The 144,179-nt window shown below is 38.9% G+C and overlaps 3 protein-coding genes across 11 annotated transcripts; 2 read left to right on the top strand and 1 right to left on the bottom strand.

Annotated features, from left to right (window-relative positions):
- The first annotated feature begins 53,374 nt into the window (after positions 1 to 53,374).
- On the top strand, positions 53,375 to 77,951 carry LOC127448747 (tetraspanin-1-like). Of its 2 annotated transcripts, XM_051711561.1 has the most exons (9): positions 53,375 to 53,496; positions 53,663 to 53,725; positions 63,413 to 63,619; positions 63,745 to 63,819; positions 70,714 to 70,773; positions 74,240 to 74,338; positions 74,741 to 74,887; positions 75,087 to 75,170; positions 77,342 to 77,951. In XM_051711561.1, exons 2-9 carry the CDS (start codon positions 53,669 to 53,671, stop codon positions 77,399 to 77,401), a joined length of 789 nt encoding a protein of 262 aa, XP_051567521.1. In that variant the 5' UTR covers positions 53,375 to 53,496; positions 53,663 to 53,668; the 3' UTR covers positions 77,402 to 77,951. The 2 variants fall into 2 exon arrangements, with proteins under 2 accessions (XP_051567521.1, XP_051567522.1); XM_051711562.1 differs by lacking the exon at positions 70,714 to 70,773.
- A 912-nt stretch (positions 77,952 to 78,863) lies between these two features.
- LOC127449371 (protein O-linked-mannose beta-1,2-N-acetylglucosaminyltransferase 1-like) lies at positions 78,864 to 97,742 on the bottom strand. Of its 4 annotated transcripts, none has more exons than XM_051712734.1 (23): positions 97,651 to 97,742; positions 97,223 to 97,263; positions 96,987 to 97,142; positions 96,693 to 96,795; positions 95,149 to 95,264; positions 92,502 to 92,567; positions 92,270 to 92,383; positions 92,060 to 92,177; positions 91,815 to 91,913; positions 91,459 to 91,586; positions 91,145 to 91,215; positions 89,734 to 89,809; positions 89,534 to 89,617; positions 89,131 to 89,172; positions 88,996 to 89,054; positions 88,726 to 88,798; positions 88,363 to 88,491; positions 87,085 to 87,210; positions 85,626 to 85,690; positions 85,454 to 85,498; positions 85,219 to 85,354; positions 84,670 to 84,779; positions 78,864 to 81,239 (listed from the first exon to the last, which is right to left on the bottom strand). In XM_051712734.1, exons 3-23 carry the CDS (start codon positions 97,104 to 97,106, stop codon positions 81,158 to 81,160), a joined length of 1,962 nt encoding a protein of 653 aa, XP_051568694.1. In that variant the 5' UTR covers positions 97,107 to 97,142; positions 97,223 to 97,263; positions 97,651 to 97,742; the 3' UTR covers positions 78,864 to 81,157. The 4 variants fall into 4 exon arrangements, with proteins under 4 accessions (XP_051568694.1, XP_051568693.1, XP_051568695.1 ...); XM_051712733.1 differs by having other exon boundaries at positions 96,987 to 97,182; positions 97,651 to 97,725; XM_051712735.1 differs by having other exon boundaries at positions 96,987 to 97,162; positions 97,651 to 97,720.
- A 9,437-nt stretch (positions 97,743 to 107,179) lies between these two features.
- LOC127449177 (uncharacterized) lies at positions 107,180 to 116,265 on the top strand. 5 transcript variants are annotated; one of them, XM_051712419.1, is made up of 8 exons: positions 107,180 to 107,472; positions 107,876 to 107,925; positions 108,232 to 108,270; positions 108,581 to 108,871; positions 109,150 to 109,395; positions 109,473 to 109,514; positions 109,603 to 109,690; positions 115,513 to 116,265. In XM_051712419.1, exons 2-8 carry the CDS (start codon positions 107,895 to 107,897, stop codon positions 115,667 to 115,669), a joined length of 894 nt encoding a protein of 297 aa, XP_051568379.1. In that variant the 5' UTR covers positions 107,180 to 107,472; positions 107,876 to 107,894; the 3' UTR covers positions 115,670 to 116,265. The 5 variants fall into 5 exon arrangements, with proteins under 5 accessions (XP_051568379.1, XP_051568383.1, XP_051568380.1 ...); XM_051712420.1 differs by lacking the exon at positions 107,180 to 107,472 and having other exon boundaries at positions 107,504 to 107,925; XM_051712422.1 differs by lacking the exon at positions 107,180 to 107,472 and having other exon boundaries at positions 107,816 to 107,925; positions 108,232 to 108,393.
- Positions 116,266 to 144,179: the final 27,914 nt, after the last annotated feature.

The following is a 144,179-nucleotide window of genomic DNA, read 5'->3' as shown; positions in this document are numbered from 1 at the left end:
GACAGTCTAAAAGAGTATATATTCTTGTGATAAAAGGGTATATTTTCCCTACTAAAAGAGTGGCACTGACGGAGAGCGTCTTTTTAAAGATGTCTTTCCATCTGTGTTTAATTCCTGGTTACCTCTCCGCTTCCAATGGCCACGATCGCTGTCTTACGTGCTTGGGTGCTGCCCACGCAGAGACAGCATTCGTGGACGGGTCATGTTCTCACTTCGAGAACATGACCATGGCAATGTTGTGGTTGCGGCTTTCCTTCGTTAGAGGGAAAGCCACCCCAGCGGCTCCCCGCCTCGGTCCTTCTACCTACGGGTTTGAGGCCGCGTCAGTTAGCACTGGGGGCGATTTGGGAGCCCAATGGGAGCCGCTCCGCCGGGTAACTCCATACAGACCTCCCATTCCCCAGTACTCTCGTTTGCCCCGGTCGAGTTCTGGCATGATACCGCCGGCTCATCTCAGCGCGAGTTCGTGGTCTTATTCGGGGCTCGCGAAGTGGATGAGCTCTTGATAGCAGCATCGGAGAGCGGGCTGGTTCAGTCTGATTCCGAGGACTTGACTGGGCTCCCACCTTTGGGTGCAGTCGCCCAGTCTCAGGCCAACTCGGAGCTGACGGCCATGCTTGCCTGGGCGGCTGCGAGTGTCAGACTAGAGTGGAACCCTCAGCGCCGCCCTGAACCCTCGCGGCTTGATGATTGGTTCCTGGGCTTGGAGCGCCACTCACGGCCGCGCCCCGCCCCGGTCCCTTTCTTCCCGGAGATGCATGAGGAGCTCACGAAGTCGTGGCGGGCACCTTTCACTGCCCGGACCCGATCTCTGAGCTCCTCTGCTCTCACTACCCTCGATGGTGGGGCTGTCAGGGGGTACTCAGCAATTCCCCAGGTGGATAAGTCCTGAACAGACTCCCGTTCAAGATGCTGATGTGGAGACGCATTTTAGTGAGGATAAAATGCATTCATCAGGATTGGTTCGCGGTGGTAGACCTGAAGGATGAATATTTCAATATCTCGTTTTCTTCTCGGCACAGGTCCTTTCTTCGGTTTGCCTTCGAGGGCCGGGCGCACCAATACAAGGTCCTCCCCTTCGGTCTGTCTCTGTTACCTCGTTTTATGTTTGGAGACATTCAGTACGTTTACATGTGGTTATAATCGAGTTACAGTAGGTTTTTGCATAGTCAAGCAACAGGGTTCTGTCCAAGTATACATGACACAGTTCATAACCATATAATATACCTCTGTTTTTTTTTTTGTTTTTTTTTGTGTGTGTGTGTGTGTGTGTGTGTTATTTTTAACTTCCAGGTTAAATATACTCATCTGGGCATCACATCAGATTATGTGCACAATGCCAGTTGTGGTCTGACATACATGAATGCTGGATGAATCTGAGCTATACCCACATTATCTAGGTCTGTTAGACTGGTATGAAATCAGTGGGCAATAGAACATGTAAAGTGCATTTGAATGTACTGACTGCTGAGTTGTTTGAGAACAATACCACAATACCACATTTCTACTTTTTCCATTTCCCCTTTCTCTTTAACCTTTTCTTTCTCTCTCTCACCTTTTCTTTCTTTCTTTCTTTCTTTCTTTCTTTCTCACTCTCTCAATCACACACACACTCAGTTTCTAACTGCCTGGGCTAGAGCACTGTTGATTTCCCTCGGGCACACCCTGTGTTCCCGCTTTTATTGTTATGGCCTTTTAAATTCCATGATGGAGAGGCCAAGTTGGGGATGGCATCTGTTCTGCCGGCCATCCAAGATGAATACTTGTGCCAAGTTAACCAAAGCAGACGATTTCTGTTGAGCTGAATATATTTGCTAAAAAGGTCAGATCGATTTAGGAATCATTTATTGTCTCCTTTAATGAGCTCTTCAAGGCAGTTGGCCTTTTTTCCACCCAATATTTTACCAGCACTTGCAAGGCCCTAGTGAACTGTGTAGGGCTAGGGTGTCTTTGCTCTCTTGTTTCAGACCCAAGATACAGTATGTGAGGGTATGACAGTGAGTGTTGTATAGTAGGAGAGTACTTGTTTTGTTTGACAGTACAGATAAAAGCTGGAAAGAGAAAATCTAGAGAAATTGGATGTGCTGAAAAGACTTCAGACTGGCAGTAATGTGCCCTTTCTCTTTATTTTCTTCCTTTCTTTCTCTCTCCCCATTACATAAGAATTCAGCCATAAGTTGATGTGAGGTGAGCCTTGATGATGTATCATGTGGTTTGATGAGTGCATCAACAAAACTAATGAAGTCAACAAAAAGCGGTGGAATGATTCCAACTAGTTGGCCAAACACATTCAACAACTGCCACACATCACAATACCACTGTTCCAACAGAGGAAACAATGCTTCCATTTATTCCTATTAGGATTTCCTTCTCCTTATTGTCATTTCCATCCCAATGAGATTCCATAATGACAGTCCAAACAGTAGAATGAGAACTGCATAGGCAGACATATTGAGGGATTAAGCATTCCAATGACATGAGTAAATGTCAGCACAATTTAATATTCGATGTAGTCAAATTAATCAAATGTCTGTATAACAAAGGAGAAATAAGCCTGCAGCATCTGGCTCTGTAGATAAAGGAGGCAGCGTATTGCATGCACTCAGGTTTTTATACAACATCCTGTTAACCTACTTGCTGCCACTCTCATGAATTTCATATGATTAAAGCTGGAGTTTGGATGGAGGGAGTGGTATGGGTGTGTGTAGGTCAGGGAGACAGATCAGATTGGACAGCATGCAGGTACAGTGGCACGTGCTGCGAGCAAGTGGAGATTTGTATCGCCATCGTGTTGAAGCGTGACAAGCAGCTCATTTTGTCGTTTTATTCCCTGTTTAATTTCCAGAGGATACCTGTTCTCCCCTGCTGTATCAAGCGCTGCCTTATCTATAAGCAGCTGGAAAGCACAAAAGAGAACATTGCTGTCTGTTCCTGAAATATACTTGGCACAATTAAGCTTTGACATATGTATTATTCCAAACACTGACTGCACTCGGGAGACAAAGGAATCTACACCGCTCCAGCTCCACAAGCTTCTCAGATGCACAGCTGCCTCAGTGTAATGATGTCACCAGCACCATGGAGATCTCTCTATGAGAAATGTCATGGATAACACTGATCTGTTTATCATTTTAGCAAAGTGCTCCCATATCAATGTGCAGGAATTAGCGGACAAATAATTGGCTGTGGTCTGCATGCTCAATCCGATACGGGTCCTGGTGTCTGGACAACCGACATGCAAAACAAACAGGAGAGTACCTGTCTTCAAGGCCAGCTGACTGTAATGCAATATTCACAGAGAACGTCAGCAAACGGGTCAAATCAATCAATCTAGCAGCCTTGGGAATCGCTGCTAGCCTAATGGGCCCACCCAATGTCAAAAGGAACACATTAGCATGGTTGGAGTTACATAAACTCCCTTAATGAATTATAAAATATCAGGCTGGGGAGGAATGAGATGCTCATGAAACCCTGGACCATAAGATGCACTAGGCCCCATGAGACTGATCTTGGCATACATGAATATTATTGTCCCGCCTACGTAGCTTGAGAAAGTCCACTGGCCCAGTGCATGTGCCAAACCTAAGCTTGAGAGCAAGGCAAAAAGTGGCAGATGGTCTTAAACAATTAAAAAAATAAAATAAAAAACACTTTGTGGGGCTTTGTACTTAGTTGTAGGTACTAAATGTCCGACACAAGGGATCTTACATTTTCCCAAGTCTTAGAACTTGGTGATGTTTTTGATCAATTAAATATGTAAACTGTACCCAAGGGAAACGTGAGCCTAAAGCAAAGCAGATCAGATCGAAGAAGGAACATGGCAATTCTTTAGATCTCCCTTTGTCAAAACATCACGTATGTGTATTATGGAGAAACGATGTGCTTTGAAACCCAACAAAATTATCATAAAAGGCCCAAGAGCTGGATGGTTTGTCATGGATGATGGCCATGTGTAGTCAAACGAGTAGTCATAAACATAAAAGGCAATTTTTGTTTAGTGAACATTATTAAAACCAGTTAAAATCAACATGTTGCATGTGAATGGCATGAGTGCCTTCCATAAAGGTCTGCAAGAAAAATGAACTATGCACATAATAAACCTTATTTGAAAATTGACTTGTACAGACCTCAAATAACAGTTAAGTACAGAATGTACATCATATGTCTTTGCAACATTACCATAACCATTGCCATTTCCAAAAGTATTTTGTGATTTACAAACTGCTAAATGAACATTAAAGAGCTGCCTTAGACAGCATTTCTTTCTCAAGCAATGGAACTCAGCAGTTCACCTAATGACCTGTGTCCAACATCCATACAAGGATACACAAACACTGTTTAGTTTCCCAGAGTCTGCCTGAACTAATTGAACCTCAACACCCAGTGTTGCCTTCATTCAACCCAGCCTCATAAGCCGTCACATCTAACATATGCCCCCAAACAATATCTCAGGCTTCCATTCCTGCCACAGGGGCTGGGAAAACACTGCAGGCACTGACATCAAACAGCTTGGCACACAGAAAAGTCTGACCTTGGCACTGCTGCTTGTTAAAGTATAGACCAGAATCAGTCATGAATGAGCAAACAGAAAAAGCAGTTTTAGAGCTGAACATCTATGTGAATAATATGTATGTGAATTAGATGTTAGAATTATTCCATAATAGGGAACACAAGATGACCTATGAAAGAAATAATGTACAGTCAGTCTGTGATTATCGCAAAATAAACCCAGACAGGTTTATCAGGACCCTGACACAAATTGGAGTGGTTTTGTATAAAAATGAAAGGGTTTATTTTGTGATATTGTTCAGCTAACTGTACTTTACCCTGCTTATTACACAGCTACTTACCCAGTAAATAAATATATGGACAACAATGATTTAAGTTATAAAAATCTATTGCAAAATAGAAAACAATCTGCCTAGGAACAAGAGAAACACTGCAACAATATTACGATTAGGGCTGTCAACCAATAAACATTTTTATTCAGATTAATTAGGCTACATGAAACACTAACTCAAATCAATGTTCTCGAATCTGATTGGACGAGAGATGTTCCATGAGTACAGATGGTCTCACACCATCAGCACTCGGACGCTTCACTGTGTGTATCACTCCGCTTGTGTTCGTGTCATTCTAAACTAAAGTGTAAGACCAGTGCAGATGTGTTAAGAGCTATTTGTCTCTTTACATTTAATTTTGTGACATTACATATTTAAACCAGCAGGTGGCAGCAAAAGCCCATTTTTGTGTGTAATATTAGCCAGTTGGTGAAGTGAGTCAGCGTCAGTCAGTGTTTACATTCAACAGCGCTCCACGATCGCTTGTATTATTACTACACTACTAAAGCTAGGAAATAGCTTTAAACGGCTTTAAACAAACAACTTCAGCATTAAGGCTCATCACAGCTGACACAACAGACTGATTAATTACACAAACTCAAGGCGCTTACCTCTTACCGGAGTTTCTACATTGGCAGAGGTGGGTAGAGTAGCCAAAAACTGTACTTAAGTAAAAGTACAATTACTTAAAAAAAGAATTACTCAAGTAGAAGTAAAAGTACTAACATAAATAATTACTTGAGTAAGAGTAAGAAAGTATCCAATTAAAAAAGTACTCAAGTAGTGAGTAACTCGTTACTTTCACAAATGACATATTAGACGTTTACTCCCCTATATTCCATTACATAATACACATTGAACATGTACTACAGATTTATTATTATTATTAATGGAAATTCTGTCTTCATTCACCATCATGTTGTTCCAAACTTGTTTGACTTTCTTTCTTCCATGCAACACAATTAGGAGATTTTAGACAGAATGTTTGCCTGAGTCACTATTTACTTTCAGTAAATGTTTTTTTTTTTCTCCATATTTTGAAAGTGAATGGTGACTGAGACTGTCAGTCCCTATCATTCTGTCTAACATATTTTGTATTCCATATAATACAAAGTGTCACACTGGTTTGAAAGAGATAGTGTACCCAAAAATGAAAATTCTCTCATCATTTACTCACCCTCATGACATCCCAGATGTGTTTGGCTTCATTTTCTTCTGCAGAACACAAATTAAGATTTTTTAAAGAATATTTTAGTTCTGTAGGCCAAAATTGTGATGCTCCAAAAAGCACATAAAGGCAGCATAAAAGTAATCCATAAGACTCCAGTGGTTAAATCCATGTCTTCAGAAGTGATATGTTAGGTGTGGGTGAGAAACAGATCAATACTTGTCATTTTCTGCTAGACAGCAGGGGGCGATATGCAGAGAAGTATGTGAATCACCAAAAACACAAGAAGAAGAATGTGAAAGTGATCTGTTTCTCTGTTTCTCATCCACACATATCACATCGCTTCTGAAGATACTGATTTAACCACTGGAGTCTTATGGATTACTTTTATGATGACTTATGTGATTTTGTTTGGCTTTAAAATGTTGCCACCCATTCACTTGCATTGTATGGACCTACAGAGCTGAGAAATTCTTCTAAAAATCTTAATTTGAGTTCAGCAGATGAAAGAAAGTCATACACATCTGGGGTGGCATGAGGGTGAGTAAATAATGAGAATTTAAATTTTTGGGTGAACTGTCCCTTTAAGGGCTCTTGTAAGATCTGGATGAATTTGTCAATAAGAGAGGTTTGGAAACATTTCTAGTAATTATTACTGTGAAAATGTCCCACAAGGACATTATATATAATGCTGAAATATAAACCAAAGCAAGATCATGTTTTATTAATGCCTACTTTATATATTTCATAGCTTTTAAAGTCATGTGTGGATTCTTATTTCAGTGTAGTTACAGTTTTCAGTGTCGTAAGTATTTAGATCATTAGTTCTGTACAGCAGTGCCGCCGTTCTCTAAATGCAGAGTACGCAGCCTAGTGCGTAGGGCACTAACCCCGGTCATGGAACAACCGCCCCCTATCCACTATATAGTGCACTATTTCGGGTGTCTGCCATTTTGTAGGAGTATCTGAATTCTGAGTGAGCCACTCATTCCCTACTTTTGTTCACTCATTATTAACCACAATGCACTCTAATTTCGAGTGTACATTTGATGTACACTTGACGACAGTTAATTGCCCACAATCCACCACGGGGAAGATGTACGAGCTGGGAGTTTACTGCTTCCTTCACTCCTGTAATGTTTTATTTCATGCTGAATGTATTAAATTACTTTTTGACAAATCATCACTTGATTAAAATAACATAATAACATATAGAGAGGTAAAACACAGATACATTTTAAAATGTACTCTTTATTTGATAAAATGTGTTTACTCTTTATATTAACACACAGTATATATTAAAAATGACAAACAGAATGAAGATTTATTGTATTAATATATTATTTAATAAGAATAACAAGTAAGGCCCAAGTATTTTAAAATTGTATATGTGACGTTGTTTCTGCGACAGCTCCAGAGCTCTGACACTTGGTGTATATGTCAGCATTCGAATCACTCATTTTGTTCACTCACTGCTGAGATATACTGCACTCATTACCATTTACTATATAGGAAATAGTGAATGAGTGAACAATTTCGGACACAGCCACTCTCTTCGCCATACGATCGCCTCGCACCCGCACATCTCGCGCGCGCCCCGTGCACCTCGCTGTGCTCGTGCAGAAATGCTGTCTGTTCGCGCTCCAGTTGTCGATCACGCGAATGGCAGAGCAAAAGGCATTTATTTACACTTAACTTGGATGTTTACATGGATTTATACAGTTAATCCGCCTGAAGTAGCTGCGATAGTTTCCAGTATCCCCGCGAGGGCGCAGGGTAAATGCGTAAATACTGCTCATGACATGTGGGACGTGGGACAAAGCGCACTGATATATTCCTGCACTGATTTAAAAATGTACACTTATAAACTGATGTCATAAGAGCCCAGTTACATTAGCACCCTGAAAATTACCATCTCATTACACAAAACTTACCTCAGTAAGGCAGCATCCTTAAATTGAAGCTGTGATTTTAATCTTGAAATATCAGCTTATCTTGAATAATCTTGAAATATCAGCTTAAATGAAGGCATTGCATGACGAAACTATTCTTTTTTTTTTCACTGTGCGGAGCAAAGAAAGTGTTTGACTTTGAAGAGCTTGATGCTACAGCAGCGATTGAGTGACAGTCTGTGACAGCGGCTCAGCACGCGCAGCTGTGTGAACTTCCGCTCTCGTAAAAGTCCCATTCAATAATCTCTCAATAAATTACGCATTAATTAAAATTAAACCCAGTAATGTAACGACAGGAATGCCGCCCATTGTAAAGAAGCAAAAGTAAAAAAAAAAATAATTAGAAATTTACTTGAGTGAGAGTAAAAAGTACCCACTTTTAAACCTACTCTAAAAGTATTTTTTTTCCCAATGAGTTAATGTATTTAAATGTATGTAAATATTTTGAGAATAAAGTCAAAATTACGAGTATAAAGTCATAGCATTATGAGATTAAAGTTGTAATATTTTGAGAAAAATGCATGTAACGAATGTACGCGATGTGCATCATAAGGGGCTCTCACGTAGGCTAAAGTTTTGTTTTTTTTGGCTGGGATCTGAACTTATGCACAAAGAACAGGATTAAAATGACAGACAGTAGGCTGAAATATAGACACAAAGACACGCACTTGAAGAAACACACTTTATTATATTTTGAAAAACAGATGACAGAAAAGCCGTCGATGCGCATCTCTGATGCGCTGTTTGTTCAGAGGAGTGCAGCGGGAGTGTGTCTCATGGAACACATGTAAAGCGGCAGGTTCACTTTATATAGAAGATGTGTATACAACCTAAACAAGCTCACCTTGAACCTAAAATGTATTTATATTTTTATTATTATTATCATTATAATTATTATTTTATATGCTCTACATGCAAGTTTTGCTTCAACGAAGCGGTAGCTCCAGCTCCACTTATTCCACAACGAGAGTGCTTCTGTATTTACTTATTTTGCACCTGGACTGTGTGAGCTGTGTTTTCTTCCTCTCCTCAGTCTGGTGCGAGCTGCAGTGTCCTCTCGTGCGCCATCATTAGAATTTCATATGATCTCATGTTACTTTAAATGAGATCAAATGACTATTCGACAACAGAAATTTTTATTGACAATTATTTATTGTCGACGTTGTCAGTAATGTCAACTAATCGTTTCAGCCCTAGTTGGTACCATGGTGTGATATGAGAGACATGAATGAAGTACTGCTATGTTGTCTTGGACAACAAACACTCATACAGTTTAGCGGTCGATATACAAAAATATTTGACCGCTCAATGCTACAATTGACCAATCACAATCTCAAGTATTCCAGAGAGATGTAATAAACCCAGGTATAATATTCGCCATGTAATTTCTTATTTAGCATAATGATATCTTATGGGACTTTACCGAGAGTAATCTGGTTGTATTAGTGAGCAGTTTTGTTGAAGCACAATGGTTCAGTGCAAAAACACTTACATAAACTTTGCTGTACATCCCATGTGACTGACGCACCACTGCAGTGGAAGAGAAAGCGAACAGTGGAGTGATGTAGGTGATGTGGACATAATGGGGTGTATCCAGGACAGAGAGGGCATTTGAGACTGCAAAACAGAAAAAAAAAGATGAATTGAGGTTGATGATTAAGAAAAGAAAGAGACAGCCCTAAAAATATCTCCTAGACTCTAAAAAGCCCTGTCCACAGTTACATAACATGCAGATGTTGGCATTCATTAGAACTGCAGAGTCTGCTATTGCCTACCCATGCATGTAGTGAGCGAGCATATGCCACACCACAGAGGGCTGTCTAAAAAAAGAACTTTACATGGCACAGTAAAATAACAAAACACTCCTGATGCACTTAAACCCCAAAGTCCCAAAGAACACAACTCAAGAGAAGAAAACCTGCAGTAGCAAGACACTTTACTCTTACTAACATTGCTGCAGTCCTCTGAGCATAAAGTCTTGCCCAATTTGCAGCTTTGCAACTGATGTTTAGGGCTGGGTAAATCTCAAATCGATAACAACATAAAAATAGCCCTGCTGAAAAGACCAGCATACCTAGTTACTAGCATGTGATTATTTTTTTCTTTGTGTTCCCATGCACCATGGGATGCTTGTGTGCTGGTGTCCCCACCAGACTTCTTAACTAACTTAACCAGCAGGCTAACACGCATCACAAGATATGCCATGCTATTCAACCAGCATCACTAGCTTTTAACAAGTTTTGTTGTGAGCAGTATGGCAATGCTTGACCAGCACCAAACCAGCATAAATCAGACAGAATAACCATGAACATTTTAACTGGACTTACTGTATCACTATCAGTAGGGAGACCAGCAAGCTAAGCTAAGTGGTATCTAATTTAAATAATGGTGTTTATGGCTTTATGAAAAGTTGTACAGACAACACTGAAGAATTAAGAGGTGGACCAATTTATAATTCTCGATGATTAATCTGCGCTGATAATTGCTTTTGGAACTACTGGTTTTCAGCAAAAGTCAACCACAATAGTTCGGCAATAGTTTTTTCCCCGTGGTCGTCATTGAAGAGTTCTCCAACAAAACCTTATGTATAAACAATCACTGACACCTCATGGGGATTCTCATTTTATAGTAATTGACAATATTCATCCGTATCCATATTTATATCCTCAATTTAGTGTAATTTTTGATATTTTTATTAGATAATCAAGTGTTCTAAATTAAAGTGATAGCATGCAACATACATCACATCTCCAACTCCACCTTGGTGAATTATACTAAACAAATGGCATCTGATGAAATATATAAAACCCTTAATCTGCTGAATATATAGGCTATTGTAGCATGATAATAAAATATCTAGGGCAGTGTTATGAATTTAAATCTCAATTATTGTTTATAGACTAATGCACGATTACTACGTAATATGAGGTATTATTAAAAAGACTTGGAGCTTAAACCTTATGGAACATTTATTTATATAAACTTTATTGTTACCTTTATTGTCATGTTGATTTTGCCCTACAGCAGGATTTCTCAATTGGTGGCCTGACGGCCGGACATTTGAGATACAAATGTTTGGAGTGCGCTAAAGGCCTGTTCATGCCAAATTGAAATGGCTGAATTGCCCCAATATAGCACTTTAAAATAGAAAATCCTCATGTAGAATTCAAATGGGTTGCGCTATCCTGTTACCGGAGCTCGCATATTGAGTGGAGCCCGGGTGACGCCCACGCACCTGCGTGCTTCAGTACACAGTAGTTACATAGAGAAGAGCACATCACTTGCACAAGAGATTCTCAGTGGATCGCACGACTTGCAAGTGATACCAGTCTTCAATTACCCCGCGCACATCCCTGTACCACAGGAGAAACATTTGTAGCGCTTATTCATCTTGCTTTCATCACTTTTAATCATAAAATTTCACTTCGGTGGCTGCCGAAAATTTTTCAATGAGGGAAAAACCCCTGTAAATAGGCCTACACGTGGATAAGTGCACATTAAGAATAACATGTACTGTATAGTACAGTAAAATATGATGCAATGCATTATATTAAAAATAATAATAAAAAAATAAATAAAAAAATGGCTCATGGTCTTTATTGAAATTATTGCAATACTTTGTTATATTATCCTTAAGAACTACACCAATATTAATGATAATAGGTCTAATAATTGAATCTGCGATTAGGGAAAATGCAGGTTGAAGATCCCATTTCAATGAGCAGGAACAGTTGACTCCATTGGAGGACATGGAGATCCAGATTGTTCATTATTATTTTTATTAATAACTTTTATTTATTTATTTATTTATTTATTAATTTTCAACAGGCAAAGTTGTGTCGTTTTGTGTGTCTGTATACAAATAAAACAGGCAGAGTTTTTCTTTTTTTTCTTTTGGATTTGTTCAAATGCGAATTAAGGTGGCGGAAACAGTTTATTCGAAAACAATGACGTGTTTTGACCATTTGTGCATGTGTTATGAGTACACAAAAGCTTGATGTGACTGGCCCAATAAAGGTCCAACCTTGGCACACAATTCTCTGAACACAGCCTAGACATTCAGAAGTGTTTAACCCACAGCTGATTGTTAAAGCGGATCCCCACAATCCGCCAGGACATTTTTGAGAGAGACCGCTCCCAGGTTTGTGAAGGCTGGCGGCATATCAGCATTGCAGCCATTTCAGCCCTCATTACATCATATATTACACTTATTCTGTGACGTATCCTTAAGCAAAGAGGTCATTCAGCTGCTCCATCATGACAAGGTGGGCTCCCTCAAAATAATGTGCATGACGTAGTGGATGGAAACGTGCACAGATTTGTATTTTATTTAGTCTAATTTTTAGAAATGCATTTAAAAATGCAAAACATTTAAATGGATACCCAGTATATGACTGGGCAGCTCCATCGCAGTATGGAAAGAACATGTTTTTAACACATTTAATGTATTGATTTAAAAAACTATAGACTGATAAATCGGTTATCGGCTTTCTTCCAACACCTTATCGTATCGGCAAAATCCAATGTCGGCTGACCTCTAGAAGAAATTAGTGTAAATTGCAAAAGCATGTAAACTTTGTGATCAGAATTCCTGATGGCCCCAAAGTGATAATTATAGAATATTTCACAGACCTAATGTCAACATAGCAGAATAGGCAGTTATGATTGAGGACTGCAAAAAGCTCTTACAATTTTTGTGTGCAATACTCATAACAGCCAGTCAACAGTCCATGGGCATGATGTCTGAGGCTGAAACTAGCAAAACAACGGATTTTATAGTGAAAAACCTGCCTGCCTGACATTGGTGTAATTTTAAATAAACAGGGAGCCCACAAAAACAAAAGCTACAGCACATGTTCAAATTCCTCCGTGGCTTGCTCACAGTGTATAGCCTTGTGAAGACAATTTATCTGTAGTATAATCAAATTAAAAAAGGGGGAGAGAATTGAAGTCATGTGTCTGTCAGACCTTTTTCATGTAGTAGGTGACAATGATGGTGAGCATTGGTGTAAAAGGTTAATTGAACTATAATTCACTGCCATGGATTGAATCAGTTGAGGGATTCAAGAGAATGTGGAAGATGTAGGTTGGTTGGAGGGTTGCAAGGGGTTAAGGCAGATGATAAATGTGCAGTCTCAGGTTAATTCACAAGCAAGGTGTGAGTGAGAGATTGGCTGACATGGACGTGTTTAGAGTAGCCAAAGGCAGAAAGTGAGGTTGAATGGCTCTATATCAAAACTAAGGGAGTGCCTCCAGTACAGTGCTCTCTGCCTGGTGCCGTTTACATGTATAACTGCTCATCTGACTCTGTTACAGAGGGAATTTGTCATCTCCCTCAACAGGTTACTGCATCTAGGCTGGATTTCATGTGTACCAAACCAGAAACCATGGTCCTTTCCATGGAAAAATTATTAAATCCCATTCAACCAGCCACAGAAGTAGAGGCGCAAAGGCCCACCTCCGTTGTGCTGCTGGTTGTGGGGCAGTCGTCAAAAGGAAGCCAAGCACCATCTAGTGGTTACATGTCACGCTACAAACGAGAGCCATGCATTAATTCCTCTGTCTGCCCATCTAGTGGCTTGGTAGCAGTTGCAGTGCGTTTCAAACTGGGTACTTCGAATGATAGAGCATGGTTATGTCATTCAATTCAGGCAGGCTCCGCCAGTTTTCACTGGGGTTGTTCCGACAGAAGTTTCTATTCAGGAAGTGGCTTAAGTCAGAAAAGTGCTTTGGTGGCCGCAAGAGAGGTGCATCAGTGTCCAAGCAAAGACTGTTTCATTGGCTTATTGATGCAATTTCGGGTGCTTACGAAGCGCACGGTTTACCTTTGCCTTCGGGTATTTGAGCTCATTCTACGAGGAGCATGGCGTCCTCATGGGCTTTGGCTAGAGGTGTGTCCTTGGAGGACATTTGTATGGTGGCAGGGTGGTCCTCTCTGCTTATATTTGTTAGATTTTATAACCTGGATGAGGGATTGATTCCTGCTTCCCATGTTCTCTCTGTTGGAACAGGAGTAAATTCATAATTCCTTTTTTCAGATGCTTTAGCTCGCTTGTGCGCTGCTATATGCTTGCCACATGGGCTTAGAGAGTTGACTGCTACTGTTCACATGGCGTGAATATATTCATTCCTATAGTGATCATACACAGCTCAAGTTCTGCAAAAGGGAATGTCTCGATTACATACGTAACCTTGATTACCTGAGGGGAACGAGACGCTGTGTATCTGGCCATACTCTCTAGCAGCTGCCCTTTCTTGGTCAGGTCTGTAAGAGGACAGGCCACAGAGGAAAAATCCAGGATAAAGCACCGATAATATCACACCAACCCTAGAAAAGCACATACCTGGGTCTTCGTGAAGGGGCAAGAGTAATCTCGGACTGCTGCTGCCTTGTCCTCCTGTGGTAGGACCCACCATCTCAAGATGGCTCTGATGTCTCAGCCCATTTTACAAAGGCTCATGCCTTTTGCAGAAAATATGACTTGATTTCTTAATGGAGCCCATGACGTAGCTCCATGGGGGGCGTCCCTTAAGCGCAATCAGCCAATAAATTGGCGTGATTGTATAAGGGCTTCAGACCATGTGACACTCGGACAGTGTCCCATAGCGATCATACGAAGCGTCTCGTTCCCCTCAGGGAACCAAGGTTACGAACGTAACCGAGATGTTTTCTCTGAATCCAAGCATGGTTGAGACAAACCCATCTCTCACAGGATCATGACCTAAGAGACCTGATTTCGGTCATTTTACGTAACAAAATTTTGTTTTAACAAAGAAATTGTGTAGTTAGTGCATTTTACTTTTGCAGGGCAGAATATACCTCAACATTTTAAACCACGTATTTAGCTTGAAATGGTACTGTACTGTGTGTGGCAGTCCAAAATCTTCCATTTGAACGTACAACAGTATCTGATGTGGTACTGTAAATTGTGAGGTGATTTTCAAAGTGTTATGATCCATGGGAAAAAGTGATGAGTTGCACACTATTCAGTTGACCCGGCCTCAGAGGATTGAAAGTGCCAACTCAAGTAAGAAGAGAAAATTTTTAAAGCAAATTTTACTTAAATAAAGATGTTGATTTAACAAGTTAATGCAGTGTGATTTATTATATTAAAAAATATGCAATTAATCGTGCCCCCATGCAAGGAAGGGCAACCGGAGGAGATTCTCTAACCCCCCTAGGGTAAGATGGTGCCTGTAACGGTTATGTGTGTTTATGTTCATGTTTTGAATTATGTTTTTTTTTTTTTAATTAGTTTACTTCCTGGTCTGTTCATGTATCTTTGTCATGTGGTTTCCTGGTTCCCTCAGGTTTTATGTGTTTTGTTCTTACTGGTTCTTGGTTTATTAGTCTTGTGTTTTCATTGGTTCTTGTGTTTAATGTCTTGTTATCTTGTTATTAGTTCAGTCTTGGGATTGGTTGTCTTGTTAACTTGTTACCCATGTCTGTGTATTTAAGCCCTCACGTTTGCCATTGTCCTTGGTCAGGTATTGTTTGTGTAATGTTGGCGTTATTTCTAGCTCATGGTTTTTGCTTATAGTCAAGTTAGTTTTCATCGTAGTTTCTGTTTTGTTTTGGATTCATGGTTTTTAGAATTTATTGCACCTTGTAAATAAACTGCACTTGGGTTCTCATCTCATCTTCGTCATCATCTGCTCCTGCTCTGCCATCGTTACAGAATACCTGATTGAACAAGATGAACCCAGCAGTTCAACTAATTTGTCTTTGTCAGGGAAATCTTCCCCTAGAGGATTATGTGGAGGTTTTTTGTGCATTGGCCAGTGAGGTAAATTTGAATGATGTGGCTCTTAAAGACTTTTTTCGTGTTGGCTTAAACAAGCCCCTTTATTCTCTGATGCCTGGGGGCAGAATTCATTGGACTCTGGCTGAGTATATTGACTGCATTTTGACTGAGTGACTCAGCCTTCACTGTGGGAGTGGCTGATGAGGAACAAAGCACTCCTACAGTGACTACCAAGTCCTCAGCAACCCTGACATCACCTCCATTCAAGTCCACCAGCCATGACCATGACTCTGCCGTCCCAGCGCAAGCACCAGAAGCCTCTGCCGTCCCAGCGCAAGCACCAGAAGCCTCTGCCGTCCTAGCGCCAGAAGCCTTTGCTGTCCCAGAGCCAGCACCAGAGCCAGCGTCCGAAGCCTCTGCCATCCTAGAGCTAGCGCCTAAAGACTCTGCCATACTGGAGTAAGCACCTGAAGCCTCTACCATCCCAGAGCCAGTGCCTGAAGCCTCTGCCATCCCAGAGCTAGCATCTGAAACCTTGAAAGTTATGTTGTTAAGTCTGCCCTGCCAAGCCATGTTGTCTCGACTGCCCTGCCAAGCCATGTTGTCTCGACTGCCCTGCCAAGCCATGTTGTCTCGACTGCCCTGCCAAGCCATGTTGTCTCGACCGCCCTGCCAAGCCATGATGTCTCGACCGCCCTGCCAAGCCATGATGTCTCGACCGCCCTGCCAAGCCATGATGTCTCGACCGCCCTGCCAAGCCATGATGTCTCGACCGCCCTGCCAAGCCATGATGTCTCGACCGCCCTGCCAAGCCATGATGTCTCGACCGCCCTGCCAAGCCATGATGTCTCGACCGCCCTGCCAAGCCATGATGTCTCGACCGCCCTGCCAAGCCATGATGTCTCGCCCGCCATACCAAGCCATGATGTCTCGCCCGCCATACCAAGCCATGATGTCTCGCCCGCCATACCAAGCCATGTTGTTTTGCCTTAACCCTTGGGCCTCTGCCTCCAGCAGCTCCACCCCCTGAGTCCGTGCCTCCAGTGGCTTTGCCCCTGAATCAGATACTCCAACGGTTCTGCCCCCTGGGTCTTTGCCTCCAGTGGTTCCACCTCATGAGTCCCCAGTGGCTCCACCTCCTGAGAATCCAGCATGCCATGCTGCCTCATAAGCCTCATTATGCCATGCTTCCTCATCAGCCTCATCATGCCATGCTGTTTTGACAGTCTACGCTCCACAGCCCATGTCTGTCTCATCAGGCCATGTTCCAATCCAACTGCTGGATCCACCCTGGACCGACTGAAGCACTGTTGGACCAAGGTCAGGAGCATCGAAGGAGTAGAACAACCACCACCTCATCCCACTCCCCACTTTGTGGTCCAGAATGTTTTTTTTGTACTGTGTGGCAGTCAGGTGGGCGAGGAGAAACAGCTGTTGGTGGTGCCATGAACCAACATGGAGGCGGTTCTCATGTTGGCCCACACACACACCCCATGGTCAGGCATTTGGGTGCCAAAAACACTCTACAATGCCTTTGAGATCGGTTCCACTGGCCCGGGATGGAATCAGAAGTCTGACAATACTGTCGCAGTTGTGAAAGGTATCAGTGAACGGCCCCTCAGAGACTGCCTCCCAGCTCCCTGGTCCTACTGCCCATCATCAAGGTACCCTTTGAGCGTATAGATCTTGTGGGGCCATTGCCAAAGTCCGCCTGGGGACATGAGCATATTCTAGTGATTGTTGACTATGCCACAAGGTACCCGGAATCTGTACCTCTCCGAAAAGCCACATCGGCAAATATCGCCAAGGAGCTGTTCATGTTATGCAGCCGTGTGGGAATTCCAAAAGAAATCCTGACAGACCAGGGAATTCCAGAGCTGGAAAGCCTGGTCCATCAGTTCAGTGATGTATTATCAACAATGCATGGGCAGACCACCATAATCTCTCACAACATCTACACCCCCTGGAGTTACTGTCAGGCAGCGTCCCTACAGTGTCCCAGAAGCTTGCCGACAGGCCATAGAGGTAAAATGGATGATAAAGCTAGGAATTATAGAAGCCCCCAGAAGCCCATGGTCCAACCCGATAGTGATGGTCCTGAAGACTGACGGCATCTTCCGGTTTTGCAATGACTTTTGGAAGTTAAATGACGCCTCTGCTTTCTATCCAATGCCCCGAGTGGATGAGCTGGTGGAACGACCAGGGAAGGCCCGGTATATATCCACACTAAATCTCACCAAAGGGTATTGGAAGGTTCCTCTAGCCCCAGCTGCCAGAGTGAAGACCGCCTTCAGTACCCCAACTACCCCAACTGGCCACTGGCAGTACCGGGTCCTCCCCTTCGGCCTACACGGGGCCTCAGTGACGTTCCACTGGATGATGGACATAATCTTGCGGCCCCACCGGCAGTATACCACTGCTTATCTAGATGATGTGGTCATCCACTCAGAGAGTTGGTAGGACCACCTGGACCATCTTCAGAAGGTGTTGTCGGCTCTACGTCAGGCAGGACTTATGGCCAACCCCAAGAAATGCCATGGGACTCGCAGAGGCACAGTACCTGGTATACCACACCGGCCGAGGGTGGGTCCTACCACAGGAGGGCAAGGCAGCAGCAGTCCGAGATTACCCTCACCCCTTCACGAAGACCCAGGTATGTGCTTTTCTAGGGTTGGTGTGATATTATCGGTGCTTTATCCTGGAGTTTTCCTCTGTGGCCTGTCCTCTTACAGACCTGACCAAGAAAGGGCAGCCAGAGAACGTGCAGTGGATGAAGGAAGCTGAACAGGCATTTCAACATCTCAAGATGGCTCTGATGTCTCAGCCCATTTTACATGCACAAGACTTCTCACTGCTCTTCATTCTACAGACCAATGCATCTGACACAGGAGTGGGGGCCGTCCTGTCCCAGTGTGTTGTGAGGAGGAACATAACTTACATCAGCCGGAAGCTGAACCCGGCTGAATCAAATTATGCCACAGTGGAGAAGGAGGCCTTGGCAATCAAATTGGCAGTCCAGGAGCTCCGGTATTACCTGCTCGGAAGATCCTTCACTCTGGTCACGGACAGAGGTGAAAAGTAATGAATTACAACTACTCTTGTTACAGTACTTGAGCACATTTTTCAAATTTTTAAGTATAAATAAATAATAGTACTGAGTTGACTAAAAATGAAGTACTCAACTTCGCTACAGTTATTTTTCATCACAAAGCAAAAAAAAAAAACAACAACAACATAATATTTCTGAATTTTTGGAACATTTTTTGGGAAGAAGAAATCGGCAAGATGTAAGCACTAAATCTGTTTATAAACTAAAATGTACTGTGCACGGCACAGCATCATGACCACAGCAACTTGCATAAACTGCCACCAGTGTCTTCTCTTCTCTAGCTCTTTCTGCCCTATCACTATATAAGAACTGTAATACTGTGTATATTTTTGTATATTTATTTTATTCTGGAAAGGAGCCGTTCATTCAGGTATGAGGGAACCGTCTTAACACATTTAACCACTGATCAAACTTCACTTGTTTTTAAGGTAGGCAATGTTTTAATTGTGTCAAACATTAACACAATGTAGTTTGACATATGTGAGGACATCTTGTTTAATGTCTAAAACAAACTTTTTAAATACCTTAGAAAGATACAGTGCCAATAGTGTCGGAAATTAACGGACTCTGGGCAAAAATGCCACTGAAATTGACAAAAATATCCCCGAAATTCAAAATACGAGGGCAAAAAATGCCAACACAATGAGTTCCCGTGTTTTATTAATAATATCTGATATAGTTACAATTACATACATTGCGACCTTCTTTTGACTTCTCACTGAACATTATTTTTTTCCCGCCATCCGGTTCTTCACACCATCGTGTGCACAGACGGACTGTCCACTTCTATCAATCTGAATCAGTTTGGTATTGTACTCCTGTGTTAAATTCCATAACCGTTCTCCCCTCTTGTTCAAAATAAACTGTCCTAGCAGGTAACACTCTCACACATGGTACTTTACTGTACTTCCATGCCCTGTGCTGCTGTTTATCTGTCTGCCTCACCCACCAGAGGCCAAAAGTGTGCAAGGGATGGATGTTATCTAATAATAATAATGTTATTATTATTAAGTTGAATTTATATAGTGCCTTTCCAGAGCTCAAGGACGCATTACAATAGTAACACAATAATGCACAAACAAAGAACGTTATATAAAGAAGGTATGAGAAATCACAAAACATATTGTAACCAAATGCTACAATTTAGTTAATAATGATATCTCAATATGTTAAATAACCATAATATTAATTAAGACTTTATTATTACAACTGTAATACAATTATACAAATACAGAACAACCACTTTTAGTGTTTTGAATCAATCATATCTCTCACTAAACACTGTGTGAAATGTTTATTTATTCCTTATTTTATTCAGTTGGCATGTAGGAGTTGATAACAGTTTGCTTAATAATCTCATTCCGTATCTGGATAATTGCTGCAATATCATAGAGGATAAATTTCCTCCTTTTATGATATTGCATTATATTAGTATTATACAGTATGTTAACTTAATTGCCAAAATACTTGGACATTTGTGAATGAGAATAAACCTGAAATAGGAATGTGTTTTAGTCACAATTCACATTATGTAGTTTAGAGATGATTTAGAGACATTTAGAATGTCACAAATGGCTATTTCTATTTTTTTTTTTTTTAAAGTATTGTTAATGTTCTGTTTGTCCAAGAATCTTCTTGCAGCAATGCAGGTCTTTGGCATTTAGAAGCTGCTAGTTTAGGACCTGTGAGGAGTCTGTTTCTCAAACTAGAGACTGAGATTTACTTGTATTTTTGTTGTGCATCTGGACTTCCCTCTCTATCCTGGTTGGAGATTATTTTTTTCAAAACAGTAATGCATGGAATATCCTTTATCTCTCTAAAACAATAGACTTTAGAAGAAAAATAATTTCAAGAGAAATGTGTTTCTTTTTGCCTACTTTTAAAACCAAAATTTGACTTGCAACTGTAAAGCAACTTGTAAGAACTCAGTACCTCAGCAAATTGGGAAAAAACCCACTGTATTGTGATTTCCACATGGTAGCGCAACCATTTTCAATTGTTCTAATATTAGCACTTTAGCATTTTAGAATGCTTTTGTAAAGAATAGGTGACACAGTATACTGTATGTTTGCCATCACGGGTAAAGAAAAAATTGAATAAATACCACTTAAAACAATTATTTCAAACTGTAATAATAATTTGAAATTAATGATTGTGGCAGTATTTTTGATCAATTTAATGCATCCTTGGTGAAAGGAAGCATCAGTTTATTTCAAGAACAAAAATGTCTTTGTGTTCTAAAAATGTTAGCGTATATACTGTATATAATATAATTTTCATAAAGTATCTTGTAATGTAATTACTTGAGTAGTTTTTCATCAAACTGCTTATTTACACTTACTTGAGTCACCTATACACAAATCAGCATCTCCCTCTGCTTTACTTACCTATGCATTGTAATAAATTGCCCTCTGGGGTAAATTCACTGGCTTTCATTGTTCGTGTCTCTTTACCCCGCTACATTAGGTACACCTACTTGTTCATGTAATTATCTAATCGCTCATGTGGCAGTGGTGCAATGCCTAAAATCATTCAGATACGGGTCAGGAGTTTCAGTTAATGTTCACATCAACCATCAGAATGGGGAAAAATATCCCAGTGAATTCGACTGTGGCATGATTGTTGGTGCCTGACGGGCTGGTTTGAGTATTTCTGTAACTGCTGATCTCCTGGGATTTCCATGCACAACAGTCACTAGAGTTTTCTCAGAATGGTGCCAAAAACAAAAAACTAAAAAACATCCAGTGAGCAGCAGTTATGCAAACAGAAATGCCTTGTTGATGAGAGAGGTCATCGGAGAATAGCCAGACTGGTTCGAGCTGACAGAAAGATACGGTAACTTGGATACCCCTCTGTACAATTTTAGAGAGCAGAATAGCATCTCAGAATGCACAACACATCGAACCTTGAGACGGATGGGTTACAACAGCAGAAGTCCATGTCGGGATCCACTTCTGTCAGCCAAGATCAAAAAGCTGAGGCTGCAAGTGGGCTGCCTTCAGCTTTGCTAATGCAGAAGCGTGACAAGGCTCTATAGAGTCTGTAAATCATAACATAGTCTTTCTTCACTGCAAGCATTTACTTGAGAAGCAAATTAATAAGATTTTAAGTCTCGTTTTGAAAGAAATCGAACTCGAACAAAATTTTGTGATATTTCTGCTATACGACAAGAAAAAAAGTATTACCAATGAGGTAGAAATATAAACTTGTTTTCCCTTTAAATTATTTTGCTTACCCCATTGGCCTTTTTTCTTGTTTTATGCATAATCCTCACTGCATTTTGTTAGGGTTTTTTTTTCTTTTCTTTTTTTTTTTCTGAAAACAAGGCATAATACGTCAGATTTGTTTCTCAATTAAATGTACCTGTTTAAAGGCTGTTTTTATATTTTTTTATGGAAAATACCATTTATTTATTTATTATTATTTTTATTTTATTTTTTTGCGGAGTTGGGCAAAAGGCCTGCATATGGTGTTGTCGCCTCAGCTCCCTGCTGCATGATCTAAACCTACTGTTTTCCACAGGTCACTCTGCCTTTCATTCCCTCTTTTTCTTACTCTGAGTTTTGATCCCTGCAACAGTTTTCACACACCATGCCACCATAACAAAATGGTACTACAGTGCCTATTGTCTTTGTTCATACACTGAGGTGGCTCTCAATTCCATAACCTGCATTGAACTGCTGTCTCAATGTAATGATAAAGGTTGAAAGTGCAGTAAGAAGGGCATTGAATCTGCTGATGGTGTAAAATAAAAACAATCAGTTAACAGCATTGAAACAGATAAATGAAAGACATCAATACAGGAGAGAGGTCAAGGGCAATTATTTCTGCTGTGCAATGCTGCCCATAGACTACCTCATTATTCTGTATTGTTTGCGACCCTTCGTAACAGCTGGTGTCTATCCTAGAAATGTTCACATACCTTTTCCCTTCCCCACTATCTCCAGTACCATCGGTAATATGTCACTCATATTAACTGGTTATGGGAAGCAATAATTGAAGCAATTAAAGGGCAAACCACCCTGTGTTTATATTATGCTTCAATCTCTATTTTGCTATTTGCTGAATATTTGTTGTGGCCAACAGCAAATTAATATGAGACAAACAGAGCTGTGATGGTCAAATTGGATTGAATATTTTAATTCCTTCATCCTGGCATTCCTCCAGGTCACATTGCATTTATTGCATTTATTGCAACTATTCACTCACAGCTGCATGATTATTACCTAAATACAAACAGTACTTCATATATATATATATATATATATATATATATATATATAAACAGTACTTCATATATATATTTTTATATGCTGTATATATATATTTATAATTCTTTTTGTAAAAGGAACTTTTTCATGTAGAAATTTAAGTCGATTTTATAATCTTGCAATGTTAACCGCTGCGATCGAACTCAAGAACTGAATCGGTCCAATATGTAAACAAATGTTTCAGACTTGTGAATCGGATGAAACGATACATTGAAAAGATCCACTTCAATTGAATGATTCATTCATGAATCGGACATCCTACCTTCTCTCATGAACTCTCATTAATACACCAAGGAAATAAAGACTTACATTTCTATCTGTTCCTCTCTCAAAGCCATTATGTTGCTTTAGAAGAGTTGAGGGTGAGTAAATAATAGCAGAATTTAAATTTTTGGGTGAACAATTATATAATGAGAAAGATTTACCTCAAGGATCCTTTAGATTAGAAGTTACAGGCTGATAGCGGTTTGGCCGCTGGCAATCACATCACTAGCGGTTTGGCTGCTGACAATCACATCACTTACATTACACTGTTATGTTGCAAATTATCAGAATTTGGAAGTACTGTAATAAGTGTTTCAGTGGGTGTCCTAGTCTGGGTTCAGTCATGACCACAGGCCATTATAGCAGCAAGCAATACAGTGCCAACCAGTTTGTATCTTTCATGTTCCTTTGGTAAAATACCTCTGAGCATAAGGCCTTCACACAAGCCTACACCAATCAATATCTTATATTGAATTATTCGCAAGTCCTTGAGCATCGTGCCTGTATTGGTCAACCGACTGTAACACATACTAAAACTGCAATTCCCATGATCCAATTCTCTACCATGTGGCTTATAATTGGAGCAGGTTCACCGATTTTGCACATTATTTTCTTGAAGCTCACTGGTCTACATTCCAGTGACAATCTAATCACTGTAACCTAAATATCCTGCTCACAGTGAGAAATAGCCTTCTTCATCATCATCATGGTACTCTGTGGATCTTGTCCTTGGGAAGGGATACAGTATTCGTTTGGATCCAAACCTGTTCACCTTCATATCTGCCACAGTTCCTCCTCTAGGCTATTCCGACACAGCTAGGAGAAAATTGAGCTGTAACTCATCCACCCCTCAGAGCACGAGAACAGGATCGTCAAACCAGTTAGACTGATTACAGAGTTTCTTGCCAAGATTGGGTTTGTGGGCCGGTTCACTCACAGTGCATTTGGACACTTGACCTCTACACAAGATATGTAATGAAACTGAGAGACTGAGTTAAAAGCACTCAGAGGTGAATAAGGTTTTATACCTTCCAGTTGGTGACATAAAGATGAGAGCAAGATTTCAGAATATTCAAATAAAATCCATTATTTATTTATTTATTTATGTATGTATGCTTGATTAAAATATCATATGGCTTTATATAAAGCATTTGGGTTCACAATAGTTCGATATTTTACAGGATCAGTGTTGTGCCGTTAGTCACTCAAATAAAATGATTTATAAAGTACTTAAATTGAATATAGCAGCTACTCTGCAAAAATAATTTTGTTAATTAGTGTTTTTGTGTTGTTTTCCAGTAAAAATATAATTTTCTTAAAACAAGATATATACTGTATACTTGATAAACAAAATGGCATAAGATATTAAGTCTTGTTTTCCGAGAAATCTGACAAAAGTTCATAAACTTTATGCTCAAAACAAGAAGAATAAAAAAATCTGCCAATGGGGTATGAAAAATAAACTGGTTTTCCCTTCTAATTAAGTTTATTAAATGTTTATTTTTTTTCATTATTATTATTATTATTTTTATTTATTTTTTCAGCATAAACCTCACAAAATTTTGTTAGATTTCTCTAAAAACAAGACAAAATATCTTATGCCATTTTGCTTGTCAAGTAAATGTATCTTGTTTTTAAAAATGATTATATATTTTTACTGGAAAACAAAGACAAAAACACTAATTAAGAAAATTATTATTATATTTATATATTTATTTATTTTGCAGTGTGTAAATAGCATCAAACTTCATTGTGTGTTGTGACCAAATTTGCAACATGATATCATGATGATGATCATGAATTTCAAATAACATTTCTTGACAATTCATTGTCATTATGGCAAATAATCCCTGTGAAGACTTTTTTTTTTTAATTCACCTATTGCGTTCCACAAAAGCAAGTCAAACAGTTTCGTATCAACATTAGGGTGAGTAAATGATGACCAAATTTTTATTTTTGTCAGAACTATCTTTTTGATAAGATTGATTCTGCCATACACCAATAAACTCACCGATAAAAGAACAGGGAATCATGTAATCATGTTTTAAAAAAGCATAGCTTGCCCAGTTGGAGCTCACACCTTCAAGACCAATAAAGTACTTACTTTGTAATTATGTGAATTACAATAAGATATAATCACAAGTTCCCAACCTACAAGCTGCAAATGTGGTCTCTTAAGTGGTGACTAGAACAGAAGAATGAAGACATTAAGGAAAAAGGAGGGCAAAAGGCCCAACATGGGGAAACAGAGACCATTAACCAAATCTCATAAGAGCAAGCTATGAGGGGCTGAAGGGATGTGCAATCAATTCCACCGCACTCGCCCCCCAGCAAGCCGTTACGAGGACATGTGAATTGATCTAGCCATGACTGCGGCCACTGCCTGTGAGATGCCCAGAGGAACATTGTGTCATCTGTTTATGTGGCCTTGCAAGCCATAAGAGTCAAGTTCACATTTCCCCAAATTAAACAATTGTTCCTCTTAACCTTTGTAGTCATATGCAGCATGTATCAGGGTTTATGTACATTGTATATCCCTGAGGCCTACTCCAATGTGCTCTGCACAAGAAGATCAAGCCCATTTAAACTAGCAAGGGATGCTGAAGTTCAAATTGAAAGCAATTCTCAATGGGACTCTGTGTAGAAAGGTACCCTCGAGAGAAATCAAATCTGCATGAACACAAGGCTCTGCTCTGCCACATTGTGTGTCTATGAACATAAAGGGCAAATGAGAGCGACCAGTCCTGATTTGTAGGCAGTGTATATCGGGTCATCTGCAAATCAATACTATCTTTTTCCATTAACATCCTGAACGTTCAGTCTCCCATTGCTTTCAGCTCATTACAAGCGGTTTGCTTGTCAAGAGGGCACTGGTAGTTCGTTGTGGCCCTTGAGGTTGTGCGAATCAGTGCATCCATGCAAGGGATTTAAAGCTTCTGTCTCTGTTTGTCAGCGCATACAATTCTGCGAATACAAATCATCCTGTTCCTTAATTAGCCTTTTCGATTTATGTAGTCTCTCTCAAGTGAAAGCCTTGCCATACATCTTTAAAACACTCTTTGTCCTCACAATGGCTGACAAGAGAAAGAATTATAACTGCTTTATCCACCCCAGGCCTCTAAATTGTGGCTGGTGTAATGGCAAATTATGACCCTTTTAGGGGTTTGTCAGGCAGAACCACAAACTCAAGGTCAAGTCTAATTTGATATGGAGGCAATATTAAATATTCATTGTTGACCTCAGGAGTTATTCCTGTGAGCTGCCACTCTCTCGGGATGATCGGTCCTTGTTAGTCCTCCCTACTTGAATGAAGTGAATGACATCCAATACTATTTGACCTCAGGCGTGAATGAAGAAGGCCATTGGGGCAGAAGTTTAATAACATTATGTGTAAGAAGACTTAAGATCATATAGAGGTGTGGGAATCAAAAGGAGTCAGCTGAAAGCATTAGACAATGTAAAGGGATTTACATGGTGTTTCTTCCATGAGCAATTTGCATTTAAATTCAGAGTGGTTTCAATGCCAATTAAGAATTGGCCCAAGGAGACTTTTTTTTTCTATTTCATTGATGCGTATAACAGTGAGCAGGGTTTTTTACAGTCCATTTAAGTACCTGGTGTCATGTTCCTTGCCTGCCTGCCCTTTGAGCAAGACATGGAGACTTTATTAGAAAGTTTCAGGGCCGCAAACATCTCTTTAAATGGCACTAAATGGCAATAAAACCCCAGTAGACCCTAACATGGCTTATACAAAGGCAGTCTTTTTTACCCTATTGTGATAAGCTGGAGTTATACAGTATTTTGAGCATGCAGTGTTAAAAAAGTATGGAAGCCAAAGCTGTTTCAACAAAAGATGTCTGTGTATTTAAACAGTGAATTACATTTTTAACCCATCCATCTATCTTCGTCATCCCTGCCACCGCCACGTTGGGTAAGTTACATAAAAAGTAATCCACTACAAATTACTATTTACTTATTTAAATTGATAATTAGATTACTTTGTTAAAAAGTAATTACTTTTAATTACTTTACTCCTGCTCAACAAATTCAAAATAATGTCTAGATTTCCTCGTTGTTCATGGCTGCACACAAGTCATATACTGCAGCACCACTCGTTTCTCCCTTACAATGGCTTGTTATTGGGCCCGTCAGCTGTCACAAAAACACAAATAGATGTTCATATGAACATAATTAATGTTTTAAATGTATTTTACATAAATAATATTATTTTAGAAATATGCATGACCCAAGTAGTATAGGCCTACTTAAATGTAAATTAATGAATTGAAAGTTTGTAACTGTGACCTGATTACAAGAATTTGAAGTGTTTTTGACTAATTACTTCATAATCAGATAAAACCCAACACTGGCCACGACATACTCACCTTGATAGTTTTTTCCCTTCCTCGCTCCACACACACACACACACACACACACACACACACACACACACACACACACACACACACACACACACACGCCATTCTGCAAGCTAAGAACAGAGGATGAAATTTCACACTCAGAACATGCTAAAACTCTAGTTTTAAGAAAGGCAATTGTCACATAGCAGTGATCTCACATAACACTCATAAATCGAAATAAAAAGAAGAAGAGGTCAATGGATCATGGAATGATATTAAATTAAATAGTAAAAACAGTAAACACTGTGTGGATGTAGTGGATTTGAAATTAAATGACCTTACACGATGTCATACAGTAGTAAGGCAGCCACTTCGTTTTCAGCTCATCGGGATATTATGCTTCCTGGATGTGACTTGTAGCTTACTGACTGATAAAGAGGTCACTGCACTAACAAAGCCTGTGCCCGGTGCAGTGGCTTCATTGTCAAGACCCATTTTAATCAAGTTAGAAGCAGGAGTAAATGTCTGTAGCGGTGGGTTGACCTTCGTATTTTACCCTGCGTGTTAGTGGTGCCCTGTCCTGTCTTTTCTCATTACCACACTGCAAAAACTGTTTGTTTTTTGTTTTTAAATCCAAACATCCTTAAAACATTAAAACCTGTTTTCAGAGAATATATTTTGAATTAAAAATATAGTTCACAAAATATAGTTTGCTCACTCTCATGTTGTTCCAAACCTGAATGACTTTCTTTCTTCCATAGAACAAAAAATTTAGATGTTTGGCAAAATGTTAGACTTATTAACATTCATTGCATAATTTTTTCCATTCAATGATTGAATGGTGACTGAGGCTAACTTTCTGCCTAATATCTCCTTTCGTGTTCCATGAGGACAAAAACTCATATAGGTTTGGAACAACATGAGGGTGGGTAATTGTTGACATAATTTTCATTTTTGGGTGAACTACCCCTTTAAGTTTACCCATTGGCATGCAGATTTCTTTGTTTATGCATAAACCTAGCAAAATGTAGTGAGGTTTATGCTTAAAACAAGAACAAAACTATTTTCCAATGTGGTAAGTAAAAGAAACCTAATTCAATATATATTATCACAAATAGTCTTATTTTCAATTTAGTTTTTCAAGTAAATTTATCTTGATTTAATGATGTTTTGATATTTTACTGGAAAACAGTTTGTTTGTTTGCTTTTTTTTTTTTTTTTTTTTTTTGCAGTGCATGTTTCCACCTCTTCTCATCTGTATCTGTACAACTCATTAGTCTATTAGGAGCTCAGTCATAATTTTTCTTCTTGTTTGAAACAACTGATAGACTCTTCATCCTGTCTTTCAAACTCTCCTCTTTTGCTCTATCTGTCTTTGCTATACACATCATTATCCCAGCTTTGCTAACTAAATGTGTGTTTGAAACTGGGTGCTAATGTGAGTGTGGTGTGCGTGTGTGTGTGTGTGTGTGTGTGTGTGTGTGTGTGTGTTTAGAATGGACAGAGGATGATACTGTCTCTCAGGCTCACAGAGATGGTTCAGTGAGCATGGCACTGACCCACATTCACCACCATCACATTAGTATATCTCTGCTGTCCCTCATACAGATGATGCAGAACGCTGCAGCTCGTCCCTGCACTCTAATGTTCCACTTTTGCTCAGACTTCAAACAGCCAACGCATATAGTACAGGTAACGTGCCTGCTACAGTATATATCCATGCGATGCAAGCGTGCATGTGCATTCTTGTTTATCTGCAAGTAGTGGGTGTGCTCGGCTCATTGTTACGCATTGAAAAATATGTTGCTGCATCAAAATGTCCCAGCTCCCTTTTGACAGCTTAATGTGCCTACTGCCTTCAACAGAAGCTAACTACAATTTGTTTCTTACACTCTGCCACATTCAATGTATTTTATGTACTTACCGGGGCACTCTTATTTATGAGCAAATAAACATGACTAACCCACATTGTAAACTTTGCAGTATATATAATTGTGGTGAGAAGAATAGCATCTCAGAATGCTATTCTGAGGTGCGGGTTAGCGCTGTTTTGGTGGCATGAGGGGGACCTACACAATATTAGGCAGGTAGTTTTAATGCTGTGGCTGATCAGTGTATGTATATATACACTACCGTTCAAAAGTTTAGGGTCACTTACTCATTCTTTATTTTTATTTATTTATTTTTTTCAGAATTTTGGAATAATAGTAAAGTCATCACAACTATGGAATAATGGAAATGGAAATATGGAAATTATGTTGTGACTAAAAAAAATCCAAAATAAATCAAAACTAAGTTCTATTTTAGCATCTTCAAAGTGGCTACACTTTGCCTAGATTTAGCAGAAGTGTACTCTTGGCATTTTCTCAACCAACTTCTTGAGGTATCACCCTGGGATGCTTTTTAAACAGTACTGATATGCTGGGCACCTAGTGGCTGCTTTTCTTAATTATTCAGTCCAAGTCATCCATTTCAAAACATTTTTTTTTTTTTTTTAAATAATATTTTTGTTTTGTAATTATATAAAAGAATATGTTGGCACAATTATATTTTTGTCTACAAAACTAATTTCAAACATTTAAGCATACACCTTCAGAACAAAAGGATTTTAAGATCATGAGAAACATTTCAGGCAAATGACCCCAAACTTTTGAATGGTAGTGTATATGTATATATATAAGTGTTTTTCAGTGCAGTGTTTTCAGACCTCGAATAATGCAAAGAAAACAAGTTCATTTTCATTTTTAAACAACACAATACTAATGATTTAACTTAGGAAGAGTTCAGAAATCAATATTTGGTGGAATAACCCTGATTTTCAATCACAGCTTTCATACGTCTTGGAATGCTCTCTACCAGTCTTTCACATTGCTGTTGGGTGAATTTATGCCACTCCTGGTGCAAAAATTCAAGCAGCTCAGCTTTGTTTGATGGCTTGTGGCCATCCATCTTCCTCTTGATCACATTCCAGAGGTTTTCAATGGGGTTCAGGTTTGGAGATTGGGCTGGCCATGACAGGGTCTTGATCCGATGGTGCTTCATCCACACCTTGACTGACCTGGCTGTGTGGCATGGAGCATTGTCCTGCTGGAAAAATGAATCCCCAGAGTTGGGGAACATTGTCAGAGCAGAAGGAAGCAAGTTTTATTCTAGGATAACCTTGTACGTGGCTTGATTCATGCGTCCTTTACAAAGAAGAATCTGCCTGATTCCAGCCTTGCTGATGCACCCCCAGATCATCACCGATCCTCCACCAAATTTCACAGTGGGTGCGAGACACTGTGGCTTGAAGGCATCTCCAGGTTGCCATCTAACCATTAGACAACCAGGTGGAGGAACGGGATATTTTCAATATCATAATATATGAAACAATTACATTAAAATCAGTTTATATGTAGAGTCTAAATTTCCCTTAATGCTGACTGAGAGAGTTATTGTTGCACAGAACAATGCAAGGAATACAAAAAAAAAAAAAAAAACAAACAAACAAAAAAAAAACACTAAAAATGCAGGGTCACTTGGCACGTCATGTCCAGCACAATAGAGGCGGTAGAGCAATTGTTTGGTACAGGGGCCACATCGGGCTTCAAAGGAATAATTCACACAAAAATGAAAATTCTCTCATCATTTAGTCACACTTATGCCATCTCAGATGTGTATGACTTTCTTTCTTCAGCAGAAAACAAATTAAGATATTTAGAAGAATATCTCAGCTCTGTATGTCGATGAAATGCAAGTGAATGGGTGCCAAAATTTTGAAGCTCCAAAAATCACATAAGTCAGCATAAAAGTAGCCTAATCCATGTGACTCCAGTGGTTAAATCCATGTCTTCAGAAGTGATATGATAGGTTGTGTGAGAAACAGGTCAATATTTAAGTATTTTTTTACTATAAATTCTCCTCCCTGCTCAGTAAATCTCCATATTAACTTTCACTTTCTTCTTCTTTTGTTTTTGGTGATTCACATTCTTCATGCATATCGCATCTACTGGGCAGGGTGAAGAATTTCTAGCAAAAATGGACTTAAATATTGATCTGTTTCTCACCCACACCTATCATATCATAACATCTGGGATGACATGAGGGTGAATAAATGATGAGAATTTTCATTTTTGAGTGAACTAGTTCTTTAAGTAGCACATGGGGGGCCACATTGTACTCCTTTTTTAGATACAATGTCCCGCATTGATTTAGTTCTTGTATCTTTTAAGCCCAGAAATAGTTGTGTTCTCATTCTAATGCATGATGCACAATTTTCTGAAGTTTGTGACTGGTGGAATGTTCTGCCTGAAGTATTGCTCTACAAAGGTTGATACTTTTCTATCAGGCATTAGAAAAAAACTTGGAAAAGGCTATGCAAAATATGAATTATTTTATCATCTCTACTTTCCTGGTAATTTATTATACATATTGACACACTCTCTACATCAGGGGTCGGTATTATAAAAAAAAAAAACTAACAATATTATTAAAAAATATTGTTATTAAAAATGTCACTGTTTTATTCTGTTACATTAATACTTTTAAAGCTACTTAAATTATTCAGCCAAAAGTAGTGAGTGGTTTTCTTGTTTCCTTGTTTTTGTTGTTTGATTAATAGCCTTTTTATGACATAGTCTACTAGACAGTGCTCAATTCAGATGCATGTACACTTCAAGTCCAACATTTTGATGCAAATACGCTTTTTGTCCCACTGTTTACGTTCACTTTAGACCAAACCGACTGCGTTTACATTAATGCCTCAACAAGTCGGGCATTGGTGGAATTATAAAGTGTATTTGACAGTTTAGGCGCATACCCGCATTAGCGCACAACATTAGCTGCCTGTCAATCAAACAGCACGCAGCTACAGACGTCAGGAAATAAAAAGTCAATATTTTATATTTTATCTAGATCAACCAACCAGTGGTTGTCTTGCTATTGCGATTGATGTAATGAACACCCCTGGTCTAGACGTAGAACATAGGCTAAGTATAGAAAATTACTCAAAAGTTTATCATCGATATCGAGGACATCTCTATCTCTCTCTCTCTCTCTTTTCAGATAAACATCAAGATTGTTTTATCGCCCAGCCCTATTGATAACATTGCCTTAATTGCTCACATCAACCCAATAATCTCAATGATAGATAGCTAATTTACAGGGTACATTATAGACACACAGAATCTAGTAAGCAGAAATACTAAATTTACCTCGATATGTTTCTTAAAATTAGAGGCAGGATTAATGCTGATATTTGGCTTGAGCAAGCTAAACTCACATGACACAGTCAAGCAATTGGCCTTTTTCAATGCAAAAAGCCCTTTCAGGTGTGGCCGTGATGTTCAGGTGTAGAACTGTGCTTGAGGCATCCTACACCTCCAAAACAGTTGTCGCCTGATCTACAGCTGCCGTTCAAGTTTTTACGTGTGAGTTGATTTGACGGGAGTCATGAGACTCTCCCTAGCCAATCATGTTGACAGATAAAAATAAAATCAGGACAGGGAAGTAGTGAACACAGAGGGTGGGAAAATAGTGCACTAAAAGTACAGTTACAGCACTTAAAATGTACTCAAGTAAAAGTAAAAGTATAAAAATTTTAAACTACTTAAAAAAAGTACAATTCCTGTGAAAAACTACTTAATTACAGTAACATGAGTATTTGTAATTCGTTACTTTACACCCCTGACCAGGAGTGGCATAAAGTCACCCAAGAGCACTGTGAAAGACTGGTAGAGAGAATGCCAAGACACATGAAAGCTGTGATTGAAAATCAGTGTTATTCCACCAAATATTGATTTCTGAACTCTTCCTAAGTTAAAATATTAGTATTGTGTTGTTTAAAAATAAATATGAACTTGTTTTCTTTGCATTATTTGAGGTCTGAAAACACTGCATCTTTTTTGTTATTTTGACCAGTTGTCATTTTCTGCACATAAATGCTCTAAATGACAATATTTTTATTTGGAATTTGGGAGGAATGTTGTCAGTACTTTATAGAATAAAACAAAAATGTTCATTTTACTAAAACACATACCTATAAATTGTAAATCCAGAGAAACTGATAATTTTGCAGTGGTCTCTTCAATTTTTCCAGAGCTATATATATATATATATATATATATATATATATATATATATATATATATATATATATATATATCAGTTGTGCTCAAAAGTTTGCATACCCTTGGAGAATTGGTAATATATGTACCATTTAAAAAAAACAAAAACAAAACAAAACAAAAAAAAAACATGAGTGAGCAGGCAAAATACATATATTTTATTTCTTATGGGATTCATATTCAACTGTAGGTTATAACAGACAGGCACAATCATAAAACAAAACATGGCAACAAAGAAAAAAATGAAATGACCCCTGTTCAAATGTCTGCATACCCTTAGTTCTTAATACTGTGTATTGCCCCCTTTAGCATCAATGACAGCGTGCAGTCTTTTGTAATAGTTGTCTATGAGGCCCCAAATTCTTGCAGGTGGTATAGCTGCCCATTCGTCTTGGCAAAATGCCTCCAGGTCATGCAAAGTCTTTGGTCGTCTTGCATGAACCGCACGTTTGAGATCTCTCCAGAGTGGCTCGATAATATTAAGGTCAGGAGACTGTGATGGCCACTCCAGAATCTTCAACTTTTTCTGCTGTAACCACTGGAGGGTCAACTTGGCCTTGTGCTTAGGGTCATTGTCGTGCTGGAAAGTCCAAGAGAGTCTCATGCGCAGCTTTCGTGCAGAAGAATGCAAATTGTCTGCCAATATTTTCTGATAACATGCTGCATTCATCTTGCCATCAATTTTCACAAGATTCCCCGTGCCTTTAGAGCTCACACACCCCCAAAACATCAGTGTGCCACCACCATGCTTCACAGTGGGGATGGTATTCTTTTCACTATAGGCCTTGTTGACACCTCTCCAAACATACCGCTTATGGTTGTGACCATAAAGCTCTATTTTGGTCTTGTTACTCCAAATTACAGTGTGCCAGAAGCTGTGAGGCATGTCAAGGTGTTGTCGGGCATATTGTAACTGTGCTTTTTTGTGGCATTGTCACAGTAAAGGCTTCTTTCTGGCAACTCGACCATGCAGCTCATTTTTGTTCAAGTATTGTCGTATTGTGCTGCTTGAAACAACCACACCGTCTTTTTCCAGAGCAGCCAGTATTTCTCCTGTGGTTACCTGTGGGTTTTTCTTTGTATCCTGAACAATTCTTCTGGCAGTTGTGGCTGAAATCTTTCTTTCAGTCATATTTTCAAAATCAATGCCAAACTTTCACAATTTCTGCCAGGGTATGCAAACATTTGAGCACAACTGTATATATATTAAGGGGCTCTGCAAAGTTTACAATGTGGGTTAGTCATGTTTATTTGCTCAGAAAGGTTCACTTTAAAGCAATAATGAAAATATAAAATGAAAATTATTTCAATATTTAGTTCTTTCTTCCAAGGAACACAAAAGCTGAATTTTAAAAAGTCTTCACAGGATTTTTTTAGTTTGTCTAGCTTCAAAAAAATAATAATAATAAAAAAAAAGTCCATAAAAACCATTGTGAAAGTAATCGATATGAGTCTTCTGAAATGATACAACTATTTGCAATGAATACAAAATTGTAAGTCGCTTTTCACTCTCGAATCAAATCATATTAATAAAGTAAGTGGTTAAATAAAATATGAGGACCACATCAATAATATTAAAACCCAATGGTTCTCATTGCAACGTCATGTTCTTTTCGAGCTTAACAGACCAGAGTCACTTATTCACTGTCATAATGTTTAATACATTTTTTTTTCATCTTTTGTGTTCTAAGGAAGAAATAAAAGTTTTGAGTGACATTATGGTGAGCAAATAATGACAGATTTTCCTTTTTCCAAGTTTTTCATTAAAGTGCACCTGTGTGCAGGGAAAATCTTTTATAAACTGATGTCAAGTAATACCACAGTTTTCCTGCAAGGATTTTCTCTGTTTGTCTTTTTCTCTTTGATTTGAGACCAAATAAAACCAGATGAATATGTATATAGATGTTCCAGTGTTGTGTTCTCTTTGCAGAACTTTCTATTGTGTTGCATCTTAGCAAAGAGGAAAATATCCTTTTCAATGTTTTTACATAATAAACACTGCCCCTCAGTGGCCACAATTATAACAACAACTATTTGTTCTCTTTTGTTCCCCTCTGATGGAATTTCCTCCATAAACAAACTCTTAACCATAAACTATTTACAGCTGTTTTAAAGACAAACCATGCCATACTTGTAACATTTTAATTAAGCTGGAATATTAAATAAATACTGTTGATTTCTGGCTCAACTCAAGCATATTACTGTAAAATTACAGTAGCGTCATAGACCTACTCATCATCTCACAACCCAGTTATTAAATCATTCTGTCCATGCACCGACCCATGCCCTGCATCAAATACGCTCTGATACAGGAGGGAAAGAGCAGAATTTAATCTCATCCCAATATAAGATCATAAGAGTTGCTTGATTAAGACTTGATTCTGTGGGAGCACTCAATTTTACAGTCAGTGCACATGCAAATTTCCCTATTGCAAAGTGGTGGGAAACAGGTCTGCCCTGTTGGTGTGGTACAACACACTCATCATAGAAGAACGACACCAAGAGAAAGGGAGATAGAGAGACAAAGAGGGAGAGAGAGAAAATTAGATTATAATGAGTCAGCCATCCAGAACCACCACTGATGCCCTGGGGATGAGCCAGGGCATACACTCTACCAATAGTGTTTATTCTTTTATTTTCACAGGTTAATTGCTGTTTCCTTTAAAAAAAAAATCCCAATTTCAATCTCATAAGGTGATTTAATGCAGCATTATGGATCTGACTGACATGGGCAAAGGCATTCTGAAGGTAAATGTCATTTTAGTATTCATATACAGCTTTAAAAAACGTATCTGGCCTGTTGAGATTGAGTTTGTTCCACTTTAGTAATATTTTGAATCTGTTTACCTTCCTAAATACTGATTGTAAAATCATGTCTTGTAAAATCACCTAGACACTCTTCACTATTTTTCAGTTATGATTATAGCAAACACCTTATTGTTATGAAGGGCAGTAAGGGCTCTGCATATTTCCCTGAGGCTGAAAATATGAGAAAGAAAATTCTGATTTCTTCTTTTGGATAAATCTAGTCTTGAATATGGGGTTATGTTGTGTGATGCAGAAAATAACTATTTGATAAAGCCTAAGATTAATAGTATTTGTATTCATTGTACTGCCCTACACAGTCAAAATACAGTAACTACTGAAAAAAAAAAAAAAAATGGCTTCAATTATTTATTTATTTTTTGGTCCAGTCAAATGTAGATTCTACAATTCCACACTAAGCCTTTTCTGAATCTGAGCATAGCTGAGACACACCTGTCTGTCACAGGACAGATCATAGTCTAAATTGACCTGATTTTGGTCATAACTCACTTTTGACAAAATGTAGTTACTGCATTTTGTCATTCTTGGGCAGTATTGTTTTGTTTTGTGCACAAAGCACTCCACCACCTTGTGTTATGAGTGTTAAGGGCAGGTTTTGCCTAAATCATGGGAAGCAAATATCCCCACAACGATAGTAATAAATTTGAAGGGAAGAAGGGAAGGTCAGAAATGATAACAATAATTCAGCGAATATCTTCTGTTCCAGGTCTGTATGAGTAATTTATACTCATCACTGTGTTAACTTTCTCTGGACTGTTTCTCCTGGCTCCCTGGACCATGGATCCTGTCCCAAACAGCTTGTCTTAAGTCTGCCACTGCTCTGCATTAAGTATCAACGTGAGTCACACGTCAGCAATAAACCATTCGTCTTTATAACAAACTGTGTGTTGTGCTAGCTTTTGAAAGCATACATGTCCCATCTTTTCGTCTAGTAGAAGGCAGCACCTGTTCCAGGAAGACACATGGCATGAGAGGCGCTGAATCAGCGTGCAGGTCTGACAGAAACATGGTGCTCTGTCTCATCCAAAAAGATGTCCCTCAAGACCACAGCGGCTAGACAACAACAACAACAACAACAACAACACAAAGTGGGACACTCATCTCTCATAAGCCATGGCACAGTCATGAGATAATAAAGCTGTTGAGAGATAAAGAGTGTGAAGAGGACAGAGAGGGGAGAAAGTGAGCACATAAAAACGAGACCAGTTGAGAAGTGGGGGTACAAGAGAAAGTAATTATTACAAAAAAGTGTGATAGCGTGGAAACAACAAAGGATGGGGAGGCATGGTGCGAAACGGAGCCGCGGTGCCCCTTCAAGGTCAACTCCTCCGGTACGTGACGTGAGAAAAATGAGCCAGCGGAATGACAGCGCAGTCCCTGCTCACAACAGGGCCTGTTGGCTTCGCTGTTGGCATATTTTGTCTTGACGAGTTTCATTTATTAAGTGGAGGGCTTTCGTATGCAGTGCGCTTGCCGGCAGTCACCTTTCGAGCATCCCAATTAACTTCTCTCTAATTGATGTTGGATGTATTAAAGTTAATGAGGCAGCAGTCCATCTGTTGCATTAGAAAGCAGAGAGGGTTTTGTCATTGACAGGGCAAGCACAAGCATAATGCAGCAAGGACAGTGGTTTAGGGGGAATGGGCTTGATGGAGTGCAACAAAACAAAGAGCTGTTTGGCAAGCGGGATCCATAACAGAGCTTTGAGATTACCTCACATGAATTCATGATGATCCTTCAGTTTGTCTCTCATGCATTTTTACGAGTTTCATATATCAGCTATATGAGTCTATATAAGGGATTCACGGGGCCTGAACAGCTCAGTATGTCTAATAAATAATAAATTTAAATTTTACTGATATACACACTCTGTTCTGCTCTCGATTAAATTTTAATCGTGGTGACAGTGGCCACAGTGCTGGGGATGGCATTGTAGACCGTTCAAATCTATCTTTTTCTCCCACACTCTCTTTCTCTCTCATTTCTTTGCTGATGTGTCATCCCCCTGTGGCTTTACAAAGAGAAAAATTTCAGACCAACTCAATACTTGCAGGTAAATGAATGCTTCTGCTAATGGAAGAGAAAGAGGGGGGAACAGGAAAATGCAAAGGTGAGACAGGGGCAAATGTACTAGACACTGATGAACGTGTGTGGAAGATGGAGAAATAGCAAATGAGCTCTGTGAGCTGTATATATGGAGGGTACGGTATGTACTGTAGTCTTAAGCCCAAAGTATATTTCAGTCAGATGCTAATGCTAAGTGTCTGTGTACAGGGCGCGCAACGCAAATTTAGTCATCAGCAGACTGCTCAAGCACTGAACACGTGCGGCCCAATTTTTCTAAACGTGCATACTCTGAACGCCAGAATGCACATGTGCCTGGAATTATTTGCAGCAATTAGTGGGTCAACAAGGTGGCAACACTCACAAATGTAATAAAACTGAAGTAGATCTGCACACTGTTTTACTATTCTCTTTTATTAATTTAAAAACAACAGCTACGTTTTGATCAAAATGGTCTTCATCAGTGTATAGGGGTTAACGGGAAAGGAGGAGGCGAGAACCGGCTTGACAACATAAATAATAGTTTAATAATAAACTTAAACAAAAACACACAAACATAAACACATGCAGGGCAGCTGCCCATAGTTCTCTCTCTCTCTCGAACGGCCATCCCCGGTCGCCTTTATCCCTCGCTTGCCTCATCAGGCTGATTGGGGTCCGGGCGTGCGTCATTCCGGCCCGGCCCCACCCTCCTCCACGCCACACTCCTCCCTGCATTGCCTCAGGCCAGGCAGCCCCCAGCATGACGTACATCCCCCTCCGGGGGCGTGCCTTGTGCCCTGCCTGCCGGCGGGTCATCCCTGCCTTCTTCGACCTGGGAGGAGACAGGAGGGGAAAAACCAACAACACAAACAAAAACAAAAAAGAGGCAGGAGAAAGGCAAACATGCAGCAACAGCAAGAGAGAGAGAGGAGAGAGATAAAAAAGAAACTCACTCTCACTTGGTCAAAGGCGTGCTTGAGGGTTTCGTCTTGCGACTGCTCCAAAGGGAAATCCCCTTCGGGAAATCCCCAGAGGATGGGAGGGGCTGCAGCCTCTCCCCCCTCATGTCATCCTGACATGGAGCAGACGAAGACGGCCCTGGCTCCGCCTCCCCTGCCACAGCATCGCACATCTCACATCTCATTGGTTTAGTGCAGGACCCATCCGTGCATATTCCCTTTAAAACATTTTGGGGGCATGGGGCTGTGGTTGTCCGGGGAGGCAGCCGGGGTTCTCTCCTGGCTGAGAAGGCATGGGATCGCATGCCGGTCCTCTGCTTGAGCCCGAAGGATCTCGAAGAACCTGCGATTTTGATCTGGCCGGAGCTCAAGCTGGGATTGTTGGTGGGACTGGTGTAAGCCAGCGAGGATTTGAGGATTTCTGCCAACTGGGAGGACTCCATAGGGCGTACTTCAAGATTCCAAGTTTCGGCCCCAGTGTAAAGGGGTTATCGGGAAAGGAGGAGGCGATAACCGACTTGACAACATAAATAATAGTTTAATAATAAACTTAAACAAAAACACACAAACATAAACACATGCAGGGCAGCTGCCCATAGTTCTCTCTCTTGAACGGCCATCCCCGGTCGCCTTTATCCCTCGCTCGCCTCATCAGGCTGATTGGGGTCCGGGCGTGCGTCATTCCAGCCTGGCCCCGCCCTCCTCCGCACCACAATCAGTCTTACAATTGAGCCATTGCTTTTGCAAAGAAGTGCTATAAGAAGATGTAATTTCCGCTAAACATCAGGAGACGAGGGTGGAAACTACAACAGTGGATGTGTACATCACAAGCACATGTGTAAGTACGTCAGGAGATGCAGTACCTGCATTTGTATAACTTGATTCTGAAGGAATATAAAGACATCTTTATGGGTCCAAACCAAAGGTGGATAGTAACACTCTACATTTACTCTGTTACATTCACTTGAGCAACTTTAATAAATAAATAAATAAAATCACTTACAGAGTAGGTTTAAAAGTGGGTACTTTTTACTCTCACTCAAGTCAATTTCTAATGAAAAAAAAGTACATTTACTTTGTTACAATGGGCGCCGTTCCTGTCGTTACATTACTGTGTTTCATTTTAATTAATGCGTCATTTATTGAGAGATTATTGTACGGGACTTTTACAACAGCGGAGGTTCACACAGCTGCGCACGCTGTCACAGACTGTCACTCAAGCCAAGTCTGTCACTGCTGCAGCATCATGCTCTTCAAAAAAAGTGAAACAATTTCTTCGCTCCGCCCAGTGAAGAAAGAATCGTTTCGTCATGCAATGCCTTAATTTAACTCCAAGACAAGCTGATATTTCAAGATTAAAATTTAAGCTCCAACTTAAGGCAGCACTCTGAGGTAAGTTGTGGCTCTAATGTTAACGCAGGCTTTTCTGTGACATGGTGATGGTCATTTTCAGGGTGATTCTGTAAATATGGCCTCTTGTGAGTTTTTAAGTGTATATTTTTAAATCAGTGCAGAAATATATCAGTGTGCTTTGTCCTGCATGTCATGAGCAGTATTTATGCATTTACCCTGCACCCTTGTGGGGATACTGGAAACTATCACAGCTACTTTGTGCTGATTAGTGCAGGGAAACATCCTTAACATGTGGATTAAACTGCATACTTTATAAATCCATGTAAACATACAGGTTACAGACAGTATTTCTGCGCGTGCACAGTGAGGCGCTTGCATGAGAGATGTGCGGTGATCGTATGGCGAAGAGAGCGTTCCGTAACTGGGGTTGGTGCCCTACGCAGGCTGCTTACTCTGCATTTAGGGAGCGGCGGTACTGCTGTACAGAACTAATGATCTAAACTCTTTCGACACTGAAAACTGTAACTACACTGAAATAAGAATCCACACAGGACTTTAAAAGCTATGAAATAGTGAAAGTAGGCATTAATAAAGCATGATCTTTCTTTGGTTTATATTTCAGAATTCTATACAATGTCCCCGTGGGACACTGTTCATGTTTTCCCTGTAATGTGAAAGTGATCTGTTTCTCATCCACACCTATCACATTGCTTCTGAAGATATTGATTTAACCACTGGAGTCTTATGGATTACTTTTATGCTGATTTAATTGATTTTTTTTTTTTTTAGCTTTAAAATTTTGGCACCTATTCACTTGCATTGTATGGACCAAAAAGAGCTGAGCAATTCTTCTAAAAATCTTCATTTGAGTTCAGCAGATGAAAGAAAGTTATACACATCTGGGGTGGCATAAGGGTAAGTAAATTATGTGAAAATTTTCATTTTGGGGTGAACTATCCCTAAGGGCTCTTGTCAGATATGGATGAATTTGTCAGTAAGAAGAGAGGTTTGGAAAACTTTCTGTTAATTTGGTGATTCACATTCTTCTTTGCATATCACCCCCTGCTGGGCAGGGAGAAGAATGTCTAGCAAAAAAATGACAAATATTGATCTGTTTCTCACCCACACCTGTCATATCACTTCTGAAGATATGTATTTAACTACTGGAGTCAAATGGATTACTTTTATGATTCCTTTTATTTGCTTTTTGGAGCATCAACATTTTGGCACCCATTCATTTGCATTGTACTGACCTAAAGAGTTGAAATATTCTTCCAAAAATCATAATTTGTGTTCTGCAGAAGAAAGGAAGTCATACACATCTGGGATGGCATGAGATGTGAGTGAATGATGAGAGAATTTTTTATTTTTGGGTGAACTATACATTTAAAGTGATAGCTTAATCATAATTTAATATTCTGCAATCATTTCCCTACCCTCATGTGGTTCCAAACCCGTGTGACCTTCTGTATTCTGTGGAACCCAAAAGATGTTAGACAGAATGTTAGGGACTGACAGTCTCAGTATCCATTCACTTTCAAAATATGGAGAAAAAAAAAAACATTCACTGAAAGTAAATTGTGACTCAGGCAAACATTCTAAAATCTCCTTATTGTGTTGCATGGAAGAAAGAAAGTCATACGGATTTGGAACAACATGATGGTGAATGATGACAGAATTTCCGTTAATAATAATAATATTAATAATTCTGTAATACATGTTAAATGTGTGTAGGTCTTTACTGGTTGTTTAGATCAGTGTTACTATCAGAAATAATTACTAATTATTTCTGTAGTTATTAATTAATATTTAAATTAATCAATTGAATCTAACTCATTAAAAACCTCATATGGGGCTCCAGTATATGTAGTGTGCTACGTTTAGGAGCAAGTTTGGTTATTAGCAATAATTAATAATTATCAAAGATAATTATTAATTATTAAAATCAATAGAACATTGATGAGAATCAATGTTAGCTTTTTAAAATCCTTTAAATCAACAATTATCAAAGATAATCGTTAATTGTTAACATCGATGAAACATTAATTAAAATTAACACTAGCTTATTGATCATTCAAATTCAATCATCAAAGATAATTATCAATTATCAAAAATCAATAGAATATTAATAAGGATTAACATTGATGGGGCACCACCCTGAAATCAGGGACTAATAACCAAATAGTAAAACAGTCTCAATATTAGATTGTTTTCTTAGGAAAATCGACATCCGAAGAATATCGATTTTCGGGAAAAAACAATGAATGAAGGTTTGAATCCGAGCACTGACATCCCGTCAGCATGACACAGGCGTATGCAAAACAAACCAAAACACTTCTCTTTGTAATATAAACAAAGTTTATTTATGCAGTAATATCAATTAATAATTAATACAATGCAGTCAATAAACTTCCGACTTACAACTACAAACTAAACAGTGATATGATTAGATATGGAAATAAAATAATCCTATAACACATAAGGTGTGTGTGTGACAGTGTGTGTGTGTGTGTCAGTGTGGTTAGTACGAGAGAGAGAGAGAGAGAGAGAGAGAGAGAGAGAGAGAGAGAGAGAGAGAGAGAGAGAAGTGACAGCCCTAAAGCTGATTTCGCCATAGTGGGAGAGAAAGCAGCTCTCAGTTTATCACTCAGAGACGCGGTTTTATGAGCGGGGCTCGTAAAAGTCCCGCGTTATTTGACTCTTTAATGGATGAACTCAATTGCACAACAATTCAATTTGGTTGGACTACAATACAGCAAAACAAATTTGTGATAATTAATACCCTGAGTATTAATAATGAGCGGACATGGCGGTCCGTAAACTGTACAAGCAAAAACCTTGAAACACAAGAATAACACACTATAACATTCTATCTCTGCCCAGACGTAAACCTCTTACTTGAATCGCATGAGGACACAGGTAGAATGTGTTTTCCTCCGTCCTTTAACTCTGACCCGGTTCCTTGAGGCTCGTGTGATGACGGGAGGCCATTTCCTCGCTCTGTCGGCAGGCACGGCTGTTGATTCTCGGTGGGCTGGCGGAGAACTCAGAAATGTCAACTTGATTGAAGTTGGAAGAGAAATGTTTAATCTCTTCTGTAGGCAAACGGATGAAGATGCGAATTGCTCGGCGGTCTCCTTTGGATCCGTTAGAGTGTTCGGTTGAACACAGAGTAATCTCAACTCGTCCAGCGAGATGGAGATTGTATGGCCACAGTTTCAAGTCGGACGTTACTTCCTTGTGCCACGAGGTTGCACCTGAGAGCAGCGAAGAGCTGTGTCCACACGCTGCAAACAAAGTTGCTGGAAGCAACTCACGAAACATTTCAGAGGTATTTCAACTCCTGATGATGTCATGTTTGAGGGACGTTCTGTTGTGTGCCTCATCCAATAGGAGTTGAGAGTTCGATCCTTTAGTGAGCAAGGCTTCATGGATTTGTAGTCTGTTTTGGACTCCCTTTGTTTGATTTTGGCGCGATTTTTATCAGTAAGATTTACGACTTGGAAGGTGGGGGCTTGAGTTAGGTTTTTACGACTGTTAGGCCTGCCTTTGTCTTCTATCTGAATACATGAGGCCCAACATGTGTATTATGTAATGGAATATAGGGGAATTAACATCCATTATGTCATTTGTGAAAGTAACGAGTTACTCACTACTTGAGTAGACTTTAAATTGGATACTTTCTAAATCTTAAGTAATTATTTATGTTAGTAGTTTTACTTCTACTTGAGTAATTATTTTTTAAAGTAATTGTACTTTTACAATTTTACAATTAACCAGTTTTTGGCTACTCTTCCCACCTCTGGTCCAATCTCCTGAAGATAAATAATCCAGTATTTTATAGCAGTCGTAGCACACATGCCCAACTGCCTGTGTATGCACGCACAGTCAAATGAAGTATACTTTGACAGGCTAGTGTTCGACTGTACACAGACACTGCGTTCGCATCAACACCTAAGTATACTTTGGGCTTTAGTTTGTATATGTAGTGTACCATTGGGAGTCTTTCTCTTTGGATCTTTCCTGATCCCACTTCTCAGGACTTGTATGTAACCGGGTGAAAAATGGCATGATACTAATATGTATAACTGATTAAGCCCCATATTAACAATAGTAAGACACTGTAAGCACAGATGTCTTTCTCACCCAGTTATATAATGTGGCGCTGGCACTTTAAGAGACATGAGTGTGTGTTACCAGCACACTCAGAAGAGTCGGCAGAGTTTAGGCGAGAGCAGCGTGATTCACAACGCGTTTCACACCGCGTTTCTCACAGTGCTCATGTGGTAAGAAATTACAATGTGTAAAACTAATAAAACATCAAAATGGTGAAAAATATCAAATGATAGTGATATATTAACTCTTTCTCAGTGTGCTGGTTTCACTGATTGATGCTGATTTGTAATGAGCACATCATGTGAGAGACATTTTTCCTCGTGTTGAGGCAAATTTCACCTATATTCGTCAAAGAGTGTGAATGTTGATTTATTGTTGATAAGTAATATTGAAACCATTTTGTGCACAATTGCATGTGAATGTCCAGTGTTAAATTGTGTTTTTCTTGTTAAATCCAGAGGGGAGATAAAAGCACTTTATTAGCCCTTTTCCACTGAAATTGCGATGGTTCTCGTGCTCAGCCTGTGCTCCGCTGGTTTACGGCCGCACTTTTCCACTGACCTGAGAGCCGAATGGTGACATAACGGGTTACTGTCTATGACGTGGTAGTTTCACGTGACTACCACAAACATAAACAAACATACCGCAACACTATGTGTTTGTATACAGCTTTTAGTCTTGTTTTTGAGGACATATTTAAACATATGGATTAATGCAATCCATCGTTATTGCATTGCTCAACAAGATTGTCAGAGATGACATCTATGCTAAAGACGACAGGTAATGTAATTACATTATATTGTATGAACTATGGCTTAACTTGCTAAGTTCTGTAAACTGTTACAGTGGAATCCAGTGGCGGCCCATGCATTTTAAGTCTTGGCCTTCAGTGTGATTCATGCCATTAAGAAAACACTGTTTCACAATTAATAAGACACCCTATGCCTATGGACATCATACATTACATCGCAGCCAAATAATAATACCAATTTACATTTTTAAAACACGTCCATGCACGAAAGACTAAACCAAGAAGGTCTAATACCAGGAAAAAGCTATCGAATAATATTTGCAATCTAAATGTTGCTTGCAATAATTTTTGCTTCGTAAGGGTACGCGATTACTTTTCAAAGCTTAAACTGACACTGAATGCTCAAACAGCCTAATTTACACCTAGAAGACTCCTGATGTTGCAATAACAATACAAAAAGCACTTACCAATTTACTTGAAGTGAAAATCAGCCCTCCTTTCCTGTTTACATCTCAAGTTTTTAAATCCATAAGGATCTCTTTCTCAATGGCGATAGCGGCAGTGATGACAGCCGACTTGTCAGCTAGATCTCACGCTCTTCGCTTTCAAATTACGTATATCACTTAAAGTGTGATTGCATCACTCAGTGCCAGCTAGAAGTCCTCAATTGGGACATATCCTAAAGACCACACCCACCAAGAACAAATACATCAATCTGATTGGCTGATGAATCTGACAGTATTCACTTGAACTGTTGAGGGATCCTGTAGAAATTCTGAAGGCTTTACGGGGTGGAGCTCAGACTCGGCTTTGGGCATGCGATTTGTGAACCAGTTGTCACGCTTCGCTTGTAAGGATCAAGGAATAAATTCTGATTGGATAAACTATTCGTTGTTTGCTATTCATTTTTAGATGAATTAGGAGAGGAAAGCATTTAGGCAAAAAAGTGAATGAGAATAAAAGGATGAAAAATATATTTATTAGACAGGTTAGGCCAGCTGAGAAGGCTTTACTGTCCCTGAGTATTTGCCACTGGTGGAATCATAATATTTTTATTTTTGTTTTGGATTGGAATGCCCAATTCCCAATGTGCTTTTTCTAAAGTCCTCGTGGTCGCGTAGTGATTCGCCTCCGTCCGGGTGGCAGAGGACGAATCCCAGTTGCCTCCACGTCTGAGACTGTCAACCCGCGCATCTTATCACATGGCTTGTTGAGCGCATTGCCACGGAGACATAGCGCGTGTGGAGGCTTCACGCCATCCACCGCGGCAACCACGCACAACTCACCACGCGCCCCACCGAGAGTGAACCACATTATAGTGATCACGAGGAGGTAATCCCATGTGACTCTACCCTCCCTAGCAACCGGGCCAATTAGCGAACTCCAGGGGTGGTACCAGCGTCTTTTACCACTGAGATCCGCCACTGGTGGAATCATAATTGACTTTGGTGTAGCAGATGGTTGTATTTGGATTTTTCCCATAGCATAAAATATTATTGATTGAGAATCCCACCGTTTTACTTAACAGATAGCCGCAATCTTCCAAACTTTATGAGTAGCTGGTCAAAAATCCCCTTACATAACAAAACAATGCATACAATAAGATGACAACAGTGTAAGAAAAGCTAACAAAGTTAGCAAATATAACAACTTACTGAGATCAGCTGCAGAGGACACCAGCGATTCACTGTTTATCATGAACTGGCTGAATTCAGTGCCCTGGTTTGTTAGCAGGCTGGCCGGTGTCCAAGTCCAAAACATTGTTGCACTGTACACCGTTTCTTTTGCTTTTGTCCTTCTTATGGTTCCTGTACTCCCTTAAGTGTTTTTGAATTTGTCTGTAAATACCATATCGCAAGTAGAGCACTCATTTCGTCGTGTTACTTGAACACTTTTGATGTCTGATAATTTTGTGGTTTTTTTTTTATTGTTGTTATAGATCAAAGAAGTACTCCTTGCTGCAGACGGTAGCTACTGTTGTTGTTTGGGAAAACTTTACCATGGTGATGAAACATTATCCTGCCTTCCATCCCCTGATGTAATCGGTTCCTACGTAAAGACCAGGAAGCTTTTGGGGCCGGTGTGTAACAAGGTTTTCGGCCCGAGAACGGCCTTTTCTGTGGTGGAAATGTGTGGAACAGTTCAATAATTCGCACCGGCCCAGGATCCCATGTAGGTGGAAAAGGGCTATATGAGCCCTCTATGTGAACTCCAGAACGTGTGTGACACAACAGAGTGAGTTTTATTCACTTTCTCATTTTTAGGAGTGTTTATGTTCTTATACAAGTGTATTCAATGAAACTGGTGAAAGGTCATTTAATTTCATGTGTGCTTTATACCACAAGATATTGTACTTTAAGGTGGTTGTTGTGATGTGTATATGAATGAAGAAAGTTTATGAAACCTGTGTGGCTTTATGTATGCATTTTTTTGTGTTTTTTTTTTTTACATTTTCAGGGGTTATACAGGCCACTACCATTGTTTATGTGTTTATTTTTTTGGGTTTAGATTTGGGTTCCCCAATTCATGCACAATTCATTCATTGTCAGTTTGAGCATTGAGGATCCATCTCATGGAAGGGAAAACAGACCAATTGTGTAATTTAGTTTTATTCTACCAAGTGCTGTTGTTTACACCAAGCTTCAATGTTTTTCTGATAAAAACAACTCAAGAGTTTTAAGTTGGAAAAAGTTTATTTTCAGTCATAATCCTTTTTTTTTATTTTTTTTTTTTTTTTACTCCCAAAAAGATTTTCTGATCTTTATATTTATTTATTTATTTTATGTTCTATCTATGCTAAAAGGGCCAGCATAGTCACCAGCTTATGGTATGTTTTGGATGCCGATCTTATTAGCATCAGATACTAATGTACTGGGAACCCCATCAGGCTTCTCAACTAGCTTAACAAGCTTCACATGAAGACTAGCTAAGTTTTGCTGGTGGACAGCATGGTTATACTGGTCCACCAACTAGACCAGCACCAAACCAGCATTAACCAGCTTAAACCAGTAAAGACCAGCTTGAATTGTTTAAGCTTTTTGTTTTTGTTTTTGTTTTTCAGCAGGGTGCTGTTAAGCAAGACAGAAAATCTCAAGAACCATGTTAAAAAATCGCTGGTGTACCCTTGTGTAGTTTAACTCTATTCTATGAGCAGCAGGTCATAAGGATAGCTTACAATATCATGGGAGATGATACACATCCTTTACATTCTCAATTTGAGCTGTTGCCCCTTGGGTGGAGATTACGTAGTATAAGGTGTTCTTCAAACCATTTTAGCTTTTGTGCCTGAGGCTATCCGCCTATGCAATAGAAAAAAAACATATTTATTTTTAAAACTTTATTATACTTTTGCATTTTTTTTTCGACATTTTTCTCTCATTTGTTTATTGTCATTGTTTTTTTATTTGTCTGTACTTTTAACATTCTGTTTTCTTGTATTCTTCTTCTGTGTTGCACATCTTTAGCCCTACTTTTAATTGCCCTGTGGGAATAAATAAAGTTGTAAACTAATCTAAACTAAACTACATCTCTAACATTTAAGGCAAAGTGGAGTTGTCACATCCAGTTCCTCTGCTTTTATTGTGTGTAAGTGTCTCTGAACTGCACAATTATGTAACCGTTCATAGCTTTCCAGCTTTTCAGTCCATGACTGATTGCCACATGGGTTGAGTTTACCAACCCACTCTGTTCTCCACACCCTTAGAAAACGTGTTCTTCAGAAACAAAGAGCTAAAAATTCAGGCGAAGAGAACAACAGAAGAAGGAGCTCCAAGGATTCAGAGGTTGATTGAATTTTAAGATTGAGTATTTCCTTTCTTTTCCCCTTTGAACTTGCCAAACAATTTACAATCACGCAACACATTAACCTTTAGTAGGCTACAGCAAGCCATTACTCCTAATGCCTTAAGAGGACACTTATAGTGCATGCCTGATAAAGCTAAAAAAGGAGAAATGTGTTGAAGGGAAGAAACAACAAAGAGAGAGAGAGGAGTGAAAAGAGCGAGATTACAGAGGGAGAGGAGAAAGGGTGGTCCAGCATCTAATGCGTGGCTGGCATCTTTAACCTGCCCATATGCATGAAATACGGCCAGGCAGATGTCGCTCTGCTTCAGTGCTCCCAATGCTTAACATTTCTGCAGGTGAAAGGGGAGGCGCCATTAAGGGGAGCTACGCTCCAGGGATGCTCATCTCCAGCTCTCCCAGAAGCCATTTATTGCATGAGAGCCCCCATCATGATCAATCCCCTGGAAAGAAGCGAGAGGCTCAATGCCACCAACAGTCTCAAAGCTAGACCTTTTTGTCCCCAAATACTTATCTTTTCTCTCTGAAAAACAATTTACAGGGGCTTGCAGTGCTGTTTGAGACCTTTAGTTGTGGTTATATTCCATGTACTAAACCTCTTAGGAGGGGAGAGGCCTCTAATGGATGGATTACATTTGGAGTCAATCTCTGTTACTGACACAGTGGAATTGGGGTCCATTTTTGTGTAAATATATGCTAGTATTGTGTGAAAACGTAAAAGCTGCAGTGTTCATTCAGCTCAACTGTTAGAGCCTGGTGCTAGCAATGCCAATGTCACGGTTCAGTTTCCAGGGAATGCATTCATTGATGTAAATATCTGCCTCAAATATACTGTAAGTCACTTTGGATAAGTGTGTCATGCGCTAAATGTAAAGTTCAAATCATTAGGCCATTTTTTTTCACTACATTCTGCGTAAACTGCGTAAGTGTGCAATTTCAGTGCCACTAGCATTTACAAATGAGATTGCAAAAATAGTCATTGTTTTTAAACAAGTTTTCTGAATACTGAACACATGTCCCATTGGTTGGGAAAACAGACCGTCCCATACCAAATTCACACAATGGATGACAGGATGTTCAAACAAACAGAGCAATGTTTTGAAACCACCACCAAGCCACAATGTTTACCTTTTTTTTTTATTTTTTTTTTTTGAGAAATTCAGCCAACCAATGGCTTAATTGTAGTTGTCTCTGCATAGTAAGTTGAGGAAGTATTTTGACTTGAAAACAATTACACACCACCTTTAAACTCAATTAATCAATTTAAACAGTTATTTTTTGTGCAAATAATACCATTTGTAATTCTCCTCCCTGTATAATAAAATCCACACACTCTCATAAACAATGTACAGAACAAAGGAATCAGACTTTGTTGCACAGCAATGCATCTATATCTCTCTCTCCCTCTCCATAAACTGTGTTAGGCACTCCTCCTTGTTCTGATTTATAGGCCATGTCGCCATTGGCATGATGGACCAGCTTGAATTAATATGCATTTGCTTATGGCTTCCCTTGATAAATTAATACTAGGGGAGACAATAGAGGTCACAGGGGAGTCTCTGTGTTTAGGCACAGTCACTGCTGCCTATGTTTGCTGCTCAGCACATTTTGTAATCCCTCACTATGATGAAAAGGAAAGTCTCACACGGGGACTTACAGGCTGTGTTTACAATGTGATTATACTGACTGCTGTCAGTGCGGGCTCTCTTGTGGTCTTAATAAAGTAATAGGAATGCCTGATTGGTCTTTTCCCCTATGACTATTCGTGTTTGTTTTGTCCAGATGGTAAATTGGCCAAAGGTTGCATGGAACTGCACTGTTTTCGATGTTAATGATGTAATAACTCACTTCTTTGATGTTAGCTTTTTTCTGATCTAAAAAAATGGTGCTGAGATTTGTATATTGAACCATTATGATGACTCTCATGGTAACATGCTTCCTCATTAGAGCAGAGCTGCTTGTTTTGCAAGATCGGACGTTGCATCATTGGCTAGCCCATGACAAGGGGTCCTGTCCTGGGAGGAGGTTTTTAACAATAGTATGTCCCTCTGTAGCGTCGGAGCAACAATGAGAAACCAACCATGCATCACCTGAGTTCCTGCCCTGGAGGGAACAGACAATACTTAATCTAGCCAACCTCATTAAGGCTGTCCATATTTTACTGGCTTTGCCGATGTAGCCAGTTCTCCTATCGCTTGCCTTAGTTATGATGAAAAAATAAAATAAAAAAATTCATCTAATATTTTTTTTTTTCTTTTCCCATTAAATGCACGAGTATAAGTGGAGGTTTTTAACTGCTTTAATTCTGAACGATGCCTGACAGGTGCTCTTCTTGGTGAGATTAAGGACTGAGTGGGTTAATGATGGGATTGGAGAGATTGTCATAACTCACAATAGGACCATTAAAGTGATATTACGTAGAGGACTGGTGCTGATATGTGTTTAACTCTGGCAAGGTGGCACCAGGCAATCTATCATTTTTTTTTCTTTCTTTATGTGGTTTTTCACCTGCAGGGTCCCAGTCTTAGATGTGCGAGGAATAATATGTCAAATAATACTGGCCATGAAGAAGGAAAGAAAGAAAGAAAGAAAGAAAGAAAGAAAGAAAGAAAGAAATTGGTATATAGGTAGATATAGAGAGCAAGGTAGAATACAAGTAAAGAGAAAGAGAGCAGGGGTTACCAATAAATAATCTATAGGACCTATAGAACTATATGACACAATAAGAGAGATTCAAGTTCTTCCCAATACAGTATCCCTTAGAGATAAAGATGAAGACGAAGGAGATACAGTAGCAATGAATGATGGTAAATGGATTGAATAATGTACTAGTAGTGCACTTATACGCTTCTATTGCTGCCTTGCAAAAAAAAAAAAAAAAAACATGGAGAAGGAGCATAAGCAGCATACTGGATATACCTAATAAAGAAGAGGTTGTTCCAGTACTCAAGAAAGCTGCAGGACACAACCTGATCTTCCAAAGCATTTGCTGTGGTGATTTTATTATCTCTTTGTTTTCTTTTTGTATGGAGAAAACTGGACAAAGAAATACATTCCCTCCACTGAGGGACCATCAATCATCTCCAAGTATCTAGAGATACTACAATGGTGAACCAATGAAGCCTTCGGAGCTGAGTTGAGCCTTAGCACTACAACACTGCCCTCTGTTGGCATAAATAGGTGCTTGAGTACAAAAGAACAAAGGAAAGCAAACGGAAAGCACACAAAGGAAAGTAAGGGATGTGTACTGTATGTAAGTATTTGACAGGTAATAAAAGTGACCTATCAGCCATGAAGGCAACTATCCTACTTTTCCTCTTGACCTTATGTCTCTGGACACTCTGACCTTGGATTGTTAGAGAACACTTTATTTTTCATAACTAAATCATACAAATCTTATACAATCATTTATTACATTTATGGATTGGTATCTTAAGTACCTTTCAAATTGCTTTAGGTAATCATTACCATTCAGAAACAGTGATTTTTTTTCTATGTAATCAATTCTATATGTCTGTGGGAGATACTGTATTTGACCCTATACTTAATGAAGTGACATCATGAAGGTAATCCACTGCTGAAACTGCTCTGACTGCAGGGCAATGCTATTCACAGACACACAAGTTACTTCAGTCATTCTGACCAGCTATATTAACCACACCCATCTTACCTGTAAGCATCCCTCTCTCTGCCTTCTCATTTATTTATTTTTTGCACCACCAATCACTCTCTCTCATACTCCCTCTCTCTCTTACTCTCCGTCTATCACTCGCTTAACGACTCACTCAACTGCATTTACCTCTATTACAGCACTTTGGCTCAAAAAAAGGTGGGTCTCTTTTAAGGCACAAAAAATATAATTTCATTTGAATGGATTTTAGTAACGGAGTCGCTCACAAACACATTATGTGTGTGTATAAATGTGCATGCATGTGTATGTTAGAGAAATAATAAAATATATGCAAAAGTGATTTATCTTTATTGCTTTATTGCAGATTCAAATGGGCTGCTACACATTTGTCAAAGTTATGATGGTTGTGTTCAACTTGCTTATCTTTGTAAGTATATATATTTTTTTCCTTCTCATTAAATGTATGCATTTGAGATCAGGGAGAGGAGTGTTTAGAAGAATAATTGCATTTCTTTATTTATTGACTGAGACTTTTATGTGGGGTGGTAAAGAATGAAATAGCTTCAGTCTGCCTTTGAATGGGCAACAAATTATTCACCCCCTCCTCTTTACAAATGTGCACACACACACGGTACACACATAAAATGAACTAATGCAAATAATAGAGGGATCCATTTGAGAATGTTTCATTGTTCAGTGGCGAAGTCATGATTATCACATTAAGTATGAATGGGACTAAGGCAGCCACACTTGCTCACATGCAACAATTTTTCATTTCATTATTGATCATAGTGCACTGATTTTGCCACTTTGTTTGAGAGCTAAAGCCTGCAACTGTTTGATATTATGGGAATGCAATTGGTCACTTAGTGGCTTGAGCAGTATATTGTTAGTTTGAAAATGGATTTATCTGATCTTTAATTGATTTTATCATAATCAGTCTTTGGTTGTCACAACCCTATAGAACACAAAACTGGCATAAAATGGGCTTCCATATATGAGGTTAAGGTTGTCAGCAAAAATGTAATTCCATGCCAATTAAAAACAAAAAAATGAGCCTTGTGATGGGTTTTCTGTGGCTATTGTGCTTTTTGTTAGAGTTCAACATTAACAAATAAGTCTGTCAATCAAGTGAGTCTTATGTTGTGATTTAAGAACAAGAGTCGGACAACAAAAGATAAACGAATTTGACTTTTGGTATTATAATTTTAAATATTACAAGCTTAATTTTAAAAAATTGCTATGGAAAATGAACTATGTGTTTGTTGAATACATTATGGTTATGGAACACATTGATGGGGCTGGTAACACTGTGTGCCACATAATAATAACAGAAGTGATTATGTTATATGTGGAAAATCTATGTCACAAATATGCTGCAAATAGTGATGATTTTGCGTGGTGGATGAGTATATACTTTTAGCACTTTGGACATTTTTCTATTTTCACTATTTTTATATTTGTTTTATTTGTCTACTACTAGATTTATGTCCTTTTTGTAATTTTTTTCTGAAAGTCCCACAGCAGTGTCATTTCCACAACATACCAATTTCTCTATTGTGTTTAATTGAATTCTGTGGTAAAAATGAAAGTGATGGAAATGACATTTTTATTTTATTTAAAAAATAAAAAAATCTTTATTTGTCTTGCTAAAGCTAATTTCATTGCTAACATTTTACATCTCCTTAATGCACACAATTAAATTATATTTTCACACTTTTTGCATATGGCAAAATTACAGCTTGACTGGAAATAATGTCCAATAAAAATGTTCTGCTATTTCATCTCAAGCATGCTGGTCTATGACACTTTTGGCCAGTACACTAACTTAAAAAAAATTAAGAAAATAAAAAAAATACAGCATGAGGGGTGCTGTAATGAGAGGGAAGGTTAGGATGATTCTAAGGGCCCAGGACAAACATGGGGCCCAGCAGAACTCCCAGTCTTTTCCTGCATGATTTTCTAAAATACACTTCCCAATGAGCACATCTAAATGCTTTCTGCGAGAGACACAGCTGTTGTCATGGAAACGATGCACAACTGCGAAAGGCGTCCGTGTAGTGCATGTTCAACGCAGAACGGACCACAAACAACTATGATGCCACAACTCAGGGGATGCTTCTCATTTCTGAAATTGTGCATCCTCATTTCCTTTCCTTGCTTCCTTTCTTCCTTTCCTTGTTTCACCTTCTTAGGAAACGAGGAAAGGTTTGAAGAAAAGGAAACGTGGACAGAGGACTTAAAGCAAGATGTATTTGTAAAATGAAATGTCCTACTCACAAACGCATCACTTTTAAGCGCCGTTTCTGTGCAGCTGCATTACATCAGCGTGCTTGACGTTATATTGTTGAAACTTGATTTATTGATATTTTCATAATAAAACCTAATAATTCAAGATACACAGTTAAAGTTTGTGACAATTATGGTTTATTTAAACCACAAAGGTGAAACATTAATTAAAAATGTTGTGTCAAATGTGAAGGAGGAGGAGAATTTCATGCATGCCTCAGGTGCTTCGACCAAAAAGTCTTCCCCATAGGATGCTCCAGTGTTTCCTCGCTCAAGCACCCTCGGTAAGCTTCCTCTGTCCTTGATTCTCACCTCCTCGTGGTGCATTTAGAGAATTGATACGTCCTTCATGATGGTGGACTTTGATCGGTTTCCTGGTCACGGGCTTGAGGATGGAGGAGCGAGGAAATGAGGATGCACCATTTAGGAAATGAGAAGCACCCTGGGACTCTGTAATTTTTGAGAAATTAATTGAAATAATTTTCATAAAATAAATATAAAAATGTTTTATATTTTACTTTGTTTAGATTATCATAGTTTTAAACATGTAATTTATATATCTTTAATGGATATTCATACTTTAATAGTGAAATTCTGGGTATAGAACATGGCTAAAACTGTTTCTATACAGAAAATGTATACAGAAAAGATATTTATTTGAAAAGTAAAATATATATATATATATATATATATATATATATATATATATATATATATATATATATATATATTATGAAGGCATGGTAAAAAGTCAGTTTTAATGTGACATTCATATAACAAATAATAAAAATAAAAAAAAACACTGTAATCTGTGCATTTTTATAAAAATCAACCCCTGGGAATTTTAAAGTGCCCAAAGTTGAAGAAACACTCATATGTTTAGGTCTAATACTTCTTAGTGAGTATTTATCCACTAAATTGGAATCCAGCCCCCATCAGTTTCTCAGAATGCAATAGGTGTTCCAGTGTTCAGAGGTTTTGTGTTGCATATGTAATGTACAGAATGTAGAATATTACCCAAATACCCATTTTGACTGGTTTTAATTCCTGTTGTGATGTTAAATATCTGAATGTTATCCAAGATTTCAGGTCAATAACCACCAATAAAGCAACATTCACATTCCTACATACAGTACTGAACATTTAAACTCCCCCATTTGTGAGGACAAAATTGTCCCAACAATTGAGAGAAAAATGAGCCTGCATCCCCCCCCCCCCCCCCCCAATTAATCAATTAACACTTACATTCAATAGGTCAACCCTCTAAATATTTTCTGTGTATTCAGATCCTCTTGTAAAGAGCTCTCAATAACTTCCGTTGTAATGCCATGGAAATCCACCACATTCTCCTCCCCTGCATGAGTCTAACAGGTTTTATTCTACTCCTATGAAGCATGCCATTTCATTTTCTTGGTTTACCTTTACACATAACCTGATTTCCATATAATCTGTAAAATCGTATTTTCTGAGAGGCATGTCCATTATCAAAAGTAGACAGTTAGACTGCTAAAACAAAAATGTTGACAATTCCCAAAGCTCCATGAAAGCAAACATGAGAACACAGAATTGAAAATGTTTATCACATGGAAGCCATAAAAATTAATGGGATGAAGTATTCCCTGTTTCAAGTCCAGCTGTCTGCAAGAAGAGTTGGATGTGAGCTGTTCTGACAGCCGTGATTGTGCCTGACAGAATATATGTGATTTCAGAAATGGTTATGGCGTCAACTATGAATTAGCATGCTGACATCAACCTGATCATTAACCCAATCCGCCAACAAATGGGAAAATGTGCTCTGGAGGTTAGACCTTTTGATGTCTGACAGTCGTGCGCCATTCAGAAATGGATTGATAATGACTTACATTCCAGTTCATTCGTGTATTTGGATTGACTTTGAATTAAGATAGCAAGCATTATGTAGAATTGTAATTTAAATAACATTTTTAACAAAGTACAATTAAAGGAATATTCCAGTTTTAATAAAAATGCATCTCAATCAACAGTATTTGTGCCATAATTGTTGGTTAATAATAATAATAATAATAATAATAATAATAATAATATATAATAATATATATATATATATTATTATATATTATTATTATTATTATTATTATTATTATAATGTACTTTGTATATATATATATATATTTTTTTTTTTTTTTTTTTTTTTTTTGCCTTGTTCCTCAATGTGATTACAGTTCATGAATGGCAAAATACATACTGTTTCAAAAGTATAGCCACAAGACCTAAACATACATTTTAACATTATTTTAGTGTGATAAAATTGCTTCCTAACCTCATCTGTGTAAAGTGGTTTCCAATTTTACAACTTTTTTTACCTTTGACCTACGTGTGTTAACCTTTGAGCTTAACTTGTAATGAGTCTGGAACATTAATTTAAAACTGAAAGAAATTCAAATTCAGTAAATTCAAAGAAATTACTTAAATATGACTGCTGTGTAGTTTAGTTTATAAGTGTATTAAAGCAATATCACATGAGCAAGAATGCTGTATGGCCCTAAATCAGCATGGCTGTGATTTGGCCGCTGATTTAGGGCTATACAACACGATTACGAGTGTGATATTGCTTTTATACAACAGTTAAAAACGCATTTGTGCAAGGAACTACTTTCTCACGCCGTACTGGATCTGCCATTGATAGTTAAAAAAATGCACACAAGACTCTGTAACTAATTTGAAAAAGGCACTTTAGAACTAGTAATGACGGCTTGGGCTTTTTCTAAAAAGTCACTGGAGAAACAAGGATGTGTGTGTGTGTGTGTGTGTGTGTGTGTTGAGAGAGAGATTGAGAGAGAGAGAGAGAGAGAGAGAGAGAGAAAGAGTTTCAGCTTGTGCGACTACCTGCGTCTGTCATGACACCCAAGCAGTAGTGTAGTGTTAGTCAGCTTTGTTGAAGATAATGGGAATTCTGGTCAAATACATCCAGCGAAAGTTGCGAGGCACGGGGCAAGGGTGAGCGAAAGTGCGAGTGTGAGGCGATAGTCTGTGTTCCGCAACTGCTACCGGGTCCTTGAATAACATATAACGTGCGAGTAAGGGCAGCTGGTGGAGCTTCTGGTGCCCCCCTAGGGTAAGTTGGTGCCCTCCTAGGGAATTGGTGCCCTACGCAGACTGCGTAATATGCATATAGGGAGCAGCGGTACTGGTCTTATTGCTGAAGCTGTAAGTTTAACTATATTTACCAGCTGTAGTAGTGTAGTAGTAGTCCAAATGTTCATGGAGTGAGAGACAATGCCGATGACTTCAGAGAAACCGACTCAATGCACATCAAACTTAACTGGCTCATAACATAAACATTATCTTTTGTCACCAATTGCTGTTTAGAATGGTACAAACACAAGTGGAGTGATACAAACAGTAAAGCGTCCAAGTGCTGATGTTCTAAAACATCAGTGCTCATAGAATGTGTCTTGTCCAGTCAGATTCGAGGACCGGAACTAACTATTGTATAATTAAGCAATATCACACGAGCAAGAGTGCGATATGGCCCTACATCAGCACTGCTGTGATTCAGCCGCAGGCACGAGGCCGCAGGCCAAGTGCCGTAGTTAATCACAGCAGTGCTGATTTAGGGCCAAATAGCACGATTGCGAGTGTGATATTGCTTATATACAACAGTTCAATGAACAAGTACATTTTAAAAGATTTGGAAAAATGGAGTACGATCATAAAAACGCATGTGTGCATGGAACTACGGATCCGAATCTGCCGTTGCTCGTTCAAACCAAATGATGCGTCCAAGCCTTCGTTAGTAATTCAAAAATGTCACTTCAGAAACAGTATCATGGCTTGTGCTGTTTCTAACAAGTTAATGGATAAACAAGGATGGGTGTGTGTGTGTGTGTGTGTGTGTGTGTGTGTGTGTGTGTGTGTGTGTGTGAGAGAGAGAGAGAGAGAGAGAGAGAGAGAGAGAGAGAGAGAGAGAGAGCGAGCGAGCGTGCAATCACCTGTTGCCACACCCAAGCAGAGATGCTGTCAGCTTTCTGAAGATCAGCTTTTTCAGTGGAAAAGTAGCCATCCATGCTGGGGTATTTCTCCCTATTTCGCAGTAGCCGGTGTGCAAGAGTCATTCACTATAGAAACCACAATATCCTCCGCCATTTTAAACAGTAGTTCCTTTCCAATGTGGAAACTCCACTAAGAGGTAAGCACCTTGAGTTCTGTAATTAATCAGTCTGTTGTGTCTCTCAGCTGTGATGAGCCATAATGCTGAAGTTGTTTGTTTAAAGCCGTTTAAAGTTATTTCCTAGCTTTAGTAGTGTAGTAGTGATACAAGCGATCACAGAGTGCTGTTGTATGTAAACACTGACTGACACGGATTCACTTCACGTCACCTAACTGGCTCATATTACACACAAAAATGATCTTTTGCCACCACCTGCTGGCTAACATATGTAATGTCAAAAAAAAAGAATACATGTAAAAAGAGACACATACAGTAGCTCTTAACACATCTGCACTGCTCTTACACTTTAGTTTAGAACAGAACAAACACAAGCGGAGTGATACACACACACACACACACACACACACACACAGTGAAGTGTCCGAGTGCCGATGGTGTGAGACCATCAGTGCTCATGGAACGTCTCTCGTCCAATCAGATTCGAGGACCGGAACTAACTGTTGTATATTAAGTGTTATAGCACTGATCTGTAAAATACATCTATATTATAGATCACTGGATGATATTAATAGTCATAAGTTTGAAATGTCACCTTTATAAATGTGCATTTAATTATATTTAATACATTTATAAAAACAAAAACAAAGACAATCTTTATTTATATAAATGTACATGAAAACACTGTTGTGGAAATTTTGTGGTGTTGTATGGCAAAATTAGCAACTGTTTTGATGCCAATAATCCGTCAATCTTTCTTTGTTTAGACAGTATTACATTTGGTTTAAAGATATAACCATACAAAAATGTTTTCTGTATACCAGGGAATAAATAAATAGGCATAAATAGTCCAAATGAATGACACAGATTTATGTGAATCTTGTGAAATGTGTGATTAAGTTGGATTTCTTTAAACTGTGATTCAGTTAATTACGCTTTGTCAATCCAATTTAAATTCCAATTCAACATCCTGTGGGGCAGGGCCAATTCAATGCAAATTCCTTCTCATAAATTGAAAGGGAGACAATTCTTAAACTCTGAATTTTGCCCACCCCTTATATATGACTGAATGCATATTCTGCATTAGCAATATTAGATTTTCTGGAAAATCAGAGAAAGGAAGGGTCATGCGAATTAATCTCTTTTACATGGTTAAATGGTCGTACATAAACAAGCCAACTACTGTATTGTATAGTTGTATATGACTCTGAATATACAAGGCATTCAGAAAGTATTCAGACCCCTTCATTTCACATTTTGTTATGTTGCAGCCTTATGTTAAAATGCTTTAAATTATTATTACTATTTTCACATCAATCTACACTCCATACCCCATAATGACAAAGCAAAAACCAGATTTTTGATAACTTTGCAAATTTATTAAAATTAAAAAACTGAAATATCACATTGACTTAAGTATTCCTTACTTCATTGAAGCACCTTTGGCAGCGATTACAGCCTCAAATATTTTTGGGGATGATGCGACAAGCTTTGCACACATGGATTTTGGGATTTTCTGCCATTCTTCTCTGCAGATCCTCTGAAGCTTTGTTAGTTGGATGGGGACTGTCAGTGGACAGCCATTTTCAGGTGAGATGTTCAATTGTGTTCAAGTCTGGGCTCTGACTGGGTCACTCAAGGACATTCACAGAGTTGTCCCCAAGCCACTCTTGTGTTGTCTGGCTGTCTGCTTAGGGTCATTGTCCTGTTGGAAGGTGAACCTTTTGCCCAGTCTGAGGTCCTGAGTGCTCTGGACCAGGTTTTCATTAAAAATATCTCTGTATTTAGCTGCGCTCAGCTTTTCTTCAACCCTGACCAGTCCCTGCCACTGAAAAACACCCCCACAGCATGATGCAATCATAACCATGCTTCACCACTGGTATGGTATTGCGCAGGTGATGAAACTTCATTTCATCAGACCAGAGAATCTTGTTTCTCCCAGTCTGAGAATCTTTTAGGTGCTTTTTTGTGTATTGCAATGAGGAGAGGCTCCTGTCTGCCCACTCTGCCATAAAGCCCAGATCGGTGGAGTGTTGCAGTGATGGTTGTCCTTCTGCAAGCTTCTCCCATCTCCGCACATGATCTCTGGAGCTCAACCAGAGTGACCATCAGGTTCTTGGTCACCCCTCTTACTTAGTTTATTTAGTTTGGCTGGGCAGCCAACTCTAGGAAGAGTCCTGGTTGTTCCAAACTTCTTCCATCAAAGAATTATGGAGGCCACTGTGCTCTTGGGGACTTTCAATGCAGCCAAAAAAATTCAGGTTTGTGCCTCGACACAATCTTGTCTCTTAGCTCTGCAGCCAGTTCCTTTGACCTCATGGCTTGGTTTTTGCTATGATATGCATTTTCAGCTGTGAGAGCTTATATAGACAGGTGTGTGCCTTTCCAAATCATGTCCAATCAATTGAATTTGCCACAGGTGCACTCCAATCAAAGTGTAGAAACATCTCAAAGATGATCCAGAGAAATGGGATGCACCTGAGCTAAATTTCAAGTGTCATAGCAAAGGGTCTGAATACTTATGTCAATGTGATATTTCAGTTTTTTCTTTTTTATAAATTTGCAAAGTTATCAAAAATACAGTTTTTGCTTTGTCTTTATGGGGTATGGAGAGTAGATTGGTGTGAAAAAATAATTTAAAGCATTTTAGCATAAGGCTGCAACATAAAATGTGAAAAAAATGAAGGGGTCTGAATACTTTATGAATGCACTGTATGTGTCCATCATTACACCAGGAGATCCATGCCACTACCAGACCTATTGTCTGTGTAGAGTCTTGAAAGTGACATAAATGACCAGTAGAACATGTAATATTGCAGACATGTTGCCATTATAAGGACCTTTTTGTTTCTAATTGAGCCATTGCCATTGCTGAATGACCTACCTCTAAGGCAGAGTGCGCATTACTCAGGTACACTCTGGCAATTATGGGAAATCCATGCAGGGCCTCTTATCGTACAACATAATGATAAGAACAACATAATGTGAAGAAGATCATGGGAAAGCACTAAAAGATATGGAATCCACATGACTGTTACATCCTTCTAGTCATAATGCTTTTGTGTGAGTTAGAGCTAATACCAGAAGAACTTGGGCATGTGATATTATGATGTATCAGAACTAAAGTACGAGTGCTATCTGTGTTCAATATTAAGTCATATAGTATCAGATTACTGTTATTTTGAATGATACAAAGTGCTGCAAATCTAGCTGGTTAAATTGAAACACTGCTGTCATACTTGACATACAGTACTTGATGCTGTTCATATGCAAGACAAAAAAATTTTCTTTAAATTTAATCATTCTGTTTAGCCGAAAATCTCTAACAACATTTGTGTTTGTGTACAAAAAATAAATAAATAAATAAATAAAAAAATACAACATTAAGATTCGTTTTTCCACTGATTTTAACTCTTAAACTGGTCAAAAATGACTTGGACATCAAAGGCAGCTTAAGGAAATATTTCAGAGATACTTCACACAAAGCACTCACTGACCCAATAAATTATTTAATTTCTTTCATAATTAAATAGATCAAATGTGTTATGTACAGGTAGTAATCATCAAGAAAAAAAAAAGTGCTTTCTCAGCTAAACATGTAAACATTTGTAAATCACCTTCATTTTGAAATGCAATGACATTTATTTTTGAACTGAACACTGGAAAATTTTTCGGCAGCTGGGGGGCCTGTGTCTGACAGTTACAGGGATCTGGGAGACAGTTGATGGGGGTTCCTTCATCCAAATTTTGATACCATTCTCTTCCTATTACCTGCATCACCCCAACGTGGCCATCTTCTGCATAGTGATTGGCTTAGTTATGATTCTGCTCGGAATGCTGGGGTGCTGTGGAGCTCAGAAAGAGAGCAAGTGTCTTCTTATAACGGTAAAACTCATTCTGTGACTTCATTACTGTCAAATCCTTTATGAACATTGTTGTTTTGGATTGAAGTTTTGCTCCGCCCCCCTCTCATATTATTTTTCCATCTATTTTTTTCTGTATGTAATCAGTTCTTCTCCATTATCCTGGTCATTTGCATCGGTGAGGTTGGAGCCGCAGTAGTTGGCCTGGTCTATACTTCACAAGTGAGTCTTACTCTAAACCACTGACCTCAGCTCAACCCACATTTTAGCTGCATGTAAATTCACATCATACTCTGGCCATCATTACATTAGGGGTGTATGCAAATGGATCCAGCACATTCAACCACTTAATAACTCCCAGACTGCCTCAGGCACGATGCCAGCACTCTCACTTTGAGCAATTTATCGCACTACAATATTGACGTTTAGGTATTTTGTATGCAGAACAGGCTATTTACATACAGAGCTTCACCCATTTTGTGAAATGTATAATAATTACAACAACTTTAAATGAATTATGGAGGGTATGTTAAGAGAATAATGGCATTTAATTAAAAAATACAAAGGCCTTTTAGAACAAATGTAAAAAACAAAAGAAATTCCATTTAGCAGGCAGCAATCTCATTTAATACATATGAATATATGAATGAAGGAGAATTTCAAATATGCATTTAAATCAGAAACCCACATAGAAATGCACGTTTTAAATATATGATACTTTATATATATACTGTATATTTGTGGTGCTTGGTAATTGTTTTGCTCCATTGAGATTTAAAATGGTCTTCTAGGCATTTATGCAAGCAGAGAATCAGTTTTTTCATGAAACATCATTTATATGGCTATCTAGATAAAATGTGGTACTTTATCAACAAGCCAGGACGGTTAATGCTGTTGGGGAGACACCAGGAAAGAAGTGCATGACATTCTTGTGAATTATAGATCGTCTGAAACTTTAGGAGGAACATTAAGCATGCAAATACCCATTTAATGTGCTGTTTGTCACAATCACATATTCGTACATTCATTTATTATCATGACAGATGAAATTTATATTTTAATAATTAAAGAGTAAGTCTACGCACAGTTATCCCATTGTAGTTTTCATAAGAAATAGGCTTTGCAAAGTCATAACAATCACACAATGTGCATTTGAGTAGTATTGCCTGTTTACATTAATATGTAAAATACTGTAGATTCAGAATAAGCCAATCATGTTGGCAATTACATTTTTTAATGTTCAGTGGGTCACGCACAGCTTTTGACTGTGTGATCTAATATCTAATCATGCCTATTCAGTAATATTTTGATTTAATTTAGGGATGATGATGTCTGGGCATTTGGAAATAAGAGTACTACCATTTAAATTAAAGATTATTATTAGGATTACAAATATATATACTGTATATACAGTATATATATTAAATAAATTAAAGATTATTATTAGAATTACAAATATACACTACCGGTCAAAAGTTACACTTCATTGGACTTACTCATTCTTTATTATAATTGTTTTTTTAATTATTATTATTTTTTTATATTTTTTACATTTTAGAATAATAGTAAAGTCATCAAAACTATGGAATAACATAATGGAACTATGGGAATTATGTTGTGACTAAACAAAATCCAAAATAAATCAAAACTGTGTTATATTTTAGCATCTTCAAAGTAGTCACCCTTTGCCTAGAATTTGCAGACATTCTGCCAACTTCTTGAGGTATCACCCTGGGATGCTTTTTAAACAGTATTGAAGGAGTTACCATCTATGTTGGGCACTTATTGGCTGCTTTCCTTTATTATTTGGTCCAAGTCATCCATTTCAAAAACGTTTTATTTATTTATTTATTAGTTTTATAATTAAATAAATTAATATGGTGGCACAATTATATTTTTGTCTGCAAAACTAATTTCAAACATTTAAGCATACACCTTCAGATCAAAAGATTTTTAAGATCATGCGAAACATTTCAGTCAAGTGTTTCAAAACTTTTGACATATATACTGTATATATTATACATCTCTGGGAAAAATTAAGAGACCACTGCAAAATTATCAGTTTCTCTGGATTTACTATTTATAGGTATGTGTTTGATTATAATGAACATTTTTGTTTTATTCTATAAAGTAATGACAACATTTCTCCCAAATTCCAAATACAAATATTGTCATTTAGAGCATTTATTTGCAGAAAATGACAACTGGTCAAAATAACAAAAAAAAAAGATGCAGTGTTCATTTAAACAACACAATACTAATGTGTTAACTTAGGAAGAGTTCAGAAATCAATATTTGGTGGAATAACCCTGATTTTCTTTCTCCCCTTTTCTCCCCAATTTGTCATGCCCAATTCCCAATGCACTCTAGGTCCTCGTTGTGGTGTAGTGACTTGCCTCAATCTGGGTGGCAGAGGACAAATCTCAGTTGCCTCTGCATCTGAGACAGTCAATCTGTGCATTTTATCACATGGCTTGTTGAGCGCGATACCACGGAGACCTAGCACGTGTGGAGGCTTCAAGCTATTCTCCGCGGCATCCACGCACAACTCACCACGCGCCCCACAGAGAGTGAGAACCACATTATAGCGACCATGAGGAGATTAACTTAATGTAACTCTACCCACCCTAGCAACCAGGCCAATTGGTTGCTTAGGAAGCCTGACTGGATTCACTAACCCTGATTTTCAATCACAACTTTCTTGCGTCATGGCATGCTCTCTACTAGTCTTTCATATTGCTGTTGGGTGACTTTATGCCACTCCTGGCGCAAAAAATTCAATGCACCCCCGGATCGGTGATGATCCGGGGGTGCTTCAGCAAGGCTGGAATCAGGCAGATTCGTCTTTGTAAAGATGCATAACTCAAGCCACGTATAAGGTTACCCTGAAGAAAACTTGCTTGCTTCTGCTCTGACAATGTTCCCCAACTCTGAGGATTCATTTTTCCAGCAGGACAATGCTCCATGCCACACAGCCAGGTCAATCAAGGTGTGAATGGAGGACCACTGGATCAAGACCCTGTCATGGCAAGCCCAATTTCCAGACCTGAACCCCATTGAATACCTTTAGAATTTGATCAAGAGGAAGATGGATGGACACAAGCCATCAAACAAAGCTGAGCTGCTTGAATTTTTGCACCAGGAGTGGCATAAAGTCACCCAATAGCAATGTGAAAGACTGGTAGAGAGCATTCCAAGACGTATGAAAGCTGTGATTGAAAATCAGGGTTATTCCACCAAATATTGATTTCTGAACTCTTCCTTAGTTAAAACATTAGTATTGTGTTGTTTAAAAATTAATATGAACATTAATTTACTCAAACCATACCTAAATCCAGAGAAACTGATAATTTTGCAGTGGTCTCTTAATTTTTCTGGAGCTATATATACACACTATATATATATATATATATATATATATATATATATATATATATATATATATATATATATATATATATATATATATTCCTTCTACTGCCAACACAAGAAAAGAAAGAAAGAAAGAAATCTTATGGCACAAACATGTGCATCACATATATATCTACATAAACTTAGCAAAAAAAGAAATGTCCTCTCACTTTCAACTGCTTTTTTTTCAGCAAACTTAACGTGTAAATATTTGTATGAACATAAAAAGATTCAACAACTAAGACATAAACTGAACAAGTTTCACAGACATGTGACTAACAGAAATTGAATAATGTGTCCCAGAACAAGGGGGGGGCACAATCAAAAGTAACAGTCAGTATCTGGTGTGGCCACCAGCTGCATTAAGTACTGCAGTGTATCTCCTCCTCATGGACTGCACCAGATTTGCCAGTTCTTGCTGTGAGATGTTACCCCACTCTTCCACCAAGGCACTTGCAAGTTCCTGGACATTTCTGGGGGGAATGGCCCTAGCCCTCACCCTCCAATTCAACAGGTCCCAGAAGTGCTCAATGGGATTGAGATCCGGGCTCTTTGCTGGCCATGGCAGAACACTGACATTCCTGTCTTGCAGGAAATCACACACAGAATGAGCAGTATGACTGGTGGCATTGTCGTGCTGGAGGGTCATGTCAGGATGAGCCTGCAGGAAGGGTACCACATGAGGGAGGAGGATCTCTTCCCTGTAACGCACAGCATTGAGATTTCCTTCAATGAAAACAAGCTCAGTCCGATGATGCTGTGACACACTGCCCCAGACCATGACGGACCCTCCACCTCCAAATCGATCCCGCTCCAGAGTACAGGCCTCAGTGTAACGCTTATTCCTTCGAAGATAAATGCAAGTCCGACCATCACCCCTGGCGAGACAAAATCGCGACTCGTCAGTGAAGAGCACTTTTTGCCAGTCCTGTCTGGTCCAGCGAAGGTGGGTTTGTGCCCATAGGCGACGTTGTTGCCGATGATGTCTGGTAAGGACCTGCCTTACAACAGGCCTACAAGCCCTCAGTCCAGCCTCTCTCATCCTATTGCGAACAGTCTGAGAACTGATGGAGAGATTGTGCATTCCTGGTGTAACTCGGGCAGTTGTTGTTGCCATCCTGTCCCTGTCCCGCAGGTGTGATATTCAGATGTATCGATCCTGTGCAGGTGTTGTTACACGTGGTCTGCCACTGCGAGGACAATCAGCTGTCCTTTCTGTCTCCCTGTAGCGCTGTCTTAGGCATCTCACAGTACGGACATTGCAATTTATTGCCCTGGCCACATCTGCAGTCCTCAAGCCTCCATGCAGCATGATAAAGGCACATTAATGCAGATGAGCAGGGACCCTGGGCATCTTTCTTTTGGTGTTTTTCAGAGTCAGTATAAAGGTCTCTTTAGTGTCCTAAGTTTTTATAACTGTAACCTTAATTGCCTACCGTCTGTAAGCTGTTAGTGTCTTAACGACCGTTCCACAGGTGCATGTTCATTAATTGTTTATGGTTCATTGAACAAGCATGGAAAACATTGTTTAAACGCTTTACAATAAAGATCTGAAAAGTTATTTGGATTTTTACAAAAATATCTTTAAATTACAGTGTCCTGAAAAAGGGACATTTCTTTTTTTTGCTGAGTTTTATATTCAAAACATATATTCTTTATGCAATTACAATTTAAAGCAATATAATTACAGAATCTTTGAGAGTCACTAGTATCAATATAAGGGAGACTGGGGCTAGTAGTCACACTGTTTACTCATGTGAATATTTCTCTGTGTCAATTTCTGTGTAGGTACATTCCTTAATGTCCTGGCTACAAAAAAAGCTATTGAACATTTCCACCATTATTGGCCTGAAAAAATATACAGTTCATTGAACACACGGTGACAATCATGAAACATTCAAAAAAATTAAAGGTAACATACAAAAACATTAAACCATTGTTTTGTCCAACAAATATTCTAATTGTGTTGGCTTAACAAAGCCAAAATACTGCATGAATTAACAATTGGTCACTTCGTGCGTTTTTACTGATCGGATAGCTATCTGATCATGAAAAGACCAAGTGTAAATGCCCTCCAAGATGAATTCAAAATGGATAAAGATCCGATCACTCAAACTACCTGAGGTGGTTTTAGTCGCATTCCATTTAAAACTTGGTCATGTGCAAATGCATCTGGCTGTTCAAGCTACATATGTAAACTAGACTCAAATCAAATCAAATCACTTTATTGTCACACAGCCATATACACAAGTGCAATGGTGTGTGAAATTCTTGGGTGCAGTTCCGATCAACATGGCAGTTGTGACAGTGATGAGACATATACCAATTTACAATAACATCAAATTAACACAACACAATTTAAACATACACATAATTACACTCAACAATATACAAATAATAACATACACTGTACAGTATACAATACACTGTTTTTTTTTTTTTTTTTTTTTTTTTGTTTTTTTTACTATATAGATACACATTATTCAGTAAAAATTAAAAATAAATATATATATATAAAAAAATATATATATATATATATATATATATAGATAGATAGATATAGAATGTACAGTATTGTACTGTATTGACATTCAGGCTGTCGGTTGATAGTCAGTTGTTAAGAGAGAACATAATATAATAATAATAATATAATTTATAATAGTCCGGTGTGAGATATAAGAGTAAGGGTAATAAAGTGCAGTGCTGATGTATTTTGATCGTGGGCGATCAAGAGTTCAGAAGTCTGATTGCTTGGGGGAAGAAGCTATCATGGATTCGGCTGGTGCGGGTCCTGATGCTGCGATACCGCCTACCTGATAGTAGCAGTGAGAACAGCCCATGGCTCGGGTGGCTGGAGTCTCTGATGATCCTCCGAGCTTTTTTCACACACCGCCTTGTATATATTTCCTGGAGGGAGGGAAGCTCACCTCCGATGATGTGTCTGGCAGTTCGCACCACCCTTTGCAGTGCTTTGCGGTTGTGGGCAGTGCTATTGCCATACCAGGCGGAGATGCAGCCAGTCAGGATGCTCTCCACAGTGCAGATGTAGAACCATGTGAGGATGTGGCGGTTCATTCCAAACTTCCTCAGCCATCTCAGGAAGAAGAGGCGCTGATGAGCCTTCTTCACAACGACTTCAGTGTGGACGGACCATGTGAGTTCCTCAGTGATGTGGACACCCAGGAACTTGAAGCTGCTGACTCTCTCCACTGGTGCTCCATTGATGGTGATGGGACTGTGTTCTCTGTCTTTTCTTCTGAAGTCCACCACAAGCTCCTTTGTCTTACTGATGTTGAGGGAGAGGTTGTGCTCCTGACACCAGTGTGTCAGAGTGTGCACCTCCTCTCTGTAGGCTGTTTCATCATTGTCAGTGATCAGACCTACCACCGTCGTGTCATCAGCAAACTTAATGATGGCATTGGAGCTATGTGTTGCCACACAGTCATGTGTGTACAAGGAATACAGTAGTGGGCTGAGAACACAGCCCTGCGGGGCTCCAGTGTTGAGGGTTAGTGATGAGGAGATGTTGCTGCCTATTCTAACCACCTGGCGTCTGCTTGACAGGAAGTCCAGGATCCAGCTGCACAGCGAGCTGTTTAAGCCCAGAGCCCTGAGTTTCTCATCTAGCTTGGAGGGCACTATGGTGTTGAATGCTGAGCTGTAGTCTACAAACAGCATTCTCACATAAGTGTTCTTTTTTTCCAGGTGGGAGAGAGCAGTGTGTATTGTAGATGCAATGGCATCATCAGTGGAGCGGTTGTTGTGGTAAGCAAACTGCAGCGGGTCAAGATTGAGTGGCAATACAGAGCAGATGTAATCTCTGATTAGTCTCTCAAAACATTTACTGATGATGGGGGTCAGAGCAACAGGATGCCAGTCATTTAAACAAGTTATTTTTGATTGTTTTGGTACAGGCACAATGGTGGATGTTTTAAAGCATGTGGGGACTACAGACAAAGAGAGGGAAAGGTTGAAAATGTCCGTAAAAACACCAGCCAGCTGGTTCGCGCATGCTCTGATGACGCGGCCCAGAATGCCGTCTGGGCCCGCGGCTTTGCAGATATTCACCCGTCGGAAGGATTGGGTTACATCCGCTACAGAGACGGAGAGTGAACTAACCTCTGTAGCTTCGGCCGCAAGAGCTCTCTCCACGAGGGCGGTGTTATTTCCCTCGAAACGAGCATAAAAAGTATTTAGCTCATCCGGTAGAGAGGCAGCGGTGTTCATGGCGGAGTTTTTATTCCCTTTAAAGTCCGTGATGATGTTAATTCCCTGCCACATGCTTCTAGAGTTGGTGGTGTTAAACTGTCCTTCAATCTTGCTCCTGTACTGGCGTTTTGCTGTTTTTCGGAGGGCATAACTGGCTTGTTTATACTCCTCCGCGTTCCCGGAATTAAAAGCGGAGGTCCGCACATTAAGTGCCGCGCGAACATCGCTATTGATCCACGGCTTCTGATTCGGATAGATTCGTACAGTTCTGGTCGGAATCACTTCCTCTACGCACGTTCTGATGAAACACATTACGCTATCAGCGTAAAGCTCGATGTCGTCATCAGAGGCGGACCGGAACATCTCCCAGTCCGTGTGATCAAAACAGTCTTGTAGCGTAGAGTCTGATTGGTCCGACCAGCACTGGATCGTTCTGAGGGTGGGTGCTTCCTGTTTCAATTTCTGCCTGTAAGCGGGCAGAAGCAGAATGGAAGAGTGGTCCGATTTGCCAAATGGTGGGCGGGGGAGGGATTTGTAGCCATCCCGGAACGGAGAGTAGCAATGATCCAAAACCCGGTCCCCTTGTACGTTGAAACTAATGTGCTGGTGATATTTTGGTGCGACTGATTTTAAACTGGCTTTATTAAAGTCCCCGGTCACAATGAACGCGGCCTCAGGGTGCGCGGTTTCCTGCTCACTTATAATCCCATACAGTTCCTTGAGTGCCCGGTCTGTGTCGGCTTGTGGGGGAATGTACACAGCAATGATAATGACCGCTGTGAATTCCCTCGGTAGCCAGAATGGTCGACACAGAAGCATAAGAAATTCCAGATCAGGAGAACAGAAAGACTTGATGGAATGTACGTTCTCTGATCACACCAGGATTTGTTGATCATTAAACATACACCACCTCCTCTAGTTTTACCTGAGAGGTCTTTCGCTCTGTCCGCTCGGTGCACGGAGAACCCCGCGGGTTCAATGGCTGAGTCTGGAATCTCCGCAGACATCCAAGTTTCTGTTAGGCAGATAATGCAGCAGTCCCTCGTTTCTCGTTGGAAAGAGATCCGCGCTTTCAGCTCGCAGAGCTTGTTATCCAGAGACTGAACATTTGCCAGTAGAATAGTGGGTAGCGGGGGTCGATTTGCGCGGCGTCTTACTCTGATGAGAACACCGGCTCTGTTTCCCCTTTTCCTCCTGCGTTTCCGCGGCCGTGCTGCCCAGACAAAGGGCTCTGCTTGCGTGTTTGTAAACAGCGGGTCGGCATTGAGGAATGTGAAGTCCGGTTTTCGGTGTGAGATCGCTGAACCAATGTCCAAAAGTGTTTGTCTGTCATAGACAATAAGGCAGACAACATCCAAGACAAAAACAAAACAAACAAAACATTGCTATGTTGTGTCGGAGCTCGCAACGCAGCAGCCATACTCAGCGCCATCTTGAGTCCAAACAGTGCTATGTCTGCATCAAGAAAATGTGAAACATAACAGCTGTTACCGAGTATTTGCATGTGGCTCATGTTGCACAATATATAATACCAAATTAAGAAACGGATGATGGAAATCATCTTTTTCTTGTCTGCCCATGCCCGGCATTAGCAAAATCACAGAATATAACTATTATATTTGAATATATCGCGGGAATCAAAGATCGGATTATTATCCGTTAGGCCGAGGCACATTCATGTGGCCAAATGTCATTATTTAATTAGATAGCAATCCGATCAGTAAAAACGTATGAAGTGACCAAGTGTAAACACCCCCACTGTAATTCTAGACTTGGTGAAGGGTTTTTCCAAAATCCCTAAACCAAGATCAAAATGATCAATTGTAACTCCTCCTGGAGCTTTCCAGCCACATCCACCAAACTTAGTACAGACCTTCGGACTGTTCTGAATTGTGCTGGCTGTTTGTCATCTGTGATGTTTGTACAACCAATAACCATCAAACTTTTGAAACTAGTTTCAACTTTCATACAACTTTTTGTCAAGCCAATGTAACCGGTCCTGCTCAACCCGTTCCGTGCGGGATTTAAACCGCCATCAGCCAGCATGGGAGGCCGGTGCGCTAAAGAGTTGGCTAAAGACTACAGCCTCTAGCGTCAGTTGTGTGCCTCTTGAGGCCAGGGGAGTTAAGTTTACACATACTGCACAGCTATCACATACCAGCTGGCTCCTGTTACACTCACCCCCCTAAACCTCACTCCCATCCGGGGCAACAGCACCACTGTAACCGGTCCTGCATCAACCCGCTCCAAGCGGGATCCGAACTGGCATCAGCCGGCATGGGAGGCTAACGAGTGTTAGAGCCGTTACACCAACATCAAAGTTTGTCTTTTTAATACATTTTAGAAATGTAACATTTAAAACAAATGTGACAACATGCATTTTTCAATTTATGAAATTTGTCCTTAGAACACAGATCAACCCTTCTGTAAAAATTTACCATCATTAGATAGTTGACCTTCGCCTGTATGTATGTGTGCTTGTGTGGATTTATTGTGTTCACTTGTTTATCCAATAGCTATAGCAAAAATATGATGACATTTGAATTTTACTGTGGAGGATAGAATTCACAAAGATATTCTAATATAAGAGGGTTTTGAACTAGGTGTTTGAAAGCAACTTACAAAACCACATATTTGAATAAAATATATATTATAGTAATATTATACAGTAGTTATGTACAATAGCTCTTAAACAATTTCCCAGTGTAACAACAGGCCCCTGTCTCTTCTGTGTGGAAATATCCTCATGATTGGGACCAACAAAACAATTATGCATTGCAGAGCAATGAGTGTACTGCCTAGAGTCTTTATTCAGTTTAGGCTATGATAAATGTCATTGCTTAGTAAGGCAGAGTTGGTTTAATGCACACAATGGTGATCACAGTTTGTTTAGCCTTGGAGTAAAAACTGTTTGAGTGTGTGTGCTAAGAGTATGTCAGTGGCCTTGGAGCAGTAGTTTTTGACCTGTGAGTTTCCATTTCTTTCTGAATTCCTTATTTGTCTTTGTTTGCACTTTCGGAAGACTGAGAGCATCCTAAGAGCTTGGGCCGTACCTGGACTGCAGGAGCAGTATGGGAAAGACCAAGTGTTCACAGACTTGTGGAACTCAACCATGGCAACAGTAAGCCAGAACTAACCAAAGCACACATTTTTGTTCTGTTGTTTAACCATGCATACAGTCTGCTATGAGGAAAAACAGCACATTGATTTGTGCCTTGGGCTTTTCAGTATGTGATCAAATAAATTCATCCGTCATGTCATATTTCCTGTCCAAAAGCACCCTTAAAACCAATATGAGGTGGTTGAAAATAAATGTGAAAATTAGCCTACTAAATAGACTGCCAAGAATTTGACAGGCTAATGAAAACCCTTCAAGATCTTTACAGGTCAATATTCACACATACAGTATGTCAATGGAACATGGTTATGCTAGTGGTGTACCTTTAGTTTATTAAGCCATATTGTTAAATATACTGGAAATGCTACAATCTAACTGTTCTTGTCTTTGCTTTGTATGTAATAGTTGCAGTGCTGTGGCTTCACCAACTATACAGATTTCTCTGATTCCTACTACCTTGAGCAGAATGGGGCTCTTTTTCCTCCTATGTGCTGTTTGGATACTGAGATTTTCCCCTGCGATGAGGATTTTGCACTTTTCAGTGATGTGGTGGTGAGAAAGCATACAGTGATGAAAATGACCTGAGAACTTGCTCTGTTATATCAAATTACTCCCCTGCAAAATTGCTCAAGAACAGTTTGGTTAGGTTTAAATTAAACATGCTAGCAGTAGGTGGTTTTATTACAGTGAATTCTTTATGCAATTTGGTGGAATTTTGGCCTATTCATTAGATACTGGTTTCTTTTCCCAGGGCTGTTTTAAACAAATTGTTACAGTTGTCCAGAGGAATGCTAACATTGTAGGAGGAATGGCTGCTGGCGTCACTGCCATTGAGGTAAACACAACACATTCATCATGCAGTTTCAATAACACAATACATTTCTGCAAATAAGACCTTCTGTTCTAGACGTGTATTTGATTTATTTAGGGAGTTGAGGAGCTCTCAAGATTTGACTGTAGCCTTCATCTTGATTGGTTAAAGGAATAGTTCACCCAAAAATGAAAATTTGCTGATAATTTACTCACCCTCAGGCCATCCAAGATGTACTGTATCTGAGTATCTTTCTTCATCAAAACAGAATTTAAGACTTTTAGGATTTCATTTCAGGCCTCCTCCTGTAAACAATGCAAGTGAATGTACTAAATTTTTTGATGCTCCAAAATGCATATTTAGGGTGCGTCAAAATAATCCACACGACTCCAGTCGACAAATAAAGTTCTTCTGAATGCAAACGATTGATTATTTTGAGAAACAAAACAATACTTATATACTTTTTAACTACAAATGTTTGCTTCCGTACATCTCTGTGACGTGTGCTCATGAGAGGGATGATGTAAGCTCGTTGGTAAGGTCACGCATCAGGTGGAGGAAGAGTCAGGAAGCGCGTCATTGTTTACATTGTTTGTTTTTTTTATTATTATTTGGAAATTATTTTTTATTTTATTTTATATTGTTTTGAAATTGTTTTGGACTGTTTTGGTTTGTGAACGGCGCTTGGTCTGTGCTCTGTGCAAGTTTCTATTGTAAACAATGACGCGCTTCCTGCCTCCTCCTCCAAACTATTCCTTTAAGCTTACTCAGTCTCATGACAAGTTGTAATAATTGGTACAACATGGCAAAATTGTAAGAAATTGTACAAGTTGACATGCATGTCTTTAACTCCCATAGAGAAAAACTAATGAACCAACAAACAATGTTATTATGATTTTAGTTTCACCCCTAACCCAAACCCTAAACCTAACCATGACTGTAGTAGGAAGATACATTTTGTGTAGCAAGGAACAAATAGAAACATATGGGTGCTGAAAGAGACATCAGTAAAGATTTTTTCATTGACATTTATTTTCTTAAAGTGTTGGACAGGAGGCTAGCAATAATTCGTAGCCTGCATGGTATTGATTTAAATTCGATTTTTTGATTTGTTGGTCTCTATGGGAAAAAAAAGTCGTTCATTTTCATATGAGCTAAATTGTAGCTCAACGAATTGTCTTTCGATTTCACTCTCTTGTACAAATTATTATGAGTTGTCATGAGAATATGTTGGGTTAAGTATAGCTCCGATCTATATGAATGGACAAAGACTGAAATCTCTGAAAGACGGAGAGAAAAAAAAAAGTTGGGCAGCATTACACTGAAATAGCAAATTTCAAATCAGAAACAAAATCTGACAACAAAAGTGTCATATACTGTGCTTCTTTAGCTCAAATCTGGTCCAGCTAATGCGTATGTTAATTTTCAAGTTTACAGACCAACATGATCACACAGAGGATTGACATGTTAGTTTAGAATTTTTTTCCACCATGTGGCGACTGTACATACCTCGAAAACTGGCTGCATTGTACCTTTGACGTGATATCCATTTTGATCTCCAGCTAGCGAGATACTACATTTGCACAGAAGTATGTGAACTAACACTGTTTTGGACTGTATTATTGTTAGTACCACTTAAATGTTTTCGAAAATCATATGTTATGCCTTTCATGTCACATCCATTCAAATGTTGCTTTCGTATAATGTTTGCTAATGTTATGAGCTTGTGTAGTGCGTCATACGAATGTGCGCTTATGCAAAACTGTAGTTTTATTTCGGCCACTGGGATGCAGTTCAAAACTTGGAAAGCATAGCCTGATTTTAGCAGACAAAACATTCAACCTCCTGTCGCCGATTTTCACATAATATATCAGTCTGAAACAGACATGCGATAGGCTCTTTTATCTGTAAGGCCGGACTTCCATTCCTATAGCTGTCATATTAAGCATTACTACAGTATTTCTCCCATTCATTGACATACAACTGACCCATCTCATCCTTATGATGTCTCTGCCTTGTTTGTTATAAAAATAAAAAAAAATAAGTTACCACTTTGCATGTCCAGCACAAGCTGTTATGGAGGCCTTCATTATCTTTACTGCTTATGATCTGATTTGAATTTCCTTATACCTGTCAGGCACATTGACACATCATTTGCCAACACCAACAAAGCATAATGTCTCTCTCTTTTCTAGTTGGCAGCGATGGGGGTGTCCATATATCTTTATTGTTACCTAGACAACAATGCCACCTGAAAATCTTCAGTTTATTCTTGTGTATCTACATCTTAGCGAAAATCTTAGCTAGTTTTGTAGATAGTTGTTGTATGTAGATAGCACTATTTTCTATTTACTGTATAGTAAGTTTACAATTGTATCAAGTAAACAAGGAAATGCAGAATAAAGAAATTGTAATATTTCACAATTCTAAAAATAGTACCTCACTGGTTTGTGGAGATAAGTGAAATAGCTCATTGGAATGCTGCTTAAAAATCTCTATTGTCTAAAAAAGGTTTGTACATTTACATTTGTAATGAAATAAAAATGTTTGCTTCTTGCATCACCTTGCATAATGGCATCATATTATTTTTGCACATAATTTCATAATCAGGAATGAAGTTCATTAATAGAGAATTATTTTTATTATACATTTTTGTACTGACACATTTCATGTTACATGTATAGGCTGTCCTCATTTCTCTGTTATAGCCTACATATTACATAATTAAATAATAATGCTGTTCAGAGAGATTGGAAAGAGCTAGTTTATGGAGAATGTTAGAAATGTGCCATAAATAATGTTTTTTTTTTTTCTTCATCTAAACCAAAACCTATCCCTTACTGAAAGTAATCATGCTTAATGATCTAATGATCTATCTCCTATATATAATTTGCTTTATTTAAATGGCTTTTTTTTATTAAAATGGCTTTTACATATACTCTACATTTGTGTGACATGAACCTGTGTGTCATTCGAGTTCCTCTAAGAAATCCTTGTAATGAAAGGCAAACAGACAAATTGCGACCTTCTACCTTGTTGATTATATCAGCATATATCATATTAAATTAATATTTAAATTACATTTATAAACAATACTGCAAGTTTTTTAACTGTAAGTTTCATTCACTCTACAAAATAAAACTTTGCAGCCATAAGTCTATATGGCAGTCAGCATCATTATGAAATCATCCCTACATGCATCAAATCACAGCACACATAGCTGAATCACATTTACAGGAAATCAGCCACACCGTAAATTTGCATTGATTTCAATAGGCACACCATTTCCTTTGTGGCTGGCCTCTGATTTCCACATACTTTGCCTGTTGTGCTGTCTGCTTATCTAACCGGAAATAAAGAGTGCAATGGTCAAATAAAATAGCATTACATATCTATATTTACTGAATATTATACTGGAAAGTATATAAACTGAATTGATATACTAATTTATCTGTATAACCTTTCAATTTTCTAACTTAACAGTAACATTACTCCCTTATAAAAGGGCGTCTTGACCCTATTGAGACTTCTGTTTCAAAAGGTGAGAAAGTAGTCCTAATAAAACCACATTTTAGTTAAAAGGGAACAGTACAATTATTAATTTACCACCTAGATATCACTGCAACAGATATCAAAATGTACTTTTAAAACGTTTATTGAAAATGTGATTATTGAAAAGGTTAACAGGAAACAAATTACCACATGCCTATATGAGCTGAGTTGGATCAAATGGATTTTTAAACTAAAAGTAACATGAACAAGGAACTAAAAAAATGAGAGAAAAGATTATAAGAAAACAATTTTATTTGATACAAAAAACAAACCATTTTTCAACTACTTAGATATACAAAACTAAGCTGTTGTAGAATTTAATAAACATTACAACTTCTGCATCTTATGAGTACAATGATATTTTGAGATGATAAACATTTCTGGTATTGCACATTCCAGATACTATGATAATATTTAGTGTCACCAAAAATACAATTTTGTAGCAATATCAGAATTGAAAGGACTTCTATAAAAAAAAAAAAAAAAAAAAAAAAAAAAAAAGAAAAGAAAAGAAACACTCCAGAAACCCACAACACTCCAATTTGAAATCTCTTCCATGAAATGATTTGGACATTATTGCATAAATCCATACTTCACAATTATCCTCACATACAGCAACGTGTTAACACTGTATGGATCTATGATGCAGCTATGATTGCACTGATTTCAAGTGTTACTCCTCCCACAGTTCCTAAGGCTCTTTAGTGACTGTGTGGGCTCATAGATCTTCTCATCCAAGCAGCATGCATCACCTCAGGTTCTCTGGAAAAGAGGATTCTTAAAGCTGTTGCTGGATGGCTATCATAGCACATCATTTTAACCTTTTTTTCCCCCCTTCTTTTAAAAGGAAAAGCTAAAGTTTTTAGCTTTATCTTTTCTTTTCTGACTAGAAACTGCTTTGTTTGCTTTTAAATATGTAAAGGCAGTCAGTGTTCTACCCAATTAAAGGGATAATCCACCCAAAAAGGAAAATTCTATTATAATTTTTAATTAAAATACATTAAAAAATTATAATTTACTACCATATCAATCCCAACCTGTATGACTTATTCCGTGGAACATAAAATAACACATTAAGCAGAATGTTAGCCTCAGTCACCTTTCCCTGCATATTTTTTCAGAAGTCATACAGGTTTGGAACAACATGAGGTTAAGTATGTGAGATTAAAAATGATGTAAATTATGACAGAATTTTCATTTTAAATAAATAAATATTGCTTTAAGGTAATTATGTGTTAGTTTGGGAATACTGCTTGTATGATCTCAGCCACTAATGAGCTCCTTTAATGAATAAAACCCAAAGCATTTGAAAATTAATGCTCACAAATATGATGACAATCTTTTGTTCTAAAAATATATGTACAAAATTTTATTTGTAAACAAATCCAGACATTTTGTTTCTTAATGTAGCATATTTTTTTGTGTGTAAAAGCGAATTTGTTAAGAAACAAATAAACCCGGGGCCTGGGTAGCTCAGCGAGTATTGACGCTGACTACCACCCCTGGAGTCGCGAGTTCGAATCCAGGGCATGCTGAGTGACTGGTCTCCTAAGCAACCAAATTGGCCCGGTTGCTAGGGAGGGTAGAGTCACATGGGGTAACCTCCTTGTGGTCGCTATAATGTAGTTCGCTCTCGGTTTGTCATGTGGTGAGTTGTGTGTGGATGCCACGGAGAATAGCTTGGGCCTCCACACGCGCTACGTCTCCACGGTAACGTGCTCAACAAGCCACGTGATAAGATGTGCGGATTGACGGTCTCAGACACAGAGGCAACTGAGATTCGTCCTCCGCCACCTGGATTGAGGCGAGCCACTACGCCACCACGAGGACTTAGAGCGCACTGAGAATTGGGCATTCCAAATTGGGGGAAAAAATGGGAGGAAAAAAATAATAATAATAAATAAACCCACAGTTATCCTGATATTGACAATAAATAGACATGAGTTCAAATATACAGTATGTGCAGGATGGCCCAAAGAACTCAGTAGTGTTAAAAAAAAAAAAAAAAAGTAGCTTACGTCTGCCATATCCTCCTAATTCCTTTTTGCAGCATCCTGATTTGACCATCTCCGGTAACATTCAGTAACTCAAACCAGCACTGGCCTTTATTTTGGTACCAGTACGTCTTTAAAACGTCTATCAGTTCTTTTCAAATAACAAACCTCCCAGCATAAAAACATATGAAATGTCATGGCCTCAGGAACAGCGTCCAGTGCACAACACACACTAACAAGAGAAGGTTCTGTTACACACCATTTTAAGAAATCCACACTCATATCATTCTAGTTTAAAATAACCTGTAGTTCAAAAAGCTACCAGCACCGGACGGTTCAGCCAAGGGCTCGCCCACTTTGTTGTCTTCCAATGGCCTGAACAGTAACATAAGTCCCAGTATCGGCCTGACGTAGGCCTTGTCTGTCAGTGGTTAGAAAAGGCCCTTGGGTGGAATTAGGACTGTTCTAAATCTGTTCCACAGGAGGTCCCTCCTCTTTAGGTGCAGGCTCCAGGTGAATGGGAATGACATTATTGGGCTTCTTAATACTGTTGGGGGAAATGTTACGATAAGGTTACACAGTACATTCTAGACACAAAAACACACATGCATAATATGCTAAAACTTTCCTGGTCATCTCAAAGGAGACATTAAAGTTCTACTGTTTTTATATGAGGCTAATTAGAATTACTATAGACTTACCCAAAATATTAAATACAGTATTTGCTTCATTTATGAAATCAATTTCATTTCTAAACTTTAGCCAAATTCACAAAAATATCACCACAAATAATATATTCAACATTTTCATTTCATTGAATTACACATCCTATAATGAAATGCAATTTTTAATTTCTAACCACTGAAACTATACAAATGTCATGCTTTTATTTACCATGGCAGGTTTTATGTTTAAGTACTGGTAGTCTTATTGGTAACACTTTCTATGAAGTCCATATTATAATGCATTATAGCTGCATTATAATGCATTTGTAATGTATTATAATTAGGGTTGCCCCCTGATAGTCAACCAAATGTTAGTCGATGAGAAGAGTCTTGGTCGACCAAGTTTTGATTGGTCGGTTGGTTGCAGAAAAAACTCCACAGGAAACTGACGAACACCGGTATTACCGCTGGTTGGATGCTAGGCGGTACTATGGGATATTTTTCGTTAAGCAGTGTTAGGATTAAGCCTACACAATAAAGCAAGACACTTTGATTTCAAACTTAGAACTTTATTTTTTATTTATTTTAACTAAAAATTCAAATGAAACTGGAAAAAAAAAAATATGTACAATTAAAATATGTGTTGTTCCACTTTTTGAAAGATGGTTTTACAACAGTTGTCAACATCTCTCTGGCAAAGAACCTACTTCATCTGCGCATTCTCTACCTGTCAGGTATTTCGTTGTCTGGGAAAATACATCATGTGTGTGAATAAATTAATTTTGTTCCCTCCTTTACGATATATATATATATATATATATATATATATATATATATATATATATATATATATATATATATATTGCAATATCCAATTACATCGGCAACCCCTGGGCTGAGGGATTGGTGAATATTCATGCTTTAGTGATTTTGCATTGAAAATGTATTTATTTAAAAAAAGAAAAACTTAAATCAAATACATTTCTAAATTCAAACTGCACTCCAAATGAAAAAGCTATTAAAATAATGAAGTGATAAAAGAATAATATTATATATATATACACACACCTTTCCATTTACCGTCAGGCAAGAATCCGTCTTAACATCATGGTGGAAAATTACTTACACAAATGAAGAAATAAAAACAATTATAAATGTAAAAATAATCATTATAATGATGATAATAATAACTGAAATATAAATCATGGTTCGAGGTGAACGTGTTTTTGTATTATATTATGTTTTAAATCACAGATGCAGAGTTGTGGTCACAATAAACTGCTCTGTGGAAATAAAACGAATGAACTCAAAGCACCTCCTGAGCTGAGATGTGATGTCTGAGGTCATTTGCAGCACTCATAGACGATACCATTCTTGCAAAAAAAAAAAATATCGGAAGACAGAAACAAAGAGTGAGAACCTTGTAGATGCACGTGTTCCATGAGACTGCTCGCCTCCATATCAGCACGTAATAAATGCGCAGAGACAACTTTTCTGTAATCTGTTCTTAATAATATAATAAAGTGTTTCTTCAAGCGCATGTCTGCGTGTCTACGGGCAAATTATTTGTAATATTACTTTGATAATAATAGCCTAATAATAATAATAATTTAATACATTAATGGGAAAATGAGCCAAATATCGTCTTGACATCATCAAAGGCGTCAGCTATTGGCGATCGCTCTGACCATCATTGATCCCTGAGATCATCATCTGTCAGCACAACCCTAATGTGCATTTCTCTCTATAAATGAAAAAAATGTTCAGACAGTCTCCTTGCTGGTTTTTACGACACATTCAGGATAATTACAGCTTTTGCCGGTGTCACTGCGGCTCCCTTCGTGCGTGCACTTGTAAAATGTATATTTTAAAGACTCATTATTATGGTTTAGTATTTCTCTGTAATGAAGAACAGTGTTAGCAATGTTACGTATAACATTCTCAGCCCTGGAACTCAAACCATTTTCTGATGCCCTCCAAAATATATATAAGTAATTAAATTAATATCATAAACGTGCGACTAGTTGACTAATGGCTTAAATTAACGCCTACTAGTCGACTAGGAAAATCTTTGGTTGGGGGCAGCATTACTTATAATACACCTTACAATATGTTATAACTTCCCATAAATGTCACCACAAATATAATACTTACCTATTTTTAGTTATATGTTAGAAAATAAAATTGCATTATAACATGACCAACATTCTATTCCAATTTTATCTGCAAAATGTATCATTTACTGTACACACACATTACATTACAACTTAATTGATAAAATTGGATGTTGACTGTTTTATAATGCATTGTACTCTTTAAGACATAATTATGAATAGGCTAAGTCTTATAATGTATTATATCTGTAGTTATAATTTTTTATGAGAAATTGTAACATATTATATGATGTATTATGAGACATATTATGAGCCTTTCCAATGCATTATAAATTAGGGCTTTGTAGGAAGTGTTATCAGCTTGTTCTTGAGATTAAATGACTGTAATGTAGAAGCTCTGAGATTAGACAAAATAACTGAACTGCCGCCTTGCACACAAGACCAATTATCTAAATAAAAATTATGGTTTAAGTCCTTCAATGGGCCAGTCAAAGCCCTGATATCAATCCAAAACAATGAGGCTAGTATGTACATTCCACAAAAGACTTAAAAGCTTACATTGCTGTGAAAGATCTCTCCTCCCTCATTTTTATTTGTATAGTGCTTTTCCCAACACACATCATTTCAAAGCAGCTTTACAGTAAATCATGCATTAACAGAAAATGAAACTGTAATATCTATAAAGTCTTAGTCATCATTGTGTAGTTTGATTAAATATGATTGTAAATTGTTATATTTAGAACCCCTGTGAGCAAGCCAAAGGAGACTGTGGCAAGGAACACAAAATTCCATAAGATGTTGGTTAATGGAGAAAAATAACCTTGAGAGAAACCAGGCTCACTGTGGGGGCCAGTTCCCTTCTGGCTAACCATCATGAATACAATGTTAATATTAGTTATTTGTGTGCAGTGCAAGTCATGGTTTAAAATTAGCAAACTAAGTAAGTATTAAGGGCCAGTGTTTAAACAAACATTTTGTATGAACTGTAAGATTAATGACTAATGTCTTTGAAGTCCATCCTAGATTAACTGCAGAAGTTCATATAGATGCACTGTCCTTTGTCAATGTGAAACTACATACTTAGGCAAAGACAATGTTTCAGTTGTGTATTTTGGATAACACTATTTTGTAACATAATTCATAGCTTTTAGTTCCAGGCTTTGAAATTAGCCTAATAGGGATGTTATTGTATACTTACGAGTAGGGTGAAATTGTAACAGCAACCACTAGGACATGGTTCCTTTTTCTGAAGAGCCTCCACAGTCCTTTGTGATAACCTCGTACATCCAGGTCCCACACATGCAGGCACTATAAGCAGTAAACAAGATAAGACCATAACTTAATAATACAGTGTTAATCCCCTTACCTAATTAGTTCTTTCTTTATTCCCTCTCTCAGTGTTTACAACAAGTCATTTATCCATACACTTGGCCTGCAAGTTGATGGCATATTTTAGCCTGGGAGGTCTAAACCATGATGGGTGTTGTCTAAAGCATATTAAGTCTGATATACAATTTGCACCTTCAGATGTCACAAGCAACATATTGCACAAATATCAATTCTGCATTACATGACGCATTACAACCCACAGGAGCCCAATCAGTACAAGAACCACTGAGCAAATCAAGCCGGTTACTACTGGCTTACCAGCTCTAAAACCATTTTTTCCTTGAGATGACAAACCTTGGCTAAACAATAGGATGCATCCCCAACTTTATTTTACATACTTCTAGTATTCCAGTCTTACCTTTGCCAGTTCTGTCCAGGTGTTTGTGTCAGTCTCTTGCTCCATTTTGATGAACATCACAAAGGTTTTTCCCTCAGTGTCTGGGATAAATGAGTCGTCACATGGATTTTTACTGTGGTCCAGGACCTCTGCCTCACTGCAGGCACACAATTGATAACTGCAGTTGTTGTAATACTGCAATATTAAAGTGTTAAATTAACTATGCAAAGGAGTGGGATCTTCACACAAAACTCACCGTAGAAGATCTTGAATTTCAATTTCATAAGCATCTTCCTTCAAGCTGTGAACATGGAGAAAACATCAAAAAGATATGAGTAGGATGAAAAATAAACAGGACAATAAGTCTAAATATTTACAGTATGCTGTCTTCAGTGAAACAAAAAGAAATCAATTGGAACTATACATACCTATCTACATTCTTCATCTGAACGTTTGGAATTGTGTTGAACTTGTGCTTTTTAAAGTAAACTTCCTGCACACAAGCATTACATTTTCATGAAATTTTACCTTTTAAAGAAACACTGAAAAATCTCCCAATGGAAAAAAAAAAAGAATACTAATTATCATACAAGTAAACCTTTATAAGATGTTTACATAATAGGGCTGGGCAATAGGACAATGTAATCAGATATTGGCAATATCTTACAAAGATCCCGATGCTGATTGCGACACTCAATTGACAGACGATGATCGACAATATCGTGAAATGGCAAAACCATGGATCTGGGAAGTCGGCAAATATGTTAAACAGTACCCCAGGGTGTGAAACTAGCAACCGCCGCCCGCCAAATGCGACAAGGCTGAATCCAGTTCGCAAGCTCCTCGTCCAAATGTATTTCATAAGCGAGTAATTTTGCTCACCTACCCACAGCAGGCGGCTTTCTGCAAGACATCTCGGAGTGACACATGACAAGAAATGCTGTTAAACAAAAAGACATGCTCTTGAAGAAACACACCTTATTATATAAGAAAGAATAGACAATAGAAAGGCAGTTAATGCTAGTGTCTGATTCGCTGTTTGTTCAGAGGCGTGCAGCGTGAGCCTGTCGCATGGAACAGGCGCATGTAAAGAGTTCTCACTCTTCGTCTGAAAACTGTTTGCAAGAATAATGCTGTGTATGAGAATGCTGCAAATGATCTCCAATCATCTCAGGAGGTGCTGCGAGTTTAGTTCCCTTTATTTCCACGGAGCAGTTCACGGTTAACATGCATTGTGAATGCAACTCTGCAGGTTCAGTATTATATATCTTTGTATTAAAGAAAAAAAGACGGAAGTGATTAAATCATAAAATAATACAAGACACGTTCACCTTGAACCTAAAATTTAGTTCTATTTTCTTTTCTTTAGGCAACATTAACTGTATTACCAAAATGCAATACAAACACAAATTCGATAAGAACACAAATTTGGCAGCATTATTTTGGGAACACAAGGGAATTTATAAGGCTTTATTATTATTATGATTATTATTATTATCTTTTCATTTATAATTGTCTTTAGTTCTTAATCTGTAGGCTATTAGTAATTTTGTACCTGTTGACGCTGACTGATACTTGCATGATGGCAAATGGAGCCATTGGAGACGGTAAATTTTTGGATTTGGGGAGGTGGTTAAATAAGATTTTTTGATCACATCAATTGCTTTTTTTGTTTAGTTTAAAGTGTAATGTCTTATATTTTTCATGTTTCAATAAATTAATTTAATTTAAGCAAAACCAATAAAGCAAAAATATTCACCGACCCTCCGCAGGAGGGTTGGCGATATAATCGTAAATTGCAATATTTTTAAGGCGATTATCGATAAAATATTGTTTACATATCTCCCAGCCCTATTACTTAATTGTAACTTTAACTTTGTCACTTACATGAAAGTAACCATTCATGTTTAGGCCAATGATACCAAAGTGATAGGAGCGAGAGACATCGGGTATGACACACTCTCTCCCCTTTCTCTGTTCCGGCATCCGCATCCACATGTCCCAATCCCACAGCTAAGAGATAGCAATAAAACAGTTGGATGAAAGGAGAAAAGACCCCTGAGGCATTTCTGATATCTAGGAGAGTGAATCTCAATGATATAACTTTATTTCCTCATCCTAGTTTTAAATGTGAAACACTATTTGGGCCCGCTTAAATATACAGCAAGTATTTCGTGTCCTTATTACCCCTAGTAAGTTTACAATTTAAACACTCTTGAAATCCATCAGAATGACTTTTCAAAGTTAGTGAATTTTTTCAAATGAAAAAGGAAACAAATGATAAAAGCAGTTAACATCAGGGGTCCAAGGTGATAACATAACTTCCCACTAGTTAGAGAAGGATTAATTACTTTAAAGGGATAGTTGACTCAAAAATGAAAATTCTCTCATCATTTACTCACCTTCATGACATTCCAGTTGTGTATGACTTACTTACTTACAGAACACAAACAAAGATTTTTAGAAGACTATCTCAACTCTGTAGGTCCTTACAATGCAAGTGAATGGTGGCCAGAATTTATAAGCTCCAAAAAGTATATAGAGACAGCATAAAGTACTCCAGATAAATGCATGTCTTTAGTGGCGATATGATTGGTGTGTGTGAGAAACAGATCAATATTTAAGTCCTTTTTTCTTATAAATCTCCACTATTGCTTTCACTTTCTTTTGTTTTTGGCGACTCCCATTCTTTGTGTATTTCGCCACCTACTGGGCAGGGAGGACATTTTATAGCAAAAAATGACTTAAATATTGCTCTGTTTTTCACCCACACCTATCATGTCACTTCAGAAGAAATGGATTGAACCACTGGAGTCGTATGAATTACTTTTATGTTTCCTTTATGTTCTTTTTTGGGCTTCAAAGTTCTGGCCTCATTCACTTGCAATGAATGGACCAACAGAGCAGAGATATTCTTCAAAAAATCTTTGTGTTCAGCAAAAGATAAGTAATACACATCTGGGATGGTATCAGGGTGAGTAAATGATGAGATTTAATTTTCAATTTTGGGCAAACTATCCATTTAAGAAGCATTCCGTGAATGCAAATGGAAAATTGGGCCAAATATTACCTTACATTTGAGGGATTTTGCAAAATTGTTCTATATATCAAATGTTCCTATTTAAACATAAATTATGGGCTAAATGCTGAAGTTAGCGGCCTGACCTTCTCAGGAGTGGGCCATTTGGGTTCCAGTTCATCCTTGTAAAGGCTTTTTTTAAGCACCCAGCCAAGACCAGGCATACTTTCTACTCTGTAGAGCAGAGACGGATCCTCTGCTGTGTGCTCATAGCCCTAGAAAACAGCACAGCTGCAGGGTCAAATGCACAAAGACTTACTAATTTAGGACGAGAGAACAATAGTGGTTGCCATTGTTTGCTATAGACTCTAAAGTGCAACATACCAACAGAAACAGCATTTGGCAGAATTTTCTACCAGTCACCATTATTTTAAGGGAGATTTTGACAAAATAAAAAGCAATAGTGTATCTTAAAGCTATTCTCAAATTGAAGTGATTTCTTCACTCACTTGGTCATTCCAGGCCGAGATACAATAAAGACTGTCATCCTCATGTAACAAATGAATGGTCTGACTGAGAAAGCTGGAGATAAATGTGGGAGAGGAACATATAAATCACACATTTAAAAATGAGCAAATGTTGTTACTCAATCACTATTAAGAACTCACAGATGTTCTTTCTTTTGTAAACTAGCCTGTGAATAATAGTGTGGGAATTTGCTAGCCTCTAGTGGACACCTTGTAGTATTACACACTGTACATTCATTTGTGTGTCCATACCTGAAAAAATCTATGGAAATATCCAGGTCCTCCTCAAGCACAATGGCAAAATCTGCATCCTAAAAAAATATTTTTTGCAAGCCGTTTAACTGTGTATTTGTACAAAAGTTGTATTGCACGTGAGCATATACTCACTGGATGCAGACTGAAGGTTGCAGTCAAGCTGGCTTTGTAGTGCTGTGAAAAAATAGGTGAATTTCCATGACTTTTCTAGTCATTCATAATGTAATTTAACAAGTATTAATTAATTCATTTACTTATCTATCATTTAATAGAGATTGTATTCACAAAGAGCAACTTCTAGCCAATTAAATACTATAGAGCTGAGCATGCAATAACTAATTTTCAATCTTTTATTTCAATGACTTTTCTGGGTCTGGAAATCACACTATTTACTTGACTGTGGGAACACTGTAAATATGTTTTTAATCTTATACTGTATAAGGGACCACAATGAGCATCCATAACTGGCCATTCCATGATTTGGAATGCATGATTTCTGTTTTCAGTTATTCATCCTTCAAACATGTAAAGTCACCTGTGACACTCTAGCGTTCTTGATGCTGATAGGTGTATGCTGAACTCCTTTAAGACCAAAAAGCTCGACCACATCCATGGGTTCCTGTGCAGAGGATATATTTGTGAATATGTATAGATAATTTTAATCATAAAAACACAAAGTTAAGAAATATGAATGTTTTGAAGAGAAGAGCAAAAAATGAGAGCAGGATATGGCACCTCATAGTATCCATCAATAAAAACAGTGATCATCTGTGGATTGACGCCATGGGAGGAAAGGAGAGAGCGTAGCATTCTATAGAAAAAAAAAAACATGGCTTATGCTTAGTTAGGTATTCAAAATATGCCTATTCCTACATGGCTTCTTGAATGGCCACAAATATAAATACGGATGTAACTTAGCTCAAACAAATGAAAACTAATAAATAAAACGAATACTTGACACAAATTTAACTACCGGTAAGGGGTGCAACTAATGATTATTTTGATACGATTAATTGATTTATCGGATTTCCTGTATTTTATTAAAATATGATTTTTCAAAAAAACGATATGATAAAGGGTGTAAGGTATTGGTTTGATTTACATTACTGAATTCACGATTCTATACTCTCACAAAACTTTGAACAAAGCCTGAATCATGAAAAGCTAAGTTTGAATTTATTATTACTTTCAGGACATATGCAAAACAGCTTGTAACTTAAACTTGTAAAACTGAACAAAAAGTCCTCATCATTAAAGAGTAAAATGATCCATAGGACATGGAGTGGGACAAAAATCAGCCCAGCAGAGGGCAATAGTGACACGAGAACAGAAATGTTAATAATTATGTTAGATACATATGTACGTACACGGTCACTGATTTCAAACAAGTATTTTAATATTATAGTTTTTAAAACAGTATTTTCATTGATTAAATGTTCCTAAACTATTATTTTCAAACTATTGTGTATGCTTATCTTAGTACGATCATCTGTAAACCCTGTACAAACTCACTCTCGCTCTGAAAAGACTCACCCCGGTGCTCGCTGTATTACATGCGCTTACATGAGCAGGAGAAAACACTTTAAAAACCGGCACACATTGACTGCTCAGACTTCAGTCTGATATCCATGAAAGCTGCCCAAATGATTACACTGAAATCTGAAATTGTGGTATGATGTAACTGGTTGCACAGTAAACATAGAAAATAGCAGTAAAATGTAAGTGATGCGCTGGAGAGAAACAACTCTCACGAATCAAACAGCACAAGCACTATGTCAATGCACCTGATGCAGCAACCGGACCACATTAAACTGTATGCTTATTATGATCTTCTTTGAAGTGTTTATAAAGTGCTATCGTGCGCTGGACAACTTGGGTCGTGATTTTTCCGCTTCAACTTGTCTCCACTGTTTTCAAACAAGTTTCATAATGCAACACATTTTTCACTTGGCTGTGAAGTGACGTCACTGACAGGGCTTCTCCGTGCTTACTGCAAATATCCAACTAATCGATAATGAAATTAGTTGTCGATGATTTCCATTATCGATAATTATCGATTCGTTGTTTCAGCCCTAATACATTTAACCGCACATATGATATAAATTTGATAGTGAGGGTGAAGCACAAATAATTTAAGTCTACCAACCTATAGAGATAGTTTGGTCTGTTTCCAGCTATAACTGCAACTGGGATGTTGTAGACATTGTTATTTGGCAGCTAAACAGAACACAGAAAGGTTTCGTCAACACAACACAAAGTCAATAATATACCAAATGCTTCCAAGAGTCTCAAAAGTGCTCAAACCAGAAGTTAAGGTCTTACACGTCTGTTTGACAAACAATGGCAAAAATAAAACTTTAGAAGAACACTAGTAGAGTAAGTACTTGTATTAGCATTACAATGCTGTGATGCTATAGATCCATAATAAAAGGTCTCTTAGTTAAAGGACATGTGTCTTACTGGATCAGGATTGAACTCTATAGGTGCTGGATCATTGCAGCTACAAATACTCCCATAGCCTTCCACTTTACTACAGAAGAGTTTCCTCCTGCGATTCAGCTCTGTGTCCACCCAATGGCACTCTGCCTCTGAAAATTATTTAAGTGTCAAGCTGCAATGAGACTGGCTTTGAGGAACGTGTAGCAGATAGTTTCATATTTTCTAATCCTTACTGTATGGCCTACTCTTCAAAAAATTAAATATTGTAAGAATGCAACTTAAATGGCAAACACATTCCTTGCCAACTGTCCAAGATATAAACTGCTGCCAACAAAGACAATGAAAGAGTTCTACACTGATAATAGAGGCAGAAATACCTTCAGAAGCAGTGAGCTGAACCTCAGTCTTCAGCAACACAGGGTCACCCCATGTAGAGAGAGCAGGAGACTTGGAGTGCTTTTCGCCATACACTTGACCTGAACAAATAAATAGTACCTTTCCATAAAATGTACATCATGTTACAGCTGAACAATAATTTTGCAAATAGACACTGACATATTGTGCAGTTTTAAGCTTGTGCACGCATGAGAGTTAATGAGAAAGAGCGAGGTGTTGTCCTCACCTCCCTTCTTCACAACCAGAGTCCACATGTCCCTCCAGCTTAAGGTGACAGCCACCTGACTCCCTAAACCTTTCAAAAGGTTCTTGGCAGCATCCTTCAAGTGGAAAGTCCCCTCATCCTGAAGACACACCAATAGAAAGCTTACTTCAAGTGACAAAAAAAAAAAACACCTAAAACAATGAGGTTGGACTGAAGAGGTAGTTCTATAACCTTGATAGTGAAGATGAGGACTCTGCCACGTGTGACCATGTTGATGAAGAGGATCATGGCTTCATCCTCATGGGGAGAATAAGTGTCAAACACTCTTTTGGCCATCACATGACCCTGAAGAAAGAGATCACAGCAAAGTGTTATCAAACAACTGTCTAAATAATCTCTCTCATGACATCTGATAGTAAGATTCCAGAGAGGATAGTGTTTAATAGCCATGGTTTGTGCTTACAGTGGCCTGATTGAGAACTATAACATGGATGCCTCTGCCCTGCTCTCTCATCTCATCCTCCAGCACCTGTAAAAAGACATCAAATATCATTCCACTTTCATGCAATCTACAAGTAAACCAACATGTTCATCCAGAGCAGTCAATAAACAATTTTCAGAAGAAAACATGCCTACATAAATGGTGGGTTTCAAGAAGTCTGAAACCACTAGAGAAAATGTTTCTATTTTTATTTATTTTTTCTCATTACAAACTACTGTATAAGCAGAACCATGAATTCAAGGAATATGCTGGGTTCAATACAAGTTAAGCTCAATCGACTGCATTTGTGGCATAATACTGATTACAACAAAAAAAAAAAATTGACTCATCCCTCCTTTTCTTTAAAAAAAAGCAAAAATCTGGGTTACAGTGAGACACTTACAATGGAAGTGAATGGGTGCCAATTTTTTTATGTTAAAATACTCATTGTTTCAAATATATATAGCCACAAGACATGAAGGATATGTGTGTAAAAATAATTTTAGTGTGATAAAATCACTTATAACCTATTCTGTTTTTAACAGCCAATTTTACAACTTCATTGCCATGATGATATAATGCCAAAACACTAAAACCTGTCCTGTAAAAATGTAAATTTAAACAACTTTACAGTTCAAATAATACATGAGTTTTAACAGAAGAATTAATGTAAGTGCTATTATAAAATTATAAGCTTCACATTTCTGCACTTACACCCTCCAAAAATTGTCCCCATTCAAATCCATTGCAAGTGTCTCACTGTAACCTCTAATTTTGCTTTTTTTCTTTTTTTTTTTTTTTAAAAGATGTCAACATTTATTTCTGTGGTAATCAACATTATGCCACAAATGTTGTCGATTGAGCTTAACTTGTATTGAAACTGGAACATTCCTGTAATGTTTTAATTAAGACCAGCATGAATTTTGGAATTTCTTAGTATTTATCAGCATGTCATTTTTCTTTAATGACACCATGCACACAAGTTTGTGCAAAATCAGATCATCCAAGTTATCCCGCTATTATTAGAGAATAGTCTAAAGAGCATTCAATGGAAGCTAAGAAAATCTGACCTTTTGTCACAAATTTGCTTCCATTGGGCTAGTGACCAAGAAATAGTACAGCATTTTTTTTATTTATTTATTTTATTTTATTTCAGAAATTTTCTTTGTTTTACATTTTCCAAAAATCAAACAACTGTCTGTTTCTCTTCTATTTCCAGGTTTACATGAGTTGCCCAATTTTAAATATGGTCTCTGACTTTTACATTGATATTAGTAGTCGACTGATATGGGTTTTTTTAATGGCTGATGCAGATATCCAGAGAACAGGGTGGTCGATAGGCTGATACAATGCCGATATAACACACAATGTAATATAGTAAATAACATAAACATAAAATTGCTAAATAATAATAATAATAAACTCTTATTTAGCACTACATTTACTCAATTTCACACAAAACTTTAACTTTTTAAAATACAATCTAATTTTTTTTACATGGTAGATAGCAGTTTCTTCTGATTTCTGTTTAGTCATCAAATTGCAGTAATTTATTTGCACATGAAGAAATTGTTAATATATTAGGAAGAAGGAAATAACAGTACACACAGTAGTCCAGCAACCATAGATGGAATGTCCATGTTAGCAATCGCATTTTCTCAAAAAAATACAGAATAAAACAAATCGTACATACAGTGCATAGTGAATATGACATTTACTCATAGCACACGTGAAGCGGCACCAGAGACTATTTAGCAGAGACGGGCCACTTCTATTAAAATAAATGGGCCCAACTGCAGCCAAGTCAACGAATGTTGATAGGAAGTCCCGCCTTACAGGTAAAAGAGGCAATCACCTTTTAGATACAGACATCGCCTGCAATCAACGTGAACGCGCTTGCGCATTAGCTATAAAAGCTGGGAAATTTGCATTTTTTAGCGTAATCTGAGGTAAAGCAGCACCATTTATAATTCCAGTATTATCAAATTATCAAATCATGACAAACCGTTTTGGAGATTTTGGTCTTTCTCCATTCAAGTAGATGGGAGCTGCACTTTCATGACTGGAAACAGCCTCACGAGAGAGTTCCAAACATGGTCGATAGTGGACTGACTTGCTAGACAGACATTGGTTGCACTCACGCGCTTGTGAGTATCCAGCGCGAGCAGCAATCTCCTGACAGTTTCAATGGCCTGGATCGCCTGCTTGGATTGTCGTCATGATTTGTAAATCAGAGGAACTTTTGATCCTGAAGTTTTGATTCTGGCTGATAGAATACAAACTTCAGAGGAAGATAATAAATGAGCGCTCGACGGGAAGAAAACACTGAATTTTCGTGAGCTTCGTGAAATACATCTGTTTAAAAGAAATATCTGCATATTTGCAGATGGTATATAATACACATTTTATTAATATTTGCCTTTTATCATTAGAAAAGTGACAGGGAACTGTTGAGGAGAGACTGTTAGAATACGTGCTTCAGAGGAAGATTTATATTAGTTTGATTGATATTTGCATTTTTATCATTAGACAAGACAGTTAAGAGTTACAGGTCAGAATATTGGGCGATTTATTGGCCTCTGCAATATATTGGTCAACCACTAATTGATATAGTTGCCTGTAAACTTACTGTTGTGCCATCCACTGCCACATACACCTTAGAGCGACTAGAGTACACCTCGATATCTAAAACCTTCCTCCCACTTGCTGGTCTGCGTGGGGTTTCAATGTTGAGCAGGGCATCATCTGAAAAATTGTTAAATGAAAGCAAAGATCTCATGTTGGAACAATGTCTAAACATGTTTTAAAGGTTAAAACATTTGATTTTTACAATCTAACTGAAAAAAAAACAACAACAAAAAACAGAAATAAACATTCAGCCTCTTCAGATATAGGATCATGTAAATCCTGCACAGTTATTTAAACCACTTGTGAAATTATTCCACCCAAGGAATAACGCCGGGTTCACACATCCTCCATGAGCGGGGCATGAGCGGTCACGTTGGACGTTCACACTGGCCGCGTCTCTTCCGCGAGAAACAGCAGGGCCTCTGCACAGGAAATAAAGTTATCTATGGGGTCCTACACCAAACTTCTTCTTTGCTAAGGTCATAATAAGCTGAGATTATTGCTGATTCAAGGACAACAGTGGGCAGTCACTTGCACTTCATCTTTTTCAGCATACTTGGTTGTGATTGGTTAATGTTGTATCTAAACTGTACACCTATATAGACAGAATGGCAAAAGGTCTGGCAGTTTGTTAATTCTTTATTTTATTGAGTTTACTTGCATGCAGACTTGTAAATTGTAGAATACTATAAGTTCGGTTTGAATAATTTTGATTTGCTTTTGTGTCTTTTCAATAATCTCCTGATTATTTTAGTGTTGTACAGCACCGTGAGCCGCACGGCAAAAATAGGCTCAATGCCGAAACGATCCGCTCACTGCCGTGTCTGGGACGCTTCACCTCACGACTCACGCTTGCAGTGTAAACGGTGTCATCTGTTAATATGGGTGCCAAAAAGAAAACGCGCCGCTCACGCCTCACTCACGGAGGATGTGTGAACCCAGCATCAGACTATGAAATATCTAACATATATACACCGATCAGCCACAACATTAAAACCACCTGCCTAATATTGTGCAAGTCCCCCTCATGCCGCCAAAGCAGCGCCAACCCGCATCTCAGAATAGCATTCTGAGGTGCTATTCTTCTCACCACATTTGTACAGAGTGGTTATCTGAGTTACCATAGACACTGTCAGTTCAAACCAGGCCATTCTCTGTTGACCTCTCTCATCAACAAGACATTTCCATCCACAGAACTGCTGCTCACTGGATGTTTTTTGTTTTTGGCACCATTCTGAGTAAATTCTAGAGACTGTTGCGCGTGAAAATCCCAGAAGATCAGTAGTTACAGAAATACTCAAACCAGCCCGTCTGGTACCAACAATCATGCCACAGTCCAAATCACTGAGATCACATTTTTTCCCCATTTTGATGGTTGATTTGAATATTAACTGAAGCTCCTGGGCCTGTAGCCCCCATTCCATGCAAGTCAGTGGTCTACAGTAACTCAGATAACAGGTTGTTTTGGCTGATCGGTGTATATATTATATACCATGTGAATTTGACAATTATGTATAATAAATCAAAGGCAGTTATCCACATTACCGTAATCTTGAGCAGCATCCTCTTCACTCACAACTCTCCTTGTATCAAGAATGAGTTTGATATTTACAATCACTGTAATCAGAAGAAACAGGACCGCACTGGCCTGCAAATACAAAACCCAGAAAAAACTCAGTTAACTGCTTCACCATACCTCCATCTAAAGACCAAGTGCTGCTGCATGCCTGGTTCTGTGAAACTCAGCCTGATTTTTAGGTTTTATGATACAGCTTACCATGCAAGGAGAAAAACAAACCCCCACTGTAAGTGTTATTTTATTAAGTGACATATGCTGACCTGGCAGAATCGCCGTACTGCTCTTTTGTTGGTGAGTCTGTATTTCCAGGTGAGGTAGAGGCTGCGATGCTGGCGGGGGATGAAGGGTTTGGCTCTTGGATTGGGCGTCCAGGTGTCCATACCTGCAGTCCTGCCCACTGCTCCTGATCACAGCACCTGCCTGCATCCGACAGCACCTGCCTGCATCCGACAGCACCTGCCTGCATCCGACAGCACCTGCCTGCATCGGACAACACCTGCCTGCATCCGACAACACCTGCGATCACGTCTTCTTCATCTACAACACAACACAGTGCAATCATAGCAGTTGATATAAATAATGGGAACAATTTCAAACATGTGATGCAGTTGGCATGTCTTTAATATAAGTTAAAACCAATGTATGGTGTCAGGCAACAAAAACATTGTTGCATTGAACAAATGAGCTATAAATAATAAAAGCAAGTGCACGAGTTGATAACATGAACACTTAATTATAAAACAGCTACTAGTACAAATATGGTGAGGCAGTCGTGGTAACGTTAACTCTGAGTACTACTGTTGAATTTCTTTACAAGAGCAATTTCTGTTAACATTGACTGTAACACGGAACAGAATATAATAAACTTTGTTTGTTTATCTCAGCAGCATGTTATGTTGTCACGTAAGCGAAGTCCAGACTCACCAGGAAATATAACTGTATATTAGCTTCTTTCGGGTCTAGTAACGTCTAGCTATATGCAGGTAAAATGTTGTGAAGCCAGATAGCATAAGGACCTAAATTGGTTTAATTTTCAAAATAAAAGTCCTGCATTCTTATGGCGAAATTGTTTAAAAGTTTTGTTGTTGTTTTTTTACTACTGAAAGTTATGTACTAAAAAAAAACTATAATAATAATAAATAAAAATATTACAAATGTGCCATTATTTTTTGGTGTCACACACTTTTAAGTCGTGTTTTATTCACATAGCCAGTGATAAATCTTATTTTGAATATGATGTTTGTTATTAGATGCGTGTGTATGTATGTATGTGTGTGTGTCTGTATGTATGTGTATAATCATTTTTTATTTTTTATTATTATCTATGTCTTGCTGCTGTTTTTGTATTGTTGTACACTGGAAGCTCCTGTCACCAAGACAAATTCCTTGTATGTGTAAGCATACTTGGTAATAAAGCTGATTCTGATTAGAAACTAGTTAGTAAAACTGAAAAGGTTCTAATTTGGAAGAATATGTCAGCACGATGGATATGCTGTAAATGATGGTCAGTCTGGACAATCGTGAAGTTTAACACTATTAGTTTCAAGTGTTGCTTAGTATTAACTAAATTAAAACGTCAAAATTCTAAATATAATTGACATTGTACAAAGTCATTAAATAATTCAGTCATTTTAAGATGTTAGAAAGTGGTGAATCAGCTTATTGCTTGAGACTAATCACAATTATTTTGAGTGACTTCTGCCTTTGTGAGTGTTTTGATAGCATAAAACGTGTGCCTGGTATCTCAGGTTATTTACTGATTTTTAGTTTCCCGTTCTGGTGATGTTTCTGCTAATGTTCATGTAGGCTAGTTTTGAGTGTGTTCTTAACTTCTTTAGCTAGAGATAGCTAGCTATACTCAGCCAAATAGCACCAATTAGCCACTGCTTAAACACTCAAATACTAGGCCTCTCTACAAAATTCTGAATTAAAAAAAAATGGTGATTTAGAGGTTATTTGACTTCATCTGCCAGAGTTGTCAAAGTCCGGTAAAGTTTGAAATATATTAACAGATTCGAAATCCCCGGATCAATAACTCATTACAGAAACGTAGTTAAAACACAAACGACACCTCTTCCCACCGGTAGTAATGTAGATAGCGAGCTAAAGTCTGCGAGACTAGTCTGCAGGGACCGTCTGCAAAGTGCAAAACCGAAAAGCGATACTACAAAAATATTCAATAACTTCACTGTTACACGTTGTAGTACAGTTCACACATCAATGGTAAAAAAAAACAAAAAAACAAAAAACAAAAAAAAACACATTTGCATAATTTTTAGGATTTTTTATTAGGAAACATATGCAATAACTTCACTGTTATGCAGTGTAGTGTCACCAAATTCAGTTCACACATCAATGGTCTCCTGCTGGTTATACTACAACACTTAGTTTGGAAAAATGTGCTTTTGCATAATTTTGAGAATTTTTTATTAGGAAACATATTCGATAACTTCACTGTTATACAGTGTAACACCATCAAATTCAGTTCACACATCAATGGTCTCCTGCTGGTTATACTACAACACTTAGTTTGGAAAAAAAGGCTTTTGCATAATTTGGGGGATTATAATTTATTTTTAATTTTTATGGTTATCTAATAGATCTCATGGCCACTGCCTTTAAACCAATCAAATGAAGGATGCATAGGGTGAATAAGTCACTAGCCAATCAGGAGCAACTTTCAATTAAGCTCTACCTGCAGTGATCATGTTTTAGTCTGCAAAAAACCTATGATCGGGAAAGCAGTCTTTCAATTCAATTGAGTTGAAAATCTTTTTTTCGATTCTTTATGCATTTGGATTCCCCTGAATTTTTTTCTTCAGTCCAGTTCCATCAATATATGTAATCTTATGTTTTCATTGCCTTTTCATTGTAGTTATTAACATATTTAGTTGAAGTATGCTTGTATACCTGTTCAGACATTTAAATTTGATCTAGATCTTGTGTGTATTTGATTAACAATGGGTAGAGTTAAAAAAGGAAACATAGCTCAGAGGAAAGACAATGGCTGGTGGAATGGAAGCTTTGGTCAGAACAATGAAGAGTGCTAACATTTCATAGAGAGATACAGGTTATTCCTAAAAAATCTAGTCTGAACTCTCTCTGACTCTGTTTGGTCAAGATCATAAGAAAAACCGTCATTGGCTATGGGTCATATAGACCAGAAATCAAAATGAAGTGAGGGATTTGATTAGTAAACAACAGATGAATGAAGCTCAGGTAATGGAAAAAAAAAAAAAATCTGACTGTGAGACCAAGGAGCCATCAGTATGCAAGACAAAAAAGACTGACGATGAGAAACATGTTAGAGAGGCATGTACTCAAGACAGTGGGACAGAAGACCTGCTTCTGAGCATGATTCATAATATCGAATCAGTATCAGATGAGGACATAGAAGAGAATGAGGCAGATGACGAACAACAGAAGATGTCATTGCAGAGTATAGTTCAAGTAGAGGAAGCAGTCACATATAGAGGAACACGTATGTAGAGGAAGTATCAGACAAGAATGAGGCAGAAGATGAACAATTGCAGAGTATAGTTCAAGTAGAGGAAGCAGTCACATATAGAGGAACACGTATGTAGAGGAAGTATCAGACAAGAATGAGGCAGAAGATGAACAACAGAAGATGTCCTTGCAGAGAAGAGCCCAACCTGAACATGGAAAGACAAAAACAATGGAGAAAGTTGCCAGTGGTTTCAAAGAGGTTCACAATTACAGTGAATAGAACGAAATGGCAGACAATTGTTCCACTGCACGGTTCAATGAAACTGAGGCAACCATGGACCAATGTATTGTACAACAGTTTCCAAGAGGATAATCCCTGTTGTACCCTTGCCTTCAAGAGCCAGCATATCAACACTCATCACAGCCGGAAATTTAATAGTCCTTATTTAAACATTAGTGCAGTTTGTACATTCCCTTTCTGCAGTGCAAAATGCTTCTTTAAAAGGAAAAGGGAGCCAGTGGGAGACACCCTGATTAAGATATCTGTGCTACAAAGAGGAAAAATGGCACACAAATCAAGTGAAAGACAATTCAGACCAGCAGCAAACACAAGAAGAGGGAGAATTCCAAGAGCTCTACATAAAGGAGTGAGACAACTCTTCTATAGTAAACTTAAAAAAACACCCTTTCCTGAACTTAATTTCAGGAAACATAACCTGAAGTCTGAACAAAAATATTCTTAAAGTGATTAGTTCAGAGGTTAGAAAAAGTAAAAGAATTCATGATGATGTTTTCATGGAGATGTACCTCACTCAGAATATCATGAAGGAATGTGACTTCAAATTTCACAAAATGCCTGGGTACATACAGTGCTTTCAAGTTGACCCCTTTGGTGTACATATGTATACTGAAACAGGAATAAGCATAGTTGTGCAACACCTAAGAAAGAAGACTCCACTGACCTTATACCTAGATGCTATATGTAATGTTGCATCCAAAGTCCCTGGTCAGACCAAAAGACTCCTTTACTACTCTCTCACTCTTCCTGGATGTGGTCAGAATGCACCTCCCCTCCCAGTCTGTGAAATGCTGACAAATGAACACTCTATACCACCAATTACATTCTGGCTAATGTAGTTCCTCCGAAAAATGTCACAGTACACAAAACTAAGAGTACATCAGGTAGAAACAGACTACAGCTGGGCAGTACTCCAAAGTGGTGTTCTGTCATTCAACATGGAGAGCATTGTCAGCTACTTGGACAGAGCTTTTGCTATTTGTTCAAAATTGAAGACATGGAAGGATATTCAAACATTTACAGTGCTACAAATATGTTCGGCACATGTGTTCAAAGCTGTCGCTCAGTCAGTTGGGAGAAAAATATTTTGCAATATTTGCATTTGCCAGGTTGCAAAACACTACCTCAATGACCACAGCACTGAGTCTTCCGCTCACTGTGCACTGTATTAATTGGCAAACACAACACCAATACGGTCCTGATTAATCTGAAGGCCATGCAGGACTTAATAAAAGAATGCAAGATTCCCAACATGGAAGAGACAGACAAATTAGAGGACAGCCCCTTAGCTCAGGAAGAAGATGTAGAAGAAAGAACAAATGCCCACACAATTGTTGGCAGATCTCCCTTGACATATGAATTCAAGAAGGTCTTGAAGGAGGTACAGGAAGAGCCTGATAAAAAGGATGCCAAGACTCCACCCGATGAAGAAAATCCATACTTTTGCCCAGGCATTGTTGATGTCCTTTTTGAGAACTACCTAGGCATTTTCCCCTTTGGAGTGGTCTGCTGTTGGGGAATTTGAAAAGGTATGCATCTGACAAAGAAGATGACAACTCTGACCCAAGTAAAATAAGGGACACAAACTGCAATGTAGAGAGATGGTTTGGAATTGTTAAACAGTAAATTCTGAAAAAGCAGAGGCGACTGAGGCCAGGGACCTTTGTCAGGAAAATGCATGGCTCTCTACAGGGGAGAGACAGAGAACACATCATGTCTCATAACTTCTCTGAGCAGTTACTCCTTAAACCCATGCTACCAAAAGACATCACTCAATCTCAGGAGGGTTTGGCAAAGAGAGATGGAGCAAATCCCTACACTGCCAACTCCAAATTTTACACTGCTCCATCCACCGTTCCAGTTCCAAAGAGAGCAAAGTCAACTCTAACCATGGGCAAAGATCTTCAGAAGAGCACAGATGTGAAGAACAGCAGCAATGACCTCACATGTAAAGTGTCCAAGCCTGCCACAGAGGTACTTTTTTGCTGATCACTAAAATAAAATGTATGCTCTAAACAGATTAAAATCAAGTCATTGTAATTTGTAGAGCATGAAACCACTAAGCAATTTGCAGAGCTATAAAAACATTAAGGAAGCATTATGAAACATTAAGCATTAGTAAGGTAGCTGTATTGATACCCAAGGTGTATTCACCCCAGAACACAGTCCATCTTCCATAAAATAATTCCAAAATCCCATAAAACAACAGTTTAATAATGTGAGAAATATTCATGAATACAAAATGAGGTGGGTTTAATGACAGCTTTCTGTACCAGGACAGTAGAATGTGTAGTCAGAGTATTTTAGTACTTAGTACTTTAGTCATTTTAAAATGGAGTTTTCAAATACTGTGTGAAGTGATTACAGTTTTCTTGTTCATATCCTTGTAGGTTGATGCCCTGTGGACATGCAAACCAGCTGAAGTTGTTGTGGCTATTGTAGGGCATGCCGAACAGAGGCTGAATTTCACCCTGCGGCACAGGGAGTTTCATAGTTTGAGGCTTGATGAACTCATCATAGGGGAGGCAAGTTTCTCATTAAAACTGTGGTTGTACCAGATTGTTTATCTCGAATTAATCAATCTGTTGATGCATCAATCCTTAATGTTTTTGAGAAAATATCATGAGTTATGCAGCATAAAATGATATCCAAGTAGATTGTCAGGCCAGAAGTTCTGGAGTGACTTCAGACAAACCAAACTTACCTAAGTGTTGCATATATGATCCATTCTCAAACTTGTTGAAAGCGATGTGATTAAACATAACAACTTTAGCCTCTACATTACCTGACATTTTTGTATGATTAATTTTCTCTACAATTTATCCAAAAGGTGATAGAATGTTACACTGGAGCCATCCTCAATTCTAAGGATACTGCTGGCCGACTATACCACATGAATCACTACACCATGGGTGTAATTTTACACAGCACAAGAGAGCAAATGGCCAGGCAAGGGTTAAAAAATGTAGGAACATCTGTAAAAAATTATTATTTTTATCACTTTAGTATTGTATTCTGGAAGGGTGTCAGTAGGGTTCGAATTGTGTGTACACACCTTTTAGTGTTATTATAATTATTTTATATGACATTGGAAAATTTTGTTTTTAACCAATACATTTTGGTTTGTCCTGTGGAGGAAAATGCATAATGTATACTGTGTACATCCAATCTCTCTTTTGCTTTTGTATATTACAGAACAAATATAGTTGTTTTTCCATTTTCACACATTTCAGGTTAAATTTGATGACTATGATGGAGCCATTGGATTTGTCAATATAAGAAATGTACACTGGAAGCTTGTGGTGAATATATAGCTACTCATATAATACTTTGTGTCTTTACAGCCTTTTTTCATGGCTCATGATTTGTGCAATTAAAGGTTATCAGCCTTACAATTGCTATAAATATTTATAACTACATATAATCAAGTAAATACAACTAAATATACATTACTATTTATTAAACGTTTTAAAAGTTCATGTTCTTTTTTAATTTAATTTTTTTTAATTTTTTTTTTTAATGTAATTAATCAACTCGCAGACAGTGACATATACTGACATTTGTATCTCATGCAGCCTCATTTTGTACATGCTGTACCATGTTATCAGTGCCTCAAGATGCCTCTTCATGGTCTTCATCCCTATCTTAGTGAAATAATTTAAAATTATTGCCCAAACAAAGCACTCAGATCATCCAGCTGTATCGCATTGATGGTCCCTACTGCTCATTTAAGTTGAGTCTTCTTTCATTTACAATGACCCCTAATTGTGAAACTCACTTCCAACTGTTCTGAAAGCTGTCAATTCTCTCAACACTTTTAAGTAGAATGTTAAAATATACCTATTTAAAATGGCTTGTTACTTTTTTATACTCCACACTTTTAAGTCTCTTTTGTACAGTAAATGTATTTTCAATGCTGTATATCAGTTTGTCAACTGTGGTTTTGAAGTTTTATATAAAAAAGCTTATTTTATATTTATTGTTGCTGTTATTGTTGCTGACATATTTGAAGATGGCATGGTTTAATGATGTCATTTTTTTGTTCAAACAGTATCTTCATACCCTTTCAAACCATATTTTTGTGGTTGATCCTATGCAAGGGTCAAATGAAGTTGAGGACTCCAAAAAGGCTGGCTACAGATTTGGATAATATAAGATAGATTATGGGAAATAAATAGGTTGCACACATTTTGGGGAAATTCGAAAATCATGGAGTATGGGCAAATGTAAACCAAAATGTTCACATGTTCAAGATGTGCCGGAATAGACTTGGAAAGGAGGACTGGGTTAACATCAAGTGGCAGCCTGTCAAGATAACCCACACCTTCCAAAAAGATGGCGCCAGTTGTGCGATCTTTGTGATGCAGGTGATTCTATGCAACATGTTATCTTTAGGATAGATAAAACAACATGTAGTTTAACTGTGTAAGATCATACACAGTACATGTGTTCTTATGCCATCTGTACAGATGCCAAGATGACATTATGTATTTCAAGATTCCTAAAGTTAACATTTTCTTAACATGTAATGCAGGGCCGGAGTGAGATTCATATTCAGCCCGGGATGTCATGTCCAAGTCAGCCCACACCCAAAAGGGGGATTGGAGGTGAAGATGATAACAATAAAACAAGATCACAGCAAAAATATGCAATATATGTAATTACTTGAAAATTATTTAAGCTCTCCATGTCATTATACCACATACGGCATTCACCAAGATTTTCACTTTGTCATAAGACATCATTGTATGTGTTGTAAAAATAAGTGAATGTTAAAGGGATATTTGATCATTTCCTCTCCCTCATGCCATCCAGGATGTGTGACTTTCTTTTGCAGAACATGAATGAAGATGTTTAGAAGAACTGTTGGTCCATTCAATGCAAGTAAATGAGAAGCGGTGAGAAACAGATCAATAATTAAGTCAATTTTGACTATAAATCTCCACTTTCACTTTCATAAGCACTCTTCTCTTTTAAGAGTTCTTCTTCTGTTTTTGGTGATTTACATAAGCATATCGCCCCCTACTGGGCAGGGAGGAGAATTTATAGTTTAAAAAAAAAAAAAATTAAATATTGATCTGTTTCTCACCCAACCCTATCATATCGCTTCTGAAGACATAGATTAAACCACTGGAGTTGTATGGATTACTTTTATACTGCATTTATGTGATTTTTGTACCTTCTGAGTTCTGATCACCATTCACTTGCATTGAAAGGACCAACAGAACTGAGAAATTCTTCTAAAAAGCTTAATTTGTGTTCAGCAGAAGACAGAAAGTCATACACATCTGGAATGGCATGAGGGTGAGTAAATGAAGAGAGAAATTTCATTTTTGGGTAAACAAAGTTTATTTAAAGACTATCTAGGCACATAATAACACTATAGAACTGTAAATGTTTATAACTCTTTCAAGATGTACAGGCTCACACTTTAAATGGTCAGTGCTTTGTATTTTAGATCATTAAAATAGCAACAGATCCAGTGAAACAATTAAGGTTGAGTGATTGTTTTTAAATTTTTCATGCCATTCAAAAACGTGCCATTTTACAATTATAAGAGTGAAATAAAAGACTAAAAATAACACATTTGTACTTTTCTTTTACTTGGAATGTCAATGTTCAGTACAAAGGCAAAATTGTTACTGTCTCTTTAAGAGGGTTTTATCGCTTTAAACAACATTGAAGGCACTCTGTGCAGTTTGTTTCGTTGAGTTTAATCTTGTGAGAGCTGTATAGTCCCATTATTTTCGTACCGTGTCGTGCTGTTGCATCTGTATTCATTTACTTTAAGTATTCTGTTATTTTGTGACAAAAAATAATTTTGCTATTATCATTCTGCACTGCTAGGGAAAAGGATTTCAGAGATTAATTGATTGAGATTGTGAGACTGCAGTCAGTATTAAATTTGTGATGATCTTGTAGGCTACCTGAAGCACGTTCATCCATTCAGCTATTAGTAGCCTATCTGTTTTCGATGGATCTTCCGTGATCCTTCCCGCGCTGTCAAGTGAAGCGGCGCAACATCAGTTTCGTCTCTCACAGGCTACTCTCTCATTTGTTTGGGTGTGAGATGATAAAATACAGACTGCGTCCGCTATAATACGGAACGCAATTCTGATCCTTTAAATACCAGATGTTACGGAATGTTGGCAATTGTTATGCGACATATGATGAAAGTTTGTCAATCAACATGCGGACCTAACCGGACCAATTTTTGACCGGCCCAGCGGGAATTCTCCCGATCTTCCCGATTGCCACTCCGGCCCTGATGTAATGTATTTATCCCCATATAGATTCAGTGTGGAACTTGTGCAAGATGGTTTCACATACAGTGCTTTGGAATGACAGCAGCACAAATACCAAACAAAGATATACCTTGGTATTGTGTGTTGTGCAACAGCCCTAACTAAAGAGGCCGTAGGAGAGTTTGGTTATCTCTTACTAGAGTCCCTATAAAAAGTTTCCCAGGATTCTGCAAAAGCATTTTTTTTCCAAACTAAGTGTTGTAGTTTAACCAGCAGGAGACCATTGATGTGTGAACTGAATTTGGTGACACTACAATGTGTAACAGTGAAGTTATTGAATATTTTTCCAAATAAAAAAATCCTCAAAATTGTACAAAAGCCTTATTTTCCAAACTAATGGTAAATTAGTTTTAGTATAACCAGCAGGGGACCACTGATGTGAATTTGGTGACACTACAATGTGTAACAGTGAAGTTACTGACTATTTTTGTAGTATCGCTTTTCGGATTTGCACTTTGCAGACGGTCCCTGCGGACTTGTCTCGCAGCCGGCTCCGCGTAGAGATCAATGTAATTTGTCCAGCTCGGACGAAGGCTCGTTTTGATGAAAATGAGGTTGTAGCTCGTTGTCTACATTACTACGGTTGGAAAGAGGTGTCATCTGTGTTTTAACAACGTTTCTGTAATGATTTATTGATCCGGGAATTTCGAATCTGTGATTATATTTCCAACTTTACCGGACTAGTTGAGTCAATAGGTGATTATTACATTTACATCTCGTCACTTCATGCGTTTTTACTGATCGGATTGCCATCCGATTAAAGAAGCACATTCCATTTACACTTGGCCACATATTATATTAATCACCAGTTAATGTTCACATTTGTTGTTTATTGTTTCCCCGTTAATCTCGATTCCTTTTATTTCAGCAAGTAACATTGTTATTTTTATCCTACAGTTATTGGATTTTTATTTCCTTTTTCTTTTTTTTCTTTTTTACCACTATATACACACATATCACTGGTTACTATGCAAAGAAAGCTCAATTCTCTATCCACAAAGTTCATGTGAACGAATTTATCAGTTTATCTGTAGGAAGTGGAAAAGGAGGGGTAAATACATGTTGTTGTTGTCTCTGTCATTCTTTTCTCTTGAAAAAGCTCCAGCAGTAAAGGAAATATGGGACTTTTGTCTGTTGCTGTTTATTTAGGTGAGATTTCAAACTAATTTATAAATAAAATAACTGTCAAACCACGAATCAGATCTAAAATAAGACCCACTGGTTATTATTTTTTATGCTACTGCATGTTGCTGTTAGGCAAATCCATTTCTTAAGCAACCTCAACAATACTCCTTTGAGACAAACATGCAAATGTGTAATTTTGAAAGTATGTGTTGTTGAGATTGTAACTCAAATGTTTATTCAAGGGAATTTTTCTAAGAATGGTTTTAAAAAATGTAGAGTGAGAGGAAAGTGTGAGATATTAACATGTTGTTGCATTATGTAACTTTTCAGTGCTGTTTTCATCATTTCTCGTGCATGGAGTGTCTAAAGGTATTTAAAGTACTTCAGAGAAACTCTGTCTGTCTATCGCTCTGGCATTTTGGTGATGTTATTCCACATCCTCCAGAGTGTCTAAGAACCTACCCAAGGGAGCCCATCTATCTGACGTGGAAGGTGGAAGCCAGAGAACTCCACCTTGTCTGCTGATTCAAACACATTTAATGCTAATCTTATTTATAATTATTTCATAAATGTCATTATATCCATATTTTTCATAAATTCTAACAACGGTATTAAATCACAGCTAATACATTTTTTCATCTCCCCCCTCCTATCTCCAACCTTCTGTCCTCTCACTCAGAGATGCCCCCTGCTTCTCTGGAGGTCTGGCCTGACAGCAGACAGCACTTCAGGGGTGAACAGTTCTCCCTTCACTGCTCAGTAAATGATGGTAATTCAACAGGCTGGATGCTGAAGAGGCTTCAAGGAGCTGAAGTAAAGTCTGGCTGTTTGCAGTTAAATGGCACAGAATCTACAGACAGGCCTAAAGAATGTCATTTTATTGACATCAGCAACAAGAACAGTGGGTTGTACTGGTGTGAGAGTCCTGCTGAAGACAAGCGAAGCAATACCATCAATATCACTGTGAGCTGTAAGAACACCAGTGCCGATAATACATATTTAAATCACACTGGTGCTTTCACATTAAAGCTTTAGGTCAAGACCAAAGTTGGTTTGATGTTTAAGTTTGGTTGGTAAACAACATAGCTATGCTGGTCCACCAGCTAGCCTAGCACCAAACCAGCACAATACAGCATAAACCAGCATGGGAATTGCAAACTGGCTAGGCTTGCCTTTTTTTAGGAGGGGTTTATCATCATTAGTTCTACAGTTGTAGGTTTTATTTCATGTTCCACTCTCTGTTTCCAGATGGTGAGGTGATTCTCTTCAGCCCAGTTCACCCAGTGATGAAAGGAGGAACAGTAACTCTGCAATGCAAGTCCTGGTTGTATAAGGTCAGCCAGACTGTACTCTACAAAAATGGTGTCAATGTCCTGTCACTGAATGGCACTAAAATGACTATTGAGAATGTCACCAAAGCAGATGAGGGGTTTTACAAATGTGCTTTTGCCAATTCGAGTTTGGAGAGTTCAGAGAACTGGCTTTCAGTAAGAGGTGCGAAATCTGAATTTCATTGTTAACTGCATGTGATTCCATTTCATTCAGTTTGTAACGTAAATTTGTCTTTGCAGAGAACTCCACAGTTGACTCACAAGATGAAAAGCCATCTACAGGTATGAGATTCAGATATTATACCTGTGATTTAATTTGGTTTACTTATCATACAATACCCGTGCTCTTATACTTCTGTATGATTTCCAGGATCCTTGGTCTGGGTGTCAGGGATCTGTATCATCTTTATTCTTCTGGTGCTTCTTCCTGTGCTCTGGCTGCTATTTCCAGGTCTCAGGTAGACTGTACTCATTGTATCACAGTTGTATTCAAGCAATGAACATTAGTAAGGAATAAAAATATTATAAACAGTCAGCCTCTGCCTGAAAGTTCATAATATACTGTTAATTGCCGACACTAGGACACTAGGGTTTTCAACCATCAAGTAATGCAGAATTGGTATTCGGTATGGTATAGCATTTCTTAGAGAGGTGCCTGAAGCCAAATACCTTATTCAGAAAGGCACGAATAATGACTTTGAAAAGAATAATGAATTTTACTGAATGATAGGAAAAAAAAATAGATAGACTGATCCAACGGGCACAGGGATAAAGCAATATATAAAAAAAAATTTACAATGCAATTTACGAGACTGAAAAGCCAGTATGACTAAAGTGTCAACATTATGAATGAAAATACACAAAGTGTGATTTCAAGTTCAAATTGGATGGCCACGTTGCAGTCTCTGTTAGGGCTAGGTATTGATACCGATTCCAGATTAGATTTGATTCGATATCAATTCATATGGGTATATTTCATTTATAATATACTTTTTGCTTACATACAAAATAAATTCTCTCCCAGCTAATCAGGGGACCTTCTAACTAGGTACGTTACGAGGTACATATTGTTTAATTGAATAATTTCTACTATTTACAAGTATTTACATTGATTTATTGAACATATGCTAAAACTGGTACTGTCTCTTTAACAAAGAGCCCAATAGGGTATGGTGCGGGTTTTCTTCAGTGGCGGTTCTGGTTTACTTGGTGCACTAGGCGAGATCCAACGTGGTGCCCCCCTTAATATCAACAACAACAACATGAGAAACAGATACATCTGTATATATTATATATTTTATATATATTTATTATAGTCAAAATCTCCACTTTCTCATCTGAAAGTCACATCTGATGCCTGTTTAGTTTCACTTTCACGTCTGAAAGTGTAAGTGGAGATTTAGAATAAAAAGGGACTTAATATTGATCTGTTTCTCACCCACATCTATCATGTCGCTTTTGAAGACATAGATTTAACCACTGGAGTCTTATGGATTACTTTTAGGCTGCCTTTATGTGCTTCAAAGTTCTAGCCAACATTCACTTGCATTTTATGGACCTACAGAGCTGAAATATTCTTCTAAAAATATTCATTTGTATTCCACAAAAGAAAGAAAGCCATGTTTTTGGAAAGGCATGAGGGTGAGTAAATGATGAGAGAATTTACATTTTTGGGTAAACTATCCCTTTAAATAAAAATAACTAGACAATGAATATAGAAATGTAGTAACTAATATATATATATATATATATTATACTGTTGATCATGATTATCTTATGTTTGTTCAGAATGTAAGAATACATTATGAACATTCATAATCTTAACCATATATAGTGCCTTTAAGGCTGAGTAGCCTATCAAGAACAACTCGTGGCACCCTTTCCCCATCACAATCTTGCGAGCTCTCTGCGGGGGCGGGGTGGCTCGGTTTTGGGGCACCTTTCTCACATCGCTATCTTCCCGGAGCGGGGAGGGACGATTTGGGGCACCTTTCTCCCATTGCGAGGCAGGGGCGGGGCGGCGCAGTTCGGGCCCCTTTTCCCCATCGCGATCTTGCGAGCTCTGTGGGTGGGGGCCGATCAGGTACACTGTCATGCCGCCCCAGAGAGCGTTGCTGCCATAGGCGGCTGCCTATATCGCCTAAGCCTGGATCCTACTGGTTTTTTTTACATCATATATTCTACACAGCTCAGCAATCACGTCGCTTTCTGCCCTGACCAGAATGCAATGGTTCAGGTACACCATATTTCATGAACCACTTTTTCAGAAGGATCTTGGCAGTTGTATCAGCTTTCTGTAAAGATTATCTGTAGAAGAGCACATATTGGCGAGAGACTCGAATGGCTTTACCTTATCCATGCCATGCATGATTAGAATTAATTGTTTATTTATTTTATTTTATTTTTTGATCAACAACTGACTGTAGAGATCAGAAAGGGTATTAAAAGAGACATTATTCAATGACAAATGGGTCCCATGGATCTTGTCTTTGGACACACATACACGGAACAACTTTTTCTCTCAAAATGCAATGAAAGGATCTCGCTGCTGAATATTCCACTGTGCTACACAATTACTGGTGAGTAGGGCTGGCCGATATGTAAAAATGATTTTATGGATAATCGCTTTAAAATACATCCTGATATCCGATTACATCGTCAACCCCCCTGCTGAGGGTTGGTGAATATTTTTGCTTTATTGATTTTGCTTTAAAAATTTAATTCATTTATTGAAACATGAAAAACATAAACAAGACATTTCTAAATTCAAATGGCACTTTAAACTAAATGAAAAAAGCAATAAAATAACGAAGTGATCAAAAAATCTTATTTAACCACCTTATTTAAACATTTACCGTCTCCAATGGCTCCATTTGCCATCACGCAAGCATCCGTCAATGACTCCAGGTGGAAAATGACTAATAGCCTACAGATTAAGAACTAAAGACAATCATGAATGTAAAGATAATAATAATCATAATAATAAAGCCTAATAAATTCCCTTGTGTTCCCAAAATAATGCTGCCAAATGTGTGTTCTTATCGAATTTGTGTTTGTATTGCTTTTGGTAATACAGTTAATGCTGCCTAAATAAAATAGAACTCAATTTTAGGTTCAAGGTGAAGGTGTCTTGTATTATTTTATGATTTAATCACTTTTGTCTTTGTTTCTTTAATACAAAGATATATATTACTGAACCTGCAGAGTTGCGTTCACAATGCATGCCAACCGCATGCAAATGCGTGTGATTTCCTCTCATTTTAGTGGTGCGTAGTGCATAGAGTAAAAGATCGATCTTTGGATTTAAGAATCGATATCGAGATCAGGAAATCTATATTTTTAACCACCCCAGTCTCTGTTTATTGTGCATGGTTTAGAAAAAAATATTTCTCAGACTAAGTATCCAACAAGCACAAGGATAAAGCAATATTTTTAATAAAATTACAATGCAGTTGTGAGTCTGTGAAGCCAATATGATTAAAGAGTACACTTGAAGAGTGAAAATGTGCACGGTGTGATCTCAAGCTCAAATAAGATGGTTGCATTGCTGTCTCCATTTAATTTGCGCGTCTCAGAAATCTGAGCTTGTCAAGAGTAACGTTAGTTAATATACTATGGACCATATAAGAGTGCTAAACGCTATGTGATATGTCATATGTGCAAAGTCAGTGGGCATTGCTGTGATTTTTTTATATTTTTGTGTAAGCATGTCCTAAGGCTCAAATGGTTTTGGTGAAATTGCACACGCATAACGCTAATGGGCTGGATCAAGTGCAATTTAATTCCGAGGTTCTTCTCCGGTTATTGCACCGACAGTGTCCTGTTATATAGTCTGTTCCCTGTCAAGCACCAGCGATATAAACAAAGACAGCACCTATATATATATAATTTTTTTATTTTTTTACATATATATAACCACCTCCCCAAATCCAAACATTTTACCCTCTCTAACTTCTTCCACTAGCACCTTTTGCAGTGACTTAAAAATCACTCTTGGACAACAGGTGGAAAAATACCAATATAAAATAGATTACAAATACAATTGTAATTATAAACACAATAAAAATAATAATAATTAGAAAAACAAAGCGTGACCTTTTTTTTGACCTCTAGATAGTTTGGACATTAATTTTATTACCATCTGCTGGTGGAATTTCCATACTGCAAATGCAGGAACTGATTTTAGACTTTGTGAAGAGAAGCACAATGACTTTCTTTCTTTTCTTTTTTTTCCCCTTTTTCTCCTAATTTGGAATGCCCAATTCCCAATGCGCTTTTAAGTCCTCATGGTCGCGTAGTGATTCACCTCACTCCAGGTGGTGGAGGATGAATCCCAGTTGCCTCTGCGTCTAAGACCATCAACCAGCGCATCTTATCATGTGGCTTGTTGAGCGCGTTGCCACGGAGACATAGCGCATGTGGAGGCCTCAGGTCATCCACCGCGGCAACCACACTCAACTCACCATGCGCCCCACCGAGAACGAACCACATTATAGTGACCACGAGGAGGTTACCCCATGTGACTCTACCCTCCCTAGCAACCAGGCCAATTTGGTTGCTTAGGAGACCTGGCTGGAGTCACTCAGCACGCCCTGGGATTCGAACTAGCGAACTCCAGGGTTGCTAGCCAGTGTATTTTACCACTGAGCTACCTAGGCCCCAATTACCTATTTGTAATGTTTAAAACCTTCCAAATGAGATATACGAGAACTTGCATCTGTATCTCACTAGCTCCTCAAGCAGGCAGTGTGTGAGGTGAGGGAGGGGTGAAGTTTCTGATGAATATGATTGATTTCTTTCTACTGTAAAACAAAGCGAATGCAGTCACCTGCAAAAAAAAAAAAAAAAAAAAACAATTACAGACTGTTGTATAAGGTTGTATAAGTCTGGAATATCACTGCAAAGATTTTGCTGGTGATATAAAATCAAGTAATGATTTTACCACAATAATTTGAATGCAAATTTTTATTTGGCCACATGATTTCCTAAAGAGCACATCATTACTCTAATTTCAGGATTCTGTAGGACTGCACAATTAATGGAAATAACAAAAATCATGATATGGTCATTTGTGATTATTAAACCACAAAAGGCTGCGAGTAAATTAAATGAATGGTTTGATAGCTTGTGTGTGCTACAGAGTGAATGGGCGACACTCTCAAATGCAGTTTACAAACACTGTGATAGCAAAGTGCTGCAGGCTCACACATTTGCGCTATTCCAAACATTTATTACCACAACAATTTATTATACAAATAAAAAAAGCGACAACGTAACACAGAAAATGAGATTATAGGGCTTCACCAGATTTGTATTGAGACGTATTTTTTTTAATTACTATTGCATAGGCAAAAATAATACAATAATCCACAATAATAATTCAGTATAATATATTATTATATATTATTAATATTATGATAATATTATTATTTTTATGTTTTTTTTTGTTGGTTTGTTTTGTTTGTTTGACTTTTGATAATGAGGGAGAGCAATCCACAGTTGACAACACATTCAGCTTTATCTGATAAGTAAAATAAATATAATTAGCCTAAATAAAATAATAAAAATGATAGTTATTATCATAAAAAAAAAAAATAAAAAAAAATTGTGCATGGTGAAAAGGCCATATATGGAGACCTGTTACCCTTCAGTTACTTCACTGTTTCACGGGAGGAATTGTGTGTTCAGGTCCTCCTGGGAAGTTCGTACTTACGAGGTCAGAGATCACAAATATGATGTGATATGCGCTCAAGTGATTTTAGTCATAAAGAACAGACCCGTTTTGTCGTGAATAATGAATAAAGTTGTAAAATTCTGAGATTAAAGGAGGTAAAATTGCATGAATATATTAAATGAACGAAGGTGTGATTATCATAATAGGAATATAACAGAGGCAGCAGCAATCAGAAATCTTCCATTTTTTTATTTTATTTTTTATTTTAAGGTGGCACTGAAATGGCATTGTAAAATACAGACATCTTTTTGCTTGAGCGGTGTGGGAGCTGTAACATTGGCTTTTGCTATGTTACACTAACGATATACTTGACAATGGGGAAAGGAACAGCAAACTTGTATGTGTTTGCTTTTCACACTTTTGGCTGTACTGTTCAATAGTAAATAGTCAAATATAAAGACTTGTGCATTTACTGAAGTTGGCCACCCTAGCTGACACTGTTTGAAAATTTCAATTTGTGTGTATCGTTTGATGCAATAGCTTTCTGGATTTTCATCAGGGAATGTTATTTATGTTGCATGCATGGTGTTTTCGCTTGGTTTTCAGGGAGAAATTTAATGTCTGCCCAAGTGGGACATCTAGAGTGGAAAGATTCCAACAGGAAATGCCTAAAACCAAGCAGGATGTGACTGAAATCCAGTGGGATCTTCCCTGGATGGAGATGGCCAATCTGCTAGACAAGCAACAACATCCCAGCAGCTGAGCACTCTTCTGAAATTTTAGATGTTATCAGATACAATTCATGACAAATTCCTGGAGTCAGAAAACAGCCATTACATAAAGCAATTCACTGATGATATGATGGGTAAATTGCGTAACTGTTTGGTATTCATGGCATATGAGAGTATTTTTGACATCTTCACCTTAATTACTGAAAGATATATGCTATTATAAGCTTTAGAAAAGAGATCAATTTATTAGAACATTGACTGTATACCTCAGACATTAAACTTGAACTAACCTCTCTTTTTGAATAGACCACTAGAATAGCCACTATTTGGAGCTGTTTGTCAGTTTAATTTAGTCATTAATACTTGACTTGCATAAAACCCAGATTATGTAGATGTTAACATTTGAAGCACATTTGTAGGTCACCTTACAATTTGTTTTAACAGTGTTTTCTTATCTCTTGTTTATCATGATAATGATTATTTTCACTCAATGACTCAAATTTGACCTTACTGAATTTGATTTACTGAAAGTTCTTTCTAAAATGTGAACTTGTTTTTGAGTGCAAACCTTGAACTGTTTATAATATAAGTGATGTTTATATGCCTTTGATTGGATTAAAATATTTGATTACACAACTCTCTGGATTACGAGTGTTCACCACAGGTTACAAAAATATCTTTTGGGGTTTTTATTCTGATGGCTGTTTATTACAACAAAAATAACAGTAGTCGATGGGGCCATATTATATAAATGTTTTTTTTTTTTAAAAGGAATAAAGAAAATAAAAAAATAAATAAAAATGAAATACGGGAATGAAATACAGGAATGAAATATGGTAGAGGCCAGTTCTTGCACGTGTGCACAAACGTGGTGAAACTCCACACATGCAATCCATATGCATCCCAAAGAATTCTCAATTGATGAACAAAACGGGGAGTTCCCTATCTGTCACTCCCTCGACGTTGTGTCGATGTAGTGACACTAGGGGTCACTCTTGGGAGCCCGAAACACCTCTGGTCTTTGATAAAACGCCAATGAAAATTGGCGAGTGGTATTTGCATGCCACTCCCCCGGACATACGGGTATAAAAGGAGCTGGTATGCAACCTCTCATTCAGATTTTCTCTTCGGATCTGAACGGTCATGCTCATTGAGCTGAATTCTCACGACTGTTCATTCACCTCTGCGGGATCTGATGGCGCATTTCAGCGGCTTCTCCCTCCTCTGCACTGGTGCACTGCAGAGAATGCCCCTGGGCGCTTCGGCAGAAAAAAGTGAGTATATTTTCCTGAAAGAGTATATTTCTCTAAAAGACCGGCACACACAGAACGTCTTTTTAAAGATACGTCTTTTTAAAGATGACTTTCCGATTGTGTGTTATTTCTGGTTGCAGTCGTTACCTCTCAACTTCAGACGGTCATGATCGCTGTCTTTCGTGTCTGGGCGCGACCCACACGGAGGCAGCGTTCGTGGATGGTTCATGTTCTCACTGCGAGAACATGACCATGTCAACATTGCCGTCGCAGCTTGCTTTCGCGGCTTGCTTGCGGTTGCGGACCTCCCATTCCCCAGCACGCTCGTCTGCCCTGATCGGGCTTCCGCCGGCTCGTCTTACGGCGAGTTCGACCTCTTGTTCTGAGCCCGCGAAGCTGATGAGCTCTGGAGTGCAGCATCGGAGAGCAGGCTTGTCCAGTTGGATGCAAAAGCCTCAGCTGGGCTACCCCCTTCGGGGTCGATTATCCAGTCACAGGCTGATGTGACTGACATGCTTTCCCGGGTGGCCACGACCGTCGGGTTAGAGTGGAACCCTCAACTCTCCCATGAACCCTCGCGGCTCGATGATTGGTTCCTGGGCTCGCGGCGCCGCTCAAAGCAGCCACGCCCAGCTCCAGTGCCTTTCTTCCCGGAAGTGCACGAGGAGCTGACAAAATCGTGGGAGGCACCTTTTACTGCCCGGTCCCGATTTCTCAGTTCCCCCACCCTCACTACCCTACGGAAGGGTGCTATAGAACCTGTCCCTCCAGCCGAGATGAAGAAGTGGTTTTACAGCCCCTACTTCATCATACCAAAAAAAGGCGTTGGGTTGCGGCCAATCTTGGACCTGCGAGTACTGAACCGGGCTTTACACAGACTCTCGTTCAAGATGCTGATGCAAAAACGCATTCTGGCGAGTGTCCGGCATCAAGATTGGTTCACAGCGGTAGACCTGAAGGACGCGTACTTTCACGTCTTGATTCGTACTTTCTACCTCGACACAGACCCTTCCTGCGGTTTCCATTCGAGGGTCAGGCGTATCAGTACAAGGTCCTCCCTTTCGGCCTGTCCTTGTCCCCTCGCGTCTTCACGAAGGTCACAGAGGCAGCCCTTGCCCCGTTAAGGGAAGTGGGCATTCGCATTCTCAACTATCTCGATGATTGGCTAATCCTAGCTCTCTCTCCGGACATGTTGTGTGCACACAGGGACTTGGTGCTCTCGCACCTCAGCCAATTAGGGCTTCGGGTCAACTGGGAAAAGAGCAAGCTCCTCCCGGTTCAGAGCATCTCTTTCCTCGGTTTGGAGTTGGACTCAGTCTCTTTGACAGAGTGCCTCATGAACGAGTGCGCACAGTCAGTGATGGCCTGTTTGAAGGCGTTCAAAACAGCGGTTCCACTGAAACTCTTTCAGAGGCTCCTGGGGCATATGGCATCCTCAGCGGTGGCCACCCCACTCGGGTTGATGCATATGAGATCGCTTCAGCACTGGCTTCAGACTCGAGTCCGGAGATGGGCATGGTGCCGCGGGACACATTGCGTGGTCATCACGCCGGTCTATCACCGTCTTTTCAGCCCTTGGACCGACCTCTCATTTCTATGGGCAGGTGTTCCCCTAGAGCAGGTCTCCAGGCATGTTGTGGTCACGACAGACGCCTCCAAAACAGGCTGGGGCACTGTTTGCAACGGGCACACAGCCGCCGGCTTATAGACAGGCCCGTGACTGCATTGGCACATCAACTGCATCGAGTTGTTGGCAATTCTGCTCGCCCTGCGGAGGTTCCGGCCATTGATCCAGGGCAAGCACGTGTTAGTTCGGACTGACAACACAGCAAAGGTAGCATATGTCAACCGCCAAGGTAGTCTGCGCTCTCGTTGTATGTCACAACTCGCCCGCCGTCTCCTCCTCTGGAGTCAGCAGCACTTCAAGTCACTGTGAGCCACTCACATCCCGAGCGACCTCAACACTACAGCGGACGTGCTGTCATGGCAGGTTACCCTCAGGGGAGAGTGGAGACTCCACCCTCAGGTGGTCCAGCTGATTTGGAGTCGATTCGGACAGGCACAGGTAGACCTGTTCGCCTCCCAAGAATCCTCCCAGTGCCCGCTCTGGTACGCCCTGACCGAGGCACCCCTCGGCATAGACACGCTGGCACACAGCTGGCCTCCTGGCCTATGCAAATACGCGTTTCCCCCAGTGAGCCTACTTGCACAGACTCTGTGCAAGGTCAGGGAGGACGAGGAGCAGGTCATCTTGGTAGCACCCTACTGGCCCACCCAGACGTGGTTCTTGGACCTCACGCTCCTCGCGACAGCCCCCCCTCCCCCCGGCAAATTCCCCTGAGGAAGGACCTTCTTTCTCAGGGACGGGGCACCATCTGGCACCCGTGACCAGACCTCTGGAATCTCCATGTCTGGCCCCTGGACGGGACGCAGAAGATCTAAGCGGTCTACCACCCACGGTTGTAGACATGATCACTCAGGCTAGGGCCCCCTCTATGAGGTGCCTGTATGCCTTTAAGTGGCGTCTGTTCACTAAGTGGTGTTCTCCCCGACGGGAAGACCCCCAGAGATGTGCAGTCAGATCGGTGCTTTCCTTCCTGCAGGAGAGGTTGGAAGGGCGGCTGTCCACTTCCACCTTAAAGGTGTACGTAGCTGCTATAGCAGCACACCATGACACAGTGGACGGTAAGTCCTTAGGGAAGCACGACCTGATCATAAGGTTCCTGAGAGGCACCAGCAGGCTGAATCCCTCCAGACCACGCCTTGTTCCCTCATGGGACCTCTCTGTAGTTCTTCAGGGTCTACAGAGAGCCCCCTTTGAGCCTTTGCAGTCAGCTGAGCATAAGGCACTCTCCTTGAAGACTGCCCTCCTGACTGCACTCACTTCCATCAAGAGGGTAGGAGACCTGCAAGCGTTCTCTGTCAGCGAAACGTGCCTGGAGTTCGGTCCGGGCTACTCTCACGTGATCCTGAGACCCCGACCGGGCTATGTGCCCAAGGTTCCCACGACCCCTTTTAGGGACCAGGTGGTGAACCTGCGAGTGCTGCCCCAGGAGGAGGCAGACCCAGCCCTGTCGTTGCTGTGTCCGGTGCGCGCTTTATGCATCTATTTGGATCGCACGCAGAGCTTTAGGATCTCTGAGCAGCTCTTTGTCTGCTTTGGTGCACAGCGGAAAGGAAACACTGTCTCCAAGCAGAGGATCACCCACTGGCTCATTGATGCCATAGCTATGGCATATCACGCCCAGGATATGCCACCCCAAGTAGAGCTACGTGTCCATTCTACCTGGGGTGTAGCGGCCTCCTGGGCCCTGGCCAGGGGTGCCTCTCTAACAGACATTTGCAGAGCAGCAGGCTGGGCAACATCCAACACCTTTGCAAGGTTCTACAACCTCCGGGTGGAACCGGTTTCATCCCAGGTAGTGGCACGCAATACAAGTGGAAAAGCCCGGGATAGCCGGCTGGGTGTATCGCTTGCACATAGCGCCTTTCACCTCCTCTGAGCTCAAGATGTGCGTCATTAATTCCCAGTAGTGTACACAAACCCTGTTCCCTGTTTTCCAAACATGTTCCCTGGTTGACTTCCTCCGAGCCCTGTGGCAGTTGAGTTTTCGGAGAGACTCACTGCTGGCCCAGTACACGTGCTAACTAAGAGCCCTGTTCTGGGGTAGGTGCTCCGCATGTGGCGGTTCCCTGTAAGGTAACCCCATGCGATGTATATCTTCCGCTAATTCGTTTCCCTGTTGGCAAACTGCGTCTTCCTTGGGCAGAGCCCCCTCTGCCACAGTCTCCATGTTTGTAGCAACTCCTCCCCCATTGGGTAGGATCTACCATGAGATTCTCTACATGGTCGGCAAGACCATGTGACGTATTTTTCCACTTAAATATCCCCCCTCTCTTTGGGCGAGGTGTGGTCTCCGCGGTGTCCTCCCCTTGGGAGGGACACCCCCCGACTAGACCTGGCGGCCCAGTTGGATATTCCCCCTTCTTTTTTAGGGAGTGGAAAAAAAGAAGGGGAAAAGAGGCCACAACTGGGTTAGCCTCTATCTTATGGGTAGTCGACTTGTCCCCAAAGGGCCGTTCGACACTCATAACTATGTTGGGGGAGGTTACGAGTCGGCCTGGTGCGCTGGCTATGAGGCACACAGTGGTCTGCCTGTCACACACCGCCAGTTCACGTAACACAGTTCAGCCAGTTGCGGTGTTTTGTATAGGGACTCCTAGTGTCACTACATCGACACATCGTCGAGTGAGTGACAGAGAGGGAACGTCCTGGTTACTTGCGTAACCTCCATTCCCTGATGGAGGGAACGAGACGTTGTGTCCCTCCTGCCACAACGCTGAACTACCCACTGAAATGGCCGAACCTTGTCTCGGCTCCTCAGCATAAAACCTGAATGAGTGGTTGCATACCAGCTCCTTTTATACCCGGATGTCCGGGGGAGTGGCATGCAAATACCACTCGCCAATTTTCATTGGCCTTTTATTAAAGACCAGAGGTGTTTCAGGCTCCCAAGAGTGACCCCTAGTGTCACTACATCGACACAACGTCTTGTTCCCTGCATCAGGGAACGGAGGTTACGCAAGTAACCAGGACGCTCTCTTGCTCCCGGTCTCTAATACAAGAGAGTGCCAGATAGCAGGTGTTGTAAAATGGTCTTAAAGGGGCTACATCCAATTTATGACTAGAGTTCAAATTCATGCCATTTCTCGAATTGACTACATTCTCCCCTGCAAAAAGTAATTGTCCCAGATGACTTAATACATGTTTTTCACTTCTTTAACAGCTTCTCTAAACAACACACTACCCAGACTTGTTAACACATAAGAGAAGACTTCAGGACTGAGTGAAACAGCATTGCATGCTGATTTTGGCTCATTAAATGGGTTTGAGTGTATGCCAGCATTGGCTCTTTTAGTTCTTCTTGGTGCAGGTACAGGATTTTTCATCTCTGGTTCAGACACTCTAAGAGCTGTGTCATTGTTAGACTCATCTTTCTCTGGTACCGAACCTTTTTGTTCAATGTTCCCTGAATTCAGCAGAGGTTCACCTATAAGGGCTTCAGCGGCTGACACAGGGTTTTCAGGGTTCACATTCTCTGTCTCCTGCAGACTAGGATATGTGACCTAACACAACAAAATCAGGATCAAAATGCACAACCTCAACCTGCTCAAGGATTCTCCCCTCGATTGTGGTTTTGTGGGAGAAAGGGTTTCAGTCACCTCTGGCTCAGAAACAGAGTTAACACAAGGGCACAAGTCAACTCTATGGACTCTCTTTATAAGAACACCCTCAAGGGGCTCAATTGTATATGTGGTACCCTGCACATCTATAACCCTGTATAGAGTAGGACCCCATGAATCCTGTATTTTGTTCCTACACAAAGGTCTGTGACGCAAGTATACCTGCTGACCCACATCAATCACAGGGCAATAGACCTTGTCATTAAAAGGAGCAAGTCTCTCTGCAGCCTTGTGTTCTGCGTATTCCCTGGCTTTTTCATGATCTTCTTTCAGTCTGTCTTGGTGAATCACTAATCAGTCATGTTTTCTGTCCACAGTTGCGCTTGACCTAACAGTGCATCAACTGGAAGATGTGGGTTTAAACCAAAAAGCAAGTAATGTGGTGAGTATCCAGTGGTTGCATGTGCTGTTACATTTTAAACATAAACCAACTCAGGAAGGTGTTCTGGCCAATGCTTTTTATTTTTAGGGGGAAGTCATGGAGCGTTCTGTTAAAGCGCTCGCACTAAGCGTTGCCCTGAGGCTGATAGGTTGTGGTGCGGGTTTTCTTTCCACCATACATTCTACACAGCTCAGCAATCATGTCACTTTCAAAATTTCTGCCCTGATCAGAATGCATTTGTTCAGGCACACCATATTTCATGAACCACTCTGTCATAAGGATCTTGGCAGTGGTATCAGCTCTCTGAACCTTGTTTGGAAACACCTGTGTGAACTTTGTTAAAACATCAGTCACAATTAACACAGCCATCAGAGACAGGTTCAAGCACAGTAAAATCTACTGCCACTACTTCAAGTGGCCTTGAAGCCAGAAATGGCTTCATAGGAGGATGTATCCTTGGCTGTGGCATCTTGGTTAAGATGCACCTTTGACACTTTTTGATTCACCGCCCCACATCATTATACATGCTAACCCAGAAGCATCGTTGCCTCAACAGGTTTAGTGTGCGTTCAATGCCCTGATGTCCCATACTGTCATGAACACTTTCAAGGACCTGTTCTTTTAGACATGAGGGTAAGAGCAGATGTTGACATTCACCACAATGTTGATCATTAACAATGCAGTAAAGCAAGCCACCCAGCTCACTAACACACTTCCACTGCTTTATCAGTGACAGTACAGGCTTTGATAGACCAGATCTCTCACGAGTGGTGGGCTTTTGTTTATGATCAGGTTCTGTAAGAACTGAGAGTTTGATATTTCAATTGCAAATCCTTCAGTTCAGCTGTTATATAACCCGGCAGAGTAGGCGTACTTCCTGAGGATTACTGCCTTCCTCTACTCCACACCCTAAAGCATGAATCTGTCTAACCCTACAGCACTTTTCACCAACCATCACTAAGTCAGGCTCTAAGGTTGTTCCTTTATTTATGATATTGCAGATGGCAATACAGTCATCATAGTCTTCATCCTCAGGAGTGGCAGGCTCCCCTGCTGATGGCTGCCTAGAGAGGGCATCAGCAGATGCATTATACCATCATGGGCGGTATTTCACCTCAAAATCAAAGACGGCTAATTGAGCAATCCATCTTTGCTCAATTGCACCGAGCTTGGCTGTTTTTAGATGGCACAGAGGGTTGTTATCTGTTACAACCACAAACTTGGAACCCAGTAGATAACCACAGAATTTTTCAGAGATAGCCCTCTTAAGGACCAGTAGCTCAGGCTTCATGCTACTATAATTTCTGTTATTCCTTTCAGCTTTACGAAGTCTCCTATTAGCATAAGCTATGACTCTCCTACACTCACCCTGCTGCTGATATAAGACAGCACCAAGGCCTTCACTGCTTGCATCAGTCTCCAATGTGAAAGGAAGATTTAAATCTGCATACCCTAACATAGGAGCAGAAGTAAGCATCTCCTTCAGCAGCTCAAACGCTGATTGGCACTCTGAAGACCACAAAGCACTAAAATCTCTCTTTGTGGTGCTAAACTGCTTGATACACAGGTTCACTAAATCATGGAGGAGGCCGGCAATTAAAAAAAAAAAAAACTAAATTAACTGGAGTAACTACAGAACCCTAAAAACAAGCTTAATTCCTTAACTGCACTGGGAACTTTCCATTGCTTGACCGCTTTAACTTTACCTGGATCAGTACTAATACCTCGAGCTGAGATCTGATGACTTAAGTTACTTCTTGCTGCAAGAAATGATACTTTCAGGCTTAACTTTGAGACCTGTTTCTTTTAGTCTGTTAAAGACTACTTCCAGTCTCTGCAAGTGCTCAGGGAAAGTGGGCGAGTACACCAGTATATCATCAAGGTACACTAGCATGATCTGAAAAATTAGATCACCCATGGAAGCCCGCATAAGACGTTGAAAGGTCAAAGGTTCATTGCAAACCCCAAAGGGCATCCGAGAATATTCAAAGATCCCAAATGGAGTCGTAAATGCAGTCTTATGCCTGTCTCACTCCTGGACAGCAACCTGATGATATCCACTAGCTAAATCAATGGAAGAAAATAACTTTGCTCCTTGAAGTGCATCAAAGCTTTCATCTATCCTAGGCAGAATCAACACATCTCACTTGGTCTTTGAGTTCAGCTGCCTGTAATCGACACAAAGCCTGAGACTGCCATCAGTCTTCCTAACTAGCATGATAGGTGAAGCATAAGCACTAGTGCTTTCTTGGATCGCTCCTTTCTTAAGGAGTTTGGTGATATGTTCTCTGACTTCCTATACTGAATGGGTGGGATATACCTATAAGGCTGGGCCACCAGTATATCATCCACCGTGTGAACCGAGGTCTTCATCCTCAAGAGCAAAAACATCAGAGTATTTCATCAACGAATCACTCAGCTCTGCTTGAAGTTCAGGAATACCACCAATGTGTAGCTTGTTGAGAAACTCTTTGAAGCTGTCCTCCAATAACTGACTGTTTTTGTGTTTATACTGATCTCTTCAATATCAGCTGAAATGTTCTTAAATGTCACCTCATATGTCTCATTGGACTTCACACTTGACGAGACAGAGTAGCAAGTCTAGTTCTGGCCTGTAACCAGATATCTTCAGGGGAGAGGTTCACAACCTGAACAAGAAACAACAGTTTCTCTGAAGACACTAGAGAGGGAACAACAATCAGACCACCAGGTAAGGGTGTGGTCACTGGTTTTAACAGAAAGTCCCGTGAACCATCATTTAACATACTCTTTGCTCCCTTGACAATTACCATTGTAATTGATGAAGCAGGTATGTGTACCATGTCTTTTACAGCTACTCAGACTAAGCTTTTATCTCTAGACTGCTGGAACTCAGCATCTGCTGAAATGCATTCCTACAATCAGACTGGAGCTCTCTACCTAGGGAATTATCAAACTCTGCATGAACCAGTTGTCTACATCTGCTAATGATGTTCATGTCAATGAGGGCTGATACAGCAGAAGAGTTTTGTTAGTCTCTGACTACTAGAAAACCACACTCTGGTAGGGTAATACCCATGGTTTCAATATCCAACTCAAGATAAGGGAGGTAAGGTATGTCTAAACCATTGGCAACTGTAATCATCAGCCAACCTGCTGTGGACAGCCTATCTTCATCTTCCCCAGAGAGGTGTTCTCTGAAGAAACTCTCAGAAAAAATACTGACTTGGCTTCCTTTATCAAGTAAACAAGAGGCCATTCCTTGATTAATTTTTATATTAGCGACAAGACATTTTCCCACAGCATACTTGAGTAGTCGGTCACGACAAGTATCGATATTGGCTGAGCCTATGGACTGCCATCGCACTGCCTGGCTCACAGCACGCGATGGTGCAAGTTTCCCTGCTGCATTAACTATTTAGCATTCACTGTGACAGTCTGTGTGTTTTTCTTCACATACCTCTTAGCTATATGCCCTACAGCATTACACCAGAAACATATTGGCTGACCATCATCTGTAAACCTTGGCTGCATCTTGGGTTTACAATGAGCCACAGGTTCTGACTTAGTGCACTACAAAGCGAGTTTCTCGACAGTTTGTGTTAGCTCTCCTATAGCTTTTCCTTGCTCTGCCACAATTTTTAAAACTTCTTGTGTAGCAGGGTTTTTCTCAGTGTGATAGAACTTAGTTTGTGGGCATTGGAGGAGTCAGGAGACAGCGAAGAGTTGAGGTGAGTATTTATTTTCTCACACACACACACGGATAAATAAACAGGCTCTCAGTAGCCGACTCAAATCATGGGCTTCAGTATCCCAAAGGAACTTAAACAAATACAGTCTCTTTATCTGTCGTGGCCAGACACTCAGACACCACCTTCTTCTCCCACAGACAGACACATGACCACGCCCCCCATGCCACATACCCCCACCAACTCAGGCTGGGGCAGCATCTGGCCTGCCTACCCCCCCCCCATTTCAGGAGAGAAAGTCAGCCACCACCATCTGCGCCCCCAGTCTGTGGATCACCTCGAATTTAAAGGGCTGAGGAGCCAAATACCAATGGGTGATCCAGGTGTTAGTATCCTTCATGTGGTGGAACCATTGCAGAGTGTGATCAGAACAGAGGGTGAAGGCCCACCCCAGCAGGTAGTAGCAGAGGGTAAGAAAAGCCCACTTAATCAAGGTCAAGGTCAAGGTCAAGGTTTCTTTATTAGTACTCGAGGGTAAATTTGTTGTGCAGACTGGAGATTCAGCAATCCATAGTTAAGACAAGACATCACAGCAATACAAATTCATAAGACATCAAAACATACTTTAAAACAAGTATCATTATAGTATCATAATGGTATTAAAATATAGGGACTCCTAAGAAGGTGACAAAGTGCTTCTACACACACACTCACCCACCCCCTCAAGTGCATCATCTCATACTAGTTTTGTTTAATAGTGCAATGACTGCAGGTACAAATGTATTCCTGTTCATTTTGTTCTCCACCTAGGGGCCAAAATCCAATGGCAGGAGCGAAGGAGCTGGAATTAGCTATGTAAAGGATGGGAACAGCCTTTAAATATAGAGCTCACCTTATGCTGCAGCTGTGTGGAGTAAAGAACTGATATGTTGAGTTGAGACTCACCTATAAGCTTACTAGCCCACTTGACAATTTGTTTCAGAGAATTTTTGTTTTTCAGAGACAGGTTACCAAACCATGACACAAGGGAAGAGGACAAGATTGATTCAATAAAAGCCAGATAAAGAGGGTCATCATGGTTTTATCAATGTGAAATCAGGACAGTTTTCTGAGACAAAACAGTTACTGATGTCCCTTTTTACATACTGCCTCACAATTCTTCTCAAAGGTCAATTTGGAGTCTATGACTGTCCCAAGATACTTGTAGCCTTCTACACAGTCCACAGCCTGGTCTTTAATGATCGTAGTATCATAGATTGAAGCATGAGTTCTGAAATCTATGATCATATCCTTTGTTTTGGTTAGGTTTAGCTCCAAGAAAGATTTGTCATACCAAGTGACAAACTCATGTAGCAGACTCACAATGACTGTATCATCTGCAAATTTCAATATGGTCCTATTCTCATGCTTACTTTGGCACATGTTTGTATACAGAATATAAAGTAAGGGTGAGAGAACACAGCCCTGGGGTGAGCCAGTAGAAGAACACAGTGAATCTGATAAAATGCCATTTACTTTCATTTTTTGTGTTCTGTTTGTCAGAAAATCCAATATCCAACCCGTCATATTGTGACTCAACTCAAAATGCTCTGTCAGCCTCATGGCTAAAATGTGGGGTTGGATGGTGTTAAAGGCTGAGGAAAAGTCAATAAATAACAATCTAGCATGTTTTATTCTCCTCTAGATGTTTAAATAAAAGGTTAAGTAGAGTGATTGTAGCATCCTCAACTCCTCTGTGTGCCCTATAAGCAAATTGCATAGGGTCAAGTGCATGCTCGGTTTCCCGTGCAAGCTCTGTCTTCACAAGCTTTTCAAAGGTTTTCATTACAAGAGAAGTGAGGGCAACCAGCCTGAAGTCATTAAAAGCTTTAGAACTACTGCCTTTAGGAACCGGGGTAATGACAGCCTGCTTTCACAGGTTAGGTACACATCGTAGGTTTAGAGACATATTGAAAATATCATAGAAGATAGAACTTAATTGCCTTGCACAAGATTTCAGTATTTTGCCACTGATATTGTTGGGATCAGGGCACTTATTTATCTTTAGAGAAAGGAAGGGCTTTTAAACTTCTCTCTGCTCCAGGACGAAGTAGTGGTTATCTTTAAGTTTACATCTACGTCCCTTGACTTCATCCCTAAAGTCAAATTGATCAAATCTCAGGTAGAATTTATTAAGAGCATTGGCAAATTCGCTATTTGTCCTAAAGCCATCCATTGTAATGTTGGTTCTATTCTTGCTTTGCTGTATGTCTACAATTGTTTTCATGCCAGACCAAGCTGAGGCAAGGTTCCTCTCTGCCAGTTTGCGCTCTAATTTAGTTTGATACTTTTGTTTAGCCCTTAGGATTTCCACTTTCACCTCCCTTTTGGCTGCCCCTCCTTGACTGAAGGACAGCTTCTTCTTCTGTAGACTAGACTTAACTGCTTTAGACATCCAAGGTTTATTATTGGATAAATTTATCCATCTTTGCATAAACATAAGACCTGGTAGGCTCTACTCAAATTGGCGACAGCTGCCATGGTCCCATCGTGCTTTCTGTTGAGTTCTTGAATTTGTCCCTGAACATCATGCGTAATACTACCTGCATTATTTTCATTATCAGTGTTTTGTAATACCGGACTCTCATCATCAGATTGTGACATTTTGAAATGTTCAAATTATCTCAGTTTGTCTGAGTAAAAAAAAGTGACAGTTCACTTGTGGGCAAAATGTCTCTTAACGTTGAAACCAAAGGATATGTTGCCGAATGTCTGTATAATATACATCTTTTCTCGCTTGTAAAAAGTCACTGGATAGGTGTCTCTTCAAACAATACCCCCGTGGAATCAGCAGAACTCAGGTGCCCACTCTCTTTCGTCCAGCAGTCTCGTCACCTCGCCATGTCACCTCTGGCCGATGTCTGTTCACTGGACCACTGCACCAAGGAAGACAGCCTCCACTCTGTGTCCCACTGGCACCTATCTTCACCTATTTCAAAAAGAACAAAAAATTGACCTGTTGGCTCTGAACAGTCAGATATCCCACTCCTGGTATCAAAAATGTAGCCTGTGGGTTGAAAATAATCACCACAGGTTACAAAAATATATTTCGTGGTTTTATTCTGATGGCTGTTTATTACAAGGAAAAAAAAACAGCGGTGGATGGGGCCATTTATATAAAAAGGAAAAAAAAAAAAGGAATAAAGAAAATACCAAAAAAGAAATAAAAAAGACACACAGGAATGAAATACGGTTATGAAATACGGTAGAGGCCAACTCTTGCACGTGTGCACAAATGTGGTCAAACTCCACATTCAATCCATATGCACCCCAAAGAATTCTCAAACAATGAACAAAACCGGGAGCTCTCTTGCACCACATATGCACTTAAGTCAACCTAAGATAAATTTGTGACTAGTGTCATGTGTATTTTTTTGATGCTTGTATTTCATCTCTTTTATTTTGAAAATTCTAGTTCCTGGTTCATGTCATGTGGTTCCCTAGTCATGCGATTCCTATTTTCCCTCCATATTCATGTGTCTTGTTTTCATTGGTTTATTGTTTAATTATCTTGTTTAAAGTTCTGGTTGTTCATTGGTTTGTTCTCCCATGTCCATGTATTTAAACCCTCATGTTTTCCATTGTCCTTGGTCAAGTATTGTATATGTTTGGTAATGTTAGTTCCATGTCAAGTCAGGTTTATGTCAAGTTTTAATCAAGCCTATTCAAGTTCATGTTTATGTTTCACGTTTATAGTTAGGGTTTTTTGGATTTCACTTTTGTAAATAAAATTGCACTTGGGTTCTTCAATTCATCATCATCATCTTTGTCATTGCCAGTACCAGCAGCCCATCGTTACAACTAGAGGTCGCTGTTCATTAAATGTTTGTGCGAGAACGAGCCTGGCGCTCGGTTTGTTTTACCATTTTGACTGTTATTTACTAATCAAATACATTAAACGATGTGTAGTCTGATGCTTTTAAGTGTTAATTATTCATTTTAATTATTTGTTGTGTTTTAACATATTGTGTGTGTGTATATATAGCCTATATATATTATTTTATATGTATATATACATATATATATGTAATACATTATCTGTATTAATATTATTATTATTATTAATAATAATACAAATATTATTATTATTATTTTCACAAAATTCACTCTGGTGATGTCTCATCTCCTCTGTGTCATACAACAGAAAGCATTTTGGTCTGATGTGAACAGCTGCAGACAAACAGCAGGGTCACCAAATCTGACAGGGCAGTATTAGAGGTTACCGAAATCTGTTACCCCTCTCTATTTCACACAAAATGGATTTATTGTTACCCAAATTCACTCTGTTGATGTCTAATCTCCTCTGTGTCATATTCCAGAAAGTATTTTGGTCTGATGTGAACAGCTGCAGACATACAGCAGAGTCACCAAATCTGACAGGGCAGTATTAGAGGTTACCGAAATCCGTTACCCCTCTCTATTTCACACAGAATGGATTTAATGTTACCCAATTCACTCTGGTGATGTCTAATCTCTTCTGTGTCATATGGCAGAAAGCATTTTGGTCTGATGTGAACAGCTGCAGACATACAGCAGTGTCACCATATCTGACAGGGCAGTATTAGAGGTTACTGAAATCTGTTACCTCTCTCTATTTCACACAGAATGGATTAAATGTTACCCAAATTCACTCTGGTGATGTCCTGGGGCAGTGCTTGCAGGTTCACCACCTGGTCCCTAAAAGGGGCGGTGGGAACCTTGGGCACATAGCCCGGTTGGGGTCTCAGGATCACGTGATAGTAACCCGGACCGAACTCCAGGCACGTTTTGCTGACAGAGAACGCTTGCAGGTCTCCTACCCTCTTGATGGAAGTGAGTGCAGTCAGGAGGGCAGTCTTCAAGGAGAGTGCCTTAAGCTCGGGTCTTCTGCGTCCCATCCAGGGGCCAAACATGGAGATTCCAGAGGTCTGGTCGCGGGTGCCAGAGGGTGCTCCGTCCCTGAGAAAGAAGGTCTTTCCTCAGGGGAATTCGCCAGGGGGGGCTGTCGCGAGGAGCGTGATGTCCGAGAACCACATCTGGGTGGGGCAGTAGGGTGCTACCAGGATGACCTGCTCCTCATCCTCCCTGACCTTGCACAGGGTCTGTGCAAGTAGGCTCACTGGGGGAAACGCATATTTGCGTAGGCCAGGGGGCCAGCTGTGTGCCAGCACGTCTATGCCGAGGGGAGCCTCAGTGAGGGCGTACCAGAGCGGGCAGTGGGAGGATTCTTGGGAGGCGAACAGGTCCACCTGTGCCCGTCCGAATTGACTCCAAATCATCTGGACCAACTGATGGTGGAGTCTCCACTCTCCCCTGAGGGTAACCTGCCATGACAGCATGTCCGCTGTAGTGTTGAGATTACCCGGGATGTGAGTGGCTCGCAGCGACTTGAAGTGCTGCTGACTCCAGAGGAGGAGACGGCGGGCGAGTTGTGACATACAATGAGAGCGCAGACCGCCTTGGCAGTTGACATATGCTACCGTTGCCGTGTTGTCTGTCCGAACTAACATGTGCTTGCTCTGGATCAACGGCCGAAACCTCCGCAGGGTGAGCAGAATTGCCAACAACTCGAGGCAGTTGATGTGCCAATGCAGTCGCGGGCCCGTCTCCAGAATGCGTTTTTGCATCAGCATCTTGAACGGGAGTCTGTGTAAGGCCCGGTTCAGTACTCGCAGGTCCAAGATTGGCCGCAACCCACCGCCTTTTTTCGGTACGATGAAGTAGGGGCTGTAAAACCCCTTCTTCATCTCGCTGGAGGGACAGATTCTGTCGCGCCCTTCCGTAGGAGGGTAGCGATCTCCGCACACAAGGTTGCAGTGTTTTCGTTCTTGACCAAGGTGAAGTGAATACCACTGAACCTGGGCGGGCGCCTGGCGAACTGAATCGCATAGCCGAGTCGGACGGTCTGGATCAGCCATCGTGATGGATTGGAAAGCGCAAGCCACACGTCCAAGTTCCGTGCAAGGGGGACCAAGGGGACAACGTCGTCGGACATACCGGCAGGTGGGGCGGAGCGGCAGGGCGGAGCTTGAGGTGCCACACCACGTCGTGGCCGTGCTGAGTCTAGGGACATCGAAGCACTTACCTGGCTCCTTGTGACCACCCCCGGAACAGCCTGGGACGGGGGAGGAAGAAGCCTGTCCTCGTAACCCGTGGAGACTGTCACATTGGGGGTGGCTGTGTGCCACAGCTGGGTGCTCGGGGGCGGAAAGACCACCGTTGGAGCGCCAATCCTGCAAGAAAAAACCCATGGACGGTAATCGTGATGGCGACTGTGCACACCGGGTATGTGACCCAGGGAGGAAGGAAACCGCTCTTTTGCTGAATCCCAGCGGAGGCGATCCCATTGGGGTCCCCAAATCGCCCCCAGTGCTAGCCGCGCTGGCCTCATACCCGTAGGTAGAAGGACTGAGGCGGGGAGCCGCTGGGGTGGCTTGCTTTCTTACAAAAGCAAGCCGCGACCGCAACGTTGCCATGGTCATGTTCTCGCAGTGAGAACATGAACCATCCACGCTGCCTCCGTGTGGGTCGTGCCCAGACACGAAAGACAGCGATCATGACCATCCGAAGTTGAGCGATAACGACCGCAACCAGGAATAAAACACAATCGGAAAGGCATCTTTAAAAAGACGCGTCTTTAAAAAGACGTTCTATGTGCGCCGCTCTTTTAGAGAAATATATACTCTTTTAGAGGAAAAAAGCTCTTTCAGAAAATATACTCTCTTGTTTTCTGCCGAAGCACCCAGGGGTGTTCTCTGCAGTGCACCAGTGCAGAGGAAGGAGAAGCCACTGAAATGCACCGTCAGATCCAGCAGAGGTGAATGAACTGCAGAATTCAGCTCAACGAGCATGAACGTTCGGCTCCGAAGAGAAAATCTGAATGAGTGGTTGCATACCAGCTCCTTTTATACCCGGATGTCCGGGGGAGTGGCATGCAAATACCACTCGCCAATTTTCATTGGCCTTTTATCAAAGACCAGAGGTGTCTTGGGCTCCCAAGAGTGACCCCTAGTGTCACTACATCGACACAACGTCAAGTGTGTGACAGATAGGGAACTCCCGAGCAGTGTTCTGCTCTCCAGAGGTTTCTTCCACATATTCTCAAACATTTTAGAGAATATTTCCTTGCAACAGTTGCATTTTGCCTCCTTATTCTGGGGTTGTAAGCCACTAATTTCTTTATTCTCATTTTCTTTTGTTTTCTTTTTTCTCTTTGTAAAGCTATTTTGGAACCAAAAAGCATTTTTTTAAAACATTTTTAAAGCATTGTAGAAATAAAAACTGTCTCTAATATTCACCAAATTTTCCTTTATTTCCAACATTTTCTTTTTTCTACCCTTCTCTTTACGCATGCACACCCAGTCGTTCTTTTCCTAATTCGTTTTCTTTGATTTTGAGGAGCATATGGTGAAACTGGTGAAACTTTTTTTATTATTTCATTCTACTTTTATATTTACTGCTATTTTAAAGTGCTGTAAAAATTTTCCAGTTCACAGCAACAAATTCAAAAAACATTTGTTTCTCTCTCTCTCTGCTGTTTTAAAGGTGTCTAAGGAGTAACAACTATGAAATATAACTTTTATTTAATATTTCACAACTGCTGTTGTTTTTAAGCATTGCATGAAAGCTATCATGCCACAAAGCAATAAAAGAATAACATGAGAGCTCATGGGAAGACAACTTAATTCTGTTAGGTGTTAAAAAAAATAAATAAAAAAAACAACGTATATAATTACATATATAACAGATTTTCTGTAGTTATTGTGTCTTTATTGCACCACTAAAATCTCTGTTTACAACAGGTTATCCCGCCCCAAACTCACACCATTGGTTCTTTCTGCAACAGTCACTAAGGTTTATAATTTGAAGAAGAGCATCCAATTATGTTCTTCAAGGTGAGTAGCTAATTAGCATTTTTCATAGGTCTTACGTAGGTACATAGGAATTGTACAATAGGTATTTTTCTGTGTTTAAATTTTAGTAAATTAAAAGTCACATTATCTTGCCAAAACATACCTGAGTATAATGTTTATAAATCCTATACATTTACAACACACGTGACAGCTTGCTCCAATAAAATGTGACAACTTGCCCCGACCTGACATGAAAAATATCCTTGTCCTGCAAACACAGTTGACCCTTTCTGTTAACATTTACCTTCATTATGTAGGTAACCCTTGCCCGAATGTATGTAGTATAGTTTTATTGTGTCCACTTGTGACCATACAGCTATAGGAAAAATAGGATGATTGAAATTTTACTTTGGATGAGAGAATTTACATAAACTATTCTAATTTATGATAGTTTTGAATTAGGTGTTTGAAACCACAACCCCAGTTCCCAGTTTTGGAACAACTCACTGGTCTGTATGTGTATAATATTATTAAAATAGACATAACATCTAATGTCTACCTACTGTTTTTTTTTTTTTTTTTTTTTTTTTGGATTTTCCTGCTGTGAAATTATTAAACATTGCTACAAATATTGTCATATATTGTAAAATGGTTAAAAAAAATCATATATCATAAAGTAACTGTATTAGTCATAAAAATAATGACACCAGGCAACATTTCACACTATGCCAATCAATCCCGCAACTTGTGCACAAGTGTGCAACATAACTTTAGTCATACATTTTTTAAATTAGGAAGTACTTTGTGACATAGAACTTTTTTTTTTTTTTTTTTTTTTTTCTGAGAACCTAAGCTTTCATTTGCAGCTAGTTGGGTTACATTAATGTGTTATTAACATTATCTGGCTATTTTGACATTGACCACAGATAATGCATTATGTGCATGTAAGTGTTATTGGTAATGAGCATTCCACCCCTAATTATATATGGGCTGTTGATGATTTACAGATGAAGAATTGTACTATATTAAACACAAAGGCTCTGCCAAGGAGATGCAAGTCAAAGTAATTTGTGGCCAAAATGCACCAGACAAGATCTTTCAAGAATTTCATTGTAGTGCATTTGGAGCACACTGCAGCCAAATTAAAATGAGGGATACTATCTCTAAAAGGTTCCACTGGCCTGGAATGTCTTCAGATATTGATGCTTGGGTAGGTACATATTTGCAGTCAGTGACATAAACTACAGATAACCTCTCTTACAATACTGTAATAAAGCTTTGTAACAAGTTTTCAATTTGATCATTTTATCTAGTCTATATCTGTGTTTCTTGGACAACCAATTTCAATTTGTTTCCCCCTAAATTTTTAAATACCTTATAGGTTGCCAGTTGTGTGGTATGCCAGAGTAAGTGTTGTGATCTCAAGCAAGCTGTGGAATACACCCCTATACAAGTATTTTGAGTTGAGTTGAGTATTGAGAATGGCCTGATGTGACTGTATATCAAGATTTTATAAAATTTTGAATGTTAAAATTTAAACTTCAAACTCTCTCAGATGAATTAAATGCATTCTATTGTTGTATCTTTGAGTATTTGTTATTGATATATTTTACTTTGTAATCTATTCCTTTAATTCAGAGGTGTCAAACTCTTCTTCTGCAGGGCCACAGTTCTGCATAGTTTACTTATACAACCCTGTTCCAACACACTTGCTTGTAATACTCAAGTATTCCTGAAGACCTTGATTAGCTGGTTCACATGTTTAATTGGGGTTGAAGCTGAACTCTGCATGAGTGTGGTCCTCCAGGAGCTGAGTTTGACTTCTGTGCTTTAGTTTTAGTAATTTGCTAGACTGATTAACTTAGTTTTTTTTTTCTACAAGTGCAATCATGTTTAATAAACATTGTTTGCTCTGTTTATGCTTAATGTATTCTTATATAATTTATCAGGTCACTGCCCCCTTTGAGCTCCTTGGAATGGATCTCATTGGGAAGCTGACAATGACAGAGGAAGGATATCAATATATCTGTGTCCTCATTGATTACTTCACAAAGTGGCCTCAGGCCTATCCCCTGAAGTCCAAGTCAGCCAGTGAGGTTACCAACTGTATAGTAAAGTTCTTTTATCAGTTCAATCACCAAAAAGAATCCTCACTGATCAAGGAAAGGAATTTGTGAATTCCGTATGTACCTATATTACAAAATTACTTTTAATTAATTAATTAATATTAGGAGGTATTATCCGGCATAAAGAAACAAGAAGAACTTTTTAAAGTTTTACAGCAGAGCAATCAGGCCTCAAGAGAGAAAGCAAAAGAAAGAATTGAAAAGAAGATGGGCAAGATATATCACACCGGCGATCTTGTCTGGAGGAAGAATATCCATGCACAGCAACGGAAAGGGGACAAACTGGACCCTGATTTTCTTGGTCCTTTTACAATCACAAAAATAGATGGCAAATCTGTGGATCTGGTGGATAGCAATGGCAAAGTACTGCCAAGGGTGAGCATTGACCACCTGAAACCATACATTGAGGAGGTGCCAAGAATACCCCACAAACTAAAAGTTCAAACAAAAATTCCACCTGTACCAACTAAAAGTCATCTGGTGTTAGCCCCTACTAAACAATGCAAGGAAGAAAGCACACAGGACTCCACCACCACCAGAGAAGACAGCCCACAAAACATACAGGACACCACCACCAGACAAGACAGCCCCCAAACATCGCAAGACACCACCACCATCGGAGTTATTACAGTTAGGCCTCCATCATTGCAGGAAACTTGTGAGTTTTGTACACAGTCCTTGGAGAAATCCATAACTTCTGTAAAACAGGAAAAAAATATGATCTTGTTAAAACAAATGCAAAACAAATATCTGTCATTATTCTATGCAGACATAAGTGACGCTTGGGCTGGGAAGCATGTACATGTACTACTGTCTCGGATTGGTCCCTATAAAATATTTTATTAGGAGATTGCAAAGACAGCCCAGACCAAGAATTGGAGAGTGAGGTAAGAACTGTTCTGTGCAGGTCATCTTTGACCTTTTTTTTTTTTTCCACTGGTCTTTTATTCATTTATTTTTTATTCCATTTTTATTTCAAGGTTGGCTATGTATTGTTACTAGTGAGGAAGCTCAATAAGCTCCATCTGGAAAAGGCACTTTTTGTTGATTCTTTTGAAATTACTCGGATCTGGAATAATGGGAAGTCCAAATTTAAGGTAAGTGAACACATGTGAGATTGCATTTAATAGGAGTAACTCCAACATATGATATTAGAATGTTATGGTAACTAATAATACAACTTAATTAATGTTTATTGTATTATGTTACAGCATGAGCCTGAAAATTCTGAGATAATTTTGGGTGTTGTTAATGACAACCATCACTGGATGCTACTGGTGAGACTTAAAAACTGATATAGCAATATGTTTTATAGCAGCAGCCTTTGTTGTGTGTAACCAAGACAGTTCTTTTTGTATGTGTGGGGTTTCAAAATTTTAGATGATCTACCCAAACAGCTGAGGACTGTGCTGCTGGATCCTTTGAAAGCAACAGCTTTCAAACTCACAAGATGCCTGGAGTCCACAAGGTACATTGTGGTATCTGGATATCTTGATATTTTACTTGATACTTAGTATGTAGATACTTGATATTTTCCTGACAATGATTGGGTTGACAGTAATGAACTGGAGTAATTGAATGATTTTTTAAAAGAGCATTTATGCAGAGCCGAGGCTGTGCAGTCGGAAGGTGGACCTCTGAGACGCTTCCTCACCCAGTGCAAGCAGATGGAACGTCGTGTGGTGTATTTTCTCTGAAAGTATGTATTATTGTATGTGAAATGGCAAATGCCTGCCTTTGGCACAAGACAGATTAAATCACCAAAACACAAATTTAATGTTGAACTGTACTGAAAACAATACAAAAGTGTTGCACTTAAGATGCATGTTTAAAAACTAGAATTCATGTTTAGACTTTGGAATTTGTTCTTCGTATTTGCTGTTAATAATATATAATAAGTTTAATGTAATTTAGTTAATATCAATGTTATGTTCATTGTCATAATTTAAATGATTACATATATTTTATTAACTGTTAAATTTAATATAGCTTGCTATTTTTAACTTACTGTTTTTGTCTTTTAATTTAGTTTGCTGAAAACGTCCTTAATGAAAAGACAGCTGAGGGCATTCACTTCCCATCTAGTGCCAATGACCTGGAAAAATACAGAAAGGAGATAGCACTCACTCTCCTAGTTTTTTATACATTTGTTTACAAAGTTTTGCTATTTAGTATCTATGATAAACAAGCACCAGTGTTTACATTTGTTAGTGATTTATATTAAACTTTTCAATTATTATATGTAACCACTCAAATTTACATATGATGTTAAATCTTGGTCAGGCCTTTCTACACCTGTATTTTATCTAGATGATCTGTCTGACCTGTGCCACTACTGTGGCATGAAACATGGCAACAAGCCTCAGAAGAAGGCATCGCTCCAGACCCGTCACTCCACCATCAACTGGATAAGGAGCATCCTTAGTGAGTCCATTGACGAGAATGAGCAGAGCAAATTTCAGAGTAAATTGTTTGTAAAACCATTCTTACATAAATTGTCACATTCACTTCAGTGCAACAACTGAAGTAAGAATGGTTTTAAGAAAATTGTATGCTGAAATTTGTGCTTTTGCTTGTTTCATCAAGGAGCCCCAATAATACATACAGTATACATTGGCCTCTATACAGTGCTTATTTACAATTAGAACAGCAATCATTTGAAAATGTTTAAATCACTTTGTTTAATATTACTCAAAACTCCAAAACAAATCAAAGAGGTTATATATTCAGTTGATGCTTTTTTGTGAACTATACAGACACAAAATAATAGAAGTAGCCATGACAGCTAGGTGAAGCATTTTTATGTGTCTTGTGCTTTTCATTCTATCTTTCAAAAAAAAAAAATTTTTTCACAGATTCAGTGTGAAAAGTGTAGCAGGTGGTTCCACCAAGATTGTGTTGGGACTGACAATAATTTTCTTTGTCCAGCATGCCTTTAAATTTATTTGTACTGTGTCAACATTTTATTTATTCTGTTCAAGACTTTGTGGTGGGACTGACAATGTCCTTCACACAGCATAAATGTAGTATATAGACTTCATTTGTTATTTTCATTTGTTATAATATATATATATATATATATATATATATATATATACAGTTGTGCTCAAAAGTTTGCATACCCTTGGACAATTTATAATATATGTACCATTTTTAAAGAAAACATGAGTGAGCAGGCAAAACACATTTCTTTTATTTCTTATGGGATTCATATTCAACTGTAGGTTATAACAGACAGGCACAATCATAAAACAAAACATGGCAACAAAGAAAAAAATGAAATGACCCCTGTTCAAAAGTCTGCATACCCTTAGTTCTTAATACTGTGTATTGTGCTTAGGGTCATTGTCGTGCTGGAAAGTCCAAGAGCGTCCCATGTGCAGCTTTCGTGCAGAAGAATACAAATTGTCTGCCAGTATTTTCTGATAACATGCTGCATTCATCTTGCCATCAATTTTCACAAGATTCCCCGTGCCTTTAGAGCTCACACACCCCCAAAACATCAGTGAGCCACCACCATGCTTCACAGTGGGGATGGTATTCTTTTCACTATAGGCCTTGTTGACCCCTCTCCAAACATAGCGCTTATGGTTGTGACCATAAAGCTCTATTTTGGTCTCGTCACCAAATTACAGTGTGCTAGAAGCTGTTGTCAGGCATATTGTAACCGGGCTTTTTTGTGGCATTGGCGCAGTAAAGGCTTCTTTCTGGCAAATCAACCATGCAGCTCATTTTTATTCAAGTATCGTCATATTGTGCTCCTTGACACAACCACACTGTCTTTTTCCAGAGCAGCCTATTTTTCTCCTGAGGTTACCTGTGGTTTTTCTTTGTATCCCGAACAATTCTTCTGGCAGTTGTGGCTGAAATCTTTCTTGGTCTACCTGACCTTGACTTGGTATCAAGAGATCCCCAAATTTTCCACTTCTTAATAAGTGATTGAACAGTACTGACTGGCAATTTCAAGGCTTTGGATATCTTTTTATTTCCCTTTCCATCTTTATAAAGTTCCATTACCTTGTTACACAGGTCTTTTGACAGTTCTTTTCTGCTCCCCATGGCTCAGTATCTAGCCTGCTCAGTGCATCCACGTGAGCACCAACAAACTCATTGACTATTTATACACAGACACTAATTGCAATTTAAAAAGCCACAGGTGTGTGAAATTAACGTTTAATTGCCATTTAAACCAGTGTGTGTCACCTTGTGTGTCTGTAACAAGGCCAAACATTCAAGGGTATGTAAACTTTTGATCAGGGCCATTTGGGTGATTTCTGTTATCATTATTATTTAAAAAGGAGCCAAACAACTATGTGATAATAAATGGCTTCATATGATCACTATCCTTAAATAAAAGTTTTTTTTGCATGATCAGTCATATTTTCAAAATCAGTGCCAAAATTTCACAATTTCTGCCAGGGTATGCAAACATTTGAGCACATCTGTGTGTATATATATATATATATATATATATATATATATATATATATATATATATATATATATATATATATATATAAATAGAACGACTTATAGTATATATATTTAACTAAATGTGTGTTTTTTCTATTTGTAAATAAACTTCACAAACCCTTTAAAACACCTTACACAGTCATCTCACTTTAAGAACCTTTAAAAACCTTTTTTTTGTGAAAACATATGTAAGTCTGCCATTGAGCTCCTTATTCAAGTAATTGAAATGAATGGTCACATTAAAAAAAGAGCTCTACTACTAATAGTGAATACTGTACGTTACAAATATGTTACTGCCTTGTCCGATCTGGTGACCCTGCTGTATCTCTATGGCAGTTCACATCAGATCAATGCAGTTTCTAGGAAACAAAACAGAGCAGTCCAGGCATCACCAGATTAAATATGGGTAACATTAAATCCATTGTGTATGAAATAGAAAGGGGTAAAATATTTCAGTAACCTCTAATACTGCCCTGTCAGATTTGGTGACCCTGCTGTATGTCTGCAGCTGTTCATATCAGACCAAAATGCTTTCTGGAATATGACACAGAGGAGATTAGACATCACCAGAGTGAATTTTGTGAAAATAATAATAATAATATTTTCAAAAGTTTTTTTTATTTATTTTTTTTAAATAAAATTGTAGTTATGTAATTAAATAAATTAATATGTTGGCACAATTATATTTTTGTCTACAAAACTTATTTCAAACATTTAAGCATACGCCTTCAGATCAAAATGTTTTTAAGATCATGGGAAACATTTCAGGCAAGTGACCCCAAACTTTTGAATGGTAGTGTATATGTATATATACATATAAAATAATATATATGGGCTATACACACACACACACACACACACACACACATACACACACACAATATGTTAAAACACAACAAATAATTAAAATGAATAAGTAACACTTAAAAGCATCAGACTACACATCGTTTTATTAATGTATTTGATTAATAAATAACATTCAGAATGGTAAAACAAACCGAAAAAAAAAAGAAAAAAAGAAAGAAATCATGATATTAGAGAATGAAATAGCACTCGTCAAATAACCATATTAAATGAGAAAAGGAATCTGTTTTTCACAGTTCACTCAGTGAGTTGGTTTTCTTTGCAGCACGTCAACACACTCTCCTCCAGACGCGCTCACGACATGATGACGTGCACGAGCGCCACACGTGTTCTCGTGCGAACATTTAATGAACAGCGACCTCTAGTCACAAATTTCTCTAGGTCTCTGATTTCGACACAACACCGGAAAGAGGGTGTTGCAAAACTCCGGTCTTAAATGGGCCACGTCCAATTTATGACTAGAATTAAATTACATTAAATTTCTCCACTTGGCTACATAATGATGGACAAAAATATCCCCTTAGGAAATTTTACAACTCATACTCAACCGTGTGTCAGATAACGTTTACTTGCAGTTGACTGGAATGAGCATTCTGTACCATGTGAGGTGACGTTTTACATAACCGTGACACAAACAATAACCTAATATTTGTACCAGTTGACACAATTTTTACAGGTATATTATTTTAGCCAGTATATTGATATATGACCTAAATCCCAGAATTGCACACAAACATTCTAACCAATGAGAGGACAGTTTGCTTACATATGACTTTTATTAACACAGTTTTGGTCTGTTTTTAAATATTTCCTTGTGCAAGCGAACCGATCCACGAAGAAAATGCAACATTGTAACAGTTTTAGCCCCTTTTTCAGTACAAATCAAGGAAGCTACATGTCTAAAACCACCCACTTACTTTTGTCTCAGCCTCAGATATTCTCAAAGATCTGAAATTGCATGCTTTAAACACTTTGTACTCTAAAAACATGATAAAAATAAATAAATAAATGCTATTTTTGTCCCTTTCAGCTTTCCGTAGTTCAAAGTCAGTTTGTTTATTTTAAGTTTGTTTAGAACAGGGGTTCTCAACGGAATGCCCCTGTTGAGAACCCCTGTTCTAAACAAACTTAAAATGGATGCCAGGGGGTGCTGAGAGCAAATTAGTTGAGAGGGGGGAGTTAGGTCACAAATGAGGGGTGTTTATCAGTCATATTAATCAAATCTACCGTCAAGTTCCTCGTTGCATAAACACATTTACTTAGAACTGGAATATACAAGTTCTCCATTATATGGGTTGGTACGCATTTTTACCACGGTCATCTGAAATATCTGTATTAATGGCATCAAATAGACAGGTGTGGTCTCAATAAGGGTTGCTCCGATACCAAACATTTGGCTTCGGTACGATACCAGCCCTGGTACCTCAGTATCGATACTAAATCGATACTATAATCAACAAATAAAAAGCCTCAGATTTTTAATGAAATTACACAGAAAACGACTTGATTAAAAGAACTGGATAAAGTCTCACAGATAGAAATTATGCGTTTTCCGTTTAAATTTTTCTGGATTCCACGTTAAATGATTTAATTAAATGTTATGATCTAATGGTGTTTAATCAAATGTATACATATAGCTTTAATCAAATAAAAATATAATAATAATTATTATTTTATTTTTACTTTTACAAAAAAAATAAAAAAAAAATGCAATTTTATTTGTGGTAAAATAAAATGCTGCACAACAGAGCTGCACAGTATTAATGAAACCATAAATAAAAAAAAATAATAATCTGATTACCTGTGGCACAAGGCTGCTATGGCTGAATCACAACATGCTGATAAAACACTTGCATTTGTAATATTGCTTACAAATAATAATAATAATATAATAATAATAATAATAATAATAATAATACAACCATTTAATATTATAAAATTATTATGAGTATTAGTGCTACTTTTTGAATATTACATTTTTATACAGTTGTTATATTTTTCTGTCTTCAATTTCATGCATCCAGTTGAATTGAGCTTTCATTTAAGCGGGACTTTTATTTTGACAGACCTTTGAGTTCTTCCTGTTTGTGATGGGTTAGTTATATCAAGCTTCCCATTAATGCTGGGATAATCTTGTCACAACTCTCGAGCTGAAATCTCCGAGCTGCACCGGAGGAGTTCATTTAAGTGTTAACAGCCGTTTATACTCTAAACGCACTGCATGAAAATTCAGCACCAGTAGTGTGTGTTGCGTTTGTGTGCGCATGTGTGCGTGTATGTGTGTGAAGAAGATGATGGAGCAGAGCGGCACCTCTTGTACATTCTATAGTGTGCAGTGCACGTGACTGTATAATATTTAATTAAATTACATCCTTCTGCTGTTTAATGATCACACTTGGCCATATCCAGAGGTCTTTTATTTTTGAGTTGTCATTGATTTCATCTCAAAACTGTCTCATATAATTTAGCTAATGACAGCGTACTGTAATATGGTACCGAAATTAGCAACAAGATGATATCATACCAATATCATATCGCAATACTTCGATAGTACCGGTAAACAGCGCACCCTAGTCACTCACAACCTCCGCTAATGCACCTGTACGGCTCTGTAGATGGCTTCATGGACAGAGCAGCAAGAGCCCAGAGCAGGTGCATTTT

The sequence above is a fragment of the Myxocyprinus asiaticus genome, chromosome 12 (assembly GCF_019703515.2).
Source record: "Myxocyprinus asiaticus isolate MX2 ecotype Aquarium Trade chromosome 12, UBuf_Myxa_2, whole genome shotgun sequence".
Classification (NCBI taxonomy): domain Eukaryota; kingdom Metazoa; phylum Chordata; class Actinopteri; order Cypriniformes; family Catostomidae; genus Myxocyprinus; species Myxocyprinus asiaticus.
Note: the sequence above shows the minus strand (reverse complement) of the source record. Positions and strands in the feature narration are given on the sequence as shown.

Excerpts from the sequence above, each read along its gene's own strand:
- LOC127448747 (XM_051711561.1), top strand. The coding sequence starts at position 53,669 with ATGGGCTGCTACACATTTGTCAAAGTTATGATGGTTGTGTTCAACTTG. Across the intron at positions 63,820-70,713 it reads GCCTGGTCTATACTTCACAA|GTGGGAGAGAGCAGTGTGTA; the intron begins GTGAGTCTTACT and ends CTTTTTTTCCAG. Across the intron at positions 74,339-74,740 it reads GGAACTCAACCATGGCAACA|TTGCAGTGCTGTGGCTTCAC; the intron begins GTAAGCCAGAAC and ends TGTATGTAATAG.
- LOC127449177 (XM_051712419.1), top strand. The coding sequence starts at position 107,895 with ATGGGACTTTTGTCTGTTGCTGTTTATTTAG. Across the intron at positions 107,926-108,231 it reads GTCTGTTGCTGTTTATTTAG|TGCTGTTTTCATCATTTCTC; the intron begins GTGAGATTTCAA and ends GTAACTTTTCAG. Across the intron at positions 109,691-115,512 it reads CTGCTATTTCCAGGTCTCAG|GGAGAAATTTAATGTCTGCC; the intron begins GTAGACTGTACT and ends CTTGGTTTTCAG.
- LOC127449371 (XM_051712734.1), bottom strand. The coding sequence starts at position 97,106 with ATGGACACCTGGACGCCCAATCCAAGAGCCAAACCCTTCATCCCCCGC. Across the intron at positions 89,618-89,733 it reads TTATTGATGGATACTATGAG|GAACCCATGGATGTGGTCGA; the intron begins GTGCCATATCCT and ends TCCTCTGCACAG. Across the intron at positions 85,499-85,625 it reads CAGATGAAGAATGTAGATAG|CTTGAAGGAAGATGCTTATG; the intron begins GTATGTATAGTT and ends CCATGTTCACAG.